Raw genomic sequence first — 109,841 nt, 5'->3', positions numbered from 1 at the left:
TTGAAACAGTCATCTCCGCATTGACATGTACAGAATGCAGTACATGACGAGTGGGCATCGTAGGCATCCACATCTTCTCGCCTTACATGGCATGTCACTGTCACAAGAACATTTGATCATTTTCAGTGTATCAACAGCAACGATGGTCACATCCTCAGCAACCGTTGTTGGTGCCAGAGACATGGAGCCATCATGTCTTGTCCATGCATGTGTGACGGCATTCATATCTGGCAGGTTGAGCTCCAAGGCCTGTCTCCACACAGCTACGTGACAGCTTCGTTGACCGCATCTTCTGCTGGGCTGAAATCATCGATTCACACTCGGGATGGCCATAGCTGGAGAGCAGGAATCGTGTTGCTACTTTAATTACATCCTGGAGAGAGAGTGTTTGTCTGACCTCAAAACAGTCATACCTTTGATATGTTTTACCATGATATGTTGCCACAATGTCACAGCCAATAACACCGTGAGCAGCTAATACATGTTCCATCACCGAACGGTTCTTCTCTATAACATGGTCAGTGATGTCACCCAGGAACACAAAATGGCTTAACAGCACAAATATATCTGTATCATCAGTTATTACCAGAACCTGAACAGCTCCAACAGAAGGCACTTGTTGAATGATCATCGTATCCGCTTCCTCATGTGTTATGGCCATGTCATCTCTTCTGGTAGCTACACCTTGATAGATCTCAACTGGTATCATTCCCAGTAACAACCAGTTTAGCTCTCAACTGAGAGAGATGACATGTGAGACAGACAGAGATGACATGTGAGATAGAGAGAGATGACATGTGAGACAGAGAAAGATGACATGTGAGACAGACAGAGATGACATGTGAGATAGAGATGACATGTGAGACAGAGAGAGATGACATGTGAGACAGACAGAGATGACATGTGAGACAGACAGAGATGACATGTGAGATAGAGAGAGATGACATGTGAGACAGAGAGAGATGACGTGAAACAGAGAGAGATGACATGAGACAGAGAGAGATGACATGCGAGACAGACAGAGATGACATGTGAGACAGACAGAGATTACATGTGAGACAGACAGAGATGACATGTGAGATAGAGAGAGATGACATGTGAGACAGAGAAAGATGACATGTGAGACAGACAGAGATGACATGTGAGATAGAGATGACATGTGAGACAGAGAGAGATGACATGTGAGACAGACAGAGATGACATGTGAGATAGAGAGAGATGACATGTGAGACAGAGAGAGATGACGTGAGATAGAGAGAGATGACATGTGAGACAGAGATGACATGTGAGACAGACAGAGATGACATGTGAGACAGACAGAGATTACATGTGAGACAGACAGAGATTACATGTGAGACAGACAGAGATGACATGTGAGACAGAGAAAGATGACATGTGAGACAGACAGAGATGACATGTGAGATGGAGATGACATGTGAGACAGAGAGAGATGACATGTGAGACAGACAGAGATGACATGTGAGACAGACAGAGATGACATGTGAGATAGAGAGAGATGACATGTGAGACAGAGAGAGATGATGTGAGACAGAGAGAGATGACATGTGAGACAGACAGAGATGACATGTGAGACAGACAGAGATGACATGTGAGACAGACAGAGATTACATGTGAGACAGACAGAGATGACATGTGAGACAGACAGAGATGACATGTGAGACAGACAAAGATGACATGTGAGACAGACAGAGATGACATGTGAGATAGAGAGAGATGACATGTGAGACAGAGAAAGATGATATGTGAGACAGACAGAGATGACATGTGAGACAGACAGAGATGACATGTGAGACAGAGAGAGATGACATGTGAGACAGAGAGAGATGACATATGAGACAGAGAGAGATCACATGTGAGACAGACAGATGACATGTGAGACACAAGGTTAGTCATGACTAAATCAATCTATTGTTTGTTGTTGGTGCTCACTGTCAGCACCACTTTCCGTGGTGGTAACCTGCCTGCTGGATGAAAAGTACACACCATGCTGGCCCCTTGGTCCCTGCAACTTCCGGTAGATTCCTTGTTGCCGCCAACGTTGTATCTGTGAACGTGAACACGTGTCAATTTGCCATGGCATCACCCACATCCATCCAAGAACGATACGTCTACGTGTGCATGCCGCCTGCTTAAGATGATTTTGTCTTTGCTACCTTCATGTGCCCACTGTAATCAAGCATAGATGCTGGTTTGGGGGACAGGTCATGTGCCATCAGATGATCTGTGTCATAGTTTCGGAGGCTGCACTGAAGAGCCGAAGCTCTGGCACGTATGAGCTCTGTGCCAAACAACATGTCGGCGGCTTCGATACGATTCCGAGACAGCGTCATTGATGTCACGCATTTGTGAATCGTCTCATGAAAGGTAGCAGGCCAACCTTTTTCAAATGACTCCAACTGTTTGGTTCCAAGGTAGACAGCGTCGTGAACATTCACAGGTGGGTGCGTCACTACTTGTCCAGTCGCAATATTCACTACACCGTCATGGCGAGGCTCAGTGTGGAGCGGATCAATGCAGACTTCCAATTTCTCCCGTCGAGCCGTTCTTTCTTTGGCATCAGATTTTATTCGAGCTTTTGTCTGCGCGTCATGAGTTTGTTAGGGTTAGGGTTCTTCTCAAATCCAGGTGACTCACCATCGTGTTTCAAGCATGGAAGCTGATGCCCATGTCTCGTGTTTCTGGCCTCAGAGCGATTCCAATGACGCCACTTTTACCGTGACCATTAGACCATACCTCATGAATGTGGTCTCGATTGTCCCAACCAAGTGAGTCAAATTTACAACTAGTATTCTTAGTGGATTCTTTAACCTAGAAAATAGAGGTAAGCACATCAAAATTAAGACTGCACATGCCTTATTAGCCGAAATATTGGTGAAAACATTTTCAGATTGGCAGCCATTTTGAAATCCTGAATATTTCAAGTAGTCCAAGGGTGACAACTTCACACCTACCTGGATATCTTTATAAAGAACATATACATGAATATAATCAACAGAGAAAAAAAAACTTTATCCAGGAATTTCGGGTTAGGGTGAAAATTTCGTCTCACTGCCAGATTAAAGAGAGGGAAGAGGCTGTAGCCCACTGTAACGTTTGGTTATTCAGACACAAACAAGTCAACAAGATGGCGGGCCGCCCAAGATGGCGGGCGGGCCTGTCTGAAGGATGTGGGATGTCACGGCAGAGGGTGGAGTCATCAGCAAATAGATAAAGGGGATTTTCCAGCGAGTCAGAGAGATCATTGATGAAGTTCAGGAAGAGGACTGGGCCCAGAACACTTGGGGCACTCCAGTCTTGACAGGGAGAAGAGAGGAAAGGATTCCGTTGAGAGCCACACGTTGGTTACGAGAGAAAAGGAGGTCAGTAATCCATGTTTGGAGTTGGCCTTGGATGCCATGTGCAGGGTTTAGAGGGCAAGGTGAGATGCCAGACTGGATTGAAAGCTCGAGATGGTCTCGCTCTTCCACGAGCCTCGACTCTGTACACAAAAAACAAAGAAGAATGAAACTCGCTGGAGCGCATGCCTCCGCCAGGCTGAACAGTTTCCGTTTTGTATCCACTGATAGGCCTGATCTGGATCCGGACCTAAAACAAAATGTAATCGGCTGGTTCTTGTCACTTACGCAACTCATTCACCGAGTTTTGTCATAATCCATCCAAAACCTTTTCAAATATCGTGCTACATATCGTTTTTGGCCCCATCTCTCAATAGTGCCTGCACAATGTCCTAAAACGGTGATGGGATGAACTAAATAACTCAATGGTGTATAACCTTTTTACTCCCGCCAGGGAGTAATGCATTCACTCGTGTGTGTGTGTGTGTGTGTGTGTGTGTGTGTGTATGTGTGTGTGTGTGTGTGTGTGTGTGTGTGTGTGTGTGTGTGTGTGTGTGTGTGTGTGTGTGTGTGTGTGTGTGTGTGCGTGCGTGCGTGCGTGCATGTCTGCGTATGTTCGTGAAGAAGATATCTGAACGTATTTGGATGAAAGTTGGTACTTGGTGGGATGATTGCCCTTGGGATAAGGAAGAATTGATTAGTTTTTGGTGAAGCTCAGGATATTATTCCCGATCCAGGAATTTTTTGAAGGATTTTTTTACCATTGGAAGATAGGGCTCATTTTTTTTTACAATTATCTTCTATATATTCTATATTTAACATTGTGATATGAAAATAGTTTTCATATTTGTTGTAAATGTAGTTTAAACTCGTGGTTATGCGTTAGAGCGGTGTATTTTGTTAGCAGCGTCGTCTTCAATGTTCATTTTTTTTTCTTCTAATAAACACATTCTGTCATTTTAAAACCACCAAAGTGTGTATTAGGTTTCCCCGTTTTATAAAATGTATCGTTTGATACGTATAATGCTTTAAAAAAAATTTTTTTTTTTTTTTTTTACCTCAGAAGAGATATCAACATTTAGCTCAGCGAATGTCATTCGCGGTGTCAGTATTTGATAAACTTATAAAGACTTAGTTCCAGATTTGTCAATGGCTGAGGGATATTAACAAACGAATAAAACAGATTTGGCAAAATTCCAACTTTTTTTTTGAAAGATCGCATATTCACCCAGAGTTGTGAGAGGCTGAAGAAGAAGAAACCTCGCATGGGCTGCCCAGACCAAATAAATAATTCTGGTTCTGGCTCTGCGATTTTCAGGTTTATTACTCCCACCAGGGAGTAACGCATTCGATCGTGTCCGTCCGTGTGTGTGTGCGTTCGTATGTTCGTGTGTTTGTGAACAAGATATCTGGAAAAGTTCTGAACGGATTTGGATGAAAGTTGGTGGGATGATTGCTCTTGAGATAAGGAAGAAGTGATTAGTTTTGGGTGAAGCTCAGGATATTATTCCGGATCCAGGAAATTTTTTTGGGAAAGATTTTTTCTGTTTTACTGCATTAAAGCTTTTATTCATATTCTTAAATGATGTTTTTCTCCTCTAATTCCGAGATATATCAAAATAAATTCTCTGACAGTTAGGGCCTACTTTCTTTTTCATTTCTTGTTTTGGGGAGAGGGGATGTTAAACAAAACGTATTATTCCAACTAAACCCACGGCGGGAGTATGCGCTCTACTGAGTGACGTTCTAGTTTCTTTCTTTTTTAGTAAAAAAAAAAAAAACCCCACAAGAAATTAATTAAAAAATTCTCTGATCCGGATCCGGAACGGATCTTCACCAAAATTGAACCAATGTGTCCTTGTAACACGCCCAACCAGTCCACCAAGTTGTGCCGAATCCATGAAGAACTTTTTGACATATCGTGTTCGCAGACAGGCAGACAAACAGGGATGAAAACGTAACCTCTCTCTGTCCACCTTCGGTGGGAGAGGTAAAAAATCGAATCTGACAAATGATTAAGATGACTGCTGACACCCTCCAGAACGGTATCGCATTTCATTAATATCTATTGGGCTGAGGTTCTTATGGACAGGTAAATGATTCAGATATCATCACATGACAAGTATAGACCACTCACCAGCCCCTGACTCAGCCTGTCATGCTTCCGAGGTCGGCAAATTGAGTACCGGCTCACTGGTAATTGGGGCACTGCAACAGCGGCACAAACGCGCTTCCAGAGAAATGATGCAACCAGCAACCACAGGTTGTATACGAAAACGACAACAACTTACAGGTTTACACCTGGACATTTTCTTACAGGTTTACACCTGGACATTTTCTCATCCTCAACCTTGACCAGGCTTTGACGACAATGTCGAATGAGAGGGCGATAACGGTATTGATCTTTCCATAACCTGTTTTAAAGTCCAATCAGGTCGAGTCTCCACCTCAAGAACATTTTGTACAAAAACCCAAGAGGGAGAATGAGACAAGTGTACTGGAAACTTCATCTGCTGCTTCCACAACGACTGTAAGTTTGTATGTCTCCGTCTCTGTGTGTGTCTCTCACTGTGGGGCTGTGTCTGTCTCTGTCTCTCGACATTACTCTTTCTCCATCTATCTCAACCTAACTGTCTCTCTCCACATCTCTCTCCAACCCTCTCCCTCTCTCCAACCCTCTCCCTCTCTCCAACCCTCTCCCTCTCTCCAACCCTCTCCCTCTCTCCAACCCTCTCCCTCTCTCCAACCCTCTCTCTCTCTCCAACCCTCTCCCTCTCTCCAACCCTCTCCCTCTCTCCACATCTCTCTCCAACCCTCTCCCTCTCTCCAACCCTCTCCCTCTCTCCAATCCTCTCCCTCTCTCCAACCCTCTCCCTCTCTCCACATCTCTCTCCAACCCTCTCCCTCTCTCCAACCCTCTCCCTCTCTCCAATCCTCTCCCTCTTTCCAACCCTCTCCCTCTCTCCAACCCTTTTCCTCTCTCCAACCCTTTTCCTCTCTCCAACCCTTTTCCTCTCTCCAACCCTTTTCCTCTCTCCAACCCTTTTCCTCTCTCCAACCCTCTCCCTCTCTCCAACCCTCTCCCTCTCTCCAACCCTCTCCCTCTCTCCAACCCTCTCCCTCTCTCCAACCCTCTCCCTCTCTCCAACCCTCTCCCTCTCTCCAACCCTCTCCCTCTCTCCAACCCTCTCCCTCTCCAACCCTCTTCCTCTCTCCAACCCTCTCCCTCTCTCCAACCCTCTCCCTCTCTCCAATCCTCTCCCTCTCTCCAATCCTCTCCCTCTCTCCAACCCTCTCCCTCTCTCCAACCCTCTCCCTCTCTCCTTCGCTCTTCCTCCCTCTCTCACGCTCCATCTATCTATCTGCCTCTCCACCTCTGTCCCTCACCATGTTATTTCTTCATTTTCTTCCTGTGCTGAAGATCTTGTTGTGTCATGCTGTGCAGGTAACCATGACTCGAGTTTTTGTTCTCCTCGCCCTCGTCGTCGCAGCGAATGCGCTGGATTGGGAGAGTTGGAAAGGGAAATACGGTTAGTCTCTCGTCTCCTTGGTCCCTCGTCCATTCATTTTCCCCATTCTCCCACATATGGTGTTGACTGATGTATTGAAGCACTTGAGCAGTTATGACTAACAAACAAAAGTTCAAAATCAGTAAAATACGATGATAAATTAAATGGAAATCTGAGAGAAACATAAAAATTTAAATATTTTGCCAAACAAGGAGGATTTGCAACATTGTGGAACGAGAAGGTAGGCAAGATTACACCATGGCCTATGAGAAAAGTGACACAAAACCAAACTCACTGTAATGGAAAAGTAGAAATTCTTGCATCTTTGTGTGAAAAGTAGCTTTTTGAAGAAAAACAAGACCAAAAGTCTAACAGCGGCGTAGCCGGGCTTGTAAAATATTATAAACCACAAACACACATGATTAGCTTTTCAAACAGTCGCTAATGCTGTTTGTAACATTAAAGAAAGAAATTTGGAGGAATCTCGACATCAGTGAGTTTCGTTTTACTTCCAGAACCGAGGGAAGATCTACTGTAATCTAGATTATACCCACAAGGAATGAGGACGTACCGAATTGTCGGAAGAGACGTAACGCCGATGCTTTCGATATTTCATGGTCATTTTAACAATCGGTTTGTTTGTGTTTCACACTGAATGAAAAACGTGAAGGTAGAGCATGGCGATTGTGATATACGACAGGTTCGACGATATGTTCGGCCTGAACGGCATATAAATCAAAATGGCGGTGTGTGGAGAGTCAGCCGCCGTAATGACATCACACTGTCATGTGACCAGATCCTCAACTCTGATTGGACATACATACATACATACATACATACATATATACAGACGTACATACATACATACATACATACATACATACAGACGTACAAACACTGTTCTCGACGGCTTTGCCCTATAGTGGGGCAACTTAGCATAACAATTGTGCATTTTGTGAGGAAAGCACCAAATTTGGCACACTAGTAGACTATCATATTATGAAAAGATCTGGATATTGGGCCATGTCAGATTCAGAGATTTGATTTTTGCAAGATTTCGATTCGATTGGGATCGAAGAGAACACCTTCTTCGTCTTCTGTACAGTGAAGTTGCCAGCCCTGAATTATCTGGCTACATCTCGGTGCTTCATTGGGAGTGCAACCGTGTCCCTCAGGTGAACAGGGACCCACCTGGCATAGTGTGTGTGGTCTGAGGCATGGAACCATGGGACCAGTTCCGTCAGGGCATCAAGGTACATCGTGAATGAAGCCTGCCGCAGAGAACGCACGTAGACCAGTACCAACATCTCTAGTTCCAGCACAGTTGCCCAGTACTGAAAGTTGGGAATGTCTTCTCCTCTCTGGTGACACCAGTCTTCGAACTCAGGCAGGTCTTCTGCATCATCAGCATATGTCATACAGTGGCGTTCATACGCACGGTGTTGCAGGATGTGCAGTGCCGCTGCAGTGATTTGATGAGCTCTTCTTGTGCGGGTGACGTGGGCAGCTCGCAGGAAGGAGTCGGCCGTCCCTGGCGTTGCAATCTCAGCTTGCAAATCTGCAAAATCTGCAAATCTTGCAAAAATCAAATCTCTGAATCTCAGATGGCCCAATATCCAGATCTTTTCATAATATGATAGTCTACTAGTGTGCCAAATTTGGTGCTTTCCTCACAAAATGCACAATTGTTATGCTATATTTAGCTTAGCTGCCGGACTACTATGGCTACACCGTAAAAACCAACATCCTTACCTTCATTCTTAGGAAAGAGTTACCTGGGTCGTGGAGAGGAAGTTCTCAGGAAGAGAGTGTGGGAATCCAATCTGCAGATTGTCCAACAGCACAATGTTCTTGCCGATCAAGGACAGGCCAACTACCGTCTGGGAATGAACGCCTACGCTGACCTGGTCAGATCATTCCTCTTCTTCTGTTTTTTAACATTGATCTGAGGCACCTATTGGTGCTTGTACATTCAACACAAACAGGGCAAACACATGGGGATGCACCGGTGCACTTTGACGTTAATTACAAACACATCAGCAAACAATGGAAACGTAGAAGTTAGTACTGAGCATCGACTTGGGTTCTGAGCATCCTGAGCCAACAGTTCGGATGGGAACACGACACAAGACAACTTCTTTCCATTATTTCCCCTCTTTTGTTTTTTTCCTAACATTTCATGCAAGCAATTAAAAAACAACACAATCTTTCTTCTTTTTCCTCCCTTCTTATTCTTCGACTTTCCACAATTTCTGCTTTCGGTATCTCCTCCAATAACCTGATTTTGATTAACGTAACCATAACCTTTTCTGTTCCTCTTCCCATACTTGTGCGTCCAGTACAACGAAGAGTTCATGGCCCTCAAGGGGTCAGGCGGCTTACTCCAGGCCAAAGACAAGAGCAGCACACAAACCTTCAAGCCTCTTGTTGGTGTCACCCTCCCATCCTCCGTGGACTGGCGTAATCAGGGATACGTGACCCCTGTCAAGGACCAAGGCCAGTGTGGATCTTGCTGGTCTTTCAGTGCGGTAAGTTATCACAACACTTTCACAGACTCTTAAACAACTAATGCTACAATGGAAATGTATGAATAGTTTGCGTAAGAACAAATTATTCCCGACTCATTTTTAACTCAACTGGACTATGTCCAGCTGAGTTTTTGTCGACACCCAGTGTCCCTCGTCCGTCTGTCGTCTGTCTGTCTGTCTGTCGTCTGTAAACAATTCGACGTCTACGCTCTAAAAGTCACAAATATTGATGAAATTTGATGAAACATGTTATGCAGCATCTTTAAGACATAAAGTAGTTTGGGATTGCATTTGGGCGTTGCACGCCAAAAAATGGGCGCGACAGGGTGGCCATATTGAAAAATCCATTTTTGTCATATATTTTTAGCACATATAAACTATATAGTTTGTGGTTCTATTATGCATATTCTAACCATATTGATATAGACCAGTTGAGTTCAGGTTCCCTGGAACCTCTCTAGTTTCACATGGAAGAATTTATAATGTTGGGGTAGAATACACACTGCAGGGTCCAAAGTGAATGGAGATATCTTTTATAACCATTAAGGGGTATTCGGGGCACTAGCCTACTTCAAACACCATTTTGTTGGACGACACAAGTAGTCTTGATGGATATATATATATATACTCGGTTGCTCGAGTGAGATGTGCATGGAAGAAGTTTCGGGAATTGAGTGGCGTGCTGATGATGAGGGGAGTGTCGTTGAAGCTGAAGGGAAAGGTGTATGCTGCATGTGTGAGAAGTGTTATGATTTATGGGGAGCGAGACATGGGTAATGAACGTAGAGCAGCAACGAAGGTTGGAAAGGGTGGAAATGCGAATGGTTCGACGGATGTGCGGAGTATCGTTGAGAGAGAGGAAGACAAATGATGAATTGCGAAAGATGATGGGAATAGAGCCTGTGATTGATGCTGTGAAGAGGAACAGGTTGAGATGGTTTGGTCATGTGTTGAGGAAGGATGAAAGTGACTGGTTGAGAAGAGTGATGGAAATGAATGTAGAAGGAAGTAGAAGACGGGGAAGACCGAGAAAAACTTGGCTAAAGATGGTGGCAGAAGAAATGCGGGCAAGGGGGTTAACAAGGAGAGATGCAGAAAATAGGGCAAAATGGAGAAGATTGTCATGGGGACCGCAAGGCTAACCCCCGCTCTGGCAGAGAAAATGGCCTTTTAAAATGCATGTTGTTGTGTTGTTGTGTGTTGTAAAATGCATGTTGTAAAATGCATGATATATATATCCAAATATATCTTCAGTTCTCCAGCTTTCAATGAGCGCACGTAATGACGTCACTGCCATGTACATACGCTCTGCCTGTCAAGCTCTCAAGAGAACCCTCCGACAGAGCAGAATTTTGATGTTAGTTCAGATACTGTCATAAGTGTATGTAAAACTCACAGTTACCGACCTGGTTTCGCCCTTTTGGGGCTCATCAGGGCAACGCAGTGAGTCCTGCATACACTGATGACTCTGAAAACCTTTCAGTTATATACCAGTTACTATGCGATTTCATACCATCAGTGGTGAACCGCCATTAAGGTATCCCATCCAGCTATGCTGTACCTTAATGGGAGCGATTTTGCTCGTGCAGCCTTTCGAGGAAACTTTGTCTTCCAAGATGACAATGAACGGCCTCATCGTGCTCGCATGATCCAACACTTTCTTGCTGACCGTGGTGTAGAGCATATGGAGTGGCCTGCCATCTCCCCGGATATGAATCCGATAGAGAACTTGTGGGCAGAATTAACGCGTCAAATCGACAACCTGGACCAGCAGCCTGCCTCTGTGCGTGAATTGCAGCAGGCTATTGTCACTGCATGGCAAGCGATTCCTGTCCAAACCTTGGCAAATCTCGTGAACAGCATGCCTCGACGTGTACGTGCTCTCCTGAATGCTCGTGGGGGTTACACGAAGTACTGAACTGTAATTTTACTGTCTGTAATCCCAGTCATAATTTAGCTTTTGTTTTTGTTGAAAAAAAATTTGGCTAATGTGCAAAATAAAGAGATACTTCTGGAAAACGTACAGAAGTTTAACACAGTACTGTCCATGAATCGAGTTCGATATCAGTTTACATCACTTTCAAGGATCAATTTATTTGCTTCGAAATGTCAAATGTGGTTTTTGTTTCTTTTAAAGGTCACATTAACATAATCTAGAATAATTTCAACATAATTCCAATGAACTTTTGGTTCTAAGTCATCTTGAAAAGTAAGTTCACCCCCACAAAAAATATTCCATATTAAATGCCAAGTCTGTATATATATATATATGTATATATATATATATATATATATATATATATATATATATATATATATATATATATATTGTTACGGTACGCGGTTAAAGATGGTATGTTTGCCGAGCGGAGGCTCCGCGACCGAACAGTTATTCCCCTAACTAAAACCCGATTTACCCCAAACTTTGGCCGGATCGCGCCACCGCTATTCAATCGGGAAACCTCTAAAGCGACCGAATGCAAAGAGGAAGAAGACGTACAGAAGAGTAACTGGGTTTATTATTTACACACATAAGCAAACAGAAAGCAGTCACGTTTATTTATAGGGACATGAGACGCAGGTGACACAGTGAAATCTTTAGCTTATACAGACTTATTGTTACTACCCAGGACAGCACGAACAAAACAAACTCACGTACGCAAATGGATGGAAATTGCAGGCAGGAATGACAGGAGGTGGGTGGCTGGAGGAAGGCACGGAGCTGGCTGGAGTTTGATCCCGCACGGGACGTCGGGCTGGACCTCGACGGCCGCCGATGCCACCGATCCTGTCGTGTGCGCGGGGTAGCGGGTCGGAGCTGCTTGGTGGAGCCAAGCCAACGCTGCTGGTGGGGGGTCTGGCATGACGGGTGCTCTCTCCCTCTCTCACTAACTCCAGGACTCTTTCTCTCTTGCTTAGTCCAACTCTTCCTCACCACCGACAACTCAACGCAACCCCTCCACTCTACGCAAACACTGACCACCACTGACGACCAACCCAGCTCTGACCAAAAAAACCACACACTCCGCTCTTGTCGTAGCTCATCCCGTAAAAGCTCATCTGCCTTTTTGGAACGCCCCAGCTGCGGGTTATATAGGCCCCGCCCCTCAACCTTCGCGAACCTCCTTGATGTTTCTCTCCACACCCTCTCCAAGTCCAACCCCTTGTTCGTGGTTGGTTGAGTGGGGCTGACTCACTCCTCCCCTCTATGACGAGGTGGGGACCCGCCTTTCTTCCCCAACCCTGCCTCGTGGCCAATGGCGGCAATTGTTGGTTGGCAATGCGAATGGCAATTGACGAAAGGGGAAATGGAGGTTTTTGGGAATGGGAATGAAGGGAATCTATCTTTTTCACTTGGTGCAATGGAGTATTTAAGTTAATGGGAGACACAGCCTTACTCTAAGACACATAATAAGATATAAGCTACTGAACAAGGGTATTCTATGATTAGCTGACGTGTATGCTTTTGGACTAATTACCGAGACGCCCTTTTTACCTTTATACAACTCTGGAGGCAGGAGGGGCCATATCCAACAATGTTCATCACCATCTCCAATATAATACAACACAATCAAAAAAATGCAATCCTCATATCTGCAACAATATATATATATATATATATATATATATACATGAGTCAACCATGAAGTGTGGTCTAGCAGACCACATTAAATGGGGCAGGTAGTTTACTTCCTCCTTGAAGATCATTGGTGACCCAGTTTGGTTTCTTCCTGACAGTCTGACTTTAGATGGTAATTCTCTGGAAATAAACTTCCTGTCGATAATCGTTGAATCCCATAACTTTAAATTTTGCTCTCTTGTGTCAGATATACCCCACAGCCTCTCGGTTGCCATTCCGGTGTACTCATCGCTAGGCCACAGCTGTCCCCACTAAATTGCAGGACCTGTGTGTTTGTACTTCCCAATATACAGACTGGTTCTCTGGAAGGACAGCACTTTGCCAAGACGGGTAACCTCCTGTCACTCAGCGAGCAGCAGCTTGTCGATTGTGCCGGAAGATACGGCAACTACGGTTGCAACGGTGGCCTCATGGAAAGCGCCTATGATTACATCAAGGGCGTTGGTGGTGTGGAACTGGAGAGCGCCTACCCCTACACGGCTCGTGTACGGCAAACACTGCACATTCTAAAGAACCATTTTTGTGCTTTCCACAATTATCATGTTTCCACACCGTAAAACAAGGGATCAAACTTGACCAAAATCATTACCACTGACAAATGTTTCCTTTCTTCATACTTTACGACCTTCAGCAAGAAGAGGCCCTTTGGCTCAAATGGCCCTCTCATATCTTTGTTTTATTTTGTAAACACACTATCTGCTTGCAGGATGGAAGATGTAAATTTGACAGAAGCAAGGTGGTGGCGACTTGCAAAGGATATGTTGTAATTCCCGTTGGAGACGAGCAAGCTCTCATGCAGGCCGTTGGTACCATTGGTCCCGTCGCTGTTTCCATCGATGCCAGTGGCTACTCTTTCCAACTTTACGAGTCTGGTGAGGAAACCGACACAAAGTAGAACAATATCGGAATTGGCATTACTTGCTCAGAATTGGGGGGTTTTTTCCCCTCTATCTCTCGAGAAGATCGAGACTCATTTGGGAGCAAGGTAATGGATGGTATGAACTGTCGTTGGGGAAGCGGGACAACTTTTCAACACAATGAGGAATTGAATGAATGAGAGGAAAAGAGGAAACTGCAATATGCTAGTTAGAGGGTTCGGTTAGGAAGGATTCACAGTGTCGGCCCAATAAATATTGTGGGTAAGGATGGGGAATCACCTGCAATTAAAAGTTTTGATTTAAAAAGATTAAAAATTAAAAAAAATAAATTTAAAAAGATTAAAAACAATTAAAAGCCTGATTGCAGCCCAGTATAGAATAGTGGGATAGCAAGGCCTATGGAGAGCTGTTTGACAAATAGGATAAAAGAGGAAAAACAGTTGAGTTTTGCAGACTGCCAAGCTTGTAATTTCATCAGGAAGAGGTTAGTGGAGGAACGAGTGCCTCTTTGAGTTGATACAGAGGGTCAGAAAGTAGAGACAGCAGAGGGATCTAGACTAGAGGAAAGGCAGTAAAAAAAAAGTAAAAAAAAGCAGAGGTCACCAACCTGTCTGCAATGTGAGAGCAGCAGGACTTGTGTTTTGACGTCATTGAGAGTTTAGATTCCACAGAATCCAAGAGTGACGGGTGGGATGCTGGGGCATGGCCCATAGGCGAGAGCAGTACTCCACGGAGGTCATGGTTGATGGTGAGGCCTGGAAGTTCAATCCATCCAATGATTGCAAGTGCAGTAACAAATTGGGTGATAAAGACATGACCAGATATTCATCAGACAGGGAAGTGATGAAGAGGTATCTCTTGAAAGAAACTCAATGATAAAACACAAAAAACATATTAATGGCAGAATCTTGAGCTGCCGCCCAGTCCTCCAACGTCGACTGGAATACGAGATTATATTCATAATATGATTGCAAACAACAAAAGAACACAATTTTCATCGAGCCATTCCTGATTAGTTACATTCAATGAGCAAAGTTGTGCACATTTCATCTTGGCGTAAACGGAACATGTGTGTGTGGGTGCACGTGTGCAGGTGTCTATGACTTCCGTCGGTGCAGCTCAACCAACCTAGATCACGGTGTTCTGGCTGTGGGATATGGCACGGAGGGAGGACAGAACTATTGGCTGGTGAAGAACAGGTAAGAGTTCATTTCACCTCAAAATCCACAGGTAACAAATGCCCTTTTCGTTTGTCCCTTCCTGTCGATCTCCATCACTTCCCCGAGTGATACCTTCACATTATCACAGGCAACATGACTATCTCCTGAATCTCCCTCAATCAAATCCATTCTACTATGTCTACTTTGTCCTATAATGGTTACCTTTCTTTCCATGAATAACGACGTCATCATTTTGAATCATTTCCAGCTGGGGACCCGGCTGGGGAGACCAGGGTTACATCAAGATGTCGAAGGACAAGAACAACCAGTGCGGTATCGCAACAGACTCCTGCTACCCTCTGGTTTGAGTAGAATCTGAAGGTGAAAATTTTTCAATGTCATGGACAACATTCAATCAGTTTATTTAGGATTCAATATTTACCAGAAAGGTTTTGCCAGGTTACGATTTTCCAATTTGGCTAAGATGATGATCCTCTCGAAACATTTGCATTAATTGGGCATCAATGGAGGCCATGAGGAGTAAATGAGTTACAAACGTGTACGGAGATTAAAGTACATGTCTATTGTGTTGTCATGTTCATTGTGGCCACGTGTGTTGCAGGATTGAGACAACCACCTCATCATTCGTTGTGAAAGCGACATTTTGTCCTGAAATAAAAACAAGTGTCATCTCAAATGGTCTTGTGTCTTGTGTTGAGAAAAATTAATAATATGTAAAAAAATTAACATTAATATCAACAAAATGCTTATCGAGTAAAAACTCCTGGTTTAATCCAAATGCTTGAGGGTGGAGGCAGTGGAATGAAAGGAAGGATGGTGAATGAATGATATACGAATCCCCCAAAATTAGAACTTGGTAACAGACAGTTGGGATTAATCTCTGTCCGTTGGAGGCTTAAGTTTAGATTATTTCATGGAGATGATCAGAATCGTCGTCTTATTGAACAAGTGCCGCAAGCATCCTCCAGTCCTGACTAATCCACACATTGTGCAGAAACTTTCCCAAACTGACCCGGCTCACCCAGTGGGTCTATCTGCAGCTCGCAGACCTGGGGTCCATATCAAAGACTTCTTCCCCCAGGAAACCCCGTGAGAAAATATCGTACAGATTAAGTCATGAGCTCGTCAGTAGCCATGGGAGGTGTATATCTTGTATGAAGGGAAAAGCTTTGAGATTATCCAACCACTGAGTCAGGAATGGAGACAATCCAAGACGTTATCAATGGTATGTGGGCTCGCTCCATTCTGCTGAAACCAATACGTCCTTCAGAAAATGATGACGTCACAATTCATCAAAGAATGTTTGTAGGATTTCCAAGTGGCCACTCCCATAAAAAGAATGGTCCTTTTATTCCCATATCGGGACCACACAGGGAATGGAACGTTAAAACTCAACTTCATAAATCCTCAGTACCTGCATGATAATCCCAGTTTTATGTTCATCTTTCTACCTCCGCTACCGTAGGATTAGGGAAGTTATGTCTTCACCCCTGTCTGTGAACAGGATTTCTCAACAAGTTGTGAACGGATTCGGAGAAAATTTGGTGGGAGAGATAGGTGTGTGACCAAGATGAATTAATTTAATTTTGGTGAAGATTCGAATCTGGATCCGGATATGAGAATTTATTGAGTGATTATTCACCATTGGGAGAAAAAGTTGTGGGCCGATTTTGATAAAACGTGGTGGATGAGTTGATTAGGTGACAAGAACAAGCCAATTAGATTTTGGTTCAGATCAGGATCCAGATCCGGCCAATCAGTGGGATATAAAATGTAAACTGTTCAACCTGGCAGAGGTACAGTCATGGCCAAAACTATTGGCACCCTTTGCACTTTTTTCAAATAATTCACCATTTCTTCCAGAAAATTGTTTCAATTACAATATCTTTTGGTATCCACATCTGTATTTATTTGGTTTGCAGTGGAACAAAACAAAAAAAACTGAAAAAAATTACTAAATCTTAGCTTATTCCACACAGAAATCCTAAAATGTCCCAGACAATATTATTGGCACCTTTTAGAAGTTGTTAGAAATAATTAGATTTTGAAGCAGGTGATTCTCCTTTACTTTGGAATTGAACTCACCTGTGGTGAGTTGCAGGTGCCTGCAATATAAAAATCACTGTCAACCAGTTTGATTAGAGAAAGGAGTCATTCTGCTGTTTTGTGTCACTGTGTGTACAGATTAAGTCAATTTAAGGATTGTAGGATTAAGCCTACAAACAATGAGCATGGAGAAAAGAAAGAAAACCAGAGAATTGTCTGAGGAGGTCAGATACAAGATTGTAGCCAAGCATGGACAATCTCAAGGCTACACGTCCACCTCCAGAGACCTTGATGTTCCTGTGTCCACCATACGCAATGTTACCAGGAAGTTTAAGGCCCATGTCACTGTAGCCAACCTCCCTGGACGTGGCCGCAAGAGAAAACTCGATCGAAGATTGCAGTGAAGGATTGTTCGAATGGTGGAGAAAGCACCTCAATCAACTGCCAAACAGATTCAAGCTGAACTTCAGACACAAGGTACGACAGTTTCAACTCGCACCATCTGTCGCCAACTCAATGAAAAGGGGTTCTATGGTGTGAGAGGGTGTGAGCGAGAGAGAGAGAGAGAGGGTGTGTGAGAGAGAGAGAGAGAGAGGGTGTGAGAGAGAGAGAGAGAGAGAGAGAGAGAGAGAGAGAGAGGGTGTGAGAGAGAGAGGGTGTGAGAGAGAGAGAGAGAGAGAGAGAGAGAGAGAGAGGGTGTGAGAGAGAGAGAGAGGGTGTGAGAGAGAGAGAGAGAGAGGGTGTGAGAGAGAGAGAGAGAGGGTGTGAGAGAGAGAGAGAGAGAGAGGGTGTGAGAGAGAGAGGGTGTGAGAGAGAGAGAGAGAGGGTGTGAGAGAGAGGGTGTGAGAGGGCGAGAGAGAGGGCGAGGGCGAGGGCGAGGGCGAGAGAGAGAGAGAGAGAGAGAGAGAGACAGACACACACACATAAGAAAGCCCGACTGGAGTTTGCCGAAACACACCTGAACTAGAACGGGCACTCGGTAGAGCGCATACCTTCGCCGCAGCTACTGTTCTGTACTTGGCATGGGAGTGTAGGGAACAGAACAGTGAACAGTTTTGACCTTTTCGTGACCTTGACCTTGACCTTTGACCCGATTGCTCCCAAAATCTAATCAAATGTGTCCCGTATAATAACCAATCATCCCACCAAATTTCATGCAATTCGGTTGAATACTTTTTGAGTTATGCGAATAACATACACACACACACACACACAGACATACAAATAAATACACAGCGATCAAAACATAACCTTCCGCTTTTGCGAAGGTAACAAGCCAAAATCCTTCTAGGAGAATGTCCTGTGGACAGATGAGACCAAATTAGAGTTTTTTGTTAAAGCACATCATCTCTACGTTTATAGAAAACAAAATGAAGCCTTCAAAGAAAAGAACACCTTCCCTACAGTCAAGCATGGAGGAGGGTCAGTGATGTTTTGGGGTTGCTGTGCTGCCTCTGGCTCTGGGTGCCTTGAATGTGTGTATGGCATCATGAAATCAGGAGATTACCAAGGAAGTTTGGAGCGCAATGTTCAATCCAGTCAGAAAGCTAGGACTCTGTTGAAGGTCATCGGTCTTTCAGCAGGACAATGACCCCAAAGACATTTCAAAAAGCACCCAGGAATGGTTGAAGACAAAACGCTGGACTGTTCTGAAGTGGCCAGCAATGAGTCCAGATCGAAATCCCATTGAACACCTGTGGGGAGACCTGAAAACTGCAGTTCGGAGAAAGCACCCTTTGGGAGAACTGGAGCAGTTTGCACAAGAAGAGTGGGCCAAACTGCCAGTAGAGAGGAGTAGGAAGCTCATTCATGGCTATAGGAAGCGCTTGACTGTAGATAGTTTGTCCAAAGTCTGTGCTACCAAATATTAAGTCTGGGGTGTCAATAATTTTGTCAATGCCATTTCCTTTTATTTTCTGATTTAAAAGGATGTATTAAGTTCTGAATCAAAAACAAAGGTTCTGTAATATCAATAGTGAAATAAAGAATTGTGGAGACGAAATACTTTTGTCAATTTCAACTTATTTTTAGAGAAAATTGTGAGTTATTTGAAAAAAGTGCAACGGTGCCAATATTTTTGGCCACGACTGAATGTGCTCTACCGAGTGCTGTTCTAGTTAATATTGTTGTGGTTTTGTAAAACGTACCCTCAGTGGGGCGGAGCGCAAGCATGTATACCTCAGGAATACCAAGAGTTATTTCTTCGTCTGTGTCAGGTTGATCTTTGCCCCTTGTCAAGAGGTTTGGGAATGGGGACATGCGTTGTTAGAATAGTCTATGCATTCCGTGTGACGTCTCCCCATTTCCAACTAACTTTCCCGATGTGAGGCTGAGCGCCGAGTAGTACAGTGCAGACGAACCTTGACGCGTAAGGAGATGGGCCGGGGGCCTTTCCCTGCCACGACGTGGGAGATAGGAGGGGCGGGGGCTTTGTTGAAAGCTTCTTCAGTGACAATGGGACTTTCCACCAGCTGCATCGTGGGAACTGCCCCCATCGAACGCGCACCAATAGGGAATAGGCCAATAATAATGTGACTTGACCTCACACTAATTGCAACAGAAGCAAACTCAACTGATTTGTGTATCCTCAATATGTCCTGAATGAGGAAAAAAAAGTGTTAAGGAATTGCATGGGTGGAAAGTTTTGAAAAATGCATAAATATGATCCTACCCAAAAACCGATTTTTAGCCCTTTCTGCTAGATTTGACTATGCTGTATTTTTTTCCTTGAAGCAAAAAAAACACATACAGAGTATCAGTGATGAGAATTTATTGTGATCACATCATCACACTGATCAACTGCTGTATCCTGAAATTCAAAATGACTGCCATCCGCCCTATAGTGACAAGACAATACAATCTAAAAAACTGAGCACTCTAAGTTGACATTTGGCAGGTGTATTGCTCAGGACCCATGGAAGTGGAGTGTCAAGATTGAAGTTGTTTGGGTGAGTGGTTCTCGAGAAAGTTACAAATAGTTAGCTCGCTATTTATTACATTATGTTACATTGTACATATTCTGCTAACTAGTTTAAACACGCTGCGTACGCCACAACTACAGTGCTCTTTTCTGAGTTATGGACCCTGCCCCTCTAACATCCTCTGCACATCCCTGACTAGGATCCAGTTCCAAACATGCACGTTTTCAACCGTGCGTGCATATTTTTCAACGTGCATATTTTTTTTCCACTTTCAGGAAATGGAGGCATATGAACAGTGTGTCATTTGCAAGCAGTCTGTGGACGGAGGAGGGTCGTCAGTATCAACACTTGAAGAGAAGGGAAGTTCATCTATCAACCAGGCCAGTAAAACAAGGGGAGACAATATTCATGGCAATATTCAATATCAGACAATATTCAATATTCAATATTTATGCAATGATGCAGGCAACTAGACCAAGAGTCATGTTAGCACCACTTCAGTTTGGGTTGGGCGTGCAACTATATCACCACTTTGCATCGCGGTTCCTCATTGATACTCTTCATCACCTTGGGTTTTGTTGTGCATACCAGGAGGTGCACCAGTTTGAACGAAATGCAGCCAAATTCCATGGAACAAACATTCCTGACCTATCGACAGAGTTTGTCCAATATGTAGCTGACAATGTCGACCATAACATCCGCACGCTTGATGGGCTTGGTACATTCCATGGTATAGGAATGATTGCAGCCATAACCCCTGGAATTAGATCAAGGCAGCCAATCCCCAGGATCAAGGCTACTTCCTTGGATGTGGCAATGGTTGGACGGGTACAAGTACGGTACCACAAAGACGAAAGGCACAATTTGACGGCACTGACCTACCAGAAGCTTGTCAACCTTAAGGTCCAGAACAGCTGTGAAAATCTTGATGTCCTGTGGAAAGCATCCGAGCAGTTCGTGCACACTCAATTGTTGATGCAGCCCTCAATGCACTGATGCTATCAAACGTGTTCGATTTCCATCTACCACGGCAATCTGGAACTACAGACAACAGTAAGGATGGAGAGTCAGAGTCAGCCGAAGCAGCTGCAGCTGCAAGGCCACCGGATCATCAGATAACAGATGGAAGCAGAGATGCGGACCTGGAGGGAGCTTATAAGATCTATGAGAAGCTGATAAATGGGGCTATATCTGCTGAAGAAGTTTGTCAGTCTGAAGTTCGAGTGAGAATCAAAGACCGCCTTCAAAAGCACATCGAGTCCACCAAGAAGTCCTCTAGAACTTCAGCTCTCTGGGTTCAGTACATGGACATGCTGGACATCCTACGAAAATACATCAGTGCAGAACGCACTGGAAACTGGGCCTTACATCTGCAGGCTATCCAGGACATGCTACCCTATCTGGCAGCATCAGGACACAATCTTTACACCAAATCTGCCAGGGTGTACCTTCAGCAGATGCACAACCTCAAGACTGAACACCCAGAAGTCCAACAACGTTTCGAGGAAGGGTTCCACGTGATTCGGCGAAGCGATCGCCTATGGGCAGGTCTCTCACCTGACCTGGTCATTGAGCAGGTTCTGATGAGAAGTTTAAAAACCAGTGGTGGGCTCACACGAGGGCGAGGGATGACGGAGCAACAGCGTCTGTTGTGGCTGCTATCGATGCCCGCCTGTGCAGAAGTAAACCAGGCAATGGAGGGACTCACGGGGGTCAACTACAACACTGGAGAGCAGAACAAAGACATGACTTGGTCCCGTGACTCAAGCAAGGCAATCCCGTGACTGGAAGGACACACTGACAGTTCTCAGTTATCTACAGGAGCACAATCCATTCAGCAATGACCCTAGTTTCCGGAATATTGCCACTGGGGAGAATGCCCTTTCCACCGTCAACGTTGATACAGCACAGTCCGTTGGCACTGCGATACTGAAGTCCATGGATGGACTAACACCTGCTGAGTTCACCTTCAAGAGGTGAACTTTCTCGAGAACCACTCACCCAAACAACTTCAATCTTGACACTGCACTTCCATGGGTCCTGAGCAATACACCTGCCGAATGTCAACTTAGAGTGCTCAGTTTTTTAGATTGTATTGTATTGTCACTATAAGGTGGATGGCAGTCATTTTGAATTTCAGGATACAGCAGTTGATCAGTGTGATGATGTGATCACAATAAATTCTCATCACTGATACTCTGTATGTGTTTTTTTTGCTTCAAGGAAAAAAATACAGCACAGTCAAATATAGCAGAAAAGGCTAAAAATCGGTTTTTGGGTAGGATCATATTTATGCATTTTTCAAAACTTTCCACCCATACAATTCCTTAACACTTTTTTTTCCTCATTCAGAACATATTGAGGATACAAAATCAGTTGAGTTTACTTCTGTTGCAATTAGTGTGAGGTTGACCCTTTTTTTTGCGTAAAATGCCTGCACTAGAAAGGCTGCACGCATGTTGAGAAACCTTGCATGCAATGTGCTCGCGAAAAATCCACACCCTGCGTGGCAAGTATAAAGCCCAGAACGCAGCTTGATTCGTGGCCATTGTGTGTACTTCAGGGACACCTCAATATGAGTACTGCCTGCTGGAACGAAGTACACTTGGTTGTGTTGGGTCCAGGTCAAGCTATACTGGGTCGAGATCGAGGTGAGAGGAACACAAGGCGAGAGCACAGTGAAGCAGCGGAAACCCTAGCATACCACACGGCACCACCATATTTTCACCACCTATTCCTGTCACCACATTAAAACTCCATCACCCTCCTTATCATCATAACCTTCCCCTTCATCATAACCCTCTCCCTCCCATTCACCAACTCGACCCTCCCCCCCCCCCTTCCCAATATACTTTCTTAATAATCCCCGAGAGGAAGTTCAGTCACTCAAGCCCCTGGATCTCTCTCAGCCATGATCCTTCTTGGGCAAACATTTGAAATTTGGCCTTAAAAGCCAGCTGCCGACTGGGCATCCTTCATCGTACAAATTTCTTCCTTGGCACACCTAAACTCCTATCGACCGACACGGTCTTCATCCACAACTTGATTGAATATTGCTCTCACTTCTGGGTTGGTGCCCCTGTTCAACATCTTGCCCAGATTGAAACATGTGGAAACCAAGGCCTGCAAGATCATTGGAATCTCCCGTGTTGAAGTTGAGTCTATAGACCAATCACTTCGCAATCACAGACAGGGTGGTCTCTGTCTTCTACTGTCGCCTTTCTGGTCTTGCACCCTCTGCCCTCTCCATGCAGACCCCAAGTATCTACGTGGTCCACCAGCAACCCCCTCCTAATCAAACTCCCAAACTCCAGAATAACTGCTCACCTCCACTCATTTGGTCTTCTTTTTCCCCATCGGTGGAATCAACACCTTTTATATAATTTTATATATTTTTTTTTATAATCAAATCAATTTATAACACCTTTTTCTTCTTCTTCTTTAAAAGGTTGCTTTCGACTTGCTCACCAAATCTATTCATTCCAAAAAATTTTTCCATCTCTTACATTGCCTCTTTCATACATTCCCTAAACTCTCCTGCTCTCCACCCCCCCCCCCCCCCCCCCCCAGCGTCCTTAACGTATTTTTGACTCGAAGATCACAAGAAACTCATTTTGCAATAAATGTTCGTTTCCCATTAATCGTACACTTTCCAAAATCCAATCACACCCCTCCCCTCCAAATCTTCCCCATCACCACTCCCCTCCAAATCTTCCCCATCACCCCTCCCCTCCAAATCTTCCCCATCACCCATCCCTTTCAAATCTTCCCCCTTGCCCCTCCCCTCCAAATCCTCCTCATCACCCATCCCTTTCAAATCTCCCCCCTTACCCCTTCCCTCCTAAACTCCCCCCACACCCTTCCCCTCCAAGACTCCCCCTCACCCCTCCCAGACTCCCCCCTCCCCTCCAAATCTCCCCCATCTCCCATCCCTTTCAAATCCCTCCCCTTGTCCCTTCCCTCCTAAACTCCCCCCTAACCCCTCCCCTCATAAACTCCCCCCTCCCCTTCAAATCTCCCCACCCTCATTTCTTCTCCATTTTCCCCCTCTCACCCCTCCTCCTCAAAGCGTCCTCCCCACTTCTTCCCCCTTCCAACTCTCACCTCCATCTCCCCCAACTTTCTGCCTCGCTCTTCCCCTTCCTCAAATAACACCTCACTGTGCCTCACCCAATCACCATCAAACCTTTTGTCTGCCCCATCCTTCCCTTTCTCCGAGCTATTCTGAAATCTCTGACACACCTCCAACAGCTCTCCATACCTCTTCCACATCTTACCCTACCCCCCCCCCCCCCCCCGTTCTGTATCCAATGCTCCCCCTTCCTCTTCATTAACGGTATGGACCTCAAACATCCGGGGCCTTCGTTCAAACTTAACTGATCTCTCCATGCAGGTTGCTTCTGACAAACCAGACGTGATCTGCTTAACAGAAACTTTCCTCCTTCATGATGTCTCCGATTCCTTGGTATCTCTCCCAGGTTACTCCTTCCTCCGGTATGATAGACCTGAGCCTCGTCCTGGAGGTGGGGTCGCTATCTTAATCAAAAACTCTCTTTCTTACTCGCCCTGCACTGCCCTCTCTCCACCTCACCCCCAGGAATACCTTTGGCTACGGCTTCCCCTTCGCTCCCACCTTTTGTTCATATGTGTGTTGTACCGTCCACCAAACAGTGATGACTCCATCTACATCTCGCTGTCTGATAACATGGACCAACTTCTATCTACTCATCCAAACTCCCTCTTCCTCATATGTGGTGATTTCAATTGTCACCATGACAGTTGGCTAGGTGTGGGTACCTCTCTCACCAGCCATGGCTCCTCAGCAAAGGACTTCTGCGACTCACTGGGACTGACTCAATCTGTCAATTTCCCGACCCGGATCTCAGTCAACGGAGCATCTTCTCTTCTGGACTTGGTTATGACTAACTTCCCTGAAAATGTCTGCTGCTCTTCTTCTGCTCCAATCGGCTCATCTGATCATGTGCTTGTTAAAGTGGACATCTCTCTGACCATTCTCAGGGAGCCTCCTCAACGTCGACGAGTCTGGCATTTCACTCAGGCCAACTGGCACGGTCTTCAAGCAGCCATCCATCATCTGGACTGGTCTCCCATCTCTACCGCCTCTGACATCAACTCATCCTGGGAATTCTTCCAAAGTAAATTGCTCTCTCTCATGCACAGATTTATCCCATCTCGTCTTCAGTTGTCATACCCTTCCTCCCGTCCATGGTACACGGAATCTTGTGGTGATGATGTTGCCCAGAAACAACTTGCCTTCGTCTCCTGGAAAGCTAATCCAACGGAAGGAAATCTCATTTCCTTTCACAAAGCCCGAAACAAGTGTGTCTCCACCCTCAGGAGAGCCAGGAAACAATATCTCTCCGTTCTCAAGACCGAACTCTCCTGTCTGTCTCCCTCTTCCAAATCCTGGTGGCATCTGGTCAAATCTGTTTCTGGTGTTTATTTGTTCCCCCTCCATCCCCTCCCTCACCTCAAATGGCGACACAGCTGACTCCGCACGTGAAAAAGCTGAATGCCTCAACTCTGTGTTTGCCTCTAAATATTGTGTCCCAAACCCATCCCTCTCTGTACCCACCATACCCAGTTGCTCCTGGACTCTGTGTCCTTTCCTCCTGAGAAGGTGGAAAAGTTTCTGTCAACCCTCGCCTCTGATTCTGCAACTGGACCTGACGGCATCAGCCCACGGGTCCTAAAATCCTGTTCTTCCGCTCTTTCACTCCCTCTCTCTGTTCTCTTCACCCTCTCTTTTGCTCAAGGTCATCTGCCATCTGCTTGGAAATCAGCCAACATCACCACTTTGCACAAAAAGGTGCAAAAACAGATCCTAGCAACTACAGACCAATCAGCCTTCTCCCAATTATCAGCAAAGTCATGGAATCCATCATTGCTTCGGATATGAAATTCTTCCTCTTCTCCAATGGCTTGATCTCTGATCATCAATTTGGTTTCAGACCTGGTCACTCTGCTCTGGACATGCTGCTTCTGCTGTCTCAACAATGGATGGAGGTCCTCAATGCCAAACAGGAAATTAGAGCTGTCTCCCTTGACATATCACGTGCCTTCGATACCGTCTGGCACCCCGCTCTGCTCACCAAATTCTCCTCCTTTGGTATCCATGGAAATCTCCACGCATGGCTGGCGGACTTCCTCTCTAGTCGTCGTCAACGTGTGGCCCTGAATGGGTTTCTCTCATCTCCTCTCCCTGTTCAGGCTGGAGTTCCCCAAGGCAGTGTTCTGGGCCCTGTGCTTTTTGTGGTCTTCATCAATGATCTCTCCGACTCTCTTGAAAATCCTCTCTATCTCTTTGCTGATGACTCCACTCTCTGCCGCTCCATTCCTCATCCCTCAGATCGGCACTCTGCAGCCCTCCTCACTCTCTGCAGACCTGGACAAAATCACAGACTGGGCAAACAAGTGGAACATGTCTTTCAATCCTGACAAATCTCACACTCTTACGATGTCTCTCCGAAAAGACCGACTGGACAACCCTCCCATCTACTTTCTGAATAATCCTCTCCAAGCAGTTCTGTCACTCAAGCTTTTGGGTCTCACTATCTGCCATGATCTTTCCTGGGAAAACCACATTTCAAATCTGGCCTCCAAAGCCAGTCGCCGACTGGGCATCCTCCGTCGTGCGGTCCTTCCTTGGCACACCTGAGCTCCTCACCACATATAAGCTTTCATCCGCAGCTCAATGGAATACTGTTCCCCCCTCTGGGCTGGTGCTCCTGCCTCACAACTAGCTCGTCTTCACGCTGTTGAAACCAAAGCGTTCAGAATCATTGGAATCTCCCGCGATGAAGCCACCTCTGAGGGCCTTTCACTTACTCACCGCAGGCAGGTTGTTGGTCTTTCTGTCTTCTACCGACTCCTCTCTGGCCTTGCTCCTCCAGCTCTCTCTGGGCTCTGTCTCCCAAATATTCCTACAGGTCGCACAAGATTTGCCTGCAACCCTCTTATGGTTAAACTGCCAAAATCAAGACTCTCTGCTCACCTTCACTCCTTCATTCCTCTTTTCTCCCGCCTCTGGAACAAACTCCCTCACTCTCTTCAATCCCACTCCTCCCTCCAGGTCTTTAAAACAGCTGTTCACCACCATCTCTTATCTTCCCCCATCCAAAACCTTGATCTTTTTTACCCCTGCTAATTTCACCCAAAATCCACTTTTTTGAAATATCAACACCTTTCCTGGAAGTCCTTAGTGTCCTTGTGTTTATACTTCTCCCACACCCCCCCCCCCCTTTCCAACGCCGCCTTCCCCCAATACCCCTCCCTCCCACACATTCCCGATGTCCCTGCTCTCAAATGTTGTGTTTATGTGCTTCCCCTTCTCTCCCCATCTTGTCTACTGCTCCCCTTTTTATATACTTTATTTGTTTGTCTCTGATTTATTTTTGTGATAAATGTTAGCTCTTTCACGAGCCTCGATTCTGTATACAAAAAAAACAAAAAAACTTCCACACTCTCTTCAATCTCATTCTTCCCTCAAAGTCCCCAAAATAGCTGATAACCACCATCTCAGATCAGATCCCCCTTCTAAAACCATGGTATTTTCTACCCACGTGAAACCCCCTCACCCCACCCTCAAATATCAAATTTTTGCTTCCGTATCCCTCTTATCCAACCCCTGCATTCTCCCATACCCATCATCCTTACCCGCATCTCTCATTTGTCCGCTTCCACTTATTTTGTCCCTTGGTTCTGTTGTTGGTGCATTCCCCCCTTCTCTTCCTGGTGTTCTTTTTATTCTGCTGCATCCTGATCCATTTTGTGTTCTAGCTCTTGCACAAACCTCGACTGTAGAAAACAAAAACAACTGTGTGTGTATGTATGTATGTATGTATGTATATATATATATATATATATGTATGTATATGTATGTATGTATATATATATATATATATATATATACATACACACATTTATATATTACCGTCCTCACTCGACCATGAGCCTCGATCTTTGTAAAACAAAAAAGATGCAAAGCAGCAGCAACTTTCTTCTCTCCAAAAATTGCTTTATTAAATACATTTCCAAATCATAAGCAATTCCAACATTTTCATCTTCAAAATATTTTGAACATTGTGGAATCCAAAATGCTCTCAAATAGCACTTGTCGCTCCATAGGGAAATCCTCCAGGTGTGTTACAGTTACCGTGTAGATCAGGAAATAAAAGCTTTCCCTCACCGCGCTCACAGTGGTGGAGTTTAGTGATGCATTTTGGGAATGTCGAACACACATACATTGCTCCCTCTAGACAATCTATCGCTGACGCTCGAGTTTGAACCTGTAGATCGCAGGGGATGACTTGGTTTCCGGTTTAACCTTAACCTTCTGCCTCTTGTCCTGCACGCACAAATGAACATCAATAAAAGCGTTTATTCAAGGTATTACGAAAGAATAAGATACACCTATGATGAGGTAAACCGTAAAACGTGTATGCACGCAAGGGACCACGGCATTAGAGAGGACATGCAGTCATCCACATCATAAGTAACAAAGAAAAAAAGTCTTCGTTGAAGCCTCAAATTTTTTATTTTTTTATTTTTTTTGTATACTGAATCGAGGCTCGTGAAAGAGCTAACATTTACTTCACAAACAAATCAACCAGACAAACAAAACACACAAAAAGCGGGAGCGGAAAACAAGATGGGGAGAGAAGGTGAAGCACACAAACACAACATTTGAGAGCAGGGAGATGTGTGGAAGGGAGAGGGCTTGGGGGGAGGAGGCATGGGAATGGGGGGGGGGGGGTGGAGGGAGAAGTATAAAACACAAGGACACCAATGACTTCCAGGACAGAAGTTGGTATTTCAAAAAAGTGGAATTGGGGTGAAATTAGCGGGGGTAGAAAAGATCAAGGTTTTGGATGGGGGAAGATAAGAGATGGTGGTGAACAGCTGTTTTAAAGACCTGGAGGGTGGAGTGGGATTGAAGAGAGTGAGGGAGTTTGTTCCAGAGGCGGGAGAAAAGAGGAATGAAGGAGTGAAGGTGAGCAGAGAGTCTTGATTTTAGCAGTTTGACCATTAGAGGGTTGCAGGCAGATCTTGTGCGACCTGTAGGAATATTTGCGGGACAGAGCCCAGAGAGAGCTGGGGGGGGGCAAGGCCAGAGAGGAGTCGGTAGAAGATGGAAAGACCACCAACCTGCCTGCGGTGAGTGAGTGAGAGGCCCTTGGAGTTAGCTTCATCGTGGGAGATTCCAATGATTCTGAATGCTTTGGTTTCAACAGCGTGAAGACGAGCTAGGTGTGAGGCAGGAGCACCAGCCCAGAGGGGAGAGCAGTATTCCATTGAGCTGCGGATGAAAGCCTTGTATGTGGTGAGGAGCTCAGGTGTGCCAAGGAAGGACTTCGCACGACGGAGGATGCCCAGTCGGCGACTGGCTTTGGAGGCCAGATTTGAAATGTGGTTTTCCCAGGAAAGATCATGGCAGATAGTGAGACCCAAAAGCTTGAGTGACAGAACTTCTTGGAGAGGATTATTCAGAAAGTGGATGGGAGGGTTGTCCAGTCGGTCTTTTCGGAGAGACATCGTAAGAGTGTGAGATTTGTCAGGATTGAAAGACATGTTCCACTTGTTTGCCCAGTCTGTGATTTTGTCCAGGTCTGCAGAGAGTGAGGAGGCAGCAGACTGCCGATCTGAGGGATGAAGAATGGAGCGACAGAGAGTAGAGTCATCAGCAAAGAGATACAGAGGATTTTCAAGAGAGTCAGAGAGATCATTGATGAAGACCAGAAAAAGCACAGGGCCTGACCAGAAAAAGCAATATAAACGTGGACCCCTTTATGCAAACTCTGTTCGAGTGTTCCTGTTAAAATTGATGCAATGATAAATGATATTGCCATTGCTTTGTACATTGAGACGACGCAACAAAAGTTTAGCAAGAAAATAAAATCGTCCACCATTTGGATCATTCCATAGCCTGGTATTGGCTTAGCGGTTAGGGTGCCGGCTTGGGATCCTAGGATCCTGAGTTCGAATCCCGGTCGATCGCTAAATTAACACCAAGGGGGTTGTCTCAGCCTGTCATCCTTCCGAGGTCGGCAAATTGAGTACCAGCTTGCTGGGGTGAATGATCACGGTATGTACCCAGATTTAGAATAGGTACACCGTATCCCTGCGCATCGTAAGAGGCGACAAAGGGTTGGCGTCAGGAAGGGCATCCGGCCATAAAAAACATTGCCTCAAACAGGGAACCATGATTGTCATGGGGTCCGCAAGGCTAACCCCCGCTCCAGCGGGGAAAATGGCCTTAAAACAATCATTCATTTGGATCATTCCATAATAGTTAGTAGAACGATACTCAGTGGAGCGCATACCTCCACCAGGCTGGACCATTTACGTTGTTGTGTATCCCACTCATAGGCCAAATCTGGATTTGGACCTGAACCAAAATCTAATCGTCTTGTTCTTGTCACCTAGCCAACTTATCCACCAAGTTTAGTCATAACTCGTCCATAATTTTAAGTATCATGTTATATATCGTTTTTCGCCCGATCTCTCAATGGTGAAGAATCGCTTAAAAATCAAATAATTCTCACATCCGAATCCATATTCAGATGTTCACCAAAATCGAATCGTTTCGTCCGTGTCACACACCCAACCTACCCACAAAGTTTCGTCAAAACTCATCCATAACTTTTTAAGCTATCCCACTATATGTTGGTTTTCGCTCTATCACTCAATGGTGGAGAATCACATTAAAAATTATACGAGCTGGATCTGAATCCGGATCTTCACCAAAATCTAATCATTTCGTCCTTGTCACATACGCTACCACTCCGCCAAATTTCGTCCGATTCCGTCCACAACCTTTGAGATATCTTGTTCACAGAAAAAACAGACAGACAGGGGTGAAAACATAACCTCCATCCACCGTCGGTGGGGGACGTAAAACCAATCTGGCGATAAACCACATCCTTCAGGGCAAATGCACCCCCAATCCAACCCAGCATGATCACCACCAAAACCGAATCCACACTTCCCACTTCACCAACGCCATACCAATAGGTCTTTCCTCGTCTGGATTTTCTGCTGCGTGACCAACAGCTTTGCCTCCCTGGCCACGTGTTGCTCAAGCAAGTGGTACTGCTGTGCACGGGTTCGAGCCTGTCTCTTCACACAGCAGACGGGGAATTGGGGAGCAAGGTGGGAGAACAAAATAAACACAGTCAGCGTGCGAGATGCAGCATGATACGATCCAAAACTACCATCGGGATGGGCAATTGGGCAGAGATGCCACTGGTGATTTAAAAAAGCAAGTGGGAAAACTCAAATTCCTCTTCAAGAGGAAAGATATAAAAAATAATGTTGTGAATTTTTCTTAGTGGAATAATTTTAATGGAAAGAGTAATCCTGTAGGGTTCGGCCTGGTGGAAGTCTGGTTTTTCCGTGAAAGGGGATAAACAATGCAAACCTTGAGCACACGAGGGTCAGTGCTGCCAACGACGGGGCGAGTTTGTAGAGTGTGCAGCTTCGGGCGATTGAAGATGCGAGGGATTAGTTCAGGATCCGTGTCGAGCCGACTCGCCAGGTCAAAACTGGAAACTGTCACAAAAATTCACCGTAAGTAGAGAGAACAGTGCTCGGCACCACGCACCGCCTCGAAAGCCCATTCACGCTTGGAATTTCAAATGAACGTTCGTATACAAACATAAAAAGATTAAAAATCACACGAATTGTCCTTCGGAGATGCAGATATGTCTCATGCATGGCTAAATTATCTGTTTGCCAAAAAAAATAAATCTTTCCTCGCAATGAACTCCAGCAGCATCGCTCAACAAAACCTGCAGCGACTAAAGATAAAGCGGAGCTTGAACTTTTATTGAAAGGAAACCGAGGACATGCACGGTAGCAAACGTCTTAATACAAGCAAGAAATGGTAAAAAAAAAAGAAGTAAAAACAAAGGCCACGTATGGTATTATTACACATGGGATCAATGACACAATGACAAACACCAACTATGAATTGTATAGAAATTTACATCATTTAAAATTATACCAATTTAAGGGTTGTCGAAAAAAGAAATCAGCAACACCTGAAAGGATTGCGGAGAGGCCACGCGCTCACAGAGAGGACAAGCGCTCGCAGAGAGTCCACGCGCTCACCATTATAATATCTAACAAATGTGTGGCCACAAACCACTCTGGAAGGATACAAAGCTAATATTTGGTGTATCTTTTCATCACATCAAAGTACGAAATACCATTTTAAAGTTCAAAATCACCATTTTGCAATAATACGAGATTCACCAGTCCATACAAAACCCTTTTGTACCTTCGTCCTTTGTGTCCACAAAGAAGGTGTGACGTCCACTCTCCTCCTCAGACTCCAGAAAATGGAGCTCACCTTTCAGCCTCTCGATTTTCTGCATAAATCGCGCAACAATTGCCACTTTTCCTCCACTTCAGGAACATTCTAAAAGAGGCTTTCACATTGCAAACCCTTCTAATCCTTCACCCCGTTATCCTTTCATCCTCAATCCCCACCAGGCCGACAAACCTTGGCTTCAGACATGCATTTCATTTGTACATAACAAATGTCTTGCGTTTTCATCAGCTTCTGCTGATCCTCTGTCACCGTGGGCTCAGCGGCACTCGTCTCATGCACTCCATCCTGGGGAGATGAGCAAATTAAACAGAAATAGATTTATATTTGGGACTCTAGGGTGTTCATGGGGTTAAGATATTCTACTTACCTGGAATGGAGAGGTGTTAGCAACTTATTATAAAATTCCTTTACAAACAACAATGTTAAAATCTCACTTGTCTGGCAATTTCAACTCCTCAATCACCACATCACTTGCATAACCCCAATGGGAGGTTCTCTTACTCTGACCTAAAGGTACGCACACTCGCCTCTAAGCTGTCTAGCCTGGGTTCGATTCCCGACCAAGTTATACACCATCAACAAGGTATTTCAAAGACGGGGTGATTCATCAATGTGTGTGCCGTCCCTCGGATGGGCATTAAATTGGGCGTCCCGTCTTCTAGCATTCGTTGGGAGACATTAAAGATCCCACGGTAACATTTGCGAAGAGTAGGTGAGCTATCGCCAGCACCATGGCCAAATTACAAATTCCTGCCCGAACTAGTCGAACGTCAGGCCTAGCCAGTAGGTTTGTGAAGACTGTGGCCAAGTTCCCCCCAGCCAAATCCACAAGAGATAATGGTGGCCATTAAAGGAAGAAGAGGGAGAAGAAGAAGAGGTTGCCTCGCTGCTGGAGAAGTGACATCAGCAGGTTTGGGGGAAAATGGCACCATTATTAAAACCCTGTGCGTAACAACATTGATGGTTCATTGCTTCTCAAATGCTCTATTTGAAAATATTGAACTATTAAATATATATATATAAATATATATAAATATATATAAATATATATAAATATTAAACAAAATATTAAACTATTAAACATATAAATATTAAGTAAACAATCTGGTCCAAAACCAGATGGTTTACTGGCAGTGGCCTAATGGGTGAGATCATTGTTTACCTTCCTCTTCTCCACTTCCTTCATTTGGAAGGACAAACTGCTTGAAGAAGAACCCTGCATCCCATTAGCACCTTCACATAAACTCAAAAAACAAGTACCTGGAGCTTGGTGCTCGTCATCTTGTAGTAGAACTCATCAGGGTTCTTCTCTTCTGCCTTGCGCCGCAGGGCGAGCAGGAGGTCCTGCTTTCGGTGCCAATGTCTAAGGAACGAACAGACGTAGCAAACTCGACACATTCATCACAGCATTTGGAAATCGAGCCAAATGCTGCGCATCACGATGGAAGCTTAGACAGTGTGAATGGGCCATGGTGGTACTCACACACCTAGCACGGATTTTATAGTCCTTTTTCTTTTCCAGCAGGCCCAAGTTCTTCCTGCTCTTTGGCTGCGGGTAAATATACGGATGGTAGAAAGGGAAGCAGAGGATATGATTAAAATAAATAACAATGTTGTACATGCAAAACATCCAGGACAGGTTTGTCGAAAAGAGACGTCACAGAGGCCAGCGCTCACGGACAGGTCACAAGCTCACATAGAGGTCACAAGCTCACAGATTGGTGTCTGACTTTTCTTATTTCTTGCTGACAGAGAAAATAACGAATATGCATTGCTATGGCTGATGGCTGAATGACGTGAGCAATGTTCAAGTGACAAGATTCCTCCATTGTTAATAAAATAATCATGGAAACTGTTCCTCGTTTACCTGCACTACCGAAGGTAATGTTTTCACCTGTTTGTTCATCTGTCTGTGAGAAGGACATCTCAAAACGTTATGGATGGATTCGGACAAAACTTGACGGACAGGTTGGGTGTGGGACAAGGTCGAACCGATTCAATTTTGGTGAAGATCCGAATCCTGATATTACAATTTAGGCGATTCTTCACCATTGAGAGATCGGGATAAAAACAATAGAAAGCTCAATATCTCAAAGTTATGGCCACGGGTTATGACGAAACTAGGTGGACGAGTTGAGTAGGTGACAAGGACAAGCCGATTCGATTTTGGTTACAAGATCGGGATGCAGATCCGGCCCATCAGTGGGATACAAACATAAACCGTTCAGCCTGGCGGAGGTTTGCGCTCCACCGAGTGACGATCTAGTTGGCAGAATGGATCGATGGAATTGGTGCCTCATCAAGGTACAATGGAATACTTGTCTTCATAAAGAGTCAGCAAAATGTCAAACAATGGAAGATTACCATTCATATCTCATAAGAGCACATCAACCATCATGGAAAGCAAGGTGTAACAGACCTCAGGTATACTCATAATCGGCTTCCAGTTGATAAATAAAAAAAATACATTGCTTATTGATCAAGGTAGAGTCCTGAAATTAAATTGGTGATCAAATGACCCAGTCGGGGTTTATACATTACGATATGGTAAAAGTACCTCAATATCATTTGTTTAGACTTTAGAGGGATATACATTCAGCAGCATGGCCTTTTCATTAGCAATATGTTCATGCCCATCGCAAGTTATCCTGACAGCAATGACTCGATCACAAAGTGTTAACGGTCGTCACAGGTAAAGCACACTAGGTGGTGGCAAGCAGATTGGCCCCACCCTAAATGGCATTAGATAGCCTGCTGGGTTTTAACAGACTCCCTAGCTATGGTTGGTGTTCAGGTATAACAGACCGCTTTACTTGCCATCAGACTCAGCTCAGGACAATGTGAGGGCCCAAGACTCGAGAAATGTGCACGGTACGCTTGAGCAGGCAGCAGTTATCCATTTATTTAGCAGCATTTCTTACTATGGTGAAGAGTTGTTGTGGCTGCAAATGTGAAAAGCGATTCACGGTTCCCAGAGGCTCAAGTTGAACAGTGTTCCACGGATGGTTCAATTCCACTCTTTCCTGAACAGGTCTTTAAGGAAATAGTGTGCCACCATCTTATGTCATCACCCATCCCAGCACCTGGTGTTGGCCTAATGGTTAGGGTGGCGGGCTTGGGATCTGAAGGTCCCGAGTTCGAATCCCGTTGAATTAACGCCAGGTGGGGTTGTCTCAGCCCGTCATCCTTCCGAGGTCGGCAAAATGAGCACCAGATAACTGGTTATAGAGAGGCATTGCATCAGCGGAAGACACGCCCAGCAAATCCACAAAAATGATGGAACCAGCAGCCGGGTGGCTGCACACGAACCACCACCACCCATCCCGACTCGTAATATTTTCAAACAATATTGACACTTCCTAAAACAAATCTCTAAACAAGTAGAGCTGTAGTTCAAGCACACCGTCCCATGTCAAATAAAAATACATAACATCCTCCAGTGCGTGACATTGCCGGGGCGGCTTCAGCACCCGGCGATCCCGCAGTGCAGCACATGGAGATGGAATTGAGATGGAGTAGTGCAAAATAATTGATTAATTGATTTATTAAAATAAATAAAAACAGTAAAATAATTAATTTATTAATCAATATTGGCTAATAGCATACCTAAACCACCATCGTTTCCTCTGAACCAGCAACTTTTTTGAAAATAAAGTAATTAATCGAAAAATTTAATAATTAACTGATTAATTGATAAATCAACAAATCAAAAATACCCTTTTCAGCCAAATCACTTGGTCAATGTTATGTCCGAATATCAGCTTCCTAACTCAAAAGGTACCCGAGATATCTCCCAGATGAGAAAGGAAATAAACAAGTACAGATACATTCAAAGTACACCGCCCCATGCCAAATAAATAAATATCCTCCAGCGCGGCATTGCAGGTGCGCCTCTGGCACCCGGCGATACCGCCATGCAGCGCCTGGAGCTGGAAGAGGGAAGCAGCGGTGTACAAATTACAAATGACTGTTTCATCCCCTTCCATACTGCTCTTTTCCTGTTCATCCATGCCCTTGCATGTATCCATGGACGAACAGCGTTTTTAACCCTCATTGGCTCCTGGCAATGGCATTTGACAGAGTGGCAAAACAGCATATTTCAGTTTGAGCTCAGGTTATTTTATGTATTTTTTTTTTTATATCCCTATCTTTCACCAACATTTAATCACTGGGTGGAGGTAACAAATCGGATCAGTTTTCCCATCAAATGATTTGTTTCATAACCTGGTGGGAGATTTTCTGCATATTTGTTGGTCAAGTGCTGTCATATTTTAGTACACAGCTTAATTTGTCCTTGACGAAGCCAGACAAGACAAAGGGAAAGATTCAGTCTGCACATTTCTGTACAAATATCAGATCAGTCGCTTGTTACAATTAAAGTGATGAGTAAGGGTGTTAGTGCAGTCTTAATGCAGCATTCAGATGATTCCAGCAAGGTTGCACAGATGCCGATTCCAGATGTACCTATGCTGCATGTGAGGGAGGAGGAAGTTACAGCTTTCATTAAATAAATATCCCTGAGTGAGCTGACGGTCATCTCTTGAGGTTGTATGTAGTTCAAACCCCTGCTGATTTGGGGGAACCCTCCCGGAGCCCCCTAATCAGCACCCTTATCCAAAATCGAAAAAATCTGCCACGAAGTAATCCTGCGAACCATCCAGTAGAAGGGCTTTATCGGGTTTCAGAGCAATCGGTTGGTAAACAAGCATTCTGAGTATTGCGCTGCAATACATGTCCCCTACCGGCAGTCTGTCGTCCGGAAAACTGTTGGGGAAATTACCAAAGTTCAAAGTGCCATAACTTTGTCAAAAATGATCGAAACGTCGTGAAGTTCGAACTTGATCTGTAACTTATCATGAGGAAACCATGTACCAAGTTTGAAATCATTTGCATTAAGTGTTTAGAAAAAAAGTCCGGAAAACTGTTCTTTGCGTGGCGGACGGACAGACTGACAGACAGACTGAGAGACGGAGTGCAAACCTATAGTCCCCTCCGGTGTATATATATATATATATATATATATATATATATATATATATATATATATACACACACACACCTACATACACACACACACAAACACCTACATATTGTTACAGGGTCCTCCCCTATCCCCTGGTCTCGGTAAACCTCCGAACCCCGAGAGGGTCCCCGGCAGAAAGATACGTTATCCTTGGTTGAAATCAATCAAATAAATAATGAAACCACACCAAGGGTTATGAGCAAACAATAATATATTATAAATCACACCGGAATCACGACACAAATAATAATAGCAATTCGCCCTACAATCACTATTTTAAGATGTTACCACCTTATCTAGTCCTTTAACCCAAACTCACAGCACTCCCCCAATGTCTCTGTACCCCTCCAAGGCGAAGTCGATTCGCTCCAGCGATCGTTGGATCGATGTCCGATCACAATCAATTGAGGCGTGGACGATCGAAGCAACCCATAGGTCACGTGGTCCAACACCCCGCAACGGCGGTGGAATGGGAAACCTCCCAGACGCGCTCCGACGTACACGTTTGCGGTTCAATCAGCGAGTCTCCTTATAATCCTCAAAAGCCACTTTCTTGCATAGCCGTCCCCGGCAACCCACCGGGGAATAATGCCCGGCCGACGCGACAAAAACTTTTCACATGAAGGTAGCGTACGTGGCGAAATGGCGGACAGCTTTCACTCGAGCCGGGGCTTTGAGGCAAGGATACTCCGAAACCTCAATCCAGATACCCGACTACCCAGGCTCCACAGCACTCCGGCGATATCACCTATCGCACGAACTTCCTTTCAAGGACGCAAAGTTCACTCGCACTGTACGCTCGACCGCTCGGTCTGGAGCTTCCACCAAAACGTCTTTTCACGATCTCCTCCCGCCTCTTCTTCCTCGCTCCCTTTTTCCTTCCGGGTCACGATCCGATTTCGGCCACATTTTATCAGGAGCACTTTAAACCTTTTAACCACAATAACCCTTTCCCTTAAGCCACAATAAGCATAATATCTAGAACCAACAATGATAACAATAACAACCATAATTAGGGCCGAATCCGTAACACTTCCCCCCCTCAAGAAAGAAAGTTTGAACACAGCGAAAACTTTCTTTGTAGGCAAATTCTTGAAACCAACACAAGTAATCGATGTTTCCCCAAGAATAAAGCAACAAAACTTCGAACAACTTACAGAGATTTCCAAAGTTAATTCACTCTGGACAAAGCATCAGCAACGACATTGTCCCTGCCCTTTACATGTTCCATTTCCAAGTTAAACCCCTGCAAAGCCAAAGTCCATCACAGCACCCTCTGATTTTTTTCTTTTAGTTTATTTTGAATGAAGGTTAAGGGGTGGTGATCAAAAATCCAAAGTCCAGCAAATCTATAGCACTTTTTCTGGGAGGCCGAGCTGAGGGCCAGGTTCCATGGTGGTTGGGTGGTGAGGCCTGGACAGATTCACTACATGGACGCCTTTAGGAACGTGGAGTTCACGGTTAGTCCGTGTAGGAAAGTTCACTACATGGGCGCCTTTAGGAACGTGGAGTTCACGGTTAATCCGTGTAGGAAAGTTCACTACATGGACGCCTTTAGGAACGTGGCGTTCACGGTTAATCCGTGTAGGAATCTTGACTCGGCTGCTCCGCAGCATTCAGTGCTTCAACTCTTTCTAACTTTCCTAACAATCACGGTTGGACCACTTGTCACAGTAGTCACCTGAATGGCGGTCTCCTTCTCGGCCACTGCTCTGATAAATCCTTCCTTCGGGAGCAGTCATAACTCTGGAAACCTCCATAATAATATCGATTGCGGCCACCACCACGACTACTCCGTGGTCCTCCTCTATAGCCCCCTCAACCCCTGCGAAATGCCTTCCCTACTGCGATGGTCCGACCCTCCAACTCCTTGTTATTCAGATCCTTTTCTGCCTCTCTGGCGTCCTTTGAGTTTTCAAACGTGACAAAGCCAAACCCTCTCGACTTTCGTGTCTCCCTGTATTTTATCAGCATCACTTCCAAAAGCGGTCCATATTTGCTGAAGGCAGACTCCAGAACATCTTCCTTTGTTTTGAAGTTCAGTCCACCTACAAATAACTTGCTAAATTTGTCACCATCCCTAACTGGTGTGGTGTTATTTTCCCTACTGTGCTTTTTAACAACTATCGGGTTACCATAAACTTGACCACCGGCCAAATCATTCCCGATAACAACAGATACTCCCTCTACAGGAAGCGTGACTTGTAAACTGACGGTGACCGGTCCTGACACCAAATCAGACTCCAACTGGATGACATGAAGTGGAGCTCCAACACAGCCACCAATCCCCTGTAAACGAACACCATCACCAGTTGCCGTCTCCTCGGACAATGGCAAGATGCCTTCAAGCATTAAAGATTGATGTGCTCCTGTGTCCCTCAATACCCGAACAGGTCTCCGGTTAGTCGAGGCTCCATCCAGTGACACAAACCCCTCTGAAATAAATGGTTGGTAACCCTTTTGAGGGCGATTTCTCACCATGACCATTGCATTTGGAGTCATACTAGTCAAACTCCATGCCTGATTTTCCTTTCCCCGAGCATAACAGTTGGACATCAAGTGTCCAGGTTTATGGCAAAAAGTGCAAGTAGGCCCGGAGGAGAACCTCGTGGTCTGCCAAGGCATGGGGGCGGCGGTCTGCCTCGAGCCCCCCGGACGATAGGTCTGTCTTGGAACCGCAGTCTTATGATTTCTAGAAGTCGTGGTATCAGAACTGGTTAACTTATGGTTAAACTGCCAAAATCAAGACTCTCTGCTCACCTTCACTCCTTCATTCCTCTTTTCTCCCACCTCTGGAACAAACTCCCTCACTCTCTTCAATCCCACTCCACCCTCCAGGTCTTTAAAACAGCTGTTCACCACCATCTCTTATCTTCCCCCATCCAAAACCTTGATCTTTTCTATCCCCGCTAATTTCACCCCAATTCCACTTTTTTGAAATACCAACTTCTGTCCTGGAAGTCCTTGATGTCCTTGATGTCCTTGTCTTTTATACTTCTCCCACCCCCCCCCCTTCCCACGCCTCCTCCCCCCAAGCCCTCTCCCTCCCACACATCTCCCTGCTCTTAAATGTTGTGTGCTCTCAAGTGTTTGTGTGCTTCCCCTTCACTTCCGCTCCCTCTTTTTATATATTTTGTTTGTCTGGTTGATTTGTTTGTGAAGTAAATGTCAGCTCTTTCACGAGCCTTGCTTCAGTATACAAAAAAAAAAAAAAAAGAAAAAAAAAAAGAGTGGTCCTCATTTTCATCTCGAGGCCGCCCCCATAAATTTTCGTTCTCCGCCCCTGATGTACCATAGCTCCCCTGGCTAGGTCTGGGCGAGAAGTTCGGTGTGTGGAACCCCATCCTGTGTGTTAAGGCATAGTCATCTGCCACGGTTGCTGCCTCATACAACTTTGGTACTTTCCTTTCCTCCAGATGTACTTTAATGTCCTCGTGGACACTGTTGGAATTCCTCCACAAGGATCAATTGTCGCAATAGTTCGAAGTCTTTCCACACTCCTTTTGAATCACACCACCTATCAAACATGGTTTCTTTCAATCTGGCAAACTTCACATGGGTCTCACTCTCCCTCCTCCTGGCATTCTGGAATTTTTGCCGGTAAGCTTCCGGGACCAATTCATAGGCTTTGAGAATGTGTTTCTTCAATACCTCGTAATCTGCACATTGGTCAATCGGTAAAGCCGAATAAATCTCTTGAGCTTTACCCACCAGAACACTTTGCACTAGTATGGACCAGTACTCCTCAGGCCAGTTTAACAGTCGAGCCACTTTCTCAAAGTGTGGAAAAAACTTGGCTACCTCCTTTTCATTGAAGGGTGGAACCAGCCTCACATGTCTGCCAACATCCCAGGTGTTTTGACTAGGTGTCGAACCAGTCGGCATGGATGGTACCTCTCCCCGTTCTTTCATTACATCCAGCTCCTTGAGTCTAATTTCCTGCTGAAGCGCCATTAAACGATCCCTTAACTCCCTTTCGGCTTTTCTCTCCTCTGTTTTTTTCTCCTCTAACCTTTCCTGGAGTTCTCTTTCAACTCTCCTTTCCTCTGCTTGTTTCTCTTCTCTTCTCTTCTCTCTTCTGCTTTCCTTTCCTCTGCTTTTAATCTTTCCTGGAGTTCTCGTTCCTCTGCTTTTAATCTTTCCTGGAGTTCTCGTTCCTCTGCATTTAACCTTTCCTGGAGTTCTCGTTCCACTCTCCTTCCCTCTGCTTGTTTCTCTTCTCTTCTCTCTTCTGCTTTCCTTTCCTCTGCTTTTAACCTTTCCTGGAGTTCTCATTCCTGTTCTGCTCTTCTTTCCTCGCTCTGCAATTGCAACTCCAGTTTCCGGAGCTCCACCTCTTCTGGTTCCTCGGGTAACCAATCCCGGGCTACCGCTTCCCATGTTCCTAATCCCACCATAGATTGTATCACCACTGTCTGCATCTCTGCCTTCCTCATATTAGCTCGGACCTCCAAGCTAAAATGTTTGGCCAATTTCCCGAGGTCCGATTTTACTAACGCTCTGAACTGTGCTTCACTCGGGGTCACTGCAAACTTCTCTGCTCAAACTCCATGGTGACTATTGTTAACACCTGTTAACTTTCACACAAGAAATTTACAAAAAAACAAAAAAAAATTTTTTGTTTGTTTTTGGAAAAAGTTTGGAATGTTGGAAAAAGTTCCAAATTTGGGAATTCTGGGAATGTTAGGGAATTCTTTCCCGGACTAAATTTAGGAAATTTTATATCCCGGACACAGACCCAATTTCGAGCCCACGAATATCAATTGGACGAGCCCCCAATTTCTGTTACGGGGTCCTCCCCTATCCCCTGGTCTCAGTAAACCTCCGAACCCCGAGAGGGTCCCCGGCAGAAAGATACGTTATCCTTGGTTGAAATCAATCAAATCAATAATGAAACCAGACCAAGGGTTATGAACAAACAATAATATATTATAAATCACACCGGAATCACGACACAAATAATAATAGCAATTCGCCCTACAATCACTATTTTAAGATGGTACCACCTTATCTAGTCCTTTAACCCAAACTCACAGCACTCCCCCAATGGCTCTGTACCCCTCCAAGGCGAAGTCGATTCGCTCCAGCGATCGTTGGATCGATGTCCGATCACAATCAATTGAGGCGTGGACGATCGTAGCAACCCATAGGTCAATGGTCCAACACCCCACACAACAGCGGTGGAATGGGAAACCTCCCAAAGACGCGCTCCGACATACACGTTTGCGGTTCTATCAGCGAGTCTCCTTATAAACATCAAAAGCCACTTTCTTGCACAGCCATCCCCGGCAACCCACCGAGGAATAATGCCCGACCGACGCGACAAAAACCTTTTCACTGAAGGTAGCGCACGTGGCGAAATGGCGGACGGCTTTCACTCGAGCATTTCCTTTGAGGCAAGGATACTCCGAATACTCCTTAGGGGCAAGGATACTCCTTTGAGGCAAGGATACTCTGAAACCTCAATGCAGATACCCGACTACCCAGGCTCCACAGCACTACGGCGATATCACCTATCGCACGAACTTCCTTTCAAGGACGCAAAGTTCACTCGCACTGTACCCTCGACTGCTCGGTCCGGAGCTTCCACCAAAACGTCTTTTCACGATCTCCTCCCGCCTCTTCTTCCTCGCTCCCTTTTTCCTTCCGGGTCACGATCCGATTTCCGGCCACATTTTACCAGGAGCGCTTGTAAACCTTTTAACCACAATAACCCTTTCCCTTAAGCCACAATAAGCATAATATCTAGAACCAACAATGATAACAATAACAACCATAATTAGGGCCGAATCCGTAACAATATATACACACACTTTTTTTTTCTTTTTTCTTTTTTGTATACAGAGTCGAGGCTCGTGAAAGAGCTAACATTTATCAAACAAACAAATCAAACAAAGAAGCAAACAAAGTATATAAAAAGGGGAGCGGTCAACAAGATGGGGAGAGAAGGGGAGGAAGCACACAAACACAACATTTGAGAGCAGGGACATCGGGAGATGTGTGGGAGGGAGAGGGCCTGGGGGGGGGGGGGGCAGGATAGGTATAAAACGCAAGGACACCAAGGACTTCCAGGAAAGAAGTCGGCACCTCAAAAAGTGGATTTGGGGTGAAATTAGCGGGGGTAGAAAAGATCAAGGTTTTGGATTGGGGAAGATAAGAGATGGTGGTGAACAGCCGTTTTAAAGACCTGGAGGGAGGAGTGGGATTGAAGAGAGCGATGGAATTTGTTCCAGAGGCGGGAGAAAAGAGGAATGAAGGAGTGAAGGTGAGCAGAGAGTCTTGATTTTGGCAGTTTAACCATAAGAGGGTTGCAGGCAGATCTTGTGCGACCTGTAGGAATATTTGGGGGACAGAGCCCAGAGAGAGCTGGGGGAGCAAGGCCGGAGAGGAGTCGGTAGGAGACGGAAAGACCAGCAACCTGCCTGCGCTGAGTAAGTGAAAGGCCCTCGGAGATAGCGTTATCGCAGGAGATTCCAATGATTCTGAATGCTTTGGTTTCAACAGCGTGAAGACGAGCTAGGTGTGAGGCAGGAGCACCAGCCCAGAGGGGAGAGCAGTACTCCATTGAGCTGCGGATGAAAGCCTTGTATGTGGTGAGGAGCTCAGGTGTGCCAAGGAAGGACTTCGCACGACGGAGGATGCCCAGTCGGCGACTGGCTTTGGAGGCCAGCTTGGAAATGTGGTTTTCCCAGGAAAGATCATGGCAGATAGTGAGACCCAAAAGCTTGAGTGACAGAACTTCTTGGAGAGGATTATTCAGAAAGTAGATGGGAGGGTTGTCCAGTCGGTCTTTTCGGAGAGACATCGTAAGAGTGTGAGATTTGTCAGGATTGAAAGACATGTTCCACTTGTTTGCCCAGTCTGTGATTTTGTCCAGGTCTGCAGAGAGTGAGGAGGCTGCAGACTGCCGATCTGAGGGATGAGGAATGGAGCGCCAGAGAGTGGAGTCATCAGCAAAGAGATAGAGAGGATTTTCAAGAGAGTCAGAGAGATCATTGATGAAGACCAGAAAAAGCACAGGGCCCAGAACACTGCCTTGGGGAACTCCAGCCTGAACAGGAAGAGGAGATGAGAGAAACCCATTCAGGGCCACATGTTGACTACGACTAGAGAGGACGTCCGCCAGCCATGCGTGGAGATTTCCATGGATACCAAAGCAGGAGAGTTTGGTGAGCAGAGCGGGGTGCCAAACCGTATCGAAGGCACGTGATATGTCGAGGGAGACAGCTCTGATGTCCTCTTTGGCATTGAAGACCTCCATCCATTGTTGAGACAGCAGAAGCAGCATGTCCAGAGTAGAGTGACCTGGTCTGATGTATGTGTGTATGTATGTGTGGTCATACACACACACATACATACATACACACACACACACACACACACACACACACACACACACACACACACACACACACACACACACACACACACACACACACACACACACACACACACACACACACACACACACACACACACACACACACACACACACACACACACACACACACACATTCTGTGGTCTGATGAAACCAAGGTTCTAACTGTTTGGCTTCCGTCTGGCCACTCCACCATAAAGCCCAGATCGGTGGAGTGTTGCAGTGATGGTTGTCCTTCTGGAAGTTTCTCCTATCTCCACACAGGATCTCTGGAGCTCAGCCAGAGTGACCATTGGGTTCTTGGTCACTTCTCTTACCAAGGCCCTTCTCCCCCGATTGCCCAGTTTGTCCGGGCGGCCAGCTCTAGGAAGAGTCCTGGTTGTTCCAAACTTCTTGCATTTAAGAATTATGGAGGCCACTGTGCTCTTGGGAACCTTCAATGCAGCAGAATTTTTTTTTGTAGGCTTCCCCAGATCTGTGCCTCGACACAATCCTGTCTCTGAGCTCTGCAGGCAGTTCCTTCGACCTCATGGCTTGGTTTTTGCTCTGATATGCATTGTCAGCTGTGAGACCTTATATAGACAGGTGTCTGCCTTTCCAAATCATGTCCAATCAATTGAATTTACCACAGGTGGACTCCAATCAAGGTGTAGAAACATCTCAAAGATGATCAAGAGAAATGGGAGCCACCTGAGCTAAATTTCAAGTGTCATAGCAAAGGGTATGAATACTTATGTAAATGTGATATTTCAGTTTTTTCTTTTTAATAAATTTGCAAAACTTTCTAAAATTCTGTTTTCTCTTTGTCATTACGGGGTATTGAGTGTAGATTGATGAGGAAAAAATGAAATGAACGAGATTGATGAGGGAAAATTTAAACGATTTCAGCATAAGGCTGGAACATAACAAAATGTGAAAAAAGTGAAGGGGTCTGAATACTTTCTGAATGCACTAAAACACACACACACACACACACACACACACACACACACACACACACACACACACACACACCTTATTAATATTATATTATAATATAGATTATAGTATTGATAAGTAAATAAATACGATGACCGCAGGATAGACGAATCTCTTGGTAATTTAAACACCGAATTCCGCTTTTGTTACAAGTCTTCCAAACACATGAAATTCTCTCAGATCCCGCACGACAAACAAAATATTAACACATGTGGACTGTGGACATTAATCAAGTGTAAATACAGAAAAGCACGCGCAGCACGTCCATCTAAACAGCAAATCACGTGATTTATCAAAGTCGTTCGAGAACGAAACCGTTGGAATCCACGGACGGACCTGCGATCGTTCCTGGTGGATCCGCCGAAAGGACTTCGTCGCTTTCTTGAAGGAAGACATTATGGACAACTGGTTATGTATAAACAATGTCTCTCCTCACAAATTCTTCTTAGATTCAACAATTAGTATCACAGATGCCCCGACCGAGCACAGACTACAGCTGACATTCACGCTTCAGAATGACGACACAACCACCGACCACGTGACACCGCGCTCAAAAAGATTCAACCTTCACAGAATCACAATCATCCTGTTTCCTTCATCGTTCATTATTATTATAATTATCGTAATAACATTTCACAATCTGGCAAATCGAGGTATTGAAGGTTAAATGACGATAAATATAATTTTGTTAACCCTGTAACACGAATAAAGTCTAAGTCACTGATGCATACTACTCCCACATGGCCATTTCTATGTATTCTGATTTCTGCTAATGTTTATTTCGTCTTGAAATGTGGGAACGGAATTTTTCTTTACTGTGTGCATAACTCGTTTTTTGGCCTTTCTTGCACTCAAACAATATCTTATTATAATTCACCAAATAACTGTCCGTCTGTCTCTCTGTCTGTTCCCAAGTACCGAAAAAATGGTTAAAACGATCGCAACAAAATTTTGGGTGGGTAAGCCTGGGACCTCCTGGAGATATATTGTTTTTCCAATATATAGGCTATATTGGCTATATTGGTTAACAATATATAGGCTATATTTTTTTCCAATTTTTTCACAATTTTCCAATTTCCAATTTTTCCAAACACGATGGAATAATATTTACCGATATAAACAGTTATGTCGCTTTTATTGAAATTCTACAAATACTATTTAGATTTTGATGATTTGCGTGTGATATGATTTAACGGATGTTGATATGAATCATTTAAAAAAAATTTAAAACCTTCAATTTCTGATATTTTGCCTTTTCATTTGGGCCTCCCAATTGAAGCCCCACCCATGGGGTGGGTACCGTTGCTAGTTCTATTAATTCCAATAACCTCCAGGACCCACGTGACCATCTCCATGGCAACGATTGTGAAGGACACAATGGTAAAACTGTCACAGAGCCGATAGATAGTAACTAGACGACACCGCTCTCAGGGCGACTCTACCCTTCTCGGCGGGTCAATTTTGGAGTTGCGGTGACATCCACGTTTACTATTTTACCAAAATGGTGCAAAGTGGTGAGATTACTCGCAGGATGGCCCGTCAAAATGAACTAGTCTGGCCTGGACTAGTCGGGTTAAGATAATGTCATGAGGAATCTAATATGAAATCGAAATGTTCAACGCTTTTTTAAATATCAGGTACACAGCCAAATTACCAAGATACTTGCCATGGCAACAAAATTCAGCCAATCACCACTGTGATATAATCAGGTTGAGTCGACGTCATGAGATATCGATATCTGGAATATGAAAGCTAAATGTTCAACGGTTTTTGAAGTATTGCGGACACAAACATACATGGACAGATGATCGGTTGGTCAGTCGAACGGGGCTCATTTTTTTTGAAGCAATTTGTCCGCCATCTTTGCTCTCCCATGAGTTCCCAAAATGAATGAATGGGACTGTTAGTAACTAAGGTGAATGCCACTTACCGATGACCTGTGATTCCTCTTTTCCTTTGATCATGACCATCGCAGTTTTTACAACCGTAAGCAGCATACAATGGTATTTCATAAATACTATAACGATGCTTTTTTTAAACCCGGGAATGGACTAACATCAAGTAAGAAAGGAGAAATATTAAGTAGGAAGGTGGAAGTTTCATAGGAAATATGCACCTTGAAGCAAGTATTTTTATTGACACAAATGGGATTTTCTGTGTTGTGGGAGAAGCAATATGGCGGATGGAGAACTTCGGTGGCTTTGGGACCGCCTGACCAATTAACATTAGGCACCACATCCAGTTACAAAAGAGATCAGTCGATCACTTACATGAAGCAAAAACAGGCCTAATACTTATGACGGGTGAACCTTCTGTATTTTCACACTAATCAGCCTCGAAAATTCCGGCGAAAACCAAAAGTACATACAAAAACTCTCTGTTGCTAAGGGGGCAGGTTCAACATTTCCAAGCTTCTGCCCTGCCTTGACCACAATACTCCTCCGCTCCCCTCTATCCTCAGCAAACTCTCTCCGCTCTCCACCCACTCCCACCTTACAGATATCACTCTTCACACAATCTTCCCATCTCAACCGAGGTCTACCTCCTTTCTTCCGACGAGTCTGGCGGTACGTGTCTGCCAGCTCCGCGCAACTGCACCTGATTAGACTAGTTAAGCAGACACATACCGAGGGTGCGATCCCTGGTTAGACAGGTCATGTCCCCCCTCCCCTCAGGTAAACAGCATCAGACAAAGGAGCCTGGGAGATTTTCCCCTCTAATTGGCATTCGGGGTTTGTTAGCAACCCGCTGGACTGCGGAGTTATCTGAAGCCGGCGACTTCAAGATCGGAAGTTGGGAGAGACCGGAGGAGTCTCCCCTCATGGCAAAATCCAGTCCGGAACAATACATTACATATTTATGTGGGGGTGTGTTGTCCCAATTCCATCTTGCACAGTGAATAATTTTACACCACTCCCCTCCTTTTCCATCTTCAAGTGCTGCATGACGCATGTCGAAAGGGAGTACTCACTTTTCACTCCCTTTGTTGTACACCACTTCCTCCCTAATCCATCTCCACGCTGCTCGACATCATCGCTGGGCACTGAAGGGGGCCCAGCTCCAAAATGGAGTACTCAGTTTTCACTGTTTTCTTTCTTGTTTTTTTCCAAGCGATATCTCAACCATCCTTTGAGGTAGGAAGCTGAAATTTGGGCACAATAGTAAACAAGTGCTTTGGACAAAGGGTATTTTTTCAGGCAGAGGCTTTTCCTCCTATTATCAAAGAATGGGGGTCGTGAAGGCTTTGCCCCAATCCCGTCATCCGGTGAGCTGTGAAGGGCAGCTGCACAGGAGGTACGCCCTCGGAGTGGGTTTTTTTTTTTAGTTGTGTTCTTTGCGTGTGTTGCGGAATGACATGTTTTTATGGTGGCCGACTGCAGGAGGATGTCCGCAGACACAGTAGGGCACCGGATAGGATGGCCGTTGACCCACAGGGAGCTCCTCGACCCTTTGGCAGGTCTTGTTTTAGCCCTGCTTGGTGTCCATATCCAAACACCCCCTGGGGAAAAAAACTTTTTCCTTCCCCCAAGAAAATGTGTGACTACTTTTAGTCTGGCTCCTACCCATTGACCTGCCTGGCTTGGTAAGACCTACCAGGAGCAAAGCTCCCGCTAGTATAGCGCAAAGGGTGACAGGAGCACGCAACCCTCCCCACTACGATCAAAGTGGTAGCCCCAATCAGGGAGGGAATCTAACTCATGCTGACGACGGCCAGTAAGCCAGAAACACGTCCGTGGATGGATTCACAAAAAATTGGGCTGACAACCTACAGGCCGCACGAAAGCTTAAGCCAAAGGTATATTTTTAACTGGGGGAAAAAACATCTTATATTTATATATTTCATCCACATAATAAAATCGATTTTATGTCATTAACACTTGCGGTTGTTGTCTGTGGTGTGCATGGTACAAGGCTTTGTACTACAGAGCTAGAACTCTGCAGTATTTTGCGAACAACTACCGTTCTTCATCCACCTCCACTCCAAGGCCGTCGACGCTTTCCCACCGACGACGGAAGCCGAACAGCACACGTACAGTAATCAAATATTTATTGTCTGGCTGCTCCTTTCAAAGTTAATCATTTAATGCGTACAATCATACATGTTGCACTATTTGTACAGCACGTGTGAAAGAAAACAATTTGAATTAAACAGGCTGATCATTGCAAACATGATGGACGGAGCAAAACCTTTATCAATACAAGTGCCTTATACGGATGAAAGGAAAAACAAAATCAACAAAGCATTAAAAAGAAAACATTTCTTGATCGCACTCAGCCAGCCAGAAAAAGGCAAAGCAGGTACGCATTGCCACAAAGCACGATTTACAAAAATGTTTCAACCAAAACAGGTTCAATGTTGTGCATGGTTTTCACAGTCAATACAATGGGCGCACACACGCGCACACACACACACACACACACACACACACACACACACACACACACACACACACACACACAATCAGCTCATGCCCACAAACACTTCCTTTACAGACCGTTTTGCTTCCTCGCCATCGTGTACCGACCGCAAGCACATCATCACCAATACAGCACCGGCTCTCCTGCCTCCTCGGAAGACATCGCATAGACCGGACCTGCTACAGGAATCAAAGTCATCTCAAGCCGTTGTGGCCACAATCACAGGGATGATAAATGAAATTCGATGCAAACCCAAGATTCCAACATCACCAATACAGCACCGGCTCGCCTGCCTCCTCAGAAGACATCGCATAGACCGGACCTGCTACAGGAATCAAAGTCATCTCAAGCCGTTGTGGCCACAATCACAAGGACGATAAATAAAATTCGATGCAAACCCAAGATTCCAACTTCTCAAAACAGAGCAGGCTGTACCACCATCAAACACCCCGCAACGCCTCGTCGAGCGTCCACCTTTGGGGGCTTTTCGGCTGAAAGATTGTTATTGTTTTGGGAAAACGCCTTCTTGGTTGCACTTCACGTTTCCTTTTGCAATGTTCGAAGGTGTGTGTGAGATCGATCTAATGAGTGTATTACAAGAGAAATAATATTCAACGTAAAGGCTTTTCATAATATTGCTTTATCTATATCGAAATTGGTGCCTCTTGCCCTACAAAGGGCAATGATGTCATTAAACAGAAAGGGATCTCACTCGCCCTCGTGCTTCGGCGATGGCCTGGTACAAGTCCCACAGGTATCCCTGGCCTTCACCAAATGCCCAAACAGCAGAAGCTGTGGTAAGAATACAGCAGTGATAACGTCAGTATCACGATAAGAGAAAAGTGGTTTTTATTTGTACTTCAGCTCGGATAAGTTTCCCTTTACGATCTCATGTCACACGACACCTGTCCAAAAATGAAGTAGCGCAGCTTTGAAGAAAATAAAAATTGAGGTGTTTCGGGGTAGTGCGGGGAAAAATAGAAACTTGCTTAGTTTGCTGTTCACACTGCATCAAAGGAAAAGACCTGATGAATAAAAAGTCCAAATTGTTACTAAACATGGCAGAGCATAGAGGAGTGGGAGTGGGCCTGTGGGGAGACGCTGACCTACTGCATGATCGCCTACTTCACATTTCCTGCTTATAAAGCAATGACTGGCGGGATATATTTTGTCCAACGATTGCATTCCTTCCAGTCCAGGGTATGAGGACAGAGCTGGAAACAAAAATAGAAAATAAAAATAAATCAATCTACAGATATTTCAATTCCGCCAACAGCCCAACAAAGACGAGGTCGCCATTTACGATTCCCGACAGTTGAAACAAATAAGAAAAGTGCAAGATATTTGCATCATGGTGTGCGACCACAAAAAGGAGGAGAACTTTGTTCAGGAGAGATCGTAGGTGAGAGCGCTCAGGACTTGTGGTGCTGTTGTACGGGTGGTTCTGGACTGAAGATCCTGCCGGTGACGGGGCAAGCAAAATGAGATCGCGCGCAGGCTGGGTGCACCACCGTGCCGTTTGGAAACCACATGAAGGCCGGTTCAGATAACGGCATCTGACATACGGGACAAGTGCTGTCCTCGGAAAGACGGATGGAAATATGGCTCAACTCCGTCTGGAGAGAGAAAGAATAAAGACCTGAATGACAATTAGAACAGATACCGATTGGAGGCTTTGAGGGAAAACATGGGGAGGAGGGGATGTAAGTGCGTAGACGCCGAGTCAACCAACCACATTATTAAACCCTGAGTACACCATGCATGCCTCTCACCTTTGCTGCCCTGGCAGCATTCTTCCTAGTCAGCAACAGGCCTCTGGCCACCTCTGCTGAGCGGCGTGTGTGCAACGCTCGCCGTAAAGATCCAGTCACAAAAGGAACAACGAGGCCGAGCGACCAGCCTTCTGGTAGTGCCTTAAGTGCTGATATGGCCTCAAACTCAGAACCGTCAGTGTTCAGCAGTTTTGACGCCTCGAGCTCCAAAGGTGGCCGGCCATCTGGTGGGTGCAGCATTATCCTCAGCAATGCCGTGAAGAGCTCCCGGCGAGTTGGTCGTTGTGGCTCTACGATGAGCACACCACCATCAGAACCAGCCTGTTTAGCACTGCCACAGGCCCCTTCATCCCAGGTTCCACGTTTGCTCCTCGTTGCTTCCTTATCTTCCACCTCACCTTCGCTCCATGTTTCTCTATCTAGCTTTATACAAGTGAAGCCATTTTCCTGGTTCCCATGTCCATTCTCAGGGCAATAGCAGCCGTCAGAGCTGGACCGTTGGGACAAATGTTCGTCTTCCACATTTTCCACGGGCTCTGAGGCGTCACCGTACCTGAGGCAATACTTCCGTGCCTCATGCATGCAGCCGGCTGCGTGCACCAGCAAAGAGAGAGCCTCCACGTGCTGCCCAAGGCGACCATGCAGTGCTGCCCGCTCAATGTGCAGCTGCGCATTGCCGAGCCGCCCTGTACATCAGATGAAGGAGTTCGTAATTTAATTCCGAACCTCACCAGAGCTTGTAACTTTACAATTTAATTTGGAACAAACTCACCAAGCAGCAGATGTGCTCTGTACAGCTTTGATTCCTGAAGCAACCACTGCAGGCGACTGCGTGCTGCCAGCAACGCCTCCTCATTCTCAGACTCTCTTCCCGTGTATCCGTCCAAGCTCGAGTGAACGCCTCCATCTGCATCCTCTTTGAGGCCGTCTACCGATGCTGCAGTCCCGTTGTGGCCATTTTTACCAGGTACTCGAGGGTGCAACAGAGCAAGGACCTCGTCAAGGTAGAGCAAGGCCAGGTGGGTGTGGAATTTCTCCAACTGAGAGCAAGATTTAAAAAAAATTAAAAAGGAATTAATATTTATCATAATAGCTACAATTGAAACTATAAAGAACAAATGGAGAATGCAGACCATCGCCAGGACTTTGTGTTTGTGTGGTGTGTAGACGATGGATTAATGTAGGTTTATATTCATACAGCAGACAAACAGACCTTTTCGGTTTTATTATATAGATTCCAATTGTATATATTTTATAGACAGTCACATTCCGCACTTTTGAGTCGAATGCATGTTCTAAAAGTACATACTTTATGGACGTACTCGCATTGTAATAGTACGTACTTTATGGACGTACTCACATTGTAATTAGTACGTACTTTATGGACGTACTCGCATTGTAATAGTATGTACTTTAGGGACGTACAAGCATTGTAATAGTACGTACTTTATGGACATACTCACATTGTAATTAGTAAGTACTTTATGGACGTACTCGCATTGTAATAGTATGTACTTTATGGACGAACTCGCATTGTAATAGTACGTACTTTATGGACGTATTCGCATTGTAATAGTACATACTTTATGGACGAACTTGCATTGTAACAGTACGTACTGTTATGAATTTGGGGTGGGGGGGGGGAATATCTAGATCCAGGTAGATCTGCATAGGTAGGTGCTCCGATGATCGTGATAGAAGAACCATCTCGATGTACAGTAAGTCAGGGACCTGTAGCCCGGATGTCAGATAAGTTGGATATTTGTCCCTGTTACGAGGGGCGGGGCATGCTAATTAGTTCAGGGATTATGGGTAAAATTCCCTTGTATGTCATCCCCCCTGTCGCTATCCTGTTGTCCCTTTTGGCACCGCACCATAGACACTTAGCTAGACCCTTAGCTGCACACATTAATTAATTTCCTTCCGCCACAATGACTTACAGGAAGAACAGGCAGGAAGCCAGATCGGCGCACCGCCGATGGGACTGCAGCCAGCCACATCACCAGCTGGCATAGCAACACTCATTGTGCAAGGCAGGCTGAGGCCACGCCCACTTCACGCGTGATTGACACCAAGGGTTTTTAATGGGCAGATGACATCATTGGAGAGTAAAGGACTTGTGGTTGGCCGCCGACCAATGGCATGGGAGCAGGGCGCCAAGCACTCGGCCAATGAGAGGCGACCAACACGATCGGAAGATTCGAGAAGAGAGCTGACGTCGGAAGCCGATCAGTAAAATGACTCGCTGACCGACATTTTCTCTCTTCGCCTCTGCCTGTCTTCGCCTCTGCCTGTCTTCGCCTCCGCTTTTCTCTTCCCTTTGCCCTCTTGCGTTGGACTGTCCCTTTGCACTGGACCTTCTCTTGTGTTGGACCTCGTCCCGTTTGGACCCTCGCTCGTTGGACATTGGAAGGACGTTGGCGCGCCGACGATTCTCTTACCGGGCATTCACGCACGGACCTCGTGAACGATCGCGCGGGGACAGGAGTCTTGGGTGCAGCGGCGTACGTGGGCCTGGTGGAGCGCGAACGGGGGCAGAACGAGGCCTACTTCCCGCCGACCGGAGTTGCGTCGGACGACGCAATCGAGCCAGACGATCCCCGACACTGCCAGACTGAGATAACATCACATCCATAAACACGACATTTTATTTTATTTATCCTTTCCATTCGTTCTGTATTTGAAGTGAGGTGTGGGGACGTCCCAATTTAGGATTTAGTTTTTATCGTCGCGTTTCCTTGTCCGAATAGTTCTTGTAAATAAACCTTTTTATTATTTTCCCTTTCTATTCGAAATCCGTGTTCGGTTTGAATTATTTCCCTCAGGTTGAAGACCCGCGCGGACCGTCAGGTAAATCTCGCCGCTTCTCCCTCTTTCCTTCTTCCTCCCGCGTGTGTATAGCAAATCCGCCATTGACCCAGACGCCTCGTTAAGCTCGTTTCCATCCGCGATTCCCCAGTCTTAACCGAGGGGCAATCACGCGATAGTACTTTATGGATGAACTCGCATTGTAATAGTACATACTTTATGGACGTACCGCATTGTAATAGTACATACTTTATGGACGAACTCGCATTGTCATTATCGCATTGTTATTAAAAATACATACTTTATGGACGAACTCGCATTGTAATAGTACATACTTTATGGACGAACTCAGATTGTAATAGTACATCTAATATATAAAAAGTAAGTTTGTTTCTTTGTTCTGCCTGTTTGTTTGCAGTTTGTTCGTTTATGCATTCTGAACCTGCAGGAACCTGTTCAACCAAACTTTGCATGGCCTCCTCCTTCATCCAGAGGAAGGTCAAGGTATATGTTTGGATTAAAAAAAAATTGACCCCAGATAAATCCAGATCATTGGCCTTCAGGGCTCGATCAGGTATCGTGCTTACACGTACCGATCACTTACACGTAGCCATCGAGTAATACGTTTTGGGAATATCGTACGTTGAGGTTGTATACAGTGATTTGTTATCAATAACACAAATTTAATTATATCATGTTTACACATGCACCTGTTATTAAAAAGATTGCTTTACCCAGGTTTATTGAAACACCTCCGTGTCCAGGCCTCGAATATGTCACTTATACACTGCCTGGGGTTTTACCAGCAGCGATCGAGTAATACGTTTTGTGATCGTCATGCATGAAATATTTAAATACATATTTCATTAAATTTCCCCAAGCAACACTGGTACTTCAGCTATTACTTTATAGAGGTACTCTTTACAGTTGAAAAAAGGATAACGGCCTTGACGGCCTTAAATTTTGGATGGCCTTGACCTTGATCTCTGAATAATGTCAACCAACCTTTACACACAAATAAACTGCGTAAGTTTCAATTGAAAACATGTTGAGGTAAGTGACATGAGTAAGGAGCATAGTGCCCCTGTACTTCCCCAGATCTTGGACATCTCCTTTCCCCTTCCATAATCGGCATAATTAACCCTGTCCTCCAATCCTCCGCAATCAAAGCCTCTCTCATACATACATTCAACAGCCTCTTCGTCCAACTGACTTCGATTTCTCCCTCTGCAATTATCATCTTTGTACACACCTCGTCAATGGCGCCCTTCCCTTTCTTAACCCTCTTCAATGTCGTCCACACTTCCTCTTCCCTGATCTCCACAAACTCCACTTTCCTCTCCACACAACTGGGTAGCTCCAGCTCACCATTGCTTCCTTCCCGGTTCAACAGCTCTTTTAAAATATCCTTCCCACACCTTCGATACTTCCCCCCCCCCCCCCCCCCCATTACTGTGTCACTAGCCTCCCACCACCATCCTTAATCATCACCACCCCCTTATACCCTTGCTATCCTCATCACTGTCACAAGCCAATTTATAGATAATCTTCCTCCCACAACCCTCTTCCAACTTCTTGTACACCTCATCTTCCATATCATTCCTCGCCTTATCCACAGTGCTCCTTGCTGCTTTCTTTTCTGCCCATACAGGTGCAGAACCCCACATCCGGCTGCCTCCCTCTTTAAGGATAAACCTCTATTCTCTTCCAAACCTCCTTTTCACCAACTGCCTTCGCTACTTTCTCCGTCCACCATACCTGGTTTCCATCCCTCAATGATGCACCCTTTTCCTGACGTCCTTCCACACAACTTTTTTTTTTTTTTTTGTATACAAGGTCGAGGCTCGTGTAAGAGCTAACATTGATCACAAAAAAGACAAACTGACACATAAAGCATAAAACATATGATAAAGGGAGCGGGAGAACAAGATGGAGAGCAGGGACATCGGGAGATCTGTGGGAGGGAGAGGGCTTGGGGAGGAGGCAGTATGGCAAGGGGGGAGGAGGGATGGGAGAGGTTAAAAAAAAACAAACGTGGACACTGCTAGGACTTCCAGGAAAGAAGTCGGTATTTCATTAACGGGGGTAGAAAAGATCAAGGTTTTGGATGGGGGAAGATAAGAGATGGTGGTGAACAGCTGTTTTAAATACCTGGAGGGAGGTGTGGGATTGAAGAGAGTGAGGGAGTTTGTTCCAGAGGTGGGAGAAAAGAGGCATGAAAGAGTGAAGGTGAATATAGAGTCTTGATTTTGGCAGTTTAACCATATGAGGGTTGCTGGCAGATCTTGTGCGACCTGTGGGAATATTTGGGGGACAGAGCACAGACAGAGCTGGGGGGGGGGGGGGGGTGGTGCAAGGCCGGAGAGGAGTCGGTAGAAGACAGAAAGACCACCAACCTGCCTGCAGCGAGTGAGTAAAAGGCCCTCGGAGTTAGCTTCATCGCAGGAAATTCCAATGATTAATGAAAGCTTTGGTTTCAACAGCGTGAAGCCGAGCTAGGTGTGAGGCAGGAGCACAGGCCAAGAGGAGAGAACAGTATTCCATTGAGCTGCGGATGAAAGCCTTGTATGTGGTGAGGAGCTCAGGTGTGCCAAGGAAGGACTTTGCACGATGGAGGATGCCCAGTCGGCGACTGGCTTTGGAGGCCAGGTTGGCAATGTAGTTTTCCTAGGAAAGATCATGGCAGATAGTAAGACCCAAAAGCTTGAGTGACAGAACTTCTTGAAGAGCATTGTTGAGAACGTACATTGGAGGGTTGTCCACTCGGTCTTTTCGGAGAGACATAGTGAGACTGTGAGATTTGTCAGGATTGAAAGACATGCTCCACTTGTTTTACCAGTCTGTGATTTTGTCCAGGTCTGCAGAGAATGAGGAGGCTGCAGACTGCCGATCTGAGGGATGAGGTATGGTGCGGCAGAGTGGAGTCATCAGCAAAGAGATAGAGAGGATTTTCAAGAGAGTCAGAGAGATCATTGATGAAGACCAGAAAAAGCACAGGGCCCAGAACACTGCCTTGGGGAACTCCAGCCTGAACAGGAAGGGGAGATGAGAGAAAAACATTCAGGGCCACATGTTGACTACGACTAGAGAGGAAGTCCACCAGCCATGCGTGGAGATTTCCATGGATACTATAAGAGGAGGGGTTTGGTGAGCAGAGCTGGGTGCCTGACCGTATCGAAGGCATGTGATATGTCAAGGGAGACAGCTCTGATTTCCTGTTTGGCATTCAGGACCTCCATCCATTGTTGAGACAGCAGAAGCAGCATGTCCAGAGTAGAATGACCTGGTCTGAATCCAAATTGATGATCCGAGATCAAGCCATTGGAGAAGAGGAAGGATTTGATGTCAGAAGCGATGATTGATTCCATGACCTTGCTGATTATTGGGAGCAGGCTGATTGGTCTGTGGTTGCAATGATCTGTTTTTGCACCTTTGTTGTATAAAGCGGTAATGTTGGCTGATTTCCAAGATTCTGGCAGATGACCTTGAGCAAAAGAGGGTGAAGAGAACAGAGAGAGGGTGAGATAGAGCGGCAGAGCAGGATTTTAGGACCCGTAGGCTGATGCCGTCTGGTCCAGTTGCAGAATCAGAGACGAAAATTGACAGAGACTTCTCCAAGATTGACAGAGTTGAAATTTCTGCAATTACACCTAATCACGTCTTGATACTTCTTCCACTCCTTCTCCAAACCTCCCGCTTCTTTGCCAAGTTGCTCATACCTGGCCTCACCCTCTCCTTGTACTCTACGGCAATGTTCCCCCGACACTTCCCCTACCTAATTAATAACCTTCCGACCCCTGCTCTTAACTTCCCTCCTTTTCTTCATCGTCACCTTTTCTATTCATCTGTTCAACCCCATTCGTTATGTTATTACATGGATATGTCTGCAGAGAAACAAATATCAACATGGATAACCTTGTCATTGACCCACAGATATTGAAAATTCTCCCTACCTCTCAAATGTATGTATGCTTGGGATTCAGTTACAAGGACATCGTTTGGAAGCATCGTTGCAGTCACATAGCTATGCCCCGAAAAAAATCAAGGAAATCGTTTAGAAAGTAAAACATGATCACCTGTAGTCCTCTACTCCAAACAAGGTGTTCCAAGTAGTAACGAAGGGCAGATGGATAGTCCTGCAGAAAAGAGACAACCTCTTCGGCAGGAGGTCCATCACCAGGGGGCAGTTGGGTAAACACCCTCACACCAACCTGCACACAAACGAATGAAAGGATGGAGAGGCAATGTTGGTAGCTTAAATAAGGCAACAGGAAGAGCTCAGCTACACTCATTCATTCCTCCTTTTTCCCACCTTTGGAACCAACTTCCACACTCTCTTCAATCGCAGTCTTTCCTCCAGGTCTGCAAGATAGCTATTCACCAGCATCTCAGATCATCCCCCCCAACAAACGCATGATAATTTCTAACCCCATTAACCCACACCAAGCCCATCTCTTTCCAAATTTCCTTTGTTTTTCTTCTGTATTCATCTTGTCCACCCCGTGTGTCCTCCACCACTACTCATTCTTCCCAACATCCCCGATTAGTCTCACCCCGAAGGGGTTGCGAGACTATTGCATGTGTATGTCTGTGTGTCTGTATCCACGTCTCTATATTGCTTCGCTTTAAAATTTTTTTATCTGCAACCACCTGTCCGGTCGATGCAACACTGTACAGGGTGTTTAGAAAAGAGCGATACAAATTTAAACGTTTATTTACAAAGAAACAGAAACCTCAAGAACGTGAACCAAACATTTCTTAAAAGCTTATGACAAGGTATTTTCAATCACCGATTGCTATTTCAGTAAGTCATTGCTAGAGTTGGTGAGAGCCCAAGGTCTGAAATTGGCATTTACGCAAAATCCTTGTAATTGACATTCTCGATGTGTGCTCCTCCGCGGTTCAGACAGGCATTGATCCTGACTCCAAAGTTCTGTCCATCTTTCCTGTAGGTCTCAGGTGGTTCTGCCCCCCAGAAAATGTTGTTGTGGTTGTTGATGGCACCGTTCAAGTGGAAATGGGCTTCATCACTAAACCACATCAGGTTGATCCAGTTTGGGTACTGCTCCATCCTGTCACTGAGCCAATTGCACATATCAAGTCTCCTTCTCATGTCATCTTGACTCAGTTTATGCCTACTAGAGATGATGTATGGGAAAAGCTTAAGTTCTTTAGTGAGGATACGCCAGATTGATGTTGATTTGATGCCCAGCTCCTGGGAGCGCCGGCGGTGGGACTTTTTGGGACTGTCCACTGCAGAATCCCGCACAGCGTCGATGTTGGCTTGGCTCTTGGTTACTGATGCTGGCCTGCCACTGTTGCCATTGCTCTGGTTGTGCACTGTACTCTTGTGCTCAAAATGTTTCACAATACGTTGAATGGCACAATTTGTGAGTCCATCACATGTTCTGCGGTCGTATTCCCGGCAGAAACTCGGCGGGTGTCTACATATGATTTAGTCTCGTACCACAGAGCCACCACTTTTCTCTTCTGCTCCAGTGTCAATGGCATAGTTGAGCTACGGAGCTAGAAATCCCAGGGAACAAATACCACGATAACACCACCAAACCCTGAAAAGGAAAACGGTATAGGTAAAAAAACAAATAAATGGCAGGAAGTCAAAGTTGTATCAATCTTTTTGAAATACCCTGTAAACATAGGAGAGACTCCCTGTGGAGAAGATTTTATTGACAACTCTGATGTCATCGGTCACATGGTATGGCAGCCATATTAGATTAAAGGAAAAAAAAATTGGACATCTCCACAACTGCTCAACAAAAAACATTGAAACTTGGCATATGCCATCAACTCCCCATGGGGTATATAGGGTGATGACAATGACGTAATCGGTGAAGTGGTATTCCAGCCATAATTGGTTGAATCAAAATCCTTATCCGAAAAATCTGAAATTTCATATATCTGCCCGACGGGCTGATGAGTGAATAATTAAATTTTTGATGTCATCGGTCACGTGGTCTGGCAGCCATATTGGATTGAAAATAAAAACGTAAAGTGATCTCCAGAACCACTTAACAGATCGATGCAAAACTTCATACATATGATCGACTAGCCATGGGGAATATAGTTTAATTTTTTTTCATATTCACCTTCATTGATGCAATTTAGTTTTAATGCGCACAAAAGTGCTCGTTAATTATCCTATTAATCAATCAATAAAGCTAGGGATAATGGCAATATGTGTGACATAATAGGGTGCATGGATAATACAGGTATATGGGACATATAGCATGTTCAGTAGTAACGTGTAGTTGCTCTCGGTAGTAGCGTGTTCAGTTAATGATGGTATTTTTGGTCGGAAGGAGCGCGCGAGACAAGGCTACACGCTCTGAGAGCCATTATAGTTTTTCCAAGTTTTCCTCTATTTTGTCCCTCATCCCTGCTGTTGGTGCGTTTCCCCCTTCTCTTTCTACTGCTCCTTTTATTCCAGTACCTCCAAGAGCCTCGACTTTGTATCCAAAATAAATAGCAGATAAGGGCAGAGAAAGATGAAAAGTTGAACTTCGAAAGGAGAGGTAGGACATTTAATGGCTCGTTAAAGGAAAAGTAGACAACACCTCTGGTTTTGTATGTATTGCCCAGGCTGCATGGTCCCATAGTAGGTGTCGCTGAGTGCACGATCCCAGCATGTCCACCAGGTACTCCAGTAGGTCAGTCCGAGTCGTGTCCTTCAATTCTCCATCGACAATGCGCCGCCAAAGCTGAGGAGTCAAGGAAAAGGAGGGACCATAGAAAGCTCATTTCACGAACCACAGTTTTGTGGTTCCTCTCCTGTATCATTGCGAAGGTTACAGGCAGTTTATAATTAATCTTTTACGTATCTCAGAATAAAAATGTGGGTGGGGAACTCTCGGAGGAAAGAAGCAAAAAAAATTTAAAAGAATAATAATAATAACAAAAAATAACAAAAAAAGACGGGGAAGATAAACGCTAAGGGAAGCTAAATAAAAAGGGTCTACAGAACTTATTTGAATCGCCAAGATCACAAGTTTTCATCAAATTCTGAATAATGTTTACAGTAACATGCCTTGAGATACCTCGAAAAGGGTTTTGTGGCTTCTGAAACTTTCTTCCTCTTCTACTCCCTGAAGCCTTCGGTCACCCCTTCAGAATCCTTTTCCAAACAAGCTTTTGGGACTAAATGACTTTTTACATTCTTCCTTGCCTTTCAACCTACTGTGGCTCAACTGTATAGAGCACCGAAGCGACGATGGCACGACAGTGCACGGCCTGGTTCTACATTATCGTAGAATACGGTCGCCGTAGCTTTGTGAAGATGGTACAGTGCTTCGTTCTCGATTGTAATCAACAACCGAGAGTCATACCTGCAGCTTTTATTGTTTTCCAAAAGAAGCAAGTGTTAAACAACAGTGAATTAAACAAATAAGATCAAAACTGCGCATGCGCAAGATTGGTCGTCACGTCTCTTCAAAGCTGTCCCCACGCGCACGCTTTCGAAGTTAAGTAATTTTTCACAATTGTGTTTTTGTCGAATCTGTATCTTTCTTTCGGTGTATGTACCTATTGGGGTGACTTTAATAGGTTTCTCGGTGTTGGTTTTTCATACCTGTGTACAGAATCGTCGTTTTTTTCGTATCGTGTATTCTGAGGCCTAGTGTAGTGCTAGTAGGCTACCGTGTCAGCCCTTGGCTTGAGGCTTTTTTTTTGTCTCAGCGGTTCTTCGATCGCGCTGCAAATTACTTTCGGTCTCTGTTTTTCACGGTCTTTTCACCCCATACTTCCTTGTTTTAAAATCTCAAAAAAAAAATATATATATATATTTTCCTTCCCTGTTCTTATCCGTTTGTTCATTCTTATTTGTTCGTTCGTTCTTCGACCACGTTGTTCGTGATCACGTGATCACGTTGTTAAAAAAATGTTTCATCTGTCCCCTGAAGAACTTTATTTTGTCATATTCTATAACACCTTTTTCTTCTTCTTCTATAAAAGGATGCTTTCGACTTGCTCACCAATTCTATTCATTCCAAAAAAAAATTCCATCTCTTACAGTGCATCTTTCATTCATTCCCTAAACTCTCCAGAACTCCACCCATCCTTCAGCGTCCTCAAATGTATTTTTGACTCGAATGTCTCAAGAAACTCATTTTGCAATAAATGTTCGTTTCCCATTAATCGTACACTTTTCAAAATCCAATCTCACCCCTTCCCTCCAAATCTTCCCCATCACCCATCTCTTTCAAATCTTCCCCCTTGCCCCTCCCCCCCAAATCTTCCCCATCACCATCCCTTTCAAATCTCCCCCCCTGCCCCTTCCCTCCTAAACTCCCCCCACTCCCCTCCCCTCCGAGACTTTCCCTCACTCCTCCCCTCCTGGACTCCCCTCTCACCCCTCCTCCTCAAAGCGTCCTCCCCGCTTCTTCCCCCTTCCAACTTTCACCTTATTCTCCCTCAACATTCTGCCTCACTCTTCCCCCTCCTCAAATAACACCTCACTGCGCCTCACCCAATCACCATCAAACCTTTTGTCTGCCCCATTCTTCCCTTTCTCCAAGCTATTCTGTAATCTCTGACACACCTTCAACAGCTCTCCCTACCTCTTCCTCCTCTTCCACATCTTACCCTACCGCTCCCCCCCCCCCCCCCGTTCTGTATCCGATGCTCCCCCTTCCTCTTCCTTAACAGTATGGACCTCAAACATCCGGGGCCTTCGCTCAAACTTAACTGATCTCTCCATACAGGTTGCTTCTGACAAACCAGACGTGATCTGCTTAACAGAAACTTTCCTCCTTCATGATGTCTCTGATTCCTTGGTATCTTTCCCAGGATACTCCCTCCTCCGGTATGATAGACCTGAGCCTCGTCCTGGAGGTGGGGTTGCTATCTTTATAAAAAAAACTCTCTTCCTCACTCGCCCTGCACTGCCCTCTCTCCACCTCACCCCCAGGAATACCTTTGGCTACGGCTTCCCCTTCGCTCCCACCTTTTGTTCATATGTGTGTTGTACCGTCCACCAAACAGTGATGACTCCATCTACATCTCGCTGTCTGATAATATGGACCAACTTCTATCTACCCATCCCAACTCTCTCTTCCTCATATGTGGTGATTTCAACTGTCACCATGCCAGTTGGCTGGGGGTGGGTACCTCTCTCACCAGCCATGGCTCTTCAGCAAAGGACTTCTGTGACTCACTGGGACTGACACAATCTGTCAATTTCCCAACCCGGATCTCAGTCAACGGAGCATCTTCTCTTCTGGACTTGGTTATGACTAACTTCCCTGAAAATGTCTGCTGCTCTTCTTCTGCTCCAATCGGCTCTTCTGATCATGTGCTTGTTAAAGTGGACATCTCTCTGACCATTCTCAGAGAGCCTCCTCAGCGTCGACGAGTCTGGCATTTCACTCAGGCCAACTGGCACGGTCTTCAAGCAGCCATCAATCATCTGGACTGGTCTCCCATCTCCACTGCCTCTGACATCAACTCATCCTGGGAATTCTTCCAAAGTAAATTGCTCTCTCTCATGCACAGATTTATCCCATCTCGTCTTCAGTTGTCATACCCTTCCTCCCGTCCATGGTACACGGATTCTTGTGGTGAGGCTATTGCCCAGAAACAACTTGCTTTCGTCTCCTGGAAAGCAAATCCAACGGAAGGAAATCTCATTTCCTTTCACAAAGCCCGAAACAAGTGTGTGTCCACCCTCAGGAGAGCCAGGAAACAATATCTCTCCTTTCTCAGGACCGAACTCTCTTATCTGTCTCCCTCTTCCAATCCAAATCCTGGTGGCGTCTGGTCAAATCTGTTTCTTGTGTTTGTTCCCCCTCCATCCCCTCCCTCACCTCAAATGGCCACACAGCTGACTCCACACGTGAAAAAGCTGAATGCCTCAACTCTGTGTTTGCCTCTAAATCTTGTGTCCCAAACCCATCCCTCTCTGTACCCACCGTACCCAGCTGCTCCTGGACTCTGTGTCCTTTCCTCCTGACAAGGTGGAAAAGTTTCTGTCAACCCTCGACTCTGATTCTGCAACTGGACCTGACGGCATCAGCCCACGGGTCCTAAAATCACGTTCTTCCGCTCTTTCACTCCCTCTCTCTGTTCTCTTCACCCTCTCTTTTGCTCAAGGTCATCTTCCATCTGCTTGGAAATCTGCCAACATCACCGCTTTGCACAAAAAAGGTGCAAAAACAGATCCCAGCAACTACAGACCAATCAGCCTTCTCCCAATTATCAGCAAAGTCATGGATTCCATCATTGCTTCAGATATGAAATCTTTCCTCTTCTCCAATGGCTTGATCTCTGATCATCAATTTGGTTTCAGACCTGGACACTCCACTCTGGACATGCTGCTTCTGCTTTCTCAACAATGGATGGAGGTCCTCAATGCCAAACAGGAAATTAGAGCAGTCTCCCTCGACATATCATGTGCCTTCGATACGGTCTGGCACCCGCTCTGCTCACCAAACTCTCCTCTTTTGGTATCCATGGAAATCTCCACGCATGGCTGGCGGACTTCCTCTCTCGTCGTAGTCAACGTGTGGCCCTGAATGGGTTTCTCTCATCTCCTCTTCCTGTTCAGGCTGGAGTTCCCCAAGGCAGTGTTCTGGGCCCTGTGCTTTTTCTGGTCTTCATCAATGATCTCTCTGACTCTCTTGAAAATCCTCTCTATCTCTTTGCTGACGACTCTACTCTCTGTCGCTCCATTCTTCATCCCTCAGATCGGCAGTCTGAAGCGTCCTCACTCTCTGCAGACCTTGACAAAATCACAGACTGGGCAAACAAGTGGAACATGTCTTTCAATCCTGACAAATCTCACACTCTTACGATGTCTCTCCGAAAAGACCGACTGGACAACCCTCCCATCCACTTTCTGAATAATCCTCTCCAAGAAGTTCTGTCACTCAAGCTTTTGGGTCTCACTATCTGCCATGATATTTCCTGGGAAAACCACATTTCAAATCTGGCCTCCAAAGCCAGTCGCCGACTGGGCATCCTCCGTCGTGCGAAGTCCTTCCTTGGCACACCTGAGCTCCTCACCACATACAAGGCTTTCATCCGCAGCTCAATGGAATACTGCTCTCCCCTCTGGGCTGGTGCTCCTGCCTCACACCTAGCTCGCCTTCACGCTGTTGAAACCAAAGCATTCAGAATCATTGGAATCTCCCGCGATGAAGCTAACTCCAAGGGCCTCTCACTCACTCACCGCAGGCAGGTTGGTGGTCTTTCCATCTTCTACTGACTTCTCTCTGGCCTTGCCCCCCCAGCTGTCTCTGGGCTCTGTCCCGCAAATATTCCTACAGGTCGCACAAGATCTGCCTGCAACCCTCTTATGGTTAAACTGCCAAAATCAAGACTCTCTGCTCACCTTCACTCCTTCATTCCTCTTTTCTCCCACCTCTGGAACAAACTCCCTCACTCTCTTCAATCCCACTCCACCCTCCAAGTCTTTAAAACAGCTGTTCACCACCATCTCTTATCTTCCCCCATCCAAAACCTTGATCTTTTCTACCCCCGCTAATTTCACCCCAATTCCACTTTTTTGAAATACCAACTTCTGTCCAGGAAGTCCTTGGTGTCCTTGTGTTTTATACTTCTCCCTCCCCCCCCCCCCCCCCCTTCCCATGCCTCCTCCCCCGGGCCCTCTCCCTTCCACACATCTCCCTGCTCTCGGATGTTGTGTGTTTGTGTGCTTCCCCTTCTCTCCCCATCTTGTCTTCCGCTCCCTCTTTTTGGGTATTTTGTTTGTTTGGTTAATTTGTTTGTGAAGTAAATGTTAGCTCTTTCACGAGCCTCGATTCAGTATACCAAAAAAAAAAAAAAAAAAAATTTTTTTTTAAAAAAAAATCAGTGTGAAATGTTGACACCACAGAAGTTGCATAAATCAACCTCCCATTGTGTGCACTAGGCCAAGGTAAGATATTTTGGCTCGTCGGAAAAGTACGTTGTGAGTGAGGTAATCAACATGGCAGCCATATTTGGTGATGCTTCAACGAGCAAAGCACATTCGATTGAAGCGAGTGTGCTTTCAGGTTCTTTTGTTTAGAACCGGTCGAGCGTTGTCATGCCAATGTGATGTCACACTTTGGTGCTCTATTATTGTCACATATTTTGTTCTCCAGTGTATTCCCATATTCAGCTTTTCCTACTTCCTCACCCCCCTTAATCTTTCCATTATAAAAAAGGGAGAAAGGTCGTGGCCACGTTTGACAGTAATTTGCTTCCCAAGAAGCATAGCGATCTTGAAGGAAAAATGCCTTTTGCAGTGTTGATGAACTTGCGCAGATTCACCTGGAAAGCAACTTCTTCCTGTCCATGGCACTTGTACAACAAGCCCAGTGCATAGAATCTGGGGGTTGGTGGATGAAAACCAAACAATCAGCTGCACGACAATACCACATGATTATCCGATGACAAATCACGAGTTATCACAACATCAAAGAAATGAAATGTCACTATACATATTCCTACGAATGGCGTCCTTATCCACATGTCCATCCAATCGTAACTTTGCCATATATTTCTCTCACCTGCCATGCTTTTCCAACCAAGGTGTGCAGTCCTCCAATATACAAACATTGTCTTCAGCCACGAGATCAAAAAGACAGTCATCTCCGAATTCCGCAGCCAACTTTACAAGTGCGGTATCGACGTCCACCTGCCACCCATCGCATTGGTCTCTGCCATTGCTGTCCGCCTCGGTGGATGGACGGCCCCACGTCGAGGGTTCTCTGCGGGCGTCCCGCAGGCAATCCAGAAGGAAACGCTTGTAAGAGAAGAGGTTCTGCAGCTGACCGGCAGATATGGATACAAAGTCGGCGGTGTCATGCAGGGGCGGGTGCATGCGGACAAAGTGCGACGCCGCAGGGAGAAGGTGTGGGTACAAGGAGGCCACCTCCCGGACATCAGTGCACCCAGAACTACAGGAGGGAAAGAAACCGATGAGAAAAATAGAGTGGGATGATGAAAAATGGGAGAAAGGTGCACATGGGGATGATGCATCATGTTGTGCCATACCAAAACATCTGTTTTGCTTCATCAAATTGGAGCTTCAGCAAATATTCAAAACCTCTTTGTTGCTGTGCACGTCGGCTCAGACTCTTGAACCCAAGGAAAAGAGGGTGGGGGAGGGGGAAATTGGACAAAATAATTAGCAGATAGTGAAGTTTATTACAATATAAGCCGGAAGTTACAAGTACCATTTTGAACTTTGAGTGTGCCGGACATGGTAGTTTTGTTTTGGCAGATTTGAAGCACGAGACGTTTCTACATGTCCAGGCATTACTGCTTTTGCTTGAAACACTGGATCGTTTGAGATCTTTGTCGAAAATATTTGCCAATACAATATCAGAAATTGTGATTGGCGACATCTCTCTGGCCATTCTCAGAGAACAGCCTCGGTGCCGTTGAGTCTGGCGGGTCACTTAAGCAAACTGGCATGGACTCCAAACAGCCATCACACTTCAGGACTGGTCTCCTACCTATATCTACCGCCCCCGATATAAATTCAGCCATCTAATTCTTCCACAGAAACCTGCTCCCTCTTATGCAGATTTGCCCCAACTCGTCTTCAGTTATCTTATCCATCCTCTGACTCTTCATAATTTGAATCCCGTGGTGAAGAAGTTGCTTTAAAACAACATGCATTCTTCTTCTGGAAAGAAAATCCAACCGCAGGCAAGCTCAGATCCTTCCATAACGCCCGCAAAAAGAGTGTGTCCACTCTCAGGAGAACCAGTAAACACCTGTCCAATCTCAAGAATGAATTTTCAAACTTGTCTCCCTCCTCTAAAACCTGGTGACGCCTTGTCAAATCGACCTCTTGTGTATGCTCACTTCCATCCCCTTCCCTCTTTTCAAATGGCACCACAGCTGACTCCGCTCAGGAGAAGGCTGAATGCCTCAATTCTGTGTTTGCTTCAACACCTGCTGTCCCTAACCCCTCACTATCGGTACCCACCCTTCCCAGTCATACCCAATTACTACTGGACTCTGTCTTTTGCACCTGAGAGGGTGGAAAAGTTTCTGGCAACCCTAAACTCTAACTCTGCAACTGGACCGGATGGCATCAGCTCACGCATCCTAAAAACCCACTGTGCTGCTCTTCCACTTCCTCTCTCTACCCTTTTCCACCCTGCCATTTACCACAGGTTATCTTCCATCTGTATGGAAATCAGCCAACATCACAGCCTTACATGAAAATAGGGGCAATACCCCTGGGCACTCACCTGGTAGAATAAGGCAGTATGCTACACCGACCAAAGGTATTTTAAACAGTATCACAGTATTTTAAACCCATTTCTATGGTTGCTAAGAGAGACAGGGCAGCATGTAGAATCATACTATTGTAATCATAGGACTATAAACGAACAAAAAACATCTATTTTGGGCCCCAATAGCTTCCCCGTAAGACCCCATAAATCGGATTTTTCTAATGCCGTGAACAAACATTGCGACATCACAGGTGATGAAGGTTGTGGTCAAATTCCATCAAAATAGTGTGTGTAGTTTCAGAGGACAAAAGCTCATTCCTATTTTGGGAGGGTCAAACCAGGATCCACTTTGACCCCCGGTAGACCCTCTTAGACCCCGATCTTTTTTTAATGCCGTGAACAAACTTTAGTCACAACATAAGAAATATCATTTGTGCCAAATTTGGTTGCAATCCCATCAGCGGTTTGGGAGAAGAGGTTGCAAGTGTTTACGGATTGACGGATGACGCGCCATTGCATAGGCTCCCCGGAACTTACTTGGTTCCCTGAACTTATTTAGTTCCGGGTGATCTAAAAATAACAAGCATTCTGAGTATTGCGCTGCAATACATGTCCCCTACCGGCTATCTGTCGTCCAGAAAACTGTTGGGGCAGCCTGCACGTATTGCACTGTGTGAATTATATAATTACCAACTCACGGTCTGCGGTAACTCGGCTAAAAATTATCCAATTTGCACCAAATAAAGTTCAGGAATGGTTGCACAGACCCCTACTTCTCACTAAAAGGGGAAAAAGAATGTAAATCAGAGTTAAAATAAGCCCGCAAGGTCGCTCCGTGGAGCAGCCTGCATGTATTGCACTGTGTGTGAATTATATAATTACCAACTCACGGTCTGAGGTAACTCGGCTAAAAATTATCCAATTTACACCAAATAAAGTTTATGAATGGTTGCACAGACCCCTACTTCTCACTAAAAGTGGAAACAGAATGTAAATTGGAGTTAAAACAAGGAATATTAACAGCTTTGACTTACCGCACTCCAAGTTATAGTCCAGAAAACTGTTGGAGAAATTACCAAAGTTCAAAGTGCCATAACCTTGTCAAACATGATCGAAACGTCGTGAAGTTCGAACTTGATCTGTAACTTATCATGAGGAAACCATGTACCAAGTTTGAAATCATTAGCATTAAGAGTTTAGAAAAAAAGTCCGGAAAGCTGTTCTTTGCGTGACGGACAGACAGATGGAGGGACAGAGTGCAAACCTATAGTCCCCTCCGGTGTACACCGGTAGGGGACTAATAATAATCAATATACAGCCTTTGTTTACAACCCAACCCTTATTTCATTATCCCCATGCTTAAAAAAAAAACAGGCGGATATTGTAATCTGCTCTGTCCATCCATCATGCCATCTCCTCCTAAACGGTTGTGCAGAAATTCATCAAAACCTCGTACTTATCATGATCACCACACAGCAAGAAGGTACAAGAACTGTACCATTTTCAATGAAACTTTGTAAATTACAATTTGCGAAACCTAAATTCAGTTATATAAAATGCAAATTTATAAAATGTATATTGTAAATAAATGTTATATATATATTTATATAAATGTAATGTAAATATAAATATAATAATGTAAATATAAAATGTAAATATAAAATTTATAAAATTATATAAAATTCCCCCCCCCCCCCCCCTTCCCATGCCTCCTCCCCCCAAGCCCTCTCCCTTCCACACATCTCCCTGCTCTCAAATGTTGTGTTTGTGTGCTTCACCTTCTCTCCCTATCTTGTTTTCCGCTCCTGCTTTTTGCGTGTTTTGTTTGTCTGGTTGATTTGTTTGTGAAGTAAATGTTAGCTCTTTCACGAGCCTCGATTCAGTATACAAAAAAATAATAATAATAAAAAATAAAAAATAATTATGTAAACATGTCTTTTGAGCCTGTCGAGTGGTGTCCCTTCTGTGCTCGAGGCCTCTCTCCATTTTGTCCCTCAACCCTACTGTTGGTGTTTCCCCCCCCCCCCCGCTATCTTTTACTGTGCTTTTTGTTCTGTTGCATCACAATCCATTCTGTGTTCTAGCTCCTCCACGAACCTCGACCTTGTACACAAAAAATACTTCCCACCCAAGTTATTCTTTCACACCTGCAATTTCTCTCTTGGTAGGATGGTACCAGCACCATCCAGCAGTTGCATGGCCTCCTCCGTGCGCCATGCCAGCAGAAGATCCCAAACCTGCTTGTCGAGCGGCCGTGGTACAAGTGCGTACACTTCTCTACTACTCGCCAGCCAGAGACGTCCTGTTAAATATTACACATCACGAAGCATTAGCGTCAACGTGCCATCTTCAACATGCTTATATAACTTCTTAGTTCTTAATCATCCAAGATAAGCACCAATAGTGTCATGATGCAACGAAATGGCAATCATGGCGGAATCAGAGTGCACTGGGATGAGAAATTAAATGGGACAAAGTACAGATTATAAACAGCTCAGAAGAGACTGGGAAACACATTGCAGGATGTAGAGTTACGATTCATGAGCACAGCAGCGCGTCATCATCCCAGTACACCAGGGGTCTGCAACCTATGGCTCACGAGCCATATCTGGCTCTTCTACGATCCCAATGTGGCTCGCAGAGCTGATATATGTTTATAAAACATATTCACAAATTACCATTGGTTGGAATTTTGTGGTGTATATTCATTTAATTTAGATCCGCCTACCTCATAGCGGCTTATCTTATTGTTGTTGTTGTTGTTGTTTATTGTCCGAAGCCTGTACCAGAGCTGTATCTCTGTCCTGTCCTGCATGAACAGGACCGTGGCACGTAGACAGATCTTAATGTTGCTTATATTCCTGAGTCTGTAGTTTTATTTTCCCCACACTTTTTGAAAAATAAAAAAGGGGGGGGGGGGGGTGGGGTGATATGGAAATTGGCTCTGACCATCCGTAAGGCTATCTCCTCCTAAGCAGGTTAAGCAGAAATTCACCAAACTTGGTAGTTATGATCAATACATAGCACGAGGGTGCAAAAGCAGTGCCATTTTTGGCCGTGCCCCCTGGGGCAAAAAGGTCTAATACTGAAAAATGCAATTATGGGCAAGTTTTAAAATGAAACTTTGTATAAGCAGTCAACGTTGGGTGCCACATGAATATGTAACTTTTTTGGAATTCGACCTCGGGGTCATGCTCCAATGGGTGGGGGCCTTGGGATCACAGAGATCAAAAAGGGAAAAAAAAAAATTTTTTAATTTGACGTTGGGTCATTCTTAGTGGAACTTTTTAAAATCTTTCAACTTTTTTGGGTGGGAAATGTGGGACTTTGTGATGGTGCACCATTGACTATGCTCTTGTTGTGTTTTGATTGGTCAATACATCATTCAATTAATGCATCTTTGTAAGAATGGCTTCAGATTTTCATTTTTAGTTAACCCACTCTCAAGTATGAAAATGCCAAAACGAAAGAAAGAGGAATACCATTCTTTTCAGGTAAAATGTGTATGAACCGGCCTTTGAACCAGACCAGCTATGAAACGGACTTCAAAGGAATCAGCAAGACGATGTAGCAGTAGACGTCCCATTAGAAAACAGCAATTTTCTTCTTCTTCTTCTTCTTCTACATAAGATCCATTATGCTTTTCAGCATAAAGGGCCACAATGAGATTCTTCCATCCTGCTTGGTTTTGAGCAATCCTCTCTGTATACTCCACTGCAATTGCCCTTTCTGATTGAGGTTCATGTTCAACAATTCTCCATGTTTCTTGGTCTCCTCCTCTTCCTTTCCCCATCGGTATGCAAAGTGTAGCCTCTATAGTCAGATAACCTCTGGTTTTCTCATTATATGTCCTATCCATTGCCATCTTCGTTCTTTAAAAATATTTAGAATCCTTCTTAAAAATTTATGATACAAGACCATCAGTTTTGCAATCCATTTCCCTGCTCATTTTCCATGTCTCTGCACCGTATAATAACACTGATTTGACATTGGAATTTCATAGTTTAAGCTTAGTTTTTACTGGAAGTTTTCTGGAATTCCAAATCTTAAATGAAGACTGCAGCATTGCTTGAGCTTTACCTGAACAGAAAACTGCAATAGAAGTGAAACATAAACTTTAAATTTTTAATATTTCATAATTACACTTCCACATTGAAGTAGGTTGTGTAAATTGTGTGTTTAAGTTGTACGATTGGCTCTTTTTGCACAAACTGCTCAAGGTTTCTATTTTTTTTTGGCTCTTCTGCATAAAAATGTTGCCGACCCCCTGCACTACACAATAATCCAGACATACCTCGTACAGGTATCTCAGCATCTCGTCGTCACAAACCTTCACAGGCTTCGAGAAGATTTCCTCCGGTGAACCGGAGCGTTTGCTTTAGCGCTTGATCCAGTACAGAGTGCACGTTCACACCAGACCTGTCCAACGCGATCACATATGGATCCAGAAAAGCTGCAGCAAACACCGTCTCGCTCCAAGGGACCGGTGCGCGGTGTGACGTGCCAGCAGCAGTCACAAGCATGCCTGTGCAGGAGAATGAAGCACCTGTAACTCATTGTCCTGCAGTACAATGTTACAGTTCAACGTGCAAGTTACACAAACAACACCTTGAGATTGCCTCCATGTACTGGATTTCCAGCTTCCAAACATTTCCCAAAAGCACATGCTTTGTCAAAGGCCTTACTTTTGCAGCCTTTAGAACATCGGGATGTTGTCAGCAGACCGTCATCATGGTAAGTTTGGTATCCAGCTTATATGTAGGCATCAAAGAAAAGATTACACTAGCCACAACATTTTTTTCTCTTACATGGGGTACAATAGTGGATATGCTAACGCATTGTTCTGGCTGGCATTTAATGGCGCATCCTGCACCAGGACCACAGCTCAGCTTACCAAGACCACCTGGTCCAGCAAGCAGGAACTCTTCAACACCAGCTCGGCGCACAATGGCATCACTTCGATTGGGATCACAAGGGAACAGTGGTTGGCAGTGCCCTGTGCCGGCATGTATGACAAGGTAACGTGAAGAAGTTGCCACACACACGTATGGCCCGTCCGCTACCAGTGCAACAGGAGTCTCTGGGCTTGACAAATCGTGGAGGAGTTGAACTCGGTCTGACCACAGAGCGTACACCTACACAAAGGTATGTGACATAATGGGATGGTGGGAGGAGGGGACACCATTGCAAAGCTACTCAAAGCAGCCACATTACTAACCTTAGACCAGCAAAGATATGTGTGTGTGTGTGTGTGTGTGTATGTATATATATATATACAGAGGGCTGCAAAAGTAGGTATACAGTAAGGATTATACCAGTATTACCAGTATTATAATAGTGGTGCTAGGATTCATTTAATACTAGAATTCATTTAATTCATTAAATTCATTATTGCCATTTTAAATATTTTTATTTTCGTAATTTTTTCTATAATACATCTATTATTTGCAGGCGAAGTGGAAATTTAACGATGGCTGGTAATTCAACGGACGAGGAGCGCAAATGGATTTTGAAACAGTACTGGAAGACAGAGAATAGTGAACGTGTGCGAGAGCAGTGGCGAGAAACATTTGCATCGCCTCCACCAACGAGGCTCACGATTTACCGGATACGTGACAAATTTGAGAGGACGGGGTCTATCCACAACTCGCCGAAGAGTGGTCGACCAGTCACCGTGACAACGCCAGAGAATGCAATGCAAGTCGCCCTGGCATTTACCCAGAGCCCACAGAAATCGAAAAACAGGGCGCCATCTGAATTGGGTATTGAACGCAGATCGTTGGGTCGTTTGATGCACCGTGCAGGACTGAAAATGTACGTGCCACGATTGATACATGGTTTATTAGAGGATGACTCGGATCGGCGTTTACAATTTTGCGAAGCCATCCTGAACGAGGAACGAGGGTGACAGCATTCTGCGCAAAATCGTGTGGTCCGATGAAGCAAACTTTAAGCTATCGGGTGCCGTTAATCGGCACAATTGTGTGTGCTACGCAACTGAAAACCCTAAAGTCACGATTGAGCAACAGCTCAATCAACCTGGGGTGACAGTGTGAGCTGGCCTGTCCTGCAAAGGTGTCGTTGGACCTATCATTCTGCCCAGGACTGTCGATCAACACGTGTATCTGAACATGCTGACGGATACAATCATACCACAGGTACGCGAACAACAGCAGCAGGACGACTTCTACTTTCAGCAGGATGGGGCGCCACTGCACTTCACACTCACTGTGCGTGTGCTACTTGACAAAGAATTTCCCAACAGGTGGATTGGACGTCAGGGAGCCGTTGACTGGCCACCACGTTCGCCGGATCTCACCCCTATGGACTTCTTTTTCTGGGGATGTGTAAAAGACAGGGTTTTCGCACGCAAGCCACGTTCTGTTGATGCCATGATTCAGTTCATACGGGAGGCTTGCCAGGAAATTGATGCTGATAAAGACCTTTGTGCCAGAGTGTGCAACTGTGCATGGGTGTCCACACTCGACTAGTGGAGTGTGTGAATGCCGGGGGCAAACAGTTTGAACATTTTAGTCAGGTTCACTATGTTTTTTCGTTCAAAATCATGGTAGATTAGCAAACCTATACATTTTTGGAAACGTTATTACATGGAAAATCTGAAAATCAATGTTTACATTTGCCAATTCCGACCAATTCGATTCGACCAATTCGACCAATCGACCAATTCCATTCGACCAATTCGACCAATCGCTTCGATCGACCATTCGACCATTCGACCAATTCGATCGATTCGATTCGATTCATCGAATTCGATTCGATCGACCATTCGACCAATTCGATTTGCCAATCAATTTGACCAACCTTTGCTTGTGTGGAACGGACTGTGAAAACGATGCGGACTATATTGTCGGATACGACACACAGGACAGTGATGACGAACTCTAAATGGCATATTCTGTAATCGTGTATGTTTGATGCCATTGACTGCCTGTGTATATTTTGTCATTGACTGCCTGTGTAGATGTGAAGTTATACTGACTGCATGTGTATATATGATTTTGCTGACTGCCTGTGTATGTTTGGTGATATGAATTATTGTGACACATTTTGATGTTATTAACTGCCTGTACAAAATGATAACATGTATTTGATTATGCAACTTATCGCGAATATAAAGACAGTATTTTGCAATTCAAAACCTTTGATTCGTGTCTTACCATTCCCCATAGCACTAATTTGATACTTTCATTGGATTCCTTGTCCCTGAAAATATAGGTTTAGTATATTTTTAAAAGTTTTTAGGGTAATTAGAGGCAGAAATAGAACAAAATATGTATTTTACAGTGGTGTGGAAGTAGAGATCTTGACATCATATTGGTTGGAATTGAAAACGGAGCAGATAGTGAGATGATTCGTAAATGAATGTCAGGAATTTGCACGAAGATAAGCACAGACCTGGTAATCTCTTGTTCGCCTTGTCACGACCCCGGGCGAGAGCATATTCCTAAGCCTTCACTATTGTGAACCAAATGAAAGTTCAGAGGAACTCCCAGCAGGAAGGGATGGTTGTCAACGCCTGGGGAAGCGAACTGGCGCCGATGAGGCGAGCGTGGAAGACCTCGGAGCATTTAGCGGAGGAAGGATTAGCGCGGCGGTGCCCATATAAACGAGAACATTTCTTTGACCTGGGAGACTTGCCACGAGAGCCCATGCCCGACGGAACGAACGAGTGAACCGGCGCTGAGCAGAAGACCGGCCGAAGGAGGAGAACCAGCGACTAGAATTACCAAATTCGTTATTGTATTGTAGTTCCTTATTGAAACAAGTGATCCATAAATTATAATAAATCCTTACTTTGTAAAACTGTCTCAGTCATTGGAGTCTCTCGAGTCCTTTAACATTCCCGAACAATTTGGTGGCTACCGTAAGGGGATCAATTGGACACCGACAAGATCTTTCTGAAAGGTAAGCATGTTGTTGTTCTTGTCCAGTATGATGTACGAACGTGGGAATAGTTATTCTGTATATACATGGAGGAGGTGGTGTTTGGGTTTCTCCACGCACTATTGGTGCACGGAAGCCCTGATAAGGAAAATGTAGATGAGACCCTTTTGCTCAGGTGCTGTGTAGCGCTGCACAAAGATCCATATGAGCGGGGCCTGGGTGCTGTGTAATTAATTAGTACACAAAGATCCATTTGAGTTTTACAAGGGTGCTGTGTAAACTACAAAGATCCATTGGAGCGGGACTCCCGGTGCTGTAATTTATGCAAAGAACCAATTTTGTAAGAATTAAGATATGATTTGTCGACATTATAAATACTTTAATATATGTAACGATCGTCCGAGGTAACGTCCTACAAAATGTCTGCTCGTTCTTTTTCCTTTGAGTCGTAATCCTGTTGAAATCTCATTACAAATGCGGAATTTAGTACGCCGGGTAATGATCGAGATCCGTTTTTATCGATTTAGGAATAGTGAATGAGCAAACGAAATCACCGATGGGACATCGGCAAGGGTTTAAAGCCATTATCTGAGTTTCACGATTTCTGTAAATACGTATTTTTTGCGCTGTGTAATAAATGCGCCAGTTCGACGCTGGTTATTAGAAGCCTTACCATGTACTAAGAGCAAGATCGTGCCATGAGTGCACCATGGGACGATTTGCTTCTGAGTCGTGTAAGGCCTGTACACTCGTTTACACACTCGTACACTTGTGTAGCACTTACAACGTACTTTTGAGTTGCCCGCCCAAATGGTAGAGGACTCGCTTGGCGTGCGAGAGACGGCGGTAAATGGAGATATATATTTTTTTTTTCTTCCAATTTGTGGTATCGCGACAAAACGGCTTATATCTTTGGAACGGCGAGTTGGATTTAGACAAATTAAACGAAATTGTGTAGGACGAAAGCCGTGGGTCCAAGGTAAGAAAGAAAAAAAAAGGGTGGAGGAGAGGAAAAAAAATTTTCCCCGAAAATTTTCCCGCCGTTTTTATAACACATAAAACTCGTTCAATAAACATATAAATTAATGACAGACAACGCCATCTGATGCCGGTCCAGAATTATTATGGAAGATGGCGATCGAATGAAAATTAAGGATTTTTGAAACTGTTGTTGCCTTTTGGCCTATGTTGAATAAAAATAGTTGTTGGTTGAATTAGTTGGCTGATATGTAAATCCCATTCGAATGTCAAGTGAATCGAATGAAAATTAAGGATTTTTGAAATTGTTGTTGACTTTTGGCCTATGTTGAATAAAAATAGTTGTTGGTTGAATTAGTTGGCTGATACATAAATCCCATTCGAATGTCAAGTGAATCGAATGAAAATTGAGGATTTTGAAATTGTTGTTGCCTATGTTGAATAAAAATAGTTGTTGGTTGAATTAGTTGGCTGATATATAAATCCCATTCGAATGTCAAGTGAATCGAATGAAAATTAAGGATTTTTGAAATTGTTGTTGACTTTTGGCCTATGTTGAATAAAAATAGTTGTTGGTTGAATTAGTTGGCTGATATGTAAATCCCATTCGAATGTCAAGCGATCGAATGAAAATTAAGGATTTTTTAAAATTGTTGTTGACTTTTGGCCTATGTTAAATAAAAATAGTTGTTGGTTGAATTAGGTGGCTGATATGTAAATCCCATTCGAATGTCAAGTGAATCGAATGAAAATTAAGGATTTTTGAAATTGTTGTTGACTTTTGGCCTATGTTGAATAAAAATAGTTGTTGGTTGAATTAGTTGGCTGATATGTAAATCCCATTCGAATGTCAAGTGAATCGAATGAAAATTAAGGATTGTTGAAATTGTTGTTGACTTTTGGCCTATGTTGAATAAAAATAGCTGTTGGTTGAATTAGTTGGCTGATACATGACAGTGACCAAGTGATATGGCTATCAAAGATTTTGATTTATTGATTAATCATTTAATCAATTCATTATTTAATTTTATAAATGACTTATTTAATTAAATTCCTAAAAGACACATCTTCGGACGAAGCACGTGTGGATTGGTTATGCTATCAGCCAATCGAGTAAGAAAATAATGGTCGACGCAACATGATCCTAAAAAGAACCCATCCCTACATCTAAGGATCAGGGAGGGAAGAAATGGAAAATTTGAGGTATTAAAGTTACGGAACTCAAAATATCTAGGTTTGGATGTGCAGTCATTAAAAAAAAAAAAAAAAAAAAAATTGAGTCATTCATTGGTTTGATGATAATCCTAATATTTGATAAATATTTGATAATAATCCTAATAATTTTAATCCTAGGAATAATATTGCTAATAATTTGTCTGAAGGCTTTGATAAATACTTGTCTAAAGCAAACAGTGACTTCTAAGATGACAGAAGTGTGGGGTATTTGGCATCGCCAGGCTAGTTCATTGGTTTAGGAATGTTTAGAGGTCATCACAATGTGATCATTACTTGTGTGATCATTTATGAAATTTCATGAACAGATATGTGAAATGGATCTAATGCGAGTAGGTATGAGAAAATTTGTTGCAGTGGAATGTTCAAGACCGGACATGATCATTGGAGAACTTACAGTAAATTTGGGAAAAAGATGTGACTTTCCATAAAATTCTCACAAAATATTTCATAGGAAGGAAGAGAATAAATTTGAATTGGAAATTGTGGAAAAATAAAATTAAAAGACCCTGTATTGGACTAACACGGGTGTTTAGTGGGGGCATCATGGGGAATAGAACTGAAAGACAAATGGTAGTTGGATTTTGTAAAAATATACAGACATATATTAAGAGTAAGCTATGTCTTTGGAAAATTTTCAAAATTTGTAAGGGATCTTGCATGAGTCCAACAAAACAATTTTTCAGTTTAACCACAGTATAAAAAAAATATACAGATTTGGGACATTTTGTAAACTTTTTGGATAATGAGAAAAGTCATAAAATTCATTTTATTTCGTGAATGTCAAGTTAATTGTTTGATTAAATTTGTTCAATTCGTGTTCAAATGATCAATGCTTATCACAAGTCGTGATAAATTAATGAAATTAATGCTCCAAATTAATGGAATGAAATGTAAATCTTGAACCAGATGGAAAACTGGCCTCACTGAAGGAAGAGTGGAATTATGTGATATTTATATTATCTTAATGAATGGTGTTGATGTTTTATAAGGTGGATGAAAAGGGAAGGAAACGGTGCCCTGGGGGCATGCACCTGTTACATATACATGCACCTGTTCCATAGCTACTATCTGTCCTTTTAATAAACTGTTACAGATGAGAAGTACAATGATATTGTAATAATTGTTGAAATGTCACAAATTTATTTTCGGATTGTAGGTTATTTGAGGTCTAATGGGATTAAGGTATGTTAGGAACATTTTGAAAAGAAATATGGATATATGGCATTACTAAAAGAACTTTCAAGCCCTATGGGATCAATTGTGTATTACAAACAATGGAGTTTCAAAATTTAGCATGCTTGAAGGAATTTTACAGTTCCATTTCAGGAGTTTTACGAAATTTAGATTGCCAAGAGATTTTGGGTACTATTAAAAAAAAAAAAGACATTTTTTTCCCAAATGAACGTTTAATACCTGCCTTCAATTTTGGCTGTCCCACAAATGAAGGAAGAGTTGCCTTTAGTGGTTGCAAAGAGAATTTGTGGTGACCAGGCAAAATTGGGAAAATATGTCAGATATGACCCTAGTACAGAACAGTGATTCGTCAATTGGCATGAGGTAGGGATCGGAGGTGACGACCGATGATCTTCGCTCAGTCAATGGATGGATCTGTCCTGACATCATTGGGGAAGAGGCTTATGCAGGGAGTCATCTAAAATGAGTAATTTGATTTTTTGATGAATATTGATAAATCAATTGAAATTGAATAATGGAACTGATTTAAGTGAATAAATTGATTGATTGAGCAAAATGCGGTCTCAAGAAAGAAGCTTTGATATCTTTGTGAGATATTATCAATGTGAAGACAACCTTGGAAAATTGAGCAAGGTGCTGAGTCTATGTTTGGATATATGTGTGGTTACCATTGTGTGATTCCCCCTTCGACAGAACGAGATACCTGCGGATTCACCCATTTCATACTGACCCGTTTGGCTCATCTGCAGTGCCGATCTGTGAGATTGGGTTGTGCAAAAGCCACAGGTGAGAGAGATTCTCTGGAAAATCACCGTTTGAACAGGTGGACAGATCCTTCCTGGAAGTACGAGTGAAGCTTTAGAGGAACCTGGAACAAGCTACAACACATCCAACGCTACTTTGATAAAAGGTGGAACAAACTCCAGTAGATTTTATTTACAGTACAGGTGTGTACAGGTGCATTCCAAAGCACAGATCCTAGTAATCTACCTGGTACATTGAGTGAATATTGAGTGTTATTCACATACAGGCAGAATGGGAAATGGAGCCTGCAAAAATACACAAGGACAACCAGAGATTCCACAAAAAAGGTACTTGTACATATCATATGTACGACCGTTATGGTGCAGAAGCTATAAGGGAGGTCGAGAATTGGCATTTCTGGACAAAGGGACATGCCAAGGAGTTTCCAAGAGATGGTACATTTGACCGAAGTCGATTGGAAAGATTAGGACAAAAATTGAGAGCCAGGAAGAGACAGAATCTAACGGTAGACAGGCCTGCATTCCATCTTTGGGATGGTGAATCCAGACAACGGGAACAGCAAGAACGGATAACGGACCTAGAACTTAAAATAAAAAGGATACAGGATACAGTGGAGGAGATAAAAGCACAACTGCCCTCGAAAATAGGAATAAAAGTGACAGTTGTCCCATCTGATTCCCATTTGTCTCCCCAAAAAGGACGGTGCAGAGAATTTTTTTGTGTTTCAGGAGATAACCAGAGATTGCAGTGGCAACTCAGGGATGTAGAGATGCAGCCCAGCAATACAAGTGCACAGGTGGACAGACCAGGCAACGACAGAAACCGGTGTTTCAAGTGTGGAGAGATGGGACATTGGAGAAGAAGATGTCCGTATGTCAACAGGAAGACAAGTTCATGGGGCAAACCAAGATCAAGGGTACCAGTGCTTACTGGTACCTCAGACAATGATTAGGCCTTCATTGCTGCAAATCCCAAATGATGATTGGCCTCAACAGATTCGATTACTGGACAAACATGAATAACTGTCGATGATTCTTGTGTCTGAAAAGTTTTCGGAGCAAGAATGATTCATTTTTCTTTTTGCTTGTTAACAAATTAATAATTAATTGATCAAATGCCGAAATTGGATCTTCTATTTTGGGCACAGCAATTTTAAATTTACAAAGTTGGAACAATTGCTTTGCAAATTTTTTTGAAACCAAGTGACAAGAGTCACATGATGATCAGGTGGGAATTTCGGACTATTGTTTCGCATGATTGATAAGTCAGTGGTCGACTGACATGTAAATGGGTGTGTAGTCAAATTTGGATAAATTATTGTGGGAACTGAAAGGGTAATTTCAATGTGACATCATAGGGGTTTTCTAAGAATAGACTTTTAGTCCATTTGTGTATTAGCATTTCTAAAATTGAAGGACAAATTTTATGAAATTGAAATAAAATTGACACCCATCTTGATCTGTAAATAATGGTTCCAACGCAAACAAATATGCATAATGCATGTGTGTGTGTGTTTTTGTGTATCAATCTTACAAGATTGTCGACACCAACAGTGTGCCTTGTCTGAAAATAGATAGTTCCATGTGGATGGGATCGCATATCGAGAGAATTCGTAAAATAAAATAGAAATATAATTTGATTATGAACATTATCTCTTTTGTCAAGGGAGATGGAATATAAAGATTTGATTTGCTGAGTTATGAGCAGCCATTCATTAATATAAAAAAAACAATTGCGAGTAATCTTGGGATTACATTTTGATAGAATTTATATGAGAATCAAAGCTATTTATGGATATGAGCTTCATAAAAATGTGGGAGTACAAAATTAGCCAAATTTGGGAGAGGTCTTACACTGACTTCCCAGAGTACTCTGCTCACGGATTTTTTATATATATAAACTTGAATTTTATCAGCATATAAATTGTGCTGTATGTATGGATGTGTATTAGGCATAGATGATATGGGAAAATAGTAAAGAAAATTTTGCTGGTTTGAACTATTGTGAGTTTTAAAACGGAATGCATTGTGAATCTTAAACCAAGGGGCAGACATGAACGCGCTGTTACGTCATTAATACTCAGAACGCGATGTCACATGTACCTGCAACATATTTGTTAATCCCGCACACCTACATTGGCATACTGGTGTCAGTAGTACTCACTGGGTGCATAGAAATGGATGAGCAACAGTTAAGGGGGTAAAAAAAAAACACTTACCTGGATATTTTCTACAAAAGTAGGGGTTCCAATAAGTGGTAGCTGTACACATGGGATTCATCAAATTAAGTTTTGGAGGTCAAACAAAGTCACTGGTTAACAGATGAGAATGGATAGTAAATAAATTCTTCGATGCTGGGTAAATTAAGTACGATATTACCAAGACTTATGAGAGCTATTGTTCTTCCTTACAGCAGTGGAAATTATTGAAGAATTAGATCCAACATAATGAATCTATAAATGAATGGGATAGGGATAATATCCTCAATTGGTACTAATTATTTGATTGTGGGTAAAGGAATTAATTTATCGTAGTGGATTGTTAACAGCAGCCTGAAAATGTCCTGAGAGTGTGCATCCATGTAATCAGAAATCCCAGAGTTGTTTTTACAAACAACATTTTGGTAGAGGTCTTGTGTGGACGAGCACTTCCTTGGTAGATTTTTTTTTAAACGGTACTGCATGCTGGCAGCCACTTTTGCGGCCAGTTAGGCCAAACAAATTGAGAGGAAATTGTAGTTAAATACATAAGTTACACATGGCTATTTGTAAAAAGGAAATTTGTTGAGATGGGAAACATTTTTCGAAGGTTTATTAAAGTGTTATAATATGACATGTGGCAAGGCAAACTATTGGATGGGAAAATTAGATCTGGTTATAGAATAAATTTATTGACCCCTTGAAGTTAATTCTTCGAATCATTGTTTCACTGGCATTTTGAGTTCACATTGGAAATAGTTTGGTAGAGCTTTGGTTAAAACCTTTCGTTGCGGTATTTTGGAACGAATTGATAAACCATAGGAGATTGATAAGAATAGAAACAAATATGGACCCAAAATAGAAAGTTGGATTCATGCCTCTCATTGCAAGCAAGCACATGGGGCTAAGGTGGATGGTCCCACAGAAAATAAGGCTGCACCTAGCAGCCCAGCAGAACATTCAGTGGCGGATAAATGATAGTCGTGATTTACATTCATTTGAATTACATTTTAACACCCCTTGCATTGATAAACATTACATTTTCAACATGTGGTATTCCTACTTGGGATAGGGACATTTATTTGCCTACATGACATACATTATCTACTGATATTAGCGCAGCATGAGGGATAATGTATCACAACTACACTCATGATTAAGGGATTTAGTACGACCCCGGGAGATAGGGGGATCAGGGTAAGACAAATAATCTGATTTATGTTACATATTAAGGGATTTTCTTTATTTACCTTTTCGGAAGCTTGTTAGTTTGGTATATAATGTTGAATGTCATTGACATATAATTATGTTATAGGTATGAACATATACAAGGGGTAGCTCACATGTCTTACAGATGGCTACAGGTGGGACAAGAGGGAGCAAGATACCACGATTATATAAAAGGAGGTGCCTTTGCATGGTTGGGAAACACATTTGGAGGAGTAGCAGACTTGTTTGTTGGTTTAGTAGTTATCTATCTATAATTCCAGTAATCTCTGTGTGTCTGTGTGTCTGTGTGTCTGTGTGTCTGTGTGTCTGTGTGTCTGTGTGTCTGTGTGTCTGTGTGTCTGTGTGTTTGTCTGTGACCGCTGTTTCTCGACAACCACGGGTCCGATATACTTGAAACTTGCCAGGTATATTGCTGGGGACCCGAGGATGTGCCTTTTCAAGGTTTGAAATTAATCGGACAAGTACCTACCGAGCTATGTCCAAAAAACGCTTCAACCAATCAGAGAGCAGCGAGCTATCACGTGTGCCGAACCGTTAATGCAATGCAAGCGTTAATGCGTTAATGCAAGGCTTTTCTTTTTTTCCCTCTTCTCTTTCTACTTTTCCTTGCGATTAAATTGCAAACAGCCAAAATACGTTGGCGCTAATTGAATAATTGGCCATTAACACTAAAATAATCGTAACTGCGATATGCCAACTTCCGGACAGTGCAGCCTTCCCTGTTGTTGTTGTTTGCAGCAGCTGTTTGCAGCAAGGCAAGGCTTTTCTTTTTTTCCCTCTTCTCTTTCTACTTTGCCTTGCGATTAAATTGCAAACAGCCAAAATACGTTGGCGCTAATTGAATAATTGGGCATTATGTTTTACAACTAATAAAAACGAATTTGCGATTCATTCGCTTTCCTGCGCGTTTGTGTACGCGATGGCGATTTCTTTACCAAACTCCGGAAGCCGTTCGCTTTGGACCGAACCATTGCATGTAAATAGAGGGGGGGGATTGTCACCACTCGCAAGCCGTTCGCTTTGGACCAAACCATTTCATGTAAATAGGGGGGGGGATATAATTTTAGATATATATATAGTACGGGCATGCCCTAGTATTGACAATTGTTTTAGTGGTGGCTTGCTTGAAAGCCTTAGTGACGGTGTGTTTGAATAAGGTAACCAACAACACTATGATAATGCATGAAGTGACAAATGAGGAAAGAAATGTGGAACCACAAGAGGAAGACTTTTATGGCGACATAAATACTGAGATTAAAAGATTAAATCAAGTGATGTTGCAAATGAATACAGTTGAATTAAGATAATGGCATAACGACAATGTTATGAATTGTGTCAATTACAAGATCAGTGAACTTATATCACGCGTGACACACTGTTAGTTAAAAAAAAAAAAAAAAAAAAAAAGGGAAAAGAAAAGCGGGGAGGAATTATGGTAATAATACATTATGCTTAATTTGTTGGTTTGGAAAAAATTTGTTGGGAATTAGATATTCCTGTTTGTGATTGTAATCATATACAATTTATTTTCTTTGAGTAGTGCTAAAATACCTGCATGAGTAAATTTTTGAACTATATTAACCTGAAAGCAATTGTGGATGCTATTCTTAGTTTAGAAGTAATATACATACCTGATTGAATATTATTTGTGTGACGCATATAAATGAATATAACTTTTTGAATGTTTTAAGGAAAAACAACAAATTGTTGAATGTGAAACTGTCGGAAGATATACATGATTATGCTGATTTCATGGTAAGATGTACCCTATCTGATTCAGTGTGTGTGGAAAGCAGATTCAGATGTGACTGAGCATAAGGATAAGACGAGATCACATTTTGAAGGGGGTGCTAACGGAATTGGGAAGAAGTTCGAGAAAGAAAATTTGTGGATAAAAATGAAGTTAATCTTGGCATACACCCTCCTTCTCAAAGAATGATGGAGACATTCTCCTGCATAACTTGGAGATGGATGCTTACCTTCACCAAGGAAATTTATGTGACCATTTGCTTGGATCACACTGCAACATATGAAAGAAAAGCGATCACTTATTCTTGTTCGAAGGCTTCGAACATTCATCAAATCAGAAGTTGCAGGACAACGACATTTTACCTGCAACTTCCACGGGATGCGGTGACATGTGTAATTACTTCACCAACTTCCGGGGAGCCAGCATAGAGCTGCAAACAAACGGCTGTGCCTTTTCACAACAGCTGTGCACGATTCTGCTGGTTGCTCCTGGTATGGACCATGGATGACCTGAACACCATGGTCCCAACATCATTGTGGATGCATCCGGCATCCCTGTTCCACATCTTGCTGGCCAATCAACATCACACCAATACTTGCTGCCCACTCATAATGAGGGAGGAGGCAAGTCGCCTACAACTGGGCGAAGGCCTTGTTCAGGAATCATTATGGTTCACAGCAAGAGTGGCGAGAATGCTACATGGAGAGCAGGGTCAGTCTATGACTCCGCACTGTTACCACAACAGCGAAATCCTACACGAAGTAGTGCAGGTGTTATGAAGACAGAAGAAAATGTTTCATACCTGAATTCAAACACAAGTGATCAGCCCTTCCTTTCAAACAAAGAATCAACATTTGTTTGGAGGCAAACGTTTTTTGCCAGATGTTGCAGATGCTTTATAAAACTTGAAAATGGTGAAGTGAAATTGTTGTATCTTGGTGATGGTGAAGTGTTGTTTTGCAAAGATATTTGTGATGTAAATGAAATAGATTGAATTAACAATATGGAAGGAGTCAATGACCAACGAAATGTTTGGTGATCAGATTCTTGTAGGATGACGGTGTATGCCTAAGGAAATTGGATTACCAAAGTTTTGGTTTGAGTACTTGTATTGATGTTTACTTGTAGTGATTGATTGTTTGCTTATATTGATGTTTAGATTAATGGTTAATATAAACAAAAACAAAAAGATGAGGGAATTGTGGAAGTAGAGATCTTGACATCATATTGGTTGGAATTGAAAACGGAGCAGATAGTGAGATGATTCGTAAATGAATGTCAGGAATTTGCATGAAGATAAGCATGGACCTGGTAATCTTTTGTTCACCTTGTCACGACCCCGGGCTAGAGCACATTCCTAAGCCTTCACTATTGTGAACCAAATGAAAGTTCAGAGGAACTCCCAGCAGGAAGGGATGGTTGTCAACGCCTGGGGAAGCGAACTGGCGCCGATGAGGCGAGCGTGGAAGACCTCGGAGCATTTAGCGGAGGAAGGATTAGCGCGGCGGTGCCCATATAAACGAGAACATTTCTTTGACCTGGGTGACTTGCCACGAGAGCCCATGCCCGACGGAACGAACGAGTGAACCGGCGCTGAGCAGAAGACCGGCCGAAGGAGGAGAACCAGCGACTAGAATTACCAAATTCGTTATTGTATTGTAGTTCCTTATTGAAACAAGTGATCCATAAATTATAATAAATCCTTACTTTGTAAAACTGTCTCAGTCATTGGAGTCTCTTGAGTCCTTTAACATTCCCGAACAGTGGCCATTTTGAAAATCAAAAATGGCCGCCATACAGGTATCTCTCCAAATGTAAACATTGATTTTTAGTTTCCTTATGCTATAACCTTTCCAAAAATGTATAGGTTTGCTAATCTACCATGATTTTGAACGAAATATAATTTATTGACATAGTGAACCTGACTATTTGAGGGATTAATATGTTTATTATTGATATGCTTGTATCTATATATATAAAACACAGTTTGTGTGTGTGTGTGTGTGTGTGTGTGTGTGTGTAATGTTACTGATAGACTCCTAAACGGAGAGGCTCACGTACTTGATATTTGGCACAGACATGGCCATTGAGCCTGGGAAGAACATGGCCGACCAAAAAAATTATTTCATAATATTTTTTTACCATATTTTTACCTCAGCGCATTTCAGCGAGGAACATTATGCACGGAATCTGACCAGAGGCAGAGCAGCGCGCTGATTCGCTCAGAGCGATCACGTGATGTTCCTTGCCGCCATTAACTCAGTTACGCGTTCGCACGTATTTCAGAGCGAAAAGCGATTGCGTTTTTTTCACATTTCAGCGAGGAACATTGCCATTCACACCACATAGGTTTTGGTAATGTCGGAGTTTACGGGCGTAAACTGGATAGGTGGTTGTAATGTCGGAGTTTACGGGCGTAAACTGGATAGGTGGTTGTAATGTCGGAGTTTACGGGCGTAAACTGGATAGGTGGCTGCCTTCAAACCAACTGCCTTGACGAATGCTTTGTCGAGTCTTACAGGTAGAGCAGTACCATGTCTTCCCGTCTGATACATCACCACGAGTAATAAAACCACAATGGACATTACATCGAGGGCAAATACAATAATTCTTGATGAGTCTGCGACGTGCACACCACTTAATAATGTCAGGTATTAGAGCCAAAGAAGTGATATTATGATTAATAATCATGATTAATTATGATTATGATTAATAATCATAATATCACTTCTTTGGCTCTAATACCTGACATTATTAAGCGGTGTGCACGTCGCAGACTCATCAAGAATTATTGTATTTGCCCTCGATGTAATGTCCATTGTGGTTTTATTACTCGTAGTGATGTATCAGACGGGAAGACATGGTACTGCTCTACCTGTAAGACTCGACAAAGCATTCGTCAAGGCAGTTGGTTTGAAGGCAGCCACCTATCCAGTTTACGCCCGTAAACTCCGACATTACCTAGGTTTTTTTTTCTTTCATCTTTAGATCCATATTTTATTTCAGCGAGGAATATTATACACGGAATCTGAATCGGTGGCAGAGCAGCGCGCTGATTCGTGCTCATTGATGACGATCACGATCACGTGATGACGTGATCACGAATGATGTTCGTGACGCGATCACGTGATGTTCCTTGCCGCCATAAACTCACAGCAAGTAGCATAGATTTTAGCATGATTAGCATTTAGCATGATTTAGCATGATTTAGCATAGATAGTAGCATGTTTCACATAGATTTTTTTTTTCAGCGAGGAATATTATACACGGATTCTGACCGGTGGCAGAGCAGCGCGCTGATTCGCTCAGAGCGATCACGTGATGTTCCATCCCCGCCGCCATTTGGCTTCACTTTTCACGGAGTATGAGCGTTCTATATATTTTCAATTCAGTGCGCCCGACTCGCTCACGTACTTGATTTGTGGCATAGACATGGCCATTGGGCCTTCACGGTGTAATTTGTGCGAGGCTTTTGTCCGAGTGAGCTTGAGTCGAGAGGGCGAATGTACGGGTTGGGAATGTACGGGTCTCCCTTCCCCCACCCGGCAACGCCGGTACTGGAGGGCGTCACAGGATCGGTGAGTCTCCAAAATCCGCTTCGTGCTGTTGCGAAGATTCAGGACGATGTCGCGATTGTTGTGCTGCTCTCCGACCATGAGAACTGCAATGTCATTGTTGACTGGCCCTCCCCTTCCATCCCCCCTCCCCTTCTCCCCTCCCCCTCCCTTTTCCCCCTCCCCCCTCCCTTTTCCCCCTCCCCCCTCCCTTTTCCCCCTCCCCCCTCCCTTTTCCCCCTCCCCCTCCATTTTCCCCCTCCCCTTCACACTCCTCTCCCATCCCTCCCCCCTCTTCTCCCTCACATTTATACACGGAATGCCGGGTACTTCCCCCCCCCCTCTTCTCTCCTCCCCCCCTCTCCTCCCCTCCCCCCCGTTCCCCTCCCCCTCCCCCCTCTTCTCCCTCACGTTTATACACGGAATGCCGGGTACTTCCCCCCCCCTCTCCTCCCCTCCCCCCCCCCCCATTCCCCTCCCCTCCTCTTCCCCCTCCCCTCCCCTCCCCCGCCCGGCAATGCCGGGTACTTCTGCTAGTAATCAATAAAATACGTTTTGTGCGCACGTTTTGTTTTTCATTACTGTATACCTACTTTTGCAGCCCCCTGTATATATACAGACTTGGCATTTAATATGGAATATTTTTTTTGTGGGGGTGAACTTACTTTTCAAGATGTCTTAGAACCAAAAGTTCATTGGAATTATGTTGAAATTATTCTCGATTTTGTTAATGTGACCTTTAAAAGAAACAAAAACCACATTTGACATTTCAAAACAAATAAATTGATCCTTGAAAGTGATGTAAACTGATATCGAACTCAATTCACTGACAGTACTGTGTTAAACTTCTGTACGTTTTCCAGAAGTAACTCTTTATTTTGCACATTAGCCAAAATTTTTTTTAACAAAAACAAAAGTTAATTTACGACTGGGATTACGGACAGTAAAATTACAGTTCAGTACTTCGTGTAACCCCCACGAGCATTCAGGAGAGCACGTACACATTGAGGCATGCTGTTCACAAGATTTGCCAAGGTTTGGGCAGGAATCGCTTGCCATGCAGTGACAATAGCCTGCTGCAATTCACGCACAAAGGCAAGCTGCTGGTCCAAGTTGTCGATTTGACGCGTTAATTCTGCCCACAAGTTCTCTATCGGATTCATATCCGGGGACATGGCAGGCCACTCCATATGCTCTACACCACGGTCAGCAAGAAAGTGTTAGATCATGCGAGCACGATGAGGCCGTGCATTGTCATCTTGGAAGACAAAGTTTCCTCGAAAGGCTGCACGAGCAAATGGAAGCAATGTTTCTTCCAGAATGGCCCTGTACTTGAACTGGTTCAGGTTTCCATTCAGAACAACCAGGTCAGTTTTGCCCCCTGCATGAAAAGCAGCCCAAACGGTCACCCCACCACCTCCAGCTTGGACTCTTGGCACTATACAATCTTTGTTGTAGGCTTCATGCACTTTTCTGCGCACTCGGACGTGGCCATCTTGACGATAGACCAGAAATCTAGACTCGTCACTGAAGATCACATGATTCCAGTGTCCTGGCTGCCATTGACGGTGCTCTCTGGCCCACTGCAATCGGCGCTGGCGGTGTTGTCTGGTCAGGCGTGGCTTTCTCAGGGGACGCCTGGCACGATAGCCTGCTTGAACCAGTCGGTGGTTGACTAGCCTTCTGGATACAGGCACATTTGTCAGTTGCTGCCACTCGGCCCTAAGCTGATTAGCTGACTTGGTACGGCCTTTGCGGACTAACCGGTGCAGCTGGCGATCATCCCTCCTTGTGGTTCTGCGGGGACGTCCTGGCCTCGGTATTGGAGTAGGGACACCCCTCTGAGCATTTCGTTTCAGGATCTTTGACACCTGACCTTGAGTGATGCCATACTGCCAAGCAATAGCACGCTGTTTCATGCCGTAATTTCGTAAAGCCACCACTCCATGACAAACAGCATTGTCGAGTTGACGGACCATCTCCAGAGGAAGCGGCAATAACTTCTGGAGAGGTGCAGCAGTTGTTTTCCACTAATACAGAATGCAACAACCCTTGTATACCCGACTGTGAAGCCAATCATCAAATGCACCTGTCCGTACATTTTGCCACGCCACCTGTGATATAATCCTGTTGTTGACTTCTTGCTGCGACAGACAATCAGTGACATGGTTCTTTTAACAAATAAATCACCAAAGTGTAAAAGAAACTCACCAGATTGATATACTGAGTTAAGAAAGTAAGCCCAAGTCAAGAAAAAAAAAATATTCCATATTAAATGCCAAGTCTGTATATATATACATATATAAAAACCCCTATGGTCTTCCAATGAAAGAAAGCTGCATAAAGCAAGAGAAAAACTACACAAGATAAGCACTTTGCTGTTTCAAACTCTACCCGGATTCATCTACAGCTGCAGACATTCACAAGTAGCACACGCATGAGAATCCCAATGCTACATAGCCCCCTCAGCCACCGCACCGGTTTCATCACTTGTCGGCAAGTCATCAGCGACAGCATAGACAGAAACGTGCACCACCGAGGTTCCCAAGCATGTACCACATGGAAAGCCAATAGGAGTTAACATATAAATAACAACACCCAATCATGCCCATGACCCATAATTTGAGGGAATAATCAATCAGCTATCACATAATCAATTATCCCAGATTCAGATGAACCCACTGTCTGCTGGAGTATCTTGTTGCCAAATGTAAAGAAACTGTTGTTTCGAAGAAATCGAATACTTTCTTTGAGTTTACTTTTTGAAAAACTGCATGAATATTGATTATCCTTCACAGACCAGTGTGCTCTGTTTTGATATACATTAATGTATACTCTATTACCTCCTGCAAATGCTTTATCTACTGCTCTGTCCAATGCGGTTACCAGCTTGTCATGTGGAATGTTTGTGTACAATGTGGAAAAATCTAAAGTTGAAAGACATTTTGCCTTACCCTTGTTACTCCCGCGAGGGAGTAATGCATTCGATCGTGTCCGTGTGTGTGTGTTAGTGTGTTTGTGAACAAGATATCTGGAAAAGTTCTGAACGGATTTGGATGAAAGTTGGTGGGATGATTGCCCTTGGGATAAGGAAGAATTGATTAGTTTTTGGTGAAGCTCAGGATATTATTCCCGATCCAGGAATTTTTTTACCATTGGAAGATCGGGCTCATTTTTTTTAACATTATCTTCTATATATTCTATATTTAACATTGTGATTTGAAAATAGTTTTCATATTTGTTGTAAATGTAGTTTAAACTCGTGGTTATGCGTTAGAGCGGTGTATTTTGTTAGCAGCGTCGTCTTCAACGTTCTTTTTTAAAATTTTAATAAAGACATATTCTGTCATTTTAAAACCACCAAAGTGTGTATTCGGTTTCCCCGTTTCATAAAATGTATCCTTTGATACGTATAATGCTTTAAAACTTTTTTTTTTTTTAAACCTCAGAAGAGATATCAACATTATTGACATTTACCTCAGCGAATGTCAATTGCGATGTCAGTATTTGATGAACTTATAAAGACTTAGGTGAGTTATAATATAAGTGTGACCAGCATGTGCACGGGATTCTTCCCAGAAGAATGAGTTAGGTGGTCCCATGAGCTTGAACGACTTAAAATGAGCGAGTTTTGTTTTGACGTTTGGGCCAGTTTTACATGTTGTATCCCTAAGGAATGAAACGAACGTTTTTCCTGGCTTACAATTTTATTTGAAGTCACACATGCCTCAAAATACACTCACTTATATGGAATTGAACGCTGAATCCGAAAATGTAAGTGAAATTGCCTTGTTTTTTTTTTACATTATTTTCTATATATTCTAAATATATATCTGTGTTGTGTTGTCTTGTCTTGTGTCGTCACTGAACTACTCCCTTAAACTTTTGTGAAATCGTACTATTCCAACTTGACCCACGGCGGGAGTATGCGCTCTACTGAGTGGCGTTCTAGTTATTAATGTTGTGGATACTGTCGATTACCTGTTTGGAATTGTCAACGATCCAGAATTTCTTAACCCTTTGAGTACGGATGACGTCCAGTGCCGCAACCCACAAAAAAGTTTTTTGTACGGATGACGTTACTACACGTCATCGACTATACCTATAAATAGATCGTCAGTAGGTGGTTGCATTCCCGTACCAAAAGCCAAATTAATCCCGCACCGGGGGTATTTTTATCAAAAAAAAAATCCCGTACTCAAAGGGTTAATACCAGAATAAAACTTCACCTTTTCATGGTAGTTTTTAAAGCATTTATAGATTAGTTTCATCGCCCCTGTTATGCTACCCGACAAAGGTTTCAAACTACAGTCTCTACTTGCTGATCAAGGGTCAACCCCCTGAATACACACACACACACACACACACACACACACACACACACACACACACACACACACACACACACACACACACACACACACACACACACACACACACACACACGATTTAACATATGTATTATGTTATGATTATGAAGTATCCCAATTCATAGATGGCTCGTACTAGAAGCGCAGATTCCAACTTTTGTCGAAGAGTCCACACTGCGCATGCAAATATTCAGCGACTTGAATTGACCGATCAGAGATGTCAATACCCATGAGACGCCTGGTATCTACATCATCTCAAATGCAAAATATAACAATGATAGGAGTTCAAAAGCACCCAGAGATGAGGCTCCTCGGCCTCATTGATAAAAGAAAATTAGATACCTGAATTGTGCGCCGCTTTATGTTCACAGTACAGATTTCCACACAGAAAGGGTCTTCACCAACAGCTGCGATTGGCCGCTCATTCACACAAAAAGCTGCCACCCCACGAACCCGCGGCCCTGAGCTCCCGCTTGCACTAGTTCCTGATCCACCACCACCACCACCACCACTACTGCTACTACTACTACTACTACTACCACCAGGCTCAAGTGTTTCAATGTCCAGCGTGGTTAAGCATCCCTCACAGAGAACCAGCAATCGGCTGATTGCAGACGTGGCACGGATGCAGCGAACACCGTCTTTGGAGCTAAGACGTCGCTCACAGTTCCTCAGAGTCCTCAACTGAGCCTCACTGTGGGCGCCTGGTTCTGTCAGGCTGAAGCGGCTCAACCATCCAGTTGTAGTTCCGACATAGAGGTTAGGACCACAGGCATCCAGGCAGGAGATCGTGGCTGGCGGGCTGCTGGTGTTTGCAGGACTGATCAGCTGACCCCGCTCAACAGCTGAGATCAGCTCAAAGGCACGCACAGCCATAACTGCTCGTTTCATTGAAGGTCAGTGATGGGGAGAGTGGTGGAATAGAATAAATAGCAAGATTAAAATATTTATAAATTGTTGGGTGCCACCATTGTTCAACCTTAAAGGCACATAAAAATATACAAACTCCAAAAAACCGAAATGATTTGGAGAACAAGAGGTCAAAGTTGTTTCAGGAAATCTAAAACAGGCTGAAAAATGACAAAGTGGGCCGATAACACCAAGCTTTGATTTTATGCTTAACATCTAGGCTTCGATTATACTCTCAACACACATAACCCACCTTGCTCCAATTTCATCACCCAGGCGCATATATACATATAAAATTTGATTTTGATGTCCCATATGCCCCACTACACCTGATGTACTGTACCGTAATCTTTACAGAGCATAGGTGCTACCATAGCAGTTTCTTGGCAAGGGTTACATACTGTGCGTTTTGACATTGCCTTCCCAGCGTTGTTTCTCCGTGCTCTATCCTTTTGAATGCTGAGCTTAAAGCAAATACGCAACATGTACCGTGTTTTAAGTCTGGAACGAGTACGACTCAACTGAGGTTTAAACCACTGACCTTCCACACTCAGAGCGGACGCTCGAACCATTATACAAGTTGTTTGGTCCTAATGCATTTCCAACCCCCTGGACCAATTTCCCCTGAAACGGGTAGTACCGCATTATTTCCATACGCGGAAGGTCCACATTGCAATTTAAAAAAACTTTCAATTATAGATCTAATTGATGTCAAAACACGAAATAACTGTGTTTTGGCCAATCGACCGTCATCTGTCAGGTCTCCACCTCGGTCGGGAGAGCGGGAGTAGATTGCCTTGCACTTCCACGTTGGAGAAGTACATCGAGAGGAGGAGGAAGTTGTTTCTTGGGTTTGTTGATCTGGAGAGGGCATTCGATCGGGTTCCGTGCAAAGTATTGACATAGGCATTGGGGAGGTTGGGAGTGGAGGAGTGGTTGATCAGAGTAGTGATGGCAATGTACAAAAGAGCGCGCACAGCTGTGGGGACGGGGGACGGGAACAGTGGTGGGTTGGGGTGGGGGTGTGAGTGCATCAGGGGTCGGTACTGAGTCCACTACTATTTGTAGCTGTGATGGAGGTGCTGGCTCAGAACGTGAGGGAGGGTTTACCGTGGGAGTTGTTGTGTGCAGATGATCTGGTGTTGATTGCGGAGGGTGTGGATGGACTGAAGGAGAGGATGAGCACGTGGAGGGAATGTATGGAGACAAGGGGTCTGAGGGTGAATATCGGAGGGACGAGGGTGATGGCAGGTGGTAAAGCATGTGGTGAGGTGGAAAGAACTGGGAAGTGGCCCTGTGCTGTGTGTAGGAAGGGTGTCGGAGTGAACTCCATTCAGTGTACAATGTGCGCTGAGTGGGTTCATCAAAAATGTAGTGGTCTAAGAGGGTCATTAACCAGTGTGGCAGCTACATTCGGGTGTGGGGTGTGCACGGAGGGAGCTGCGGATGGAGGGGATGTTGGGTTGGATCTTGGAGACGGCGTGGGGCTTGAGGGTGTGAAGACATTTTGCTGCCTCGGAGACATGCTGAATGGAGAAGGTGGATCAGACTCGGCAACGGTTGCTCGAGTGAGATGTGCATGGAAGAAGTTTCGGGAATTGAGTGATGTGCTGATGGTGAGGGGGGTGTCGTTGAGGCTGAAGGGAGAGGTGTATGCTGCATGTGTGGGAAGTGTTGTGATTTGTGGGAGCGAGACATGGGTGGTGAACGTGGAGCAGCAGCGGGGGTTGGAGGGGGTGGGGATGCGAGTGGTTCGACGGATGTGCGGAGTATCGTTGAGAGAGAGGAAGACAAATGATGAATTGCAAAAGATGATGGGAGTGGAGCCTGTGGTTGATGCTGTGAGGAGGAACAGGTTGAGATGGTTTGGTCATGTGTTGAGGAAGGATGAGAGTGGCTGGTTGAGAGGAGTGGTGGGGGTGGGTGTAGAAGGAAGTAGAGGGCGGGGAAGACCGAGAGGGACTTGGCTAAAGATGGTGGAAGAAGAAATGCAGGCAAGGGGGTTAACAAGGAGAGATGCAGAAAATAGGGCAAAATGGAGAAGATTGTCATGGGGACCGCAAGGCTAACCCCCGCTCTAGCAGGGAAAATGGCCTTTAAAATGCATGTTGTTGTTGTTGTTGTTTCCACGTTGGAAAGTGATTCTGTCAATCAAACCACTTGAATTTCTGAATATTTATATTGCGAATGCAGATTGGAAAGTAACACGAGCTAGAAAGAGTCCACATTCCCCACGAGATTGCACTGAGGTTAGGAATTGGTTGCAGGAACCTGTACAAAGTTAATGTCGGGTTAAACAAGGAAACGAGGCCGTTTGGCTCCTCTTTGCTGTGTTGCACTCCCGAATAAAAAAAATGTTTTCTGTAAAAACCTCACTTGTGTTGATGATTCACTAAAGTTTAAAGAACCCACTGTTGATCGTGTGACCCAACATGAATTCTCCTATAATAATCCCCCTGGGCCCAATTCTCCCCCTTCTCACATAAATATAGTGCTTGCCCAACACTTATTACACCAAATATAATAAATATAGTACTTATTACATCAACTTATTACAGCAAATATAATAAATATAGTACTTATTACATCAACTTATTACACCAAATATAATAAATATAGTACTTATTACATCATCTTATTACACCAAATATAATAAATATAGTACTTATTACATCAACTTATTACACCAAATATAATAAATATAGTACTTATTACATCAACTTATTACACCAAATATAATAAATATAGTACTTATTACATCAACTTATTACACCAAATATAATAAATAATAGTACTTATCACATCAACTTATTACACCAAATATAATAAATATAGTACTTATTACATCAACTTATTACACCAAATATAATAAATATAGTACTTATTACATCAACTTATTACACCAAATATAATAAATAATAGTACTTATTACATCAACTTATTACACCAAATATAATAAATATAGACACGCTATATAGAGGAACTAGATATAGAGGACAGAACCTCAATATAGAGGAACGACAGACGCGCTCTTTATTGTGAGGCAGTTGCAGGAGAAGTACATGGAGAAGAGGAAGAAGTTGTTTCTTGGGTTTGTTGATCTGGAGAAAGCATTCGATAGGGTTCCACGTGAAGTAGTGACATGGGCATTGAGGAAGTTAGAAGTGGAGGAATGATTGATCAGAGTAGTGATGGCAATGTACAAAAGAGAGCGCACAGCTGTAAGGACAAAGGACGGCAACAGTGGTTAGTTTGAGGTGAAGGTGGGAGTGCATCAGGGGTCGGTACTAAGTCCACTACTATTTGTAGCTGTGATGAAGGTGCTGGCTCAGAACATAAAGGAGGGTTTACCGTGGGAGTTGTTATATGCAGATGATCTGGTGTTGATTGCGGAAAGTATGGATGGACTGAAGGAAAAGATGAACAAGTGGAAGGAATGTATGGAGACAAAAGGTCTGAAGGTGAATATAGGAAAGACGAAGGTGATGGCAAGTGGTAAAGCATGCGGTGAGGTTGAAAGAACTGGGAAGTGGCCATGTGCTGTGTGTGCAGGAAGGGTGTCGGAGTGAACTCCATTCAATGTACAATGTGCGCTGAGTGGGTTCATCAAAAATGTAGTGGTCTGAGCGGGTCATTAACCAGTGTGGCAGCTACATTCAAATGTAAGGTGTGCACAGAGGGAGCTGCAGTTGGAGGAAATGTTGAGTTGGATCTTGGAGACGGCGTGAAGCTGGAAGGTGTGAAAACATTTTGCTACGTCGGAGACATGCTGAATGGAGAAGGTGGATCAGACTCGGCAACGGATGCTAGAGTGAGATGTGCATGGAAGACGTTTCGGGAACTGAGTGGCGTGCTGATGAGGAGGGGAGTGTCGTTGAAGCTGAAGGGAAAGGTGTATGCTGCATGTGTGAGAAGTGTTATGATTTATGGGAGCGAGACATGGGTCATGAATGTAGAGCAGCAACGAAGGCTGGAAAGGGTGGAAATGCGAATGGTTCGGTGGATGTGCGGAGTATCGTTGAGAGAGAGGAAGACAAATGATGAATTGCGAAAGATGATGGGGATAGAGCCTGTGATTGATGCTGTGAAGAGGAACAGGTTGAGATGGTTTGGTCATGTGTTGAGGAAGGATTAAAGTGACTGGATGAGAAGAGTGATGGAAATGAATGTAGAACGAAGTAGAGGACGGGGAAGACCGAGAAAGACTTGGCTAAAGATGGTGGAACAAGAAATGTGGGCAAGGGGGTTAACAAGGAGAGATGCAGAAAATAGGGCAAAATAGAGAAGATTGTCATGGGGACCGCAAGGCTAACCCCCGCTCTAGCAGGGAAAATGGCCTTAAAATGCATGACATTGGTTATGGTTATGACTTATGGTATTGGTTATGACAAACTTCCCTGAAAATGTCTGCTGCTCTTCTTCTGCTCCAATCGGCTCATCTGATCATGTGCTTGTTAAAGTGGACATCTCTCTGACCATTCTCAGAGAGCCTCCTCAGCGTCGACGAGTCTGGCATTTCACTCAGGCCAACTGGCACGGTCTTCAAGCAGCCATCAATCATCTGGACTGGTCTCCCATCTCTACCGCCTCTGACATCAACTCATCCTGGGAATTCTTCCAAAGTAAATTGCTCTCTCTCATGCACAGATTTATCCAATCTCGTCTTCAGTTGTCATACCCTTCCTCCCGTCCATGGTACACGGATTCTTGTGGTGAGGCTATTGCCCAGAAACAACTTGCTTTCGTCTCCTGGAAAGCAAATCCAACGGAAGGAAATCTCATTTCCTTTCACAAAGCCCAAAACAAGTGTGTGTCCACCCTCAGGAGAGCCAGGAAACAATATCTCTCCGTTCTCAGGACAGAACTCTCTTATCTGTCTCCCTCTTCCAAATCCTGGTGGCGTCTGGTCAAATCTGTTTCTGGTGTTTGTTCCCCCTCCATCCCCTCCCTCACCTCAAACGGCCACACGGCTGATTCCGCACGTGAAAAAGCTGAATGCCTCAACTCTGTGTTTGCCTCTACATCTTGTGTCCCAAACCCATCCCTCTCTGTACCCACCGTACCCAGTCGTACCCAGCTGCTCCTGGATTCTGTGTCCTTTCCTCCTGACAAGGTGGAAAAGTTTCTGTCAACCCTCGACTCTGATTCTGCAACTGGACCTGACGGCATCAGCCCACGGGTCCTAAAATCCTGTTCTTCCGCTCTTTCACTCCCTCTCTCTGTTCTCTTCACCCTCTCTTTTGCTCAAGGTCATCTGCCATCTGCTTGGAAATCTGCCAACATCACCGCTTTGCACAAAAAAGGTGCAAAAACAGATCCCAGCAACTACAGACCAATCAGCCTTCTCCCAATTATCAGCAAAGTCATGGAATCCATCATTGCTTCAGATATGAAATATTTCCTCTTCTCCAATGGCTTGATCTCTGATCATCAATTTGGTTTCAGACCTGGTCACTCTACTCTGGACATGCTGCTTCTGCTTTCTCAACAATGGATGGATGTCCTCAATGCCAAACAGGAAATTAGAGCTGTCTCCCTTGACATATCACGTGCCTTCGATACGGTCTGGCACCCCGCTCTGCTCACCAAACTCTCCTCTTTTGGTATCCATGGAAATCTCCACGCATGGCTGGCGGACTTCCTCTCTAGTCGTAGTCAACGTGTGGCCCTGAATGGGTTTCTCTCATCTCCTCTTCCTGTTCAGGCTGGAGTTCCACAAGGCAGTGTTCTGGGCCCTGTGCTTTTTCTGGTCTTCATCAATGATCTCTCTGACTCTCTTGAAAATCCTCTATCTCTTTGCTGATGACTCCACTCTCTGTCGCTCCATTCTTCATCCCTCAGATCGGCAGTCTGCAGCCTCCTCACTCTCTGCAGACCTGGACAAAATCACAGACTGGGCAAACAAGTGGAACATGTCTTTCAATCCTGACAAATCTCACACTCTTACGATGTCTCTCCGAAAAGACCGACTGGACAACCCTCCCATCCACTTTCTGAATAATCCTCTCCAAGAAGTTCTGTCACTCAAGCTTTTGGGTCTAACGATCTGCCATGATCTATCCTGGGAAAACCACATTTCAAATCTGGCCTCCAAAGCCAGTCGCCGACTGGGCATCATCCGTCGTGCGAAGTCCTTCCTTGGCACACCTGAGCTCCTCACCACATACAAGACTTTCATCCGCAGCTCAATGGAATACTGCTCTCCCCTCTGGGCTGGTGCACCTGCCTCACACCTAGCTCGTCTTCACGCTGTTGAAACCAAAACATTCAGAATCATTGGAATCTCCCGCGATGAAGCTAACTCCAAGGGCCTCTCACTCACTCACCGCAGGCAGGTTGGTGGTCTTTCAGTCGTCTACCGACTCCTCTCTGGCCTTGCCCCCCCCCCCCCCCCAGCTCTCTCTGGGCTCTGTCCAGCAAATATTCCGACAGGTCGCACAAGATCTGCCTGCAACCCTCTTATGGTTAAACTGCCAAAATCAAGACTCTCTGCTCACCTTCACTCCTTCATTCCTCTTTTCTCCCGCCTCTGGAACAAACTCCCTCACTCTCTTCAATCCCACTCCACCCTCCAGGTCTTTAAAACAGCTGTTCACCACCATCTCTTATCTTCCCCCATCCAAAACATTGATCTTTTCTATCCCGGCTAATTTCACCCCAATTCCACTTTTTTGAAATATCAACTTCTGTCCTGGAAGTCCTTGGTGTCCTTGTGTTTGATACTTCTGCCACCCCCCTCCCCCCAAGCACTCTCCCTCCCACACATCTCCCTGCTCTTAAATGTTGTGTGCCCTCAAGTGTTTGTGTGCTTCCCCTTCTCTTGTCTTCCGCTCCCTCTTTTTATATATTTTGTTTGTCTGGTTGATTTGTTTGTGAAATAAATGTCAGCTCTTTCACGAGCCTCGATTCAGTATACAAAAAATAATAATAATAATAAAATAAAAGAGTACTTATTACATTAACTTATTACACCTAATAAAATAAATATAGTACTTTTTACATTAACTTATTACACCTAATATAATAAATATAGTACTCATTACATCAACTTATTACACCTAATATAATAAATATAGTACTTATTACATTAACTTATTACACCTAATACAATAAATATAGTACTTATTACATCAACATATTACACCTAATATAATAAATATGGTACTTATTACATTAACTTATTACACTTAATATAATAAATATCGTACTTATTACATCAACATATTACACCTAATATAATAAATATGGTACTTATTACATTAACTTATTACACTTAATATAATAAATATCGTACTTATTACATCAACATATTACACCTAATATAATAAATATGGTACTTATTACATTAACTTATTACACTTAATATAATAAATATCGTACTTATTACATCAACTTATTACACCTAATATAATAAATATGGTACTTATTACATTAACTTATTACACTTAATATAATAAATATCGTACTTATTACATTAACTTATTACACTTAATATAATAAATATCGTACTTATTACATCAACTTATTACACCTAATATAATAAATATGGTACTTATTACATTAACTTATTACACTTAATATAATAAATATAGTACTTATTACATTAACTTATTACACCTAATATAATAAATATAGTACTTATTACATTAACTTATTACACCTAATATAATAAATATGGTACTTATTACATTAACTTATTACACTTAATATAATAAATATCGAACTTATTACATTAACTTATTGCACCTAATACAATAAATATAGTACTTATTACATTCACTTATTACACCTAATATAATAAATATAGTACTTATTACATTAACTTATTACACCTAATACAATAAATATAGTACTTATTACATCAACATATTACACCTAATATAATAAATATGGTACATATTACATTAACTTATTACACTTAATATAATAAATATCGTACTTATTACATCAACATATTACACCTAATATAATAAATATGGTACTTATTACATTAAATTATTACACTTAATATAATAAATATCGTACTTATTACATTAACTTATTACACTTAATATAATAAATATCATACTGATTACATCAACTTATTACACCTAATATAATAAATATGGTACTTATTACATTAACTTATTACACTTAATATAATAAATATCGTACTTATTACATTAACTTATTACACTTAATATAATAAATATCGTACTTATTACATCAACATATTACACCTAATATAATAAATATAGTACTTATTACATTAACTTATTACACCTAATACAATAAATATAGTACTTATTACATTAACTTATTACACCTAATATAATAAATATAGTACTTATTACATTAACTTATTACACCTAATACAATAAATATAGTACTTATTACATTAACTTATTACACCTAATATAATAAATATAGTACTTATTACATTAACTTATTACACCTAATATAATAAATATAGTACTTATTACATTAAGTTATTACACCTAATATAATAAATATAGTACTTATTACATTAACTTATTACACCTAATACAATAAATATAGTACTTATTACATCAACATATCACACCTAATATAATAAATATAGTACTTATTACATTAACTTATTACACCTAATATAATAAATATAGTACTTATTACATTAACTTATTACACCTAATACAATAAATATAGTACTTATTACATCAACATATTACACCTAATATAATAAATATAGTACTTATTACATTAACTTATTACACCTAATATAATAAATATAGTACTTATTACATCAACATATTACACCTAATATAATATAGATGGTACTTATTACATTAACTTATTACACTTAATATAATAAATATCGTACTTATTACATCAACATATTACACCTAATATAATAAATATGGTACTTATTACATTAACTTATTACACTTAATATAATAAATATCGTACTTATTACATCAACATATTACACCTAATATAATAAATATGGTACTTATTACATTAACTTATTACACTTAATATAATAAATATCGTACTTATTACATCAACTTATTACACCTAATATAATAAATATGGTACTTATTACATTAACTTATTACACTTAATATAATAAATATCGTACTTATTACATTAACTTATTACACTTAATATAATAAATATCGTACTTATTACATCAACTTATTACACCTAATATAATAAATATGGTACTTATTACATTAACTTATTACACTTAATATAATAAATATCGAACTTATTACATTAACTTATTACACCTAATACAATAAATATAGTACTTATTACATTAACTTATTACACCTAATATAATAAATATAGTACTTATTACATTGACTTATTACACCTAATACAATAAATATAGTACTTATTACATCAACATATTACACCTAATATAATAAATATGGTACATATTACATTAACTTATTACACTTAATATAATAAATATCGTACTTATTACATCAACATATTACACCTAATATAATAAATATGGTACTTATTACATTAACTTATTACACTTAATATAATAAATATCGTACTTATTACATTAACTTATTACACTTAATATAATAAATATCATACTTATTACATCAACTTATTACACCTAATATAATAAATATGGTACTTATTACATTAACTTATTACACCTAATATAATAAATATCGTACTTATTACATTAACTTATTACACCTAATACAATAAATATAGTACTTATTACATTAACTTATTACACCTAATATAATAAATATAGTACTTATTACATTAACTTATTACACCTAATATAATAAATATAGTACTTATTACATTAAGTTATTACACCTAATATAATAAATATAGTACTTATTACATTAACTTATTACACCTAATACAATAAATATAGTACTTATTACATCAACATATTACACCTAATATAATAAATATAGTACTTATTACATTAACTTATTACACCTAATATAATAAATATAGTACTTATTACATTAACTTATTACACCTAATACAATAAATATAGTACTTATTACATCAACATATTACACCTGATATAATAAATATAGTACTTATTACATTAACTTATTACACCTAATATAATAAATATAGTACTTATTACATTAACTTATTACACCTAATATAATAAATATAGTACTTATTACATCAACATATTACACCTAATATAATATAGATGGTACTTATTACATCAACATATTACACCTAATATAATAAATATGGTACTTATTACATCAACATATTACACCTAATATAATAAATATAGTACTTATTACATCAACATATTACACCTAATATAATAAATATAGTACTTATTACATTAACTTATTACACCTAATATAATAAATATGGTACTTATTACATCAACATATTACACCTAATACAATAAATATAGTACTTATTACATCAACATATTACACCTAATATAATAAATATAGTACTTATTACATTAACTTATTACACCTAATATAATAAATATAGTACTTATTACATTAACTTATTACACCTAATACAATAAATATAGTACTTATTACATCAACATATTACACCTGATATAATAAATATAGTACTTATTACATTAACTTATTACACCTAATATAATAAATATAGTACTTATTACATTAACTTATTACACCTAATATAATAAATATAGTACTTATTACATCAACATATTACACCTAATATAATATAGATGGTACTTATTACATCAACATATTACACCTAATATAATAAATATGGTACTTATTACATTAACTTATTACACTTAATATAATAAATATCGTACTTATTACATCAACTTATTACACCTAATATAATAAATATGGTACTTATTACATTAACTTATTACACTTAATATAACAAATATCGTACTTATTACATTAACTTATTACACTTAATATAATAAATATCGTACTTATTACATTAACTTATTACACTTAATATAATAAATATCGTACTTATTACATTAACTTATTACACTTAATATAATAAATATAGTACTTATTACATTAACTTATTACACCTAATATAATAAATATGGTACTTATTACGTCAACTTATTACACCAAATATCTTCTATATAAATAAAGGAGGAGTGTCTGTGTGAGTGTGTGTGTGTCTGTCTGGATATGTGCTTATAACTCAAGAACTACACATCGGAGAAAAGTTTTAGACACAGATTCGGAATCAGCATAAAATTCTGGTGGTTATAGACTACTTTTTATTTTAATATCAATGGTTTAAAAAACCGGGCCAGCTGCAATTCCATGGTGTAGTTTGTGGCGGCGCTATTGCCCCTTTCCGATCCCATGACGCATTGCGGTTCCGATTCGCGATAAGGTCTATGCGCTATCACCGACACTTTTCCACCTTTTCCATACCTTTTAATCAGATTTACCTTATCGTCCATCGTAACCACATTACGCTTGGAAACACTAGCATTATCCTTCTTCGGACCCATGGCTAACACAGACACAGTAAAGGAATACTGTACGTTGCCTCTGTTTTGAATGAGAATCAGCGGTTGCGCGTACGTACAGTATACTGTACGTACATATTTATATATTTTTAATGTGCTTTTTATTGTATTTTAAATTGTTTTTAAGCTTCTTTTATTGTTAATTTATGTACTATTTTATTTATTTTAAATATATTTCTAAGGAAAACAAATGTTTTCACGTCCGTTGGAGTGACGTAATGTCGCACATAATGACGTTCGCTGCCCGGTCATGAAAGAATTATGATTCTCTTGCCAAAGTGACAGATGAAGATCAGGCAGTCAACCTCCCAACTGAGTTTCTCAACAGTCGTCAGCCTCAAGGACTCCCAACACACAGGTTGATTCTCAAGGTGGGAGCACCAATCATGCTTCTAAGGAATCTTGATCCACCAAAGCTGTGTAATGGAACATGATTGACAAACCAGCAAATGATGCCGCATGTCCTAGAGGCAACCATCCTCTCAGGACAATACAGAGGAGAGAAAGTATTCATTCCAAGGATACCACTTATTCCACCTGACCTTCCAGTCTCCTTCAAGAGGATTCAGTTCCCCATCAGGCTATGTTTTGCTATGTCCATCAACAGGGCGCAGGGGCAATCAATGAAGGTTGTAGGCCTGAACTTCACAGAACAAGTGTTTGCCCATGGCCAGCTGTACGTGGGCTGCTCGAGGGTTGGAAAACCAAGCAATCTTTATGTCTTGGCACCAAGTAAGAAAACCAGAAATGTTGTATACCCAGAGGTTTTGAGAAATTGAAAATTGAAAAAACGTCATGTCGGAAATGTACTGTGATATTGCTCTAAAATATACATGTTCTTTTCATCATATACAGTATTTGTATTATTCTTATTCAACCCGGGCAAAGCCGGGTACCTCAGCCAGTAATAAATATAGTACTTATTACATTTACCTTTCACAAACACCCCACAAAATCTTCCTCAACGAAATACTAAAATAAAATGTATCTCCACTTGTAACATTATCGTGTCCGACGAACTCGCCTTTCCGCACCGTCCGTGTCCACCATTCTACACGAGTCCATCTGTCAGTCTGCATCTGTGCGTGTTCTGTTTTGTTTGTTCGTCTGTCTGCACGTGTGTGTTTCGTTTTGTCCATCCGTCTGTCTGCACCTGTACGTATTCCATTTTGTTCATCCGTCCATCTGTCCGTCTGTCTGTCTGTCTGCACCTGTTAGTGTTCTGTTATGTTGGTCCGTCTGTCTGCACCTGTGTGAATTTCGTATTGTTCGGCAATCTGTCTACGCTTGCGCGTGTTCCGTCATGTTTGTCTGTCTGCACCTGTACGTGTTCCGTTTTGTTCGTCAGTCTGTCTGCACCTGTGCGTGTTCTGTTTGTCCCTCTGTCTATCTACACGTGTGTTCCGTTTTGTCCGCCCGTCTGTCTGCACCTGTGCGTGTTCCGTATTATTCTACCGTCTGTCTGTTTGTCTGTCTGCACTTGTGCGTGTTCCGTATTATTCTGCCGTCTGTCTGCACCTGTGCGTGTTCTGTTTGTCCCTCTGTCTATCTACATATGTGTGTTCCGTTTTGTCCGTCTGTCTGCACCTTTGAGTGTTCCGGTTTGTCCGTCCGTCCGAATCTGTCTGTCTGTCCGTTTGAGTTTGTCCATGCAGTCACGACGAGCCGCGCATCGCACCGGAAGAGCAGAACCTTCAGGTGAGCCGCATGGTCGGCGTGGCCCAGCCCAGGACCACCTTCTCCCGCCCGAAAACAAGCAGCTTCGTTCGTGTCTACGGCCGCCTCGTCTGGAAGGAAGTGCAAACGGTTCGAGGGGAAGGAGGAGTAGAGGTGAAGTAAACGATTGAAAACGGAATGGACTATTAAACGTGAACGAAATGTAGGATTTTTAATAATTTGAACATTAATATAAAGTTATAAATAGCGTGAGAATGATTGAGACCTAAAGTGAAGGATCAAGTTAAACTGGTGTTTGAGGCAATGAAGGATTAAAGACTGAGTGAATGATCGTTCATTTAACTCACGTACGAAGCTCACTTACCTGAAAATGCAAAATGAATAAAGGTTGACAGGTAAGATTGAAAAAAATGTCGGAATGTAAATCGGAGGGAGGTGAAGGATTGATAGAGAAAAGGAAGGAATGACGAGTGATCGATCGATTAAAGTTGTGAAGGTTTAACCGAGGTGAATGAAATTCGTTTGTTATATTAGTGCTGAAGAGAGATTAAGCAAATGAGGTGAATCGGTCCTGTTTTCGAATTTCGTATTTTAGTTGTTTCTCGCTCGGTTGTCGCCCGAGTCATCTATTTATTACGTACATGAGAGGCGAAACCACCCCTCGCTGACTCCTCCGAATGCTCAGATTTCTGATTGGGCCATTCTGATGATCTCTCGTGCGTCTTCTGTTCTTGAAATTCCTTGTGATTTATTATGTTCTGTCTTTGTGAAAGTTGTGAAATTTATTTGATTGCGTGTCTCAATGAGTCGCAGCAGTCCTTTGCTGAGGTGCCATGGCAGGTGAGAGAGGTACCGACACCCAGACCAACTGGCATGATTATAATGAAATCGCCATGCACGTATGAGGAAGAGTGAATTTCGCTCTCTTCCACCCCTCCCCCTCCCCCTCCCCCTCCCCCTCCCCCTCCTTCTCCCCCTCCCCGTCCCTCTCCCCCTCCCTCTCCCCCTCCCCCTCCCTCTCCCCCTCCCCCTCCCTCTCCCCCTCCCTCTTCCTCTTCCTCCCCATTCCCAGCTCTCCTCACCTCGCTCCCCTCTCCCTCTCCATTCCCAGCTGCCTCTCCCTCTCCATTCCCAGCTGCCTCTCCCTCTCCATTCCCATCTCTCCTCACCTCCCTCTCCCTCGCTCCCTTCTCCCTCTCCATTCCCAGCTGCCTCTCCCTCTCCCTCTCCATTCCCAGCTCGCCTCACCCCCTTCTCTCTCTCTTCCTCTTCCTATTTCTCTCCTTCTCCCTCCCTGCCCACTCCTCTCTGTCTCTCCCTGCTCTGCCCTCTCTTCCCTCCCCCCATCTCTCTCTGTCTCTCCCCTTTCCTCCCCTCCATTCTATCCCCTCACGTCCTTCCTCCCATCCCCTCAACTCCTCCCACCTCCCCCTCCCGCTCCCCTTCCCCTCCTCTCTCCCTTCTCAAGCCCTGCTCCCCCTACGCCCCCCCCCCGCTTCATATTCCCGTCAGGAAGCGACTTCGTGTTACCCAGCAACGCTGGGTACCTTTGCCAGTAATGACATATAGTGAGCCCAGGAGAGGTTGTGGCTGATGAGGCCAATATTTGAGACTGAATCACTTT

At 43.4% G+C, this 109,841-nt stretch overlaps 3 protein-coding genes across 7 annotated transcripts; 1 reads left to right on the top strand and 2 right to left on the bottom strand.

Moving 5' to 3' along the window:
• The first annotated feature begins 5,750 nt into the window (after nt 1-5,750).
• Nucleotides 5,751-15,768, top strand: LOC137427149 (cathepsin L-like peptidase). Its single transcript, XM_068116358.2, has 9 exons — nt 5,751-5,886; nt 6,802-6,886; nt 8,630-8,772; nt 9,205-9,393; nt 13,327-13,518; nt 13,740-13,905; nt 15,005-15,110; nt 15,340-15,452; nt 15,694-15,768. Exons 2-8 carry the CDS (start codon nt 6,808-6,810, stop codon nt 15,437-15,439), a joined length of 975 nt encoding a protein of 324 aa, XP_067972459.1. The 5' UTR covers nt 5,751-5,886; nt 6,802-6,807; the 3' UTR covers nt 15,440-15,452; nt 15,694-15,768.
• A 12,305-nt stretch (nt 15,769-28,073) lies between these two features.
• On the bottom strand, nt 28,074-46,387 carry UTP11 (UTP11 small subunit processome component). The gene is made up of 8 exons (XM_068116366.2): nt 46,131-46,387; nt 33,902-33,963; nt 33,675-33,777; nt 32,586-32,699; nt 32,361-32,451; nt 31,500-31,630; nt 31,088-31,198; nt 28,074-28,427 (listed from the first exon to the last, which is right to left on the bottom strand). The coding sequence occupies exons 1-8, from the start codon at nt 46,188-46,190 to the stop codon at nt 28,344-28,346; spliced, it is 756 nt and encodes a 251-aa protein (XP_067972467.1). The 5' UTR covers nt 46,191-46,387; the 3' UTR covers nt 28,074-28,343.
• Nucleotides 46,388-49,825: 3,438 nt separating this feature from the next.
• Nucleotides 49,826-108,366, bottom strand: TGFBRAP1 (transforming growth factor beta receptor associated protein 1). 5 transcript variants are annotated; one of them, XR_013623548.1, is made up of 14 exons: nt 108,219-108,366; nt 94,504-95,039; nt 73,877-74,117; nt 73,313-73,507; nt 71,130-71,284; nt 67,787-67,869; nt 67,300-67,689; nt 67,061-67,118; nt 61,369-61,512; nt 58,870-59,004; nt 52,758-53,025; nt 51,986-52,671; nt 50,536-51,829; nt 49,826-50,389 (listed from the first exon to the last, which is right to left on the bottom strand). XR_013623548.1 is itself a non-coding variant. In XM_068116363.2 (13 exons), the coding sequence occupies exons 2-13, from the start codon at nt 95,035-95,037 to the stop codon at nt 51,626-51,628; spliced, it is 3,093 nt and encodes a 1,030-aa protein (XP_067972464.2). In that variant the 5' UTR covers nt 95,038-95,039; nt 108,219-108,366; the 3' UTR covers nt 49,826-51,625. The 5 variants fall into 5 exon arrangements, 3 of the variants coding, with proteins under 3 accessions (XP_067972464.2, XP_067972465.2, XP_078634750.1); XR_013623549.1 differs by having other exon boundaries at nt 108,233-108,332; XM_068116363.2 differs by having other exon boundaries at nt 49,826-51,829.
• Nucleotides 108,367-109,841: the final 1,475 nt, after the last annotated feature.

This window comes from Myxine glutinosa, chromosome 5 (genome assembly GCF_964187855.1).
Source record: "Myxine glutinosa chromosome 5, kmMyxGlut1.1, whole genome shotgun sequence".
NCBI lineage: Eukaryota > Metazoa > Chordata > Myxini > Myxiniformes > Myxinidae > Myxine > Myxine glutinosa.
This window is presented reverse-complemented; position numbering and strand designations above follow the sequence as displayed.

Coding starts and splice junctions, on each gene's coding strand:
- LOC137427149 (XM_068116358.2), top strand. CDS start 6,808: ATGACTCGAGTTTTTGTTCTCCTCGCCCTCGTCGTCGCAGCGAATGCG. Junction 6,887..8,629: donor GAGTTGGAAAGGGAAATACG/GTTAGTCTCTCG, acceptor CTTCATTCTTAG/GAAAGAGTTACCTGGGTCGT. Junction 13,519..13,739: donor CCTACCCCTACACGGCTCGT/GTACGGCAAACA, acceptor ATCTGCTTGCAG/GATGGAAGATGTAAATTTGA.
- UTP11 (XM_068116366.2), bottom strand. CDS start 46,190: ATGTCTTCCTTCAAGAAAGCGACGAAGTCCTTTCGGCGGATCCACCAG. Junction 31,199..31,499: donor CTGACCCTCGTGTGCTCAAG/GTTTGCATTGTT, acceptor TGCTGTGTGAAG/AGACAGGCTCGAACCCGTGC. Junction 28,428..31,087: donor AGACGAGGAAAGACCTATTG/GTATGGCGTTGG, acceptor TTGTGCGTGCAG/GACAAGAGGCAGAAGGTTAA.
- TGFBRAP1 (XM_068116363.2), bottom strand. CDS start 95,037: ATGGCTGTGCGTGCCTTTGAGCTGATCTCAGCTGTTGAGCGGGGTCAG. Junction 71,285..73,312: donor TCTTCTCGAAGCCTGTGAAG/GTTTGTGACGAC, acceptor AATATTTAACAG/GACGTCTCTGGCTGGCGAGT. Junction 61,513..67,060: donor AGGAAGAAGTTGCTTTCCAG/GTGAATCTGCGC, acceptor TTGACTCCTCAG/CTTTGGCGGCGCATTGTCGA.